Genomic DNA, 141,607 nt, shown 5'->3' on the forward strand with positions numbered 1-141,607 from the left:
TTAAATTGCTTTATTTAACTAAAACAACAACGTGAAGTATTCTGGATATTTTTCTTCAACAGCAAACATAATAGTTTAACAAAAAGCATATGTCCCTCATTCTCACATTTATCTCCGGACTTCTTTTCCTTGTCCAGATCTCTTCCGCCCCCAACAATCTTCTATTCATTGAACTCTTTGAAACTTTTCACTTTTAAAGAGAGGTAAGGGGTTGACCCTGTGTCCACATATTTGCAGAGGGACAATAGAGTTGAGGTCTGTTATTTCTCACCTCTCTATATTATTTATTTATTTAAAACCTTTTTGCTGTTAACAAGCACGTTACCTCTGGAGACACAAATCCACAGTTTGAGAACTGCAAAACTAAGCATTTCTGATGTACCTTAATTAAAACAATCTTTAGATATTTTTTCCTCAAAAATCCAATTTAAATTATTTGATTTTTTAAAAATAGTCATTGATTTTTATCCACCCTCAAAGTTGGGCATGGGGGCGGGGGGAAGGATTGGTCCCCAGCTGGAGTGAGGCAAGGGACAGGGGCAAGATGAGCACAGCGGGACATGGGAGGAGGATTAGTCCCTGTTGACTGGAGCAAGGCAGGGGCTGAGGGCAAAAGCACAGTGGGGCAGGAGCTAGGGTTGGTCCCTGCAGCAAGAGAGGGGCTGGGGGTAAACTGCAAGCACTGCAGGGCTGGGAAGGGGGTAAACAGGATCCCCCCCACTCCTGCCCACATAGGGTGGTTACATACCTTAGCCCTGGTTCTAGCCCATTCTCTTCATCTCGCTCTGCACTGAGCTGAGGGTGCGGGGTGCACTGAGCACAGGGCTGGGTGTGAAGGAGAAGGCTGGGGGTTGGGGTGCAGGGTCTGAACAGGAGGTAGAATGAGGGAGGGGGCTCAGGGTTGGGGCAGGAGGTTGGGGTGTGGAGCGCTTACCTGGGGCAGCTCCCCTTCCGTGTGAGGGTTGCAGGTTGGTATGTGGGGGGGGGGGGTGCAAGAGCTCCAGTTTGGTGCTGAAGTGGGGGCGGGGATGTGTGGGAGGTGCAGGTGTCAGGACTGGCTGTGTGTGAGGGGGGTGCAGGAGTCAGGGCTAGGTGTGTGAGGGGGGTGCAGGAGTCAGGGCAGAGGGCTGCGTGTGTGGGAGAGGGCTGCAGGGGTCAGGGCTGGGGAGGTGCGCTGGAGTCATGGGGGTGCTCCCAGGCCCCTGCCCTGAGCAGCTCACAGGAGGGGGCTGGAGAGGGTATACCCCGATTCCACCCCCTTCCTCAAGGCCCTGTCCCCGCCTCTTCTCCACGTCCCCCTCTCTCTGCCCGGCACACCGCGGACCGGGGGCAGGGGGCGAAGGTGGGGCGAGTCCGCAGCGAGCTGAGGGGCGAGGCGGGAGTTTGGCTGCCGGTGGCCTCGGAGCAGGGGAGAGCGGGGGCGGAGAAGAGTGGCTGGGCCGGGACCCCCCACCCCAGACTCAAATGCCTTTTGGCCAGAGCTGAGCACCCTTCTTTGCTCCTCCACCCCCAGCAAGGAACTGAGCAGCTGAGGTCCTGCAGCTCCTTTTTCTAGGAGGCTGCTGGGCTCTGACTGGCTGCTTCCATGAGGCTTCTCTAGGCAAGCCTAGAGGAGCCCCCTCTGCTGCTCCTTCCTGGGGCAAGGAGTAGGACTGCAGGGCCACCAGGAGGAGGCCACAAGGGGCCAGGTATACCCCATCACAAACAGGCCTCCAGATTTTAGTTGCCAAAATCCTGGGTTTGTTTGAGTGTCAAAGCCAAACTCCTGGGGTTTGATCTGATTGGCCCTAGAAACACTCTGGGGAGTGAGGGGAGACATTGGGGATCGGCGGAGGGAATGAGGGGAGAAGAGCAAGGATCACTATCATTCCACCCAGCAGAAATGGGGCTTGGGGTGAAGAGAACGGGGCTGTGTGAGAAGAGACAAAAGGCAGGAAAGCTACCGAGCATGTTATGAGAACCTGTCTAGACCAGAAAGTTGATTCACCTCACCCCACTGAGCCTTCTATAGAAATAGTCTTGTGTTTTAATGCTGGGCTGGGGGTCTGCTCTTCCCCAGGGTCCCCCTTCATGTAAGGGGCACTCTTTGCTGTTTGATTCCTGAGCCTTTCGGGTGGAATGAGGTCACATTTTCAATTCTCTGCATCCACTAGGGCTAGAAACTTAACTTTATTTTTCTTAAATGAAAGCCAAAGTTCTCACCTAGCCATTGGACGCCAGGAGCTGGGCTCTTGGAAACCCCAAATACCATGAGACCCATGATAAAATCACCTGGTGGCAATACGGAGGCTGAGACTTTCAGAGCAGTCATGGGGATTTAGATCCATAATTACCTGAATTGAAGAAGTGCCTAGATGAGCAGTTCTCCAATGGATTTTTGCTCTGTCTGCCCATGCAGTCATAGCAATTTCACAGTGGCCACAGCGTGAGCAGTTACAATATTGTACTGACAGCATTGCGGCAGAATGATGAGGGCAGAGGCAGCACAGACCAGATGTCACTCATTGCATGACATTGGTACCCTGCTAGCAAGAAAAGCTACCTGGAGAGGAAATACGCAGGAGGAGCAAGCCTCCAATGCAGTTAATGGGCTGTCCTGGCCAGCTGTAGTCCCTGGGAGGGGAGCTAGGGTTGCAGATACCTTGCAGAGCTCCACTTCTTCTTCAGGCAAGCCCAGTTGGCTCCGTATTGCCCATGAGCTCATCCTACAGGCCAATCCAATGGAGACAGCAAGAAAGGAGTAAAATGGGACCAAGGGCTACAGAATGGGGCAGCAGCAACAGGGACCAGAGCTACAGAATTCTGCAGTTTACAATATTTTATTTGGTTGCTTAAGTCTATAAAGAGAAAAATTGTAAATGACTGTCTAACAGTCCCCCCCTCCCCCAATAAAATCAATTAATGCATCTAACAGTGTTCAGGGAAGGTCCCATAATTCTGAGGAAATGCCAAATCCTGGGGCAGGTTGCTGGGCCTCTCCTCTGGCCCTGCCCTTCCAGCAGTAGACCTGCTGCATGTTTTCAAGTGTCACAGGAGCCTCTTACCCTGTGAGCAGCTTCTTTTGAGAGGGGTCCAAGGCATTAAACCAGCCAGGGATTTTCAGGCCACTAGGCCGTTATCATCCAGTCCCGTGATTCCCAAACACATTTTTGCTTTAGTTGAACTTATGGCCACAGCAAACTCAACGCGGCGGCTGCTGCTGTGACAGTTAAATTGTCCTGCGAGGGCTGGGGGGAGGGGGGGTCAATGAGCAGAGGTGCGTTGGGGCTCCTGCTCTGATCGGGGGCAGGCTCCAGTCTAGAGTTTCTGTTGAAGTATTTTTTAGAACCGCTTGTGAAGGGCTGCCCAGAGCTTCAGCTGGGTGCGCTTTGGTTGTCGACTGTAAGACCATTTCTTGAGAGTTGATCCTGGGAACCACACGGATACATTTCAGGTCTTACGCTCAGCATCCCCCTGCTAAGCTTTGTCCTTTCAATCTCACTTTCCTACTTGTAAATCCTTTTCTTGTCACTGCGGCCCCTAGGGTTGGCTGCAGGAGAAAGTGGCACTTGTGTCATTTCAATCAGTGTTTACACGTGCGTTCTCTTCCTCCCAACACACTACTTTGCACCAGAGCCAACCTCTCCTCCAGGCTGCTCCCCCTCCCCACCCAAACTCTCTGCTACCTCCCCTGGGACAGATGCTTCTGCCTCCCTACCTCTCCTATATGTCCCCTCCTGTCAGCTTCTCAGTGGGGATGGCACAAGTCTCACACGCACCCCCAGTCCCCGCTACTGACCAAAGGAACCCCTGGCCCTTGCTTCAACCTCCGCACCCCTTTACCCCCCTCCCTACGGACCCAGCTCCCTCCAGGTCCCTCCTCCCCCAATGGCTGCAGTGCCCTCCCCACCACACTGCCCCACCTGCCTTGCTCCAATCCCTACAGCCCCAGCCCCTTCCGGCTCCAATCACCTCAGCACAAACCTGCTCCCTGAGGTCCCCCCACAAGCCCCCCAGCAATGGCTGTGGAAGGTGGGGGGTCCCTCTTGGCAACCGCACACCCACAGCATCTCCCTAAGCAACAACCCCCTCAGACTCTCCAATGCCCCCCCCCAACCTCCCTTGCAATGGCCATGGTGCTGTCCGGGCTCCCCTCCCCCACCATAGCCTTCAGTGTCCTCATTCCCAGCCCCTCCTCAAGGACCCTGGTGCTGCTGTCCAGCCCCCTGCCAGTCACTATAGCCCTGGGGCACCTTACAGGAGCCACTGGATCCCAGACCTTGACCCCCCAGAACCTGGCCGTGGCACTCTGGGCCCCGCTAGCTATGGAGTCCTCCCGCAAAGCCCACCAGACAATTCTGTGACCCCCCACACCACAGCCTCCGCATCCCACTTAGTCAGGCTCCCTGATCCCCCCACCGCAAATAGCCTCAGCCCCCCAACTGCTACCACATACTCCCCTTCACTGCAGCCCCCCCTTAACCGCCAGTCTCCTCTCCCCCAGTTCCTCCCTCATCACACACCCCTGGGGTGTCCCTTCAGCCCCACCCCCCAGAATTATGCATGGAGCACACCCCTTCCCCCGCCCCCAAAGGCCAGGCCCGGCCTTCTGTCCACAGCCACCCCCCACTCCACTTTGGCTCCCCCGTGTCGGAACCGGACCGTCGCCCCAGGTCCAGGGGGGAGGGCAGCCGGGAGAGGGCTGCCGCAGCCACTTCCGGTGCCTCGGACCCCGTCCCCGGTCCCTTTGATTTCTTCATGACAACATGTTATTAATGTTTCTTGGGAGTGTTTTCTGAGTCTAAAGATGTGAGTTTGTTTGTCTTGCAGGAGGATTGTTTTAAAAGCTGATCCTCTTTCTACTGTGAGTCTTTTCATCAGTGTGAGGGATGAATGCTTTCCAGATGGAGAGTCTGTTGGGGAGATGGTTGGTTGGGTTTGGGGGGTTTTTTGGTGAGGGGGGCAGATTGGTAATATTTGAGGTCACACATATATCGATAACTGCATGAGTTACAGACTTCTCCCCCCCCAGCCCACTTTCCCTGGATCTTGCCTGAGCTCCCCCGCCCCCCATCCCAGGGCAGAAGCCTGAAGCCCGAGCCCCACCGCACCTGGGAAGGTTGGAACTCCCACCGCTTGCCTGCTCCTACAGGGCTGATGACTCCGGAAGTGGGTAGGGACCAACCCCTGCAGGCAGCCCCCGGCGAAGAGCCATTGCTTTGCTGCCCCCGACTCCCCCACAATTCCAGCACAGCAGGGCCGGCTCCAGGCACCAGCATTCCAAGCAGGTGCTGCGGCGGCCCTGGGAAAGGGGCATTCCAGGTGCCGTCAGGGCGGCCCTCGTCTTTCCGCGGCAGCGATAATTCGGCCGCACCTTTACTCTGCAGGCTGGTCACAATGGTGGTGGTCGGGTCACATAGGCAGTTGCCCTCAGTGACCACCAGAGGTCGCTGCAGCAATGAGAGGGGGGATACATGCCAGGCATTGCCACACCTGGCCACCAGGAGTCACTGCTCCAACTAGAAGGCACCTAAAGGGCACTCCCGGGCCTGGCCAGCAGGGGTCACTATCACAGTGCTGGGGGGGGGGGGAGATACACATAGGGCACTATCCCACCTGGCCAGCAGGGGTCAGTGCCCCAACAGGAGCGATATTCACCATGCACTGCCTCACCTGGGCACCAGGGGGCCCTGCACCCTGACACCGACCCACACATATCCCTGGTGAGCAGGCGTGTGCCTGTGTGTTACTCTGCACCTTAAGAAATGAGGCAAAGGTTAATTTTAATTAAATTTCTGATGGCGAAAGCTCTGAGTTACAAAGCTCACCTGGCTGAGCACCTGCCCATAGCCCAGGGTCCCCGATGACAGCAGAGACCCCAGAACACAGAGACCCAAAGGGGAAGCAGCTTTTAGGGGAAGCAATGACAGACTCTGGGGAGAGGTTCTGGGGAGGCAGAGAAAGACCAACTAACTGCAGAGGGGAAAATCATAATCTATCAGGGAGAAAGAACTGACTCCGCGAGGACATCACACCAACTCCAGCCAGGCTGGGAGACCAGCAATTCGGGGCTGGAGCAGCTCCAGCCAGAAGCTGGGCAGAGGCAGGTGACCTCAGTCTCTCTGCCGAGCAGGCTGCTTTGGGTGCAAGGAGGGACAAGGAGCCCCCCCGGCCAGGGTCTTGCTGCCCAAGCAGGGGGAGATCTGGGGCAGTCTTTGGAGGAGCTGGTTCAGCAGCCGTGAGCCCGCTGGCTTGTCCAGGCCTGAGCTCTCCAGGAGCACCCTGTACACAGGTGTACGCACGGGATGGAGGCACCAGTGTAACGCAACAGGCCCTGAGTCTGCTGAGTGCTGCCTGCAAGAGACGGGGCAGAGTCCAGGGCAGATGGGGGCAGGAGATGACAGGGCCAGCACCCATGAGCTGAACCCATCACACCTCTGGCCCGTGACGTCACCACCCGTCCCTGCAGCTCTCCACCTGTCCCGCTGACCATCCAACCCTAAAGCCCCCCATCCGCCCCCACTGTATGCCACATACAGCCCTTCATCCATCTGCCTCACACACTCATCTATCTCCTCATGCATCCTGCCGGCCCTCTGGGTGTCCGTGCAGTACACAGCACAAGGAGGTGTGGACAGGGCCCGATTAACCTTCTGTGAGCCCGGCACCAAACATATATGTGAGTCCCCATGGGGGAATGGGGTATGGCACAAGGGGGGGTTGATCAGCAGAGCCAGGGGCCGGCCAGGGGTAAGGCACAGGGAGGTGGGGGGAGGGAGACACAGCTCCGGTCTGCACAGCCCCACACAGGGGCACTCTTTGCAAACCCGCAGCCACCAGACACATACTGGCCCACCCAGCCCTGCGCTGCCAGCGTGCTCTGCCATACCACTCCCCTGCCCATTGCTCCCCACCCTCTTATGCCCAGCAACTCCCATGCCCAGTGCCCCCTCACCCAGAGATCTGGCTCACAGATCCCTGTGCCCAACACTCCCCACTGCCCAGTGCCCCCTCACAGCCCCCCCACAACTGCCCAGCACCCCATATTCCTGAGGAAATTCAGCACCAAAGAATTAAAAATTCTGTGCACTATTTGAAAATTCTGCAAATGTTATTTGTCAATAAATGAATGTGGAAGCTCCCGCCTGGCAGTGGGGAGCAGAGGCCACTGGCTGCGTGGAGGTGGGAGATCACCCTGCAGCCTTCCCCCTCCCCTCCTGGGATAGGGACTCGGCCGTGAGGCTGCACCCGACCCTGACACAGCGGAAGGGATAAACCTGCCCCAGAAACACTCTTGGCCACTGCCCCTGCACCAGGTGTGGGCAGACAGGCTCAGCCTGGCAGGATCCAAGTGTGGAGGGGCTCAGTGTGAGGGGATCCCGGTGGGGTAAGAGGGTTCTGTGTGGAGCAGTCGGGCTGAGGTGGCTCACTGCGGGATCTGGATGCACAGGGGCTTCTTGGGGGGCTCCAGGTGCAGGCGCAGTGGGACTCTGCAGAGGGCTCCAAGTGAAGGTGGTTGGGGCTCAGCAGGAGGTGTGTTGGTGTGGGGAGCTCAGCGCAGGACAGGTCCGGGTGCAGGGGAGGTAGGGCTCATTGGAGTGCGGGTCCAAGTGCAGCAGGCTGGGGCTCTGTGGGGTGGGTGTCCGGGGAGCTGGTGAATTGGCCAACACAGTAGAGAAGACAGAGAGAGAGAGAGAGAGAGAGAAACCTAGGAGGAAGGAAAGAAACTCAGAACAGGGAGTCACCCTCAGGGATCCAACCTTCTCCTGGGGAGCACACCCCACTCCTGGCCAGAGAGATGATCAGCCCCTGCAAATAGCAACATCATCTCCCTTGAAGCCACAGCTAGGCAGGAAACCCACACCAGCTAACGGGAAGTCCCTGCTTGGAGCCAGGGGGGCTGTGACCAGAGCCCTCCCCAAACCAGACACTTACCTCACTCACAGCGACAGCTGCTTCGCTCCCAGCTGGACAGGTCTTGCCTGGCATCAACAGGATTCACGCTCTCACTACTCTCGCTCACTTTCCATCTCACCTCGGGGCTGGACTCCGTCCTCATGACTTCTTTCCCCTTGGTATTAAACACAACACAAGAGGGAAAGAAAAAGCAATGGTGGCGAGGCTCCTCTTCTCGCTCCTCCCATACCCCAGGGCTCTGGCTTCAACCCTCCTCCCATTATGCCATCACAGATACAATTAGAAATCCCCCCTCTGCACCTGCACCCAAAGGAGTCACTCTGCACAGGAGACGATTGTCTCTTCCCCTGCCCTTAATACCACGCGCAGCTCACGGCCTCTGAAGAAAACTAACCTGGGAAGAGCTGAGGAAGAGAGTGCCGTCACCGCTGACTCACACGCAGTGCTGGGAAAGGCAGAAAGCTCAGGACTGTGCATCTCTGCTTACCGGGATGTCCAGCCTGCTCAGCTCCACTTCTTCCAGCTTCTCCTCTGCCTGGGGCTCCTGGGCGACTCATCTGCAAGCGCAGGAAATAACCGACGAGCGAGGCAGCCCTGCCCACAGCTCTACTGGTGTGCGAGAGCTCGGCCTCCCTCCGTCTCCCACATGCTCTGGAGCAGCCCCACGGGATGAAAAGAGACAGAGCCAATGGGCTGCATGGCCAGTCACCCCACCTCCCCCTCTGTCGCCTCCAGGACCCGCTATGATTCTCTTCCCTCCTGCTAGATGGTGCAGGCTCTCGAGACCAAGCCTGTGGGGATCAATGCGCACTTCTCCTGCCCATGGCCTGCGGTAGGAGGTATGACAAAGAGAGAGAGGGTGAGCTGGACAGGTCTTGCCTGGCATCAAGACACACACATACACACTTCTTTTCCCTTGGTGCCAAACACAACGCAAGAAGGAAAAACAAAAGTTATCGTCACACACTGCCGTGATGGTGGGGCTCTTCTTTTCGCATCTCCCACACCCCAGGGCTCTACCCTGAACCCCCTTCCCATGATGTTCTGGGAGCTACAATTGAAGCACCCCAGTGCACCTGCACCCAAAATCGTCACTCTGCACAGGAGACTCTTGTCCCTTCCACTGGTCTTAACCCCACAGAGCCCCGGGCCCAGCTAGGATACACCTTATTATTCTTGAGTACTGGGGCGCTCGTCCTCTCCTTCCTACCTCTCTTGGACTCCATCTGTGAGAGAGGACAGGGAAGTGTTACAGACACAGACACCCTTCCCCAGCTCTCTGCACCCTGGGCTCACACCTGGTTGTCTCCCCAACCCTTGGCATTGTCCAGCATGTCTCCCTCCACAGAAGTCACCTGGCCTCATCTTAGACGCCATCTTCATATCGCTCTTCTCCTTCCCACGCCCCATTGCAGACACCACATCGCATCCACACGGCTCCCAAAAGGTGTCATCTTCGGCCAAAAACCACACCCCACCCTGAGGGAGCAAAGAGTCTTTGTGAGCCCAGCACACACCAGACAGGAAAAGATTCACACCCACACCCAGCCCAGCCACATTGGGAGCTTGCCCCCCCCCCTTCCCGGCCACGGGGCTCATGGATGGAGAAGTTTGGTGGGCTGTGGGGGCCCCTGAACGACTAGCTCAGCGTGTGAATGAGTGACCAGGATATATGTGGGGGGCGGACTGTGGGGTTGAGGTGTCCAGGAGGACCCAAGGGAAGGGAATGGGGGGATTCGAGGTAGAGGAGGGAAGGGTTACCAAGGTGCACTGTGGGAATAAGAGATTTAGAGACCCCAGAGGGGACGGGTTGGGGGCGTGTTTGAGAGCTCCACGGTGGCTGAAAAGGGGAACCCGGCAGGTTGGGGGGTAGCAGAGACGGGCGATGAGGAACCTGGCACGCTGGGGGTGGATGCGGGGAGGGGGGCCGGGAAAGGGGGGCCAGCAGTGGGGAAAGGGGTGGGAGTCCGTGGGGCGGGGTGCTGAGGATGGGGGAGGAGCTGGGGGCAGCAGCACATTTCGGGGGACGCTGGGGGCCGAGGGATGAGGAAAAGGGTTGGGGTGAACTAGGGGGGTGTTGGGGAGTGGGGTCTGAGGGATCTCCTGGATGGAGGGCGGGGCTGGGGGGGCCCGCGGGGGGCTGGAGGGGTGTCGGGGGCCTATGGCTGAGGGGGGGGGACTGTGGGAGGCGTTGGGGGGGGCTGAGGGAGCGCATTGGTGGGGGAGGGGTCAAGGGGCGCAGACTCGGACCGGGGGCGGGGCCGGGCTGCTTGTGGCGCGGGCGACACGTGGCTGAGGACGGGAGAGGGACCCGCTCCGCCCACCTCACCCTCCGCCCCCCCTTGGGGGCCTCTGACCTTCTCCTAATGGCGTCCAGAGAGCAGCCCTCACTTCCTGTGGCCGCGACTTCCGGACATGTCCCATGTCCTGTGAGCCCCCTTGTCTCCATTCTTCCGGGGCTAGCCCGCACCAGGTGAACAGAGCCATTGACAACCCATTGTCCCAGTCAGTGGGAGCCATCGAGCTTCCAAACCATCATCAACGGCCCACACTGTCCATAATTACAAGAGGACTTCAGAGTCATACTTCATATTTCTAGCCTCAGACACAAGAATGACGCGTGTACAAGAATGATACAGATAGGATGACCACACTCAGGAGATGATGAGCCTTGTAATGAGACCTTACCAGAGACTTTTGTGCATAAAGCATAATCCAGTTACATCATATTCACACTTATAAGCATATTTCCATAAAACATATAGACTGCAGAGGTGTGGGGGGAGCCCAGGGCTGAGATAGCAGGTCATGTGGGTCGGGAGTGAGGGGCACCGGCAGAGCAGTGAATGGGGATCCCAAGGCTGGGACAGCGGGGGCTGCGGGTCGGGAGTGAGGGGCACCGGCAGAGCGGCGAGGGGGGAGCTCAGGGCTGGGACAGTGGGGGCTGCGGGTTGGGAGTGAGGGGCACCGGCAGAGGGGCGAAGGGGGAGCTCAGGGCTGGGACAGCGGGGGCTGCGGGTCGGGAGTGAGGGGCACCGGCAGAGCGGCGAGTGGGGAGCTCAGGGCTGGGACAGCGGGGGCTGCGGGTCGGGAGTGAGGGGCACCGGCAGAGGTGCGAGAGGGGGAGCTCAGGGCTGGGACCGCGGGGGCTGCGGGTCGGGAGTGAGGGGCACCGGCAGAGCGGCGAGGGGGGAGCTCAGGGCTGGGACAGCGGGGGCTGCGGGTCGGGAGTGAGGGGCACCGGCAGAGCGGCGAGGGGGGAGCTCAGGGCTGGGACAGCGGGGGCTGTGGGCCGTGTGGGGGGTTAGGCTAGTGACCCGGGGCCGTCTCATGGCGTCGGCTGGGTTCATGCTCAGGCGACTAGCCCCAGCCACCGGCCGAGCCGCCACGGCCACGCTGCTGCTCTTGGCGCACTAGCTACACACATCCTCACTGCATTTTCCACTTTATGCATCCGATGAAGTGAGCTGTAGCTCACGAAAGCTTCTGCTCAAATAAATGGGTTAGTCTCTAAGGTGCCACAAGGACTCCTTTTCTTTTTGTGGATAAAATTGGTCTCCTCTGTCTGTGGTGCTCGGCGGCCTGGGTCAGTGCCAGCACCTCCCAGTGACAGGTCGGGACGGGAAGGGGGGGTTAGAATTTCCCTCCAAAGCTATTTTAGGGTCTGATCCTACAAGCCTCCCACGTACCCAGTGCAGGATGGCTCCAGACTCCTCACCCAGTCCAGTGTTGGTGTGTAGCATAGATGTTGCCTTTGGTTTTGCCAGTGGGTGCCCCATCCCGGCTCCGCCCTCTCCCCCAAGGCCCCAGCCTCAACTCACCCCACCCCTTTCTGCCCCTCCCCCTGGTTCCCCTCCCCTGGGGGTCTCCCACTCACTCCTTCCTGCCCCCTTCCTGCCTCCCCCCAACTGCCAATTTTCAGCCTATTTATGCACTTTTCATATTCTACTGATTATTGTTATTGGGTTCTTAATGCCATCATTAAAATAGTAACGAACTAGGTAAGGACATGATCAGGAGTTACAGGGTTTTAAAATGATTACACTCAGCTCCAGGTGTCTTCACTAACAGCCCAGTGGAAAGACCTGAGGTTTGCTCCACTTTGTACCTGCCTGGGGCCTCTTTGGCAGCTGTGGGCCAGTGATGGCTGTGGGAAGGTGGCAGCTGCGAGGGACAAGCCATGGGGAGTCTTTCCCCTCCCCCTGCCCCTCTCTTCTTTCTTCTCCAAGTTTTTGCTCCCCTTCCTGATGTTTCCCCTTCTTGCTTCCCACCCATGTGCCTTTCCCCATGCCCCCGCCTGGTGGCTCGGTCTAGGGCCTGGCCCACCCACACACTCAAAGCGCAGAGGAGGCTCCGGGTAGGAAGGTCGCCCAGTGGTTCAGTCACAGCCCTGGGGGCTCGGGGGGCTGGGTTTGGGTCTCTGCTCTGCCACAGACTCCCTGCTTAGCCTTGGGAAAGTCACTTCACCTCCGTGTACCCAGATCCCGCCTGGGGCTAATACTGACCCTGCCTCCTCGGCACAGTCCAGTCACGGCTGTGTGAGGAGGGGGAAACGGAGACACCAAGGTGGGTAGATTGGGGCTGAATTTCTCCAGGGCCTGAGAGTGAGAGCCAGCCCCACACAGGGGGAACGCACAGGGGGGAACGGGAGAGGGGGCTCAGGCCAGCCCCACACAGGGGGAACGCACGGGGGGGAACGGGAGAGGGGGCTCAGGCCAGCCCCACACAGGGGGAACGCACGGGGGGGAACGGGAGAGGGGGCTCAGGCCAGCCCCACACAGGGGGAACGCACGGGGGGGAACGGGAGAGGGGGCTCAGGCCAGCTCTGCACAGGGGGGCGTCGGGGCTTCAGCGCCGCATCTCCTGCTGGGGTCGGGGCTCCCCCCCCCCCGAAACTGCCCTGCCCCCCCCCGCCCTGGGCTCCCTTGGTCCCCTGATGGCTGGTCGCCCTGGTGGGTGCTGAGCACCCCTCTTCTTCCCCCGGTGCTGCCGCCCCAGAGCACCCAGAGCCGGCGCCCCACAACCCCCCCCCGGAGCCGGCTCCCCTCGCCCCCCAAACCCCTGCCCCAGGGACGGCGAGGGGGAGCCACCGGGGGCGGGGCCTCGGAGCGCCCCCAGCCCCCCCACTGGGGTCAGACACCGGCTGCGGCCGGGGCAGGAAGGGGGGCGGGGCCGGCCACGGTCTGCCCGGGCTTCCGGCGTCAGACCTCCCTGCTCAGAGCGGAAGTCGCGGCCACAGGAAGTGAGGGCGGCTCTCAGGACGCCATGAGGAGAAGGTCAGAGGCCCCCACGGGGGGGCGGAGGGTCACGTGGGCGGAGCGGGTCCCTCCCCCGTCCTCAGCCACGTGTCGCCCGCGCCACAAGCAGCCCGGCCCCGACCCTGCCCTGCCCCAGTCCGAGTCTGCGCCCCCGACCCCTCCCCCCGCGCGCTCCCTCAGCCCCCCAACGCCTCCCACAGCCCCCCCTCAGCCATTGGCCCCGACACCCCTCCAGCCCCCCGCGGGCCCCCCAGCCCCGCCCTCCATCCGGGGATCCCTCAGACCCCGCTCCCCAAACTCCCCCCAGGTCACCCCAACCCTTTTCCTCATCCCTCGGCCCCCAGCGTCCCCCGAAATGTGCTGCCGCCCCCCGCTCCTCCCCCGTCCTCAGCACCCCGCCCCACGGACTCCCCCCCTTTCCCCACTGCTGGCCCCCCTTTCCCGGCCCCCCTCCCCCCGTCCACCCCCAGCGTGCCAGGTTCCTCATCGCCCGTCTCGGCTACCCCCCAACCTGCCGGGTTCCCCTTTCCAGCCACCGTGGGGCCCTCAAACACGCCCCCACCCGCCCCTCTGGGGTCTCTGAATCCCCTATTCCCACAGTGCACCTTGGTAACCCTTCCCTCCTCTACCTCGAATCCCCCATTCCCTTCCCTTGGGTCCCCCGGACACCTCAACCCCACAGTCCGCCCCCCACAGATATCCTGGTCACTCATTCACACGCTGAGCTAGTCCTTCAACCCCCACAGCCCCCCAAACTTCTCCATCCATGAGCCCCGTGGCCCCGTGGCCGGGAAGGGGGGGAAGCTCCCAATGTGGCTGGGCTGGGTGTGGGTGTGAATCTTTTCCTGTCTGGTGTGTGCTGGGCTCACAAAGACTCTTTGCTCCCTCAGGGTGGGGTGTGGTTTTTGGCCGAAGGTGACACCGTTTGGGAGCCCTGTGGATACGACGGGGTGTCTGGAATGGGCGTGTGTGATCCCACGGTGCCCCTTCCCCTCTGCCTGCAGAGCTGAGGACAGACGGGTCTGAGGAGCAGAGCAGGAGCTCTGGGAAGGAGAAGAGCGATATGAAGATGGCGTCTAAGATGAGGCCAGGTGACTTCTGTGGAGGGAGACATGCTGGACAATGCCAAGGGTTGGGGAGACAACCAGGTGTGAGCCCAGGGCGCAGAGAGCTGGGGGAGGGTGTCTCTGTCTGTAACACTTCCCTGTCCTCTCTCACAGATGGAGTCCAAGAGGGATAGGAAGGAGACGACGAGCGCCCCAGTACTCAAGAATAATAAGGTGCATCCTAGCTGGGCCCGGGGCTCTGCGGGGTTCAGACCAGTGGAAGGGACAAGAGTCTCCTGTGCAGAGTGACAATTTTGGGTGCACGTGCACTGGGGTGCTTCTAATTGTAGCTCCCAGAACATCATGGGAAGGGGGTTCAGGGTAGAGCCCTGGGGTGTGGGAGATGCGAAAAGAAGAGCCCCGCCATCACGGCAGTGTGTGACGATAACTTTTGTTTTTCCTTCTTGTGTTGTGTTTGGCACCAAGGGAAAAGAAGTGTGTAAGTGTGTGTGTGTATGTTGGAGGGTGAGGGGGCGGGGACAGAGTCTGTCCTGGTGGAGAGATGGAAAGCGAGCGAGAGCGCAAGCACTGTTAATGCCAGGCAAGACCTGTTCAGCTGGGAGTGGAGCAGCTGTCTCTGTCTGTGAGAGGAGTGCTTGGTTTGGGGACTGCTCATCTCTCTTGGTGGGAGTGGTGTGTCCAAGCCCACCAGGAGGTTGGATCCAGGAGGGTGACTCCAGGTGCTGAGTGACTTTAATTTCTCCTATTCCCCCTCTCTCTCTGTCTTGTCTTCTGTGTTGGACAACGCACCTTCTCTCTCTCTTTGTTGTGCCTCCTACTGCAGGCCATGGGCAGGAGAAGTGCGCATTGATCCCCCACAGGCTTGGTCTCGAGAGCCTGCACCATCTAGCAGGAGGGAAGAGAATCATAGCGGGTCCTGGAGACGACAATGGGGGAGGTGGGGTGACTGGCCACGCAGCCCGTTGGCTCTGTCTCTTTTCATCGCGTCGGGCTGCTCTAGAGCATATGGGAGACGGAGGAAGGCCGAGCTCTGGTGCACCAGTAGAGCTGTGGGCAGGGCTGCCTCGCTCATCGGTTATTTCCTGCGCTTGCAGATGAGTCGCCCAGGAGCCCCAGGCAGAGGAGAAGCTGGAAGAAGTGGAGCTGAGCAGGCTGGACATCCCGGTAAGCAGAGATGAACAGTCCTGAGCTTTCTGCCTTTCCCAGCACTGGGTGTGAGTCAGCGGTGAGGGCACTCTCTTCCTCAGCTCTTCCCAGGGTAGTTTTCTTCAGAGGCCGTGAGCTGCGCGTGGTATTAAGGGCAGGGGAAGAGACAATCGTCTCCTGTGCAGAGTGACTCCTTTGGGTGCAGGTGCAGAGGGGGGATTTCTAATTGTATCTGTGATGGCATAATGGGAGGAGGGTTGAAGCCAGAGCCCTGGGGTGTGGGAGGAGCGAGAAGTGGAGCCTCGCCACCACTGCTTTTTCTTTCCCTCTTGTGTTGTGTTTAATACCAAGGGGAAAGAAGTCATGAGGACGGAGTCCAGCCCCGAGGTGAGATGGAAAGTGAGCGAGAGCAGTGAGAGCGTGAATCCTGTTGATGCCAGGCAAGACCTGTCCAGCTGGGAGCGAAGCAGCTGTCGCTGTCAGTGAGGTAAGTGTCTGGTTTGGGGAGGGCTCTGGTCACAGCCCCCCTGGCTCCAAGCAGGGACTTCCCGTTAGCTGGGTGTGGGTTTCCTGACTAGCTGTGGCTTCAAGGGAGATGATGTTGCCATTTGCGGGGGCTGATCATCTCTCTGGCCAGGAGTGGGGTGTGCTCCCTAGCAGAAGGTTGGATCCCTGAGGGTGACTCCCTGTTCTGAGTTTCTTTCCTTCCTCCTAGGTTTCTCTCTCTCTCTCTCTCTCTCTCTCTTCTCTACTGTGTTGGCCAATTCACACTCAAACTCTCTCTCTCCTTTCAGGAACACCTATCATGTTCAGTTGCCTGCATCCTCTTCCTCTGCTCCCCCTCCCAGTCTCCTTTGGGTTCGGCTGGGTCTGTCTGCCTGTGGCCATGGTCTCTGCCCTATTGGGAAGGACGCGTACTGCCTGCCAGGCTACGGGGGTTGCTCCTCCCACTCCCTATCTTCTTAGAGAGTCTGGGGAGACTTCATTGGTGTAACTGGGTCACAGCGTGAGTGGCCAGTCATGCCTTTTGGGCTGTGGGGTCTGAGACGGAGAGGGGTGGCTCGCTCTCTTTGGGCGACTTTGGGCACAGGAAAAGTGGGGCTGGGATTAGAGATGCCAAGAACCCCCCTAATCACTCTCTAGTTCCATTACTACCTCACCCAAAAGCCTCGCTCAGGGTCCACGCCCAGTGCTGGGTTTCTGATTAACCTTTGGTGGGCCCGGTGCCAACATATTTGTGGGCGCCCCAGGGGGGCAATGGAGCATGGCACGGGGGGGGGTCTGTCCTCAGAGCGAGGGGTCAGTAAGGGGCAATATGGCATGGCAGGGGCAGCCCCGCTCCACCCAGCACGAGGGCACTATTTACGAACCAGCAGTTGCCAGATGCACAATGGCCCACCCAGCCCTGTGCTGCCAGTGTACCCCTTCCCCTCGGGGGTGGGCCCATGCTGTGCCACACAGCCCCCCTGCCCAACACTTGAACATCCCCCCTCCAATTCCCTATGGCCAAAGCCCCCCCAGACCCGCTGTGCCCAGCGCGCCCCCCCCCAGACCCTGCCAAATATGCACAGTGCCCAGCACAACACCACAACTGTCCAGCACCCCCAACAGAACCCCCACTCCCTAGTGCCCCAACACACACGTTCCCTGCCCCCTCACAGCCCAGCATCCCCCGGCTCCAGGCCCTCTAGTGACCCACTCCCCCAAGCCCTGCCTCCTGGCCCCACTCACTGGCCCTGCTGGGAGGTGACTGTGTCAGCCGGGCTGAACCGCCAGAGCTGGACCTGGGGCGGGGAATCGCTCTGGCCCCTCGGAAGTGGTGCAATCAGCCAGTCCAGGGCCTGCCCCTGCCGGGCTCCATCAGGACCCATTGCCTGGAGGGGCCCAGCCAAGCCCCTCCCCCCGCACTGCCCTCCCCCAACCAGCTGAGACTGGCCAGGCTTCTGCATCAGTCCCAGGCAGCTCAGCTCTGGGGAGACAGGTGGGGCCCGACAGGCCTGCAGCTGGAGGTGCACTGGGGTCCTGCCAGGGGACAGAAAGAAGCTGGCAGGGGGGCCACGGGGTGGAGAGGAGCCCTTGGCCGTCCATGGAGCAGGCTGAGAGGAGTAAATGGTGGGTGGGGGTGGGGAGCCAGTGGAGTCTCAGGGTGCAGTGCAAGTGGAGCAGGCCAGGACCCCTTCTGAGCATGGGCCCGGCTCCATGGAGCCACTGGTGGTCTTGTTAACCTGGCACTGCCCATGTTTCGAAGGGGCCGCGGCCCAGCCCCTTCCACTTGCCATGTGCCCTCAGGTCCCCCTGCCCGCTGGCTCGTCTCCCCTCCCCCCGTCCCCTGCTCGCTCCTCTCAGCTGGCCAGGCGCGGGGCTCCTCTCCTCCCCCTTACCCCCTCCCCCCCCGCCACTGCTGGCTCCTCTCCACCCCCTTCCCCCCACCACTGCTGGGGCCTCTCCGCCGCGGGTGGTGGAAGCTCTACGGCGAAGGCTCTTTTATCGGGCACTAGCTCTCTTAGCTCAGGGCATGGGGCTCCCACTGGTGTCTCTAGACTTCGTCCTCTGCCCCGTCTCCCCAAACTCCCCAAGTCTTGTGGAAACGAGCCTGCTCCTCTCGCAGGTGGCTGACAAAGGAGGCTCCGGCCCGGTGAGGCTCTGGCGTTGTGTAGAGCACGATGCAGCAGGGAGGTAACACTAGGGCCGTAGTTCTTCCTTCCCAGAAACAGGACGTACGTGTGGAAAATGGGGCAGCTCCCCCAGCCCCCCCAGGGCAGCGCAAGGTCAGTGTTTGTCAACAGGGAGCAGCAGGAACTCCTACCCCTGCATGGGCTGGGATGGATACCTGGCTGTCCTGGGCCCCTAGAGGTGTGAAAGCAAAGGGAAGGTTTGTTTGTGGATTTTCCCTTTCAGGGAACCGAAGGAGCTTTTTCTCAGAGAGCTGCATGGGAGGAAGTGAAGGCTCAACCCTGAGCTGGAGGCTGGCAGCGATATTCTGTTCAGGGCTGGTGGGGGGAAGCTCCCCGCAGTGAGGCTTAGAGGCTCTCTGCTAAAACCTGGCCTGAAAGGATATTTGTTCAGTGCTGGTTGATTGGCTGTAGGAGCTGTGTTTGGGGAGTTCCCACAGAACTGCCCGGGGGAATTCCCTCAGGAATATGGGGTGCTGGGCAGTTGTAGGGGGGCTGTGAGAGGGGTGCTGGGCAGTGGGGGGTTCTGGGCTTAGGCATCTGCAGGCCAGATCTCTGGGTGAGGGGGCACTGGGCATGGGAGTTCCTGGGTATAAGGGGGTGGGCGTAGTGGGAAGGGGAGGTGGTATGGCAGAGCACGCTGGCAGCGGACGGCTGGATGGGCCAGTATGTGTCTGGCAGCTGTGGGTTTACAAACAGTGCCCTCGTATAGGGCTGCGCAGACCGGAGCTGTGCCCGTCGTCCCCAACCCCCACCCCCCGCCAACCCCTCACTCTGGGGATCAACCCACCCTCATGCCATGCCCCATTCCCCCATGGGGGCCCACAAAAGGTTAATCCGGCCCTGTCCACACCACCTTGTGCTGGGCACTGCACGGACACCCAGAGGGCCGGCAGGATGCATGAGGAGATGAAGGGCTGTATGTGGCATACAGTGGGGCTGGAAGAGGGTTGAGGTTTTGCTAGACAGCGAGACAGATGGAGAGCTGCAGGGGCGGGTGGTGACTTCACGGGCCAGAGGTGTGATGGGTTCAGCTCATGGGTGCTGGCCCTGTCATCTCCTGCCCCCATCTGCCCTGGACTCTGCCCCGTCTCTTGCAGGCAGCACTCAGCAGAGTCAGGCCCTGTAGCATTACACTGGTGCCTCCATCCCGTGCGTACACCTGTGCACAGGGTGCTGCTGGAGAGCTCAGGCCTGGACAAGCCAGCGGGCTCACGGCTGCTGAACCAGCTCCTCCAAAGACTGCCTGTGACGATGTGACGCAGCAGGGAGGGGGGAGTGTTGACCTGGGAATGTGCCCTGGGGACGGGAGACCTGAGAGCCTGTCACCTGAGCCAGGAGGGGGAGGGGGAGGTAACACCTCTGCCCAGGAATGTGGAGGGAGGCTGCAGCAGGGAACCTGCTCAGTGGGTTTAGTTTCAGTTTGGGGCTGGGTGGAGGAACACAGGGAACCCCAGGGCTGGGGTCTAAGCTCCCTGCTCCCCCAGAAGGACTTCACTGAGGGGTCCTGGGTGTACCCACAAGCTCTGTTTTGGACTGTGTTCCTGTTGTCCAATAAACCTTCGGTTTTACTGGCTGGCTGAGAGTCTCAGTGAATCCCAGGAAGAGGGGTGCAGGGCCTGGACTCCCCCACACTCCGTGACAACTGGTGGCAGCGGTGGGATCTACTGCACCCCGTGAACGGCGCTTCCTGCAGTAAGTGACTGGGGAACAGTAAAACGAAGGGGGATTGACGGGGACCAGGCGTGCTGAAGATTCAGAGAGAGAGACGGTTTCAGGGGGCGGTTAACCCCTGGGAGTGTGTCACCAGAGAGAAGGACTTTTGCAGTAACAGGGTCCCCCGGGGGATTGCAGCGAGCGGTCCCAGGGGCGGAGGAGTCTGCAACTCGACCCTGGCAAAGAGGTGGTGACCTCAAGAAGGACTGGCACACTAGGGGCTTTTCCTGGAAACCGTGGACAGCTGCCCGGCCTGCGAGTGGCCAGCCGGGAGATGTACGCTAAACGCCTTAAGAGCGACCTGGTGGAGCTGTGCAGGCAGAGGGGGCTGCGCGTCGGGAGGTCCACCAAGGAACAGCTGATTGCCCAGCTGGAGGAGAGGGATCGCTTGGATGACCCGATCCCTGTCCCTGAGGGAAGCCGCCCGGCGGACGCAGCGTGGGCCCTGGGGCCTGACCAGGCTGGGAGGGGTCAGACTGCTGCCCAGGACACCCCGAGACCCTTCCTACCTATGCCTGGGGGAGGGGTTGTGGGAAGCCCAGCGAATACCGAGGGCCCCCTGACCCCAGCAGCCAGCAGGGGATCCTCCCAGCGGAGCTCCCCATCCCTGGAGCGGATGCGGCTGGAATGGGAGAGGGAGAGGAAAATGAGGGAGCTGGAGGATCATGAAAAACAACGTCAACATGAGGAGAAACAACGTCAACATGAGCAGGAGGAGAAGGAGAAACAACGTCAACATGAGCAGGAGGAGAAGGAGAGGGAGCGTCAGGAGAAGGAGAGGGAACGTCAGGAGAAGGAGAGGGAACGTCAGGAGAAGGAGAGGGAACGTCAACATGAGCAGCAGGAGAAGGAGAAACAAAGACAGCATGAACTGGAGCTGGCCAGGCTGAGGAGCAGTGGGGCCCCGGCTGCGGTGAGTGAGGGGGGACCCAAGACTGCAAGGAGCTTTGATAAGTGCTTCCTGGCCCAGCGGAAGGAGGGGGAGGACATAGATAGCTTCCTGACGGCCTTTGAGAATGCCTGCGAGCTGCACAGGGTTGACCCTGCAGACAGGCTCCAGTTCCTCACCCCCTTACTGGACCCCAAAGCCGTGGAGGTCTACAGCCGGATGACAGGGGCAGAGGCAGGGGACTATGAACTGTTCAAACAGGCTCTGCTCCGTGAGTTTGGGCTGACCCCCGAGATGTACCGGAGAAGGTTCCGGAGTCAGCGTAAAACGCCTGAGGTCACCTACCTACAACTGGTCAACAGGATGCAGGGATATGCCCGCAAGTGGACAGCGGGGGCCCAAACTAAAGAGGACCTGCTTGACCTGTTTGTACTGGAGCACCTGTATGAACAGTGCCCTTCCGACCTGAGGCTGTGGCTGGTGGACAAAAAGCTCGCGAACCCCCAGCATGCAGGGCAGCTGGCCGACGAGTTTGTGAACAGTCGGTCAGGGGGTAGCCGGGAGGAGTCCCAAAAGAACAGGCCCCCCCCGATGCAGAGAGAGAGTCACCATGGGGCCTCCCAGCGGGGAAATAGGGAGAACCCCCTCCAAAGGGGAACGCCTGGTGTCGGGCCCCTCCGACCCGTTCGAGGGGACCAACGTGACCTGAGCTGCTATCACTGTGGCCAGAGAGGCCACGTACGGGCCCAGTGCCCCGGGCTCAGGGACAAACTGAGCAGACCCAACCTACCCAGGGTTAACTGGGTAGGGACTCAGCTGGACGAGGGGCAGGCGACCCAGGAAAGGGGGGCTACCAGTTTGCCACCTGCTCAGGAGGGAAGAGTACCCCCAGCCAGCCCCGCCAGAGGGCTGGAGGCTCTGGACTCAGGGTGCTCGGTTTACAGGGTGGGTGCGGGGCTGTCCCTCCGGAGAGAGTGCCTTGTTCCCCTGGAGGTGGATGGGAGGAAGGTCAATGGATACTGGGATACGGGCGCGGAGGTGACGCTGGCCCGGCCCGAGGTGGTGGCCCCAGATCGGGTGGTGCCCAACACCTACCTGACCCTGACGGGGGTGGGCGGAACCCCATTTAAGGTGCCCGTGGCAAGGGTACACCTGAAATGGGGGACCAAGGAGGGCCCCAAGGATGTGGGGGTACACCACCATTTGCCCACTGAAGTTTTGATGGGGGGAGACCTAGAGGACTGGCCAAGCGACCCCCAGACCGCCCTGGTTGTGACCCGTAGCCAGAGCCGGCGAGGGGCACTGCGACCTGACCCTGGGGAGGGTACCACACTGGAGGCGCGAGACCCTACTCGGGTGGGGAGGGAGCGCCGAGGGGCACGGCTCAGAGAGGCTGCGGCCTCAGACCTGGCCACGGAGGGGGAACCGGGCCCCATCCCTTCCCCAGCCGCTGAGTTCCAGGCCGAGTTGAGGAAAGATCCCTCCTTGCAGAAGCTCAGGGACCTGGCCGACCTCAGTGAGGGACGGACCATGAGGAGAGGCTGCCAGGAGAGGTTCCTGTGGGAGAAGGGGTTCCTGTACCGAGAATGGGCTCCCCCAGGGGAAGGGGAGTCCTGTGGGATCAGGAGGCAGCTGGTGGTCCCCCAGAAGTACCGCCGCAAGCTCCTGTCCCTGGCCCATGACATCCCCCTCGCAGGGCACCAGGGAATCCGGCGCACCCGGCAGAGGTTGCTACAGAACTTTTACTGGCCCGGGGTCTTTACCACCGTCCGGCAGTATTGCCGATCCTGTGACCCCTGTCAGAGGGTGGGGAAGGCCCGGGACAAGGGGAAAGCGGCGTTGAGACCTTTGCCCATCATAGAGGAGCCTTTCCAGAAGGTGGCCATGGACATCGTGGGGCCTCTCAGCAAGACGACCCGGTCGGGGAAGAAATACATTCTGGTGGTGGTAGATTTCGCCACCCGCTACCCCGAGGCAGTGCCCTTAGCTTCCATTGAAGCAGACACCGTGGCAGATGCGCTCCTGACCATTTTCAGCCGAGTGGGGTTCCCCAGGGAAGTCTTGACAGACCAAGGCTCCAACTTCATGTCGGCCCTGCTCCGGTGCTTGTGGGAGAAATGTGGGGTCCGGCATGACTGGGCCTCAGCGTATCACCCCCAGTCCAATGGGCTGGTGGAGAGGTTTAACGGGACGCTAAAGATGATGCTGAAAACCTTTATGAACCAGCACCCGCAGGATTGGGACAAGTACTTACCTCACCTGCTGTTCGCGTACAGGGAGGTGCCCCAGGAGTCTACCGGATTTTCGCCTTTCGAACTGTTATATGGAAGGAGGGTGAGGGGCCCCCTGGACCTGATGAGAGACGAGTGGGAGGGGAAGGCCACTCCCGATGGAGAGTCAGTGGTGGAGTATGTCCTGACCTTCCGAGAGAGACTGGCTGAACTCATGGGCCTGGCCAGGGAGAATCTGGCCAGAGCCCAGAGGAAGCAGAAGGTCTGGTATGACCGCACGGCGCGGGCCCGTGCCTACGCCACCGGGGATCAGGTGATGGTTCTCATCCCCGTGAGAAAGAACAAACTACAGGCCGCCTGGGAGGGCCCGTTCAAGGTCGTCAAGCAGCTCAATGAGGTAAACTATGTGGTGGAGCTGTCGAACCGGGCCCACCACCGCCGGGTGTACCATGTGAATATGATGAAGCCATATTATGCCAGGGGGAATGTGGTGTTAGCTGTGTGTGGTCAGTGGGAGGAGCAGGGAGATGACCCTTTAGTAGATCTATTCCCTGGGACCAGAGCTGGTTCCCCCCTGGAAACAATCCCCCTCTCGGATCAGCTCACCCCTGCCCAGCAAGCTGAGGTCAGGGGGGTGCTGCATCCGTACCGACAGCTGTTTTCCAACCAGCCTGGACGCACTAATCTGACTGTCCACCGGGTGCAGACAGGGTCGCACCCGCCGATAAGATGCTCCCCCTTCCGAGTCACAGGGAAAACTGCTCAGGACCTGGAAAGAGAGGTCCGGGACATGCTGGCTTTGGGGGTGATCCAGCCATCGGCCAGCCCTTGGGCCTCGCCGGTGGTGCTGGTCCCCAAAAAGGATGGGTCAGTCCGGTTCTGTGTGGACTATCGGAAGCTCAATGCCATCACTGTATCGGATGCCTACCCCATGCCCAGGCCGGACGAGCTCCTAGACAAGCTGGGAGGAGCTCGGTACCTTACCACCATGGACCTTACAAAGGGCTACTGGCAAGTGCCGCTGGATGCAGATGCCCGGCTGAAATCGGCCTTTATCACCCCTCTGGGGCTCTATGAGTTTCTGACCCTGCCTTTCGGCCTCAAGGGAGCGCCGGCCACCTTCCAGCGCCTGGTGGACCAGCTCCTGAGGGGGATGGAGAGTTTTGCCGTGGCGTATATTGACGACATCTGTGTCTTTAGCCAGACCTGGGAGGACCACGTGTCCCAGGTTAGACAAGTGCTGGACCGACTCCAGGGGGCTGGGCTGACTGTCAAAGCGGAGAAGTGCAAGGTGGGGATGGCTGAAGTATCTTACCTGGGCCATCGGGTGGGGAGCGGCCGCCTAAAGCCGGAACCGGCCAAGGTGGAGGTGATCAGAGACTGGCCCGCTCCCCACACCAAAAAGCAGGTCCAAGCCTTTATTGGGATGGCAGGATACTACCGAAGATTTGTGCCCCACTTTAGCGCCATAGCCACCCCCATCACTGAGCTATGCAAGAAGGGGAAGCCAGACAAGGTGGTCTGGACCGAGCAGTGCCAGGAGGCTTTCCGGGCGCTGAAGGAGGCTCTGGTCAGTGGCCCAGTTCTAGCAAACCCAGACTTTGACAAGCCCTTTGTGGTGTTCACCGACGCCTCCGACACGGGACTGGGGGCGGTGCTAATGCAGGAGGATGAAAAGGGGGAGAGACACCCCATCGTGTACCTGAGCAAGAAGTTGCTACCCCGGGAGCAACACTACGCGGCCATCGAGAAGGAGTGCCTGGCCATGGTGTGGGCCCTCAAGAAACTAGAGCCCTATCTCTTCGGGCGACACTTCACCGTCTACACCGACCACTCTCCCCTGACCTGGCTGCACCAGATGAAAGGAGCCAACGCCAAGCTCCTGAGGTGGAGCCTGCTCCTGCAGGATTACGCCATGGACGTGGTCCACGTGAAGGGAAGTGCCAACCTGATAGCGGATGCGCTGTCCCGGAGAGGGGGCCCCGAACTTCCCCAGGTCACTGGTCACAGTGACCCCGCTCAGTTCAGTCTCGAAGGGGGGAGAGATGTGACGATGTGACGCAGCAGGGAGGGGGGAGTGTTGACCTGGGAATGTGCCCTGGGGACGGGAGACCTGAGAGCCTGTCACCTGAGCCAGGAGGGGGAGGGGGAGGTAACACCTCTGCCCAGGAATGTGGAGGGAGGCTGCAGCAGGGAACCTGCTCGGTGGGTTTAGTTTCAGTTTGGGGCTGGGTGGAGGAACACAGGGAACCCCAGGGCTGGGGTCTAAGCTCCCTGCTCCCCCAGAAGGACTTCACTGAGGGGTCCTGGGTGTACCCACAAGCTCTGTTTTGGACTGTGTTCCTGTTGTCCAATAAACCTTCGGTTTTACTGGCTGGCTGAGAGTCTCAGTGAATCCCAGGAAGAGGGGTGCAGGGCCTGGACTCCCCCACACTCCGTGACACTGCCCCAGATCTCCCCCTGCTTGGGCAGCAAGACCCTGGCAGGAGGGGCTCCTTGTCCCTCCTCACACCCAAAGCAGCCTGCTCGGCAGAGAGACTGAGGTCACCTGCCTCCACCCGGCCTCTTACTGGAGCTGCTCCAGCCCCGAATTGCTGGTCTCCCAGCCTGGCTGGAGTTGGTGTGATGTCCTCACAGAGTCAGTTCTTTTCCCTGATAGATTATGATTTTCCCCTCTGCAGTTAGTTGGTCTTTCTCTGCCTCCCCAGAACCCTTCTCCAGAGTCTGTCATTGCTTCCCCTAAGAGCTGCTTCCCCTTTTGGGTCTCTGTTCTGGGGTCTCTGCTGTCATCGGGGACACTGCTCTGGCTATGGGCAGGTGCTCAGCAAGGTGAGGGTTGTAACTCAGAGCTTTCGCCATCAGAAATTTAATTAAAATTAACCTTTGCCTCATTTCTTAAGGTGCAGAGTAACACACAGGCACACGCCTGCTCACCGGGGGTATGTGTGGGTTGGTGTCAGGGTGCTGGGCCCCCTGGTGCCCAGGTGAGGCAGTGCATGGTGAATATCGCTCCTGTTGGGGCACTGACCCCTGCTGGCCAGGTGGGATAGTGCCCTATGTGTATCTCCCCCCCCCAGCACTGTGATAGTGACCCCTGCCGACCAGGCACGGGAGTGCCCTGTAGGTGCCTTCTTGTTGGAGCAGTGACTCCTGGTGGCCAGGTGCGGCAATGCCTGGCATGTATCCCCCCTCTCATTGCTGCAGCGACCTCTGGTGGTCACTGAAGGCAACTGCCTATGTGACCCCACCACTACCATTGCGACGGTGAGCACTGGTGGGTAGGTGAGGCAGGGTACTGTATGTATATCAGCCATTAGGGCAGTGTCCTCTGCGTGTCCCACTCTCATCAGCCAGATGGGGCAGTCCTCTGTGTGTATTTACTCCCCCGAACTCCTGCATTTGTCCAGTGACCACTGGGAGCCAGAAGAGTCACTGCCCTAGGTGTGTTCTTCACCTCCCCCAAAGTGGCAGGGTGCCTGGGTGGCCGTGTTAGGCGGTACCCTGGGTATCTTCCCCCTTGTCGCAGTGAGCATCACTCCCCCACTTGGGATGTGCACTGGTGGCCAAGTGGGGCAGTTTCCTGTGTGTAGCCACCTACCCCCTCTGTGGCCAGGTATGGCAGGCACTAGTCCTTGGCATCCACATGGGGCAATACCCTCTGTATATCCCCCAATTGGGGCAGTGACCCCTGCTGGTCAGGTGGGGCAGCGCCCTGTGTGTGTCTGCCCCCTATTTGGGTAGTGACTGCTGGTGGCTGAGTGAGGCAGTGGCCTTTGATTTCCTCTTCTCTCCCTGCCCCCCCAAGGTAGTGCCCCCTGTTGGCCAGTTGGGGCACTACCTGATGTATGTATGTACTAATTGGAGCAGTGACCTCCCCGTGGTGGCCTCGTGTGGCAGTGCCCTATTGGTATCTCCCTCCCGCAACAGACACCCCATTGTGGTAGTGGCCACTTCAGGCAGTGGCCTGTTTATCATTCCTCCCCCCGCCCCCACCATCGCAGCAGTGACTCCTGGTGGCCAGGTGTGGCGGTGCCCTGCATGTGTCCCCCCAGCCATTGCTGCAGTGACCCCTGGGGCCCAGTTTGAGTAGTAGCCTGTGTGTACCTCCTATCCTGGGGCAGTAACCTGTGCTGGCCAGCTAAGACAGTGCACAGTCTGACGTCATAGAATATCAGGGTTGGAAGGGACCTCAGGAGGTCATCTAGTCCAACCCCCTGCTCCAAGCAGGACCAATCCCCAATTTTTGCCCCAGATCCCTAAATGGCCCCCTCAAGGATTGAACTCACAACACTGGGTTTAGCAGGCCAATGCTCAAACCATTGAGCTATGCCTCCCACCGAAAAGACACTCAGAAGGACGCTAAAGAGAAACTTTTATGATCTTGGGGAATAGTTCAACACCTGACCAGGGACTTGAACCCAGGACCCTCAGATTAAAAGTCTGATGCTCTACCAACTGAGCTAGCCAGGCTCACACATCTGATGACTACGTACGGCAGTGGCCTGGTATTACCTCACCTGCCTTGTGTCCCTGGTGTTCTGCAAGTGTCCAACTTCCCCTTCGCTATTGCTCTCCAAACCTCCTTCAGGCAACCCCTTCCCCAGGTCCCTTCACCTGCCAAACCTCCCCTGGACCCCCATCCGGGGTGAGGGGGGGCACCGCACCCCAAAACCCAATGGAGCCTGCGGGGTGGCCTGCTCCAAGGAGGGGAGGGGAAATCCTGGGGCCACAAACTGAGCAATGGGGTTGAGGCTGCCCCTGCAATGAGAAGCGGGGAGAGAAGAATGAAGCAATGCACGGTGGGATATGTAGCATCTGCCCCGGGCTCTATCTCCCCTGAGCCGCGGTGGGTCCCATGGCAGTGTCTCCAGCCTGCATTTCCTGATAGCCAGTGCCAGGCCCGGCCCGGACTTCCCATTTCCAGTGCGAGTCTGGAAGCAGAAGTTGCCATGAGGCAGGGCCGGGAAAGGTGGTGCTGTTGTCAGGAGAAAGCAGGAAGAGTAGGTGGGTCTGTGCTACCAAGGGGAGATGCAGCCCTTGCTGTGAAAGGGCCCCACCATTAGGGGAGATGTCGTCTCCCTGCCATGCCGTGCCCTGCGCCAGCCCCTGCGTGTCATGGGAGGTGCAGGCTCCAGCCTGCGGAGCTGCAGCAGGGAACCCCACATCCCAGAACCTGTCCGGCACCCCCATTCTCAATGCCCCTCGTCCCTGCCACCACCCCACCCCATCAGTGATAGAACAGGAGGCAGCTTAACTTCCGCTCACGGTTCCTGGTGGGTTTCAGAGGAGCAGCGTGTTAGTCTGTATCCGCAAAAAGAACAGGAGGACTTGTGGCACCTTAGAGACTAACCCATTTATTTGAGCATAAGCTTTCGTGAGCTACAGCTCACTGCATCGGATGCATGCAGTCCCGGTGGGACTCTAACAGAGCGCTTATCGGAGCATCTTAACTTCTGCTCGCTGTTCCCGGTGGGACTCTAATAGAGCGCCTACCGTGGCAACTTGCCTTCCGCTGGCTTTCTGGAAGCGCCCAGTCTAAACTCTCAACTGTATCAGGCTGGGCAGCAACTAGATGATGCAGGTTTTGTCACCTCTAGTCTACAGGTCTGTTCCTTAAACGTGGGTCAATCTCCTGTGGGGTTGGGGCACAGGAATGCCCCTGCACTGCCCCCGTGCTTCTAATCCCAGCACTCTTCACCCTGCGCCCTCCCCCCACCCCTAATTCTGCACCCCTAACCCTGCCCCCCCTCCTGTGCTTCTAATCCCTGCACTGTTCACCCTGCACCCTCCCCCAACCCCAACCTCTGCACCCCTAACCCTGCACCCCCCTCCTGCTCCCCTAACCCTGCGCCCCCCTCCGGCACCGCTAACCCCTGACTCCTCCTGCACCCCTAACCTCTGGACCCCTAACCCTGTGCTCCCCTCCTGTGCCCCTAACCCCTGCCTCCTCCACCCCAACCCCTGCCTCCTCCAGCACCCCTAATCTCTGCACCCCTAATCCTCTGCCCCCCTCAGGCACCGCTAACCCCTGCCTTCTCCTGCACCCCTAACCTCTGCACCCCGAACCCTGCACTCCCCTCCAGTGCCCCAACCCCTGCCTCCTCCTGCACCCCTAAACCTGCACCCCCCTCTGGTGCCCCTAACCCCTGTACCCCTAACCTCTGTGCTCATATCCCTGCGTCCCCCTCTGGTGCCCCTAACCCCTGCCTCCTCCTGCACCCCTAACCCCTGCATGCAGTGTGCTCCCTTTGCCTCTAACCCCTGCACCCCATCCTGTGCCCACTTGGGGAAGCTGACCTGGATGCACAGAGTAGCTGGCATTGCTGCTTTCTCCCCCAGCCACCTCTGAACACTGCTCCTCCACACACCACTAGGGGCTGTGAGGGGGGAGCAAGGAGTGACATCAGGGCTCCCTGCATCCAAGTCACCTTCCTCACCTGGGCTGCTGCTCTCTGCCCTCCACTTAGGCAGCCCAGGTGGGGAAGGTGACCTGGATGCAGGGAGCCCTGATGTCGTTCCTTGCTTCCCCCTCACAGCCCCCAAGGGGGGCATGGAAGACTGGTTTGGGGGAGCAGTATCTGCTCATAACCGCTCTCTCCCCCTTCTCTTCCCCTCCCTTCCCCCGTGTTCCTGTGCTGGGAGGGAGTAGGGAGAAATCTGGGCACCACCCCAAGCAGAACCCCCCTGCCAGCCGGGAGCAGTTTCTGACTTTACACAGACTCTCTGCTACCATACAGCACCACCCTTGACCATGGAGCCCCTGGGCGATTGCCTCGTGGCGTCCACCCCTAAGGCTGGCCCTGGCTATGGGCTTCAGAGGGAGTGACCAGATCAGGCACCTATGGAGAGATCCAGCCCCTGTTGTCCTCTCCCAGCTTCTGGCAATCAGAGGCCAGGGACATGCTTCCACACTGATGACGACTACTGCTCGATAACGAGCCAAAGCCTATTCATTTTCATCCTCTGAGTCAGATGCCACCAACAGAAGATTGATTTTCATGTCTAGTGGTTCGGGTTCTGTCGCGTCTGCATCGGAGTGTTGCTCTTTTAGAACTTAGAATCATAGAATATCAGGGTTGGAAGGGATCTCAGGAGGTCATCTAGTCCAACCCCCTGCTCCAAGCAGGACCAATCCCCAATTTTTGCCCCATATCCCTAAATGGCCCCCTCAAGGATTGAACTCACAACCTTGAGTTTAGCAGGCTAATGCTCAAACCACTGAGCTATCCCTCCCCAAATTTTACAACTTTGGACACTGAGTGATAGAGGACCAAGTTCTGCCTTGATTTACACCACATACAATTGGCACTATTGGGATTGTATGGATTGTAAATCAATGTAGAATTTGGCCCAAAGAAGCTAAATTGTGTATCCAGGTCCACACAGTAGATTAGAGTCCTTTACTAGACTATCTTGATGTACAGTTCCAAGCTAAGTCTGACTTTTTACACCGGGGCTCGCAAAAATGCCTTAGTAGCGACAAGTGTGGGCACTTAAGCCATCCATTTTTGCAAGCCATAAACTTTTTTCTTTTTTTAAAATAAAACTTCTGACAACATGTTTCACACTTCATCCCTCTCAGGGTTTAGAAGGCACCTCAGATTCTTAAACCTTGGCTGGAGTGCTGTAGCTATCTCTAGAAATCTCACGTTGTACCTTCTTTGCGTTTTGTCACATTTGTAGTAAAAGTGTTCTGAAACTGAACAACATGTGCTGGGTCATCACCCAAGACTGCCATAAAATGAAATATGTGGCAGAATGCGGATAAAACCATGGAGCAGGAGACATACAGTTCTACATCAAGGTCTTCAGTCACCAATTAAATTAATTATTTTTTTAACTAGCGTCATCAGCATGTCCTCTGGAATGGTGGTCGAAGTACAAAGGCATATGGATGTTAGCATAGCTGGCACATTAATACCTTGCAACACTGGCTACAAAAGTGCCAGGAGAAAGCCTGTTCTCACTTTCAGGTGACGCGTATAAGAAGCAGGCAGCAGTATCTCCAGTAAATGTAAACAAACTTGTTTGTCTTAATGATTGACTGAACAAGAAGTAGGACTGACTGGACTTGTAGGCTGGAAAGTTTTACATTGTTTTCGTTTTGAGTGCAGTTATGCAACCAAAAAAAATCTACATATGTAAGTTGCACGTTAATGATAAAGAGATCGCACTACAGTACTTTATATTTTTACAGTGTAAATATTTGTAATAAAAATAACGTATCGTGAGCACGGTAGACTTTGTATTCTCTGTTGTAATTGAAATCAATATATTTGAAAATGTAGAAAATCAAAAATATAATAAATTTAAATTGGTATCTACTATTTAACAGTGCGATTAAAACTGAGATTAATCGTGATTTTTTTAAAGTTAATTGTGTAAGTTAACTGCGATGAATTGACAGCCCTAGTTTTGAATGTTTCTGTCTCAAGCAGGACAGTCTAGACCATCCGTGTGCAGGGAATTGTGCTATGAAATTATTTCCTCTTGTGACATGTTCTCAGTTACCCTTCTTGCCCTACCAGGCTGCAGTGTAACATCCACATTTTGCTCCAGCTCGTTCCCTCCTCCCAGGGACCAGGGAAAAGAAATGGCTGAATTGGAGCCAGTTGAGGTCGGGCGTGTCAGGGCATTGCTGGGGGGTTCCCTCTGGGGGGAGAAAGGGCAGTAAATACGTAGGAGGTGGGAGTTCAGGAAGGTTGGTCTGGATGTGGGAGGGGGCAGCAAATCCCCAGGGTGGGGAAGGGGTTGGGGACAGGGTGTGACAAACCTGCAGGGATTTGTTTACTGTGAGGCCTCCGAGTTTCTCAAATGTGGCCACCTGGGGCTTTTATTGAGGCCACAGCCTCCTGGGCTGTAACTGAGTCAGGAGCAGCAAAGCCATGGCTCTTCCCCGGGGGCTGCCTGTGGGGGTTGGTCCCTACCCTCTTCCGGAGTCATCAACCCTGTAGGAGCAGGCAACCAGTGGGAGTTCCCCCCTTCCCAGGTGCGGTGGGGCTCGGGCTTCAGGCTCCCGCCCTGAGATGGTGAGGGCGGGGGGGCTCAGTCATGATACATGGAACGTGGGCTGGGTGGGAAGAAGTCTATGTAACTCAGGCAGTTATTGATACGTGTGTGACCTCAAATATTACCAATCTACCCCCCCTCACAAAACCCAACCAACCATCTCCCCAACAGACCCTCAGTCTGGAAAGCATTTGTCCCTCATACTGTTGAAAAGACTCACAGCAGAAAGAAAATCAGCTTTTAAAACAATTTTCTAGCAAAACAAAGAAACTCACATCTATAGACTCAGAAAACACTCCCAAGAAACTTTAACAATATGTTGTCGTCAAGAAATTAGAGTACTAAAGAGTCCAGATTTTTCAACTACTTTAAAACAAACCTTACCAAATCAGTATCTTCACAGTAAAACTCCTTCTGCTTTTCTAACCAGAAGATTCTCCCTAGAAGGAACTGCACCATTCCTGGAGATACTGCAATACCAGGACGATGCGTGAGATGGACAGAGCAAGCTCCTATTCCATCCCCCCGTTTCAAAAATCAACACAATACACCATTCTCAAATAGAGAACATATCAAAGATTAAACTGATAAGGACACTACACTTTGATCTTAGCGTCAAGAAGCAATACTGAGACTCTCGGACGCTATGCAGCCCTTCTGTGCCCACTGCTTTCTACCTCACCATGACAAGCTCCCAGACACAACCCAAACACCATTCACAAGACTTTGATAACTAGGTAACTCTAAGTGAGGATCACTTCCCCAAAATGACTCCAGTGGAAGAATTCAAAGCAAGAACCCTTAACACACAATTCTGTTCAAAGACAGAGAAGTCTTTCAGCCTCCTTCCTCTCGCTGGTTTCCCTGTATACTCCTAATTTGCATAAACCCACCCACTGAGCTGTGACTGGCAATCTCTCTCTGTTAACTATTACAGCAAAACAGGGCAAAGAAAGCCTATGCAAGCGCTATCCCACAGCCCCAGTGCTCTTTTCTGCTCCTTCCCACAGAACTATCTCAAACGTACAGTCTTCTGGCCTACAGAAGATACAGTTTCACTCCATACCAGTCCAGTTCCTTGCTGTTTCTTGTCTAACCACTGCACACCTATGGGATACCCTATCCTGAGGTGATTCCCAACTTTTGTGCTCAATACAGGAAAAAAGAGTTGAGAGGTAAGGGAAGTCTTCCTCAACTTGCACCCCACTCCCCAAGGGCCTTCCGGGGTCTTCTGTGGACTTCAGGTTCCATTTAATTTCCAAGGTTTCTGGTCTTATTCATTGGCCATCTCCTAATGCAGGGATCCTACCTGTCAGACCAAAGATCGATTTCCCAAAATAGCTAAGAAACAGAATTAAAGCTGAGCACTAGGCGTTACATTTACATGAGCATCCAGAATGTGACTGTGCCCTAGAAAGTTCAATGCTTCGGAAAGAAATCAGAAAATAAGGAGCCTGTCAGGTCCCCCTGCTAACACTCGAATCTCCTGTCTAGTCAATCTGCTGGGAAACAAGGAAAAGGAAATGAATAAAGAAGTCAGGAAATAACAAGAAAAGTAAATAAGGAAGTGTTATTTACTTCTTCTCATAACACAAGGACTAGGGGTCACCAAATGAAATTAACAGGCAGCAGGTTTAAAACAAACAAAAGGAAGTATTTCTTCACACAATGTACATTCAACTGGTGGAACTCCTTGCCAGAGGATGTTGTGAAGGCCAAGACTATGACAGGGTTCAAAAAAGAACGAGATAAGTTCATGGAGGATAGGTCCATCAATGGCTATTAGCCAGGATGGGCAGGGGTGGTGTCCGTAGCCTCTGTTTGCCAGGAGCTGGGAATGAACAACAGGGGATGGATCACTTGATGATTACCTCTTCTGTTCATTCCCTCTGGGGCACCTGGCATTGGCCACTGTCGGAAAACAGGATACTGGGCTAGAGGGACCTTTGGTCTGATCCAGTATGGCCATTCTTATGTTCATAAGCCTGTTAGGATGCAAATCTGCCCATGTCCTATGAAGGGAGACAGTACAAGGCAGAGAAGGAGAGCCTGTGTTCTCCAGCAGAATAGAGAAGAGACAGTGGGGAGAAGGTGGAAATTAACTCAGAGCCAGTGGACACATTCCTGGATCCAGACCTGTGCTGGGGAAGACACATTACTATCTGTCTTGGGGATCAACAGCTCCCCCCATACATTGGCAAGTTATCGCTGCCTGGAGCCACAGTCCATCAGCAACCTTTTTCTAGTAACCCAGCCTGTAGCAGCCTCTAGTGACCTGGGGTGGATCTGCAGAGCCCTGCCTCAGTTTCCCTTTCTGCTCAAGGCCCTTTAACAAGTCCTCACAAATCAGATAAATAAGCAAAGCTTTCCCCTTCTGGTGTCCATTTTAATAAATCCTGCAGCTTCTCCACCTTAGTCCCAAGCTGAGCACAGACTCTCAACCCTGAGCATCTGCCTTTCCTGCAGAATTCACACACACTTCTTTGCTTGAGTCAAGAGTCCCCAGCCCTCCTTCCCAGAGGCTGGCTTCAGTTCAGTCTCTCTCCTGGTATCTGGAGCCCCCAGGTCTCCTTCTCAGGGAGGGCTTCTCTTCTTTTCCTTCCTGCAAGAGCCAGTCTTGCTCCCTGCAGCACACCCCTGCAGCTACTTCCACACTCCAGCTACCGCTTCTCAGGAACCTGCCCTGCCTAAAACCCACTTAACTGAAGTTAGGATCCCACCTGAGCTCCCTTCCCGAGGGACAACCCCAGGAGCCCATCCCATCCTCCCTTATTTCCCCAGGTCTCTCCTGAGCTAGTCACATGGCCTCCTTGACTCTTACTCACCTGGGAAGGAAAGCCAGACTTGTCTCCTATGAAACTTAATTTTTCCAGCGGTGGGTCTGAGCCTACATGTGGGGAACAGCACTTCCATGTCGAACAATCTGCAAGGATGGGCCCAATCGTATTGAAGCAATGATATTGTGGAAGGTCAATGAACAGACAGTGAATGTAGCACTACAATGATCAGCTTCAGTCATCCCCCTAGATCAAAAGGTTGAAGCTCCTCTAAAGAGAAACACACTTGATACAAAAAGAAAAGGAGGCCGGGGGGGGGGGGGGGGGAGGAAAAAACAAGGGGAAATAGGTTACCTTGCATAATGACTTAACCACTCCCATTATGCAAGGTAACCTATTTCCCCTTGTTTTTTCCTCCCCCCCCACCCCCGTTCCTCAGATGTTCTTGTTAAACCCTGGATTTGTGCTGGAAATGGCCCACCTTGATTATCATACACATTGTAAGGAGAGTGATCCCTTTAGATAAGCTATTACCAGCAGGAGAGTGGGGTGGGGGGAGAGAAACCTTTTGAAGTGATAAACACCCATTTTTTTATGGTCTGTGTGTATAAACACATCCTCACTGCATTTTCCACTTTTATGCATCCGATGAAGTGAGCTATAGCTCACGAAAGCTTATGCTCAAATAAATGGGTTAGTCTCTAAGGTGCCACAAGTCCTCCTTTTCTTTTTGCGAATACAGACTAACACGGCTGCTACTCTGACACTTGATACAGTTACACAATTGTTAGACGAGCTTTTTAATCCAAAGATCTATTTGAAGCCCCACATTGGAAGCTAGGGAAAAATGGGATAATTACTGTTTGAAATGGATAAAGATCAGAGAGATTTGGTTATTGCTTGAAAACAAGTTCAATATAAAATGTATTTTATAAACAATTGGTTAATAATTTGGAGTTTTCCTGAAAGTTTTATTACTGGAGGCAGGCAGGGCCAGTGCAAGGATGTTTTGCGCCCTTGTGCCCGTCCCCCCCGCCCCCAAGCCCTGCGGCAGCTCCCCTCCGCCCTGAGGTGCCCCCCCGCAGCAGCTCCCTGCCCCAGCTCCCCTCTGCTCCGCCTCCTCCCCGAGCATGCCCCCGCTGCTGCTTCTCCTGCCTCCCAGGCCTGAGGCACCAATCAGCTGTTTAGCGGGCAAGCCTGGGAGGGAGAGAAGCCGGGCAGGGCGGTGCTCAGGGGAGGGGGTGGAGCAGAGCAGAGATGAGCTGGGGTGGGGAGCGGTTCCCCTGTGCACTGCCCCCTCCCCCCAGGTACTTGCTGCAGGTGGCCCTCCCGGCGCCCCCCGGCCCCAGCTCACCTCCGCTCCACCGCCTCCCCGGAGCGCACTTTTGGCCGCCTCCAACCACTTGGCGCCCTAGGCGGCTGCCTACTTTGCCTAGTGGTTGCACCGGCCCTGGAGGAAGGAAGCGTGAACCACCAAACCCAGCGCCTTCATGTTCATGGCAAGGGTCAGTGTCCATATTATTCTAAAGGAGGAGGATTTTGGTCACATATTTGTAGATTTACAATGACACAAGCTATTTCCGGCCCTCACAGAGCAGCTGCGAGCTTGGGCGAAGAAAAGCAAACCGGGCGAGGCGGCGAAGCGGCTTCCTGCTCGTCAAGCCCCCCCGCCCGCCCGCCCGTGAGGGGCTCTCGGCTGGTTCCCCCGCTGGCGCTGCGGGGTGACGACGCCCCGGCCCGGGACCCCGCGAAGGAGAAGCCTTGCGGAGGGGCTCGGCCAGCCCTGCCGAGGGTGCCAATGCGGGACCCCGACTCCCCGCACCCTCTGAAGGCAGCGTGTCCTGGGCCCGCAGCGTCACGCCAGACGCGCGACTCTGCTGCAGGGTCGGGGGTCGGGGACTCCGCGGTGCTCGGGGCAGACCCGGGGCCATGACACGCTGGGGCCGGGGGCGGGCGCGAACCCGGGGGCACTCGGGCACTGGGTGTCCCGGGCCGGCCCCGCCCCAGCCCCGGGACCGGGCAGGGAGGCAGCGCAGCCGGAGGCGCCGCGAGTCGCCCCCTGGTGGGGCCGGGCTGCAGCGGCAGGGCCTGGGTGCGGGGCCCGGATATGGCTGCCCTGGCTGGGGCTTGGGGGGCCCCGGGCTCCTCCCGCCTCGTTCCCCGGCCCGCAGCGCCCCTAGAGCCCCACCAGGAGCACTGACCGGACGTGCGGGCGGGCCCGGGCGCGCACAGACCGGCGGCAGGGAGCGGAAGTACGGTGCCCCGGTGCCCGCTCCTTTCGAGTCCGACGGGGAACTTCCGGTTCGGCAGCGACCTCTGCCGGGAATGGCGCTAACGGACCCCAGCGGGCGGAGCGCGCCCCGCCATTTCCCTGGCTGGGGAGCGCGTGGCGCAGGGGCTGGGCCGGGCCACAGGCAGGAGACGGGGCCCGGGCCAGCCGGGGAGTGCGTGGGCAGGAGGGGCAGGGCTGGGGGTCCCTGCTGCACTGCGCCGGCTGGAGCCCGCCCCCCGCAGCGCGCTGGGGCTGGGGCTGGGGCGGAGGGGAGGGGAGACAACATCTCCCCGGGGGGGCCCTTCCCAGCGTCATGGCAGCTTCTGCTTCCGGCCTCGCCCCGCCGGCCCCTCGCCTGAGAGATGGGAAGGCGGGGCGGGGCCTCGCAGCGACTGGCGGGAGATGGAGGCAGGGGAGAAACCACATCTCCCATGACCCTTGGGGCCTGCAGCAGGTGGGGGAGACCCTACATCTCCCATGATGCACTGGGGCCTGCAGCAGGTGGGGGAGACCCTACGTCTCCCATGATGCACTGGGGCCTGCAGCAGGTGGGGGAGACCCGACATCTCCCATGATCCCTTGGGGCCTGCAGCAGGTGGGGGAGACCCTACATCTCCCATGATGCACTGGGGCCTGCAGCAGGTGGGGGAGACCCTACCTCTCCCATGATGCACTGGGGCCTGCAGCAGGTGGGGGAGACCCTACATCTCCCATGATGCACTGGGGCCTGCAGCAGGTGGGGGAGACCCTACATCTCCCATGATGCACTGGCTCACTGCCCTCTCCCCACCCACCTCCGGGGCAGCCTCACCCAGTTACTGAGCTTGTGGCCCCGGGATTTCCCCTCCCCTGCCCTGCGCCCGCCCCCAGACTCCATAGGGTTTGCAGGTGGGGTGCCTTTGGGGGTTGGGGGCAACCCAGGATGTGAAGGTGGCCACTCATGTGTTCCCAGAATGCCCGGGGAGACAGGGCGGGGGAGGTAATGACTGTTATAGGAGCAACTACTTCTCCTGGGGAGAGAGACAAGCTTTTGAGCCAGGCAGGGCTCTTCTTCAGGGCTGGGAGAGGGTCTCAGAGCTGCCAAGCCAGAGGGGGTACTTGGGACCTTATCAGACTGGCTCAGTGAAGACGGGGTGTTGACAGATCAATACAGACGCTCTCCAGAGTATGGAGCAGCTTCCGCCCATGCAGCCAGGCAATGAGCATTTCCCACAGCCTGGAGCCAAGGGGGAGGCGGCAGCTGCTGTTCCAGCTCCTCGGGGACAGCTCTGTCACCCAACAGACACTTCTCACTCAGCCACAGCTAAGGGCGTCGGGTTCCTCCGGTGGGAGTGTGGAGCAGCCGTTCATTTTCCTGTTCGCACTCCTCTGCGGTGTGAAAATCGGGGAGGGGAGGCAGAAGCCCCACTTCCCTCCCTAAATGACGTCCAGTAGGGGAAGCCAGGACAACAGGGTGGGGTGGCAAGTGGTGGCCAGACTCTTGCCCCAGGGTCGAGTGTAGCTCAGGGTCCAGCTCAACTTCCTCCCTGCACCACTGGCCCCTCGTCCCCTTCCACCACTAGGTCAACCCAGGAAGTAAGGCGGGAACAGGGTGAGGAAGCAAGTCAAGCTGAGCAAGGCAGGCAAAAGCGAGTCTTGCCATCATGGGCCTCTCACAACGATGTCCTTTTTGTGTGCCACAGCTGACAAAAACATCCCGGACAGAGAAGCAGCAGGCCAAAAGAGAGCCATGGAGCTGCCGAAGTAGCTCAGTTGGGAGAGCGTTAGACTGAAGATCTAAAAGTCCCTGGTTCAGTCCCGGGCTTTGGCAGGCCCTTTCCTCCTCCTTTGTGCAGGGGTGGCTTGTTTTCTGGGAGGGCATCGGCACCTTTACCTGAGGCGGGTCCCTGATTTTGAGCTCCCCAGCAGGACAACGGAGCATGGGCTTCTGCCCCTAGTTGGCCCACCTGACCTTTAACAGTAAGAGAAGGGAGCTGTCTTTCACTGGCAACTTATTGGTGGACCCAATATGGCAGGAAGAGAATGAAGTAGGGCAGCTGTCAGGAAGGGTGCCAGAGTGGGTGTGGGGCAGTGACAGGCAGGGATTAGGGTCGAAAGCTCCTCTGCACAGGTCGGGTTGGGAAGGGGGGTTAGAATTTCCCTCCAAAGCTATTTTAGGGTCTGATCCTACAAGCCTCCCACGTACCCAGTGCAGGATGGCTCCAGACTCCTCACCCAGTCCAGTGTTGGTGTGTACAGCAGAGAACTGGAAGCAGCAAATCGGGGGGTCGTCTAAAGAGACTAGAGATACAACAATTTACTTCTGAAAGGAGAAGAAAAGACGACATTACCGAGCTGTGTAATGGGGCGACCTGACCCTCAGAGACTGCGAAGGGAAATCTCAGGGGCTCTGCTCACCTGGCCCCAGGGCTGTGTCCTCAAGACAGGCCTGTGGGAGAAGGGAAATCGCCAGAGAGAGGAGTGGGCCCAGTGTGGATTTTTCGGCTGTGGCAGGGAATTTAGGTCCTGAGACTGGAGCCATAAAGAGGGAGGGGGTGAAGGCTCCCCTCTGCTTTCAGGCTGAAGGAATCCTGGGTTGGTCAGTCTGTCCAGGGGGGGTCACATTGCTCACAGGCAAAGAGAGGAGGAGAACTGCCCCCAGAAGGACACATGCGGATCCTGGAGAAAAAGAAAGAGCAAAGAGACCAGCAGCAGGTGAAGGTGGCTGAGTGGGGGATTCCCTTGTGTGTGTGACGGAGCACTTGGGAAGCTGTGTCCATTCAAACACACTGAGCTTTAAGATGGAGGAAGGCTGGACTTCTGTGACTCGGTAAAGGATTTAGGTGTCATAATGGACATACAACTCAGCATGAAATCCCTGTGCGATGCTGTGGCCACCCTTGGACGCACAGACAGGAGAATAGTGACTAGAAATAGGGCACTAGAGATATCTCTGTATACCACCATGGTCAGACCAACACTGGAATCTTGCATACAGTCGTGTTGGCCGCATTTTAAGAGGAAGAATGAAAAATTGGACAGGGGGCAGAGAACCCTCCCCCCCCCCCCCAAAAAAAAAAAAAAGCTGAAAAGTTGCCTTTCATTGCGAGACAAGAGCTGAATCTGTTCAGTTTCTCACAAAGAAAACCAAGAGGTCACTTGATGACAATGCGTAAATCCCCTCACAAAGAGAAACCTGGTACGAGAGGGCTCTTTAACCAAGCAGCGAAAGGCAGAACAAGAACCAATGGCTGTGATGGATTCTCCACTCCACGTGGAGGTGGCAGGAGGGGGCAGGGGGTGCTGAAGCAAGTGCTCTCAGGTGATATAGAAAACGATTTCTCTCTGGTGCTTGGCCGGTGGGCCTTGCTCACATGCTCAGGGTCTCACTGATCTCCATTTTTGGGGGTTAGGAAGGAATTTCCCCAGGTCAGATTGGCAGGGATGTTGGAGTTTTTGCCGTCCTCTGTGGCATGGGGCACAAGTCACTTGCCCGGATCAGCTGGGTGTCATGTGTTTGGGGGTCACACTGGATTATTTTGTTGTCCTGACTGGCCTGAAAATCTAGACCTGGATGTTCTGGCTCCAGTGTTGCAGTGTCTGACCCGTGGTCACTCCAGCTCCCAGGTGCCTCTTCCTAGTCGAATCCCCAGCCAGTCTTCAGAGGACGGCAGCTGCCGCGCAAGGCAATCGGGGCTGGTGGGAGTGACTCTGGGGCAGTCACTAGCCACAGAAAACAGACTCTCTCCCAACACCCCGCCTGCTGGCCCTCAGGCCTCTGGCCGTACAAGAGATGGGCCAGGCCCCTGTGGGAGGAATGAGGGGGATGGAAACCCCCAGGATGGGGAGTTGTGTGTTTCAGCCATGTTGGGGTGTGGGTTTCACTCAGACCCATGCACTGTACCCACACGCAGAGCCAGTTCAGACTGTCGAACCCCAGACCCATGAGGGACGTGTTCAGCTCAGCATCAGTTGGGCTTTAACCTATGAGAAATAACCCTGGAGTTATTGTGGGGTCTCAGGGCCAGAGGACACCAGACCCCTGAGCTGTCAGTGGAGAGCCAGGTGACCCATCAGCACGAGGCCTTGTGCGTCAGCAGGAGGCCTTGTGCGTGGGGGGCAGACACACGGCTCAGGGAAAGGGGAAGGTCACACACACAGCTGGAGCCCTCACCCAGATCTGCACCCCTGCCCCAGCCCGCAGCCCCCTCCTGCACCCTGAACCCCTCATTTCTGGCTTCACCCCAGAGCCTGCACCCCCCCATTAGAGCCCTCACCCCCTCCCACATCCCACCCCCCTGCCCCAGCCCAGTGATAGTGAGTGAGGGTGAGGGAGAGCGAGCCACCAAGAGAGGGAGAATGGAGTGAACTGGGGGCGGGGCCTCTGAGAAGGGGCGGGGCAGGAGCTGAGGGGAAGGGGCGGGGCTAGGGGGGTTGGTTTTGTGCAGAAAGTTGGTAACCTGACATCAGGCCTGGCATAGGTGCTGCCTTTTGATTTTGCCAGTGGGTGCCCCATCCCAGCTCTGCCCTCTCCCCCAAGGCGCCAGCACCACCTCCACCCCACCCTGCTCTGCCCCCTCCCCTGAGGACATCCCACTCACTCCTTCCTGCCCCCTCCTACCTTAAGGGCACGGTGGGTGTGTGTTTGGGGGGGCTCAGCTCCCCCCAACTGGCAATTTTCAGCATATTCATGCACTTTTCATATTCTACCATTTGGGAGCCCTGTGGATGCCATGGGGTGTCTGGAATGGGGGGGGTGTCTGGAATGGGGGGGGTGTGATCCCACGGTGCTCCTTCCCCTCTGCCTGCAGAGCTGAGGACAGACGGGTCTGAGGAGCAGAGCAGGAGCTCTGGGAAGGAGAAGAGCAATATGAAGATGGCGTCTAAGACGAGGCCAGGTGACTCTGTGGAGGGAGACATGCTGGACAATGCCAAGGGTTGGGGAGACAACCAGGTGTGAGCCCAGGGCGCAAAGAGAGCAGGGGGAGGGTGTCTGTGTCTGTAACACTTCCCTGTGCTCTCTCACAGATGGAGTCCAAGAGGGATAGGAAGGAGAGGACGAGCGCCCCAGTACTCAAGAATAATAAGGTGCATCCTAGCTGGGCCCAGGGCTCTGCGGGGTTCAGACCAGTGGAAGGGACAAGAGTCTCCTGTGCAGAGTGACGATTTTGGGTGCAGTACACTGGGGTGTTTCTAATTGTAGCTCCCAGAACATCATGGGAAGGCGGTTCAGGGTAGAGCCCTGGGGTGTGGGAGATGCGAAAAGAAGAGCCCCGCCATCACGGTAGAGTGTGATGATAACTTTTGTTTTTCCTTCTTGCCTTGTGTTTGGCACCAAGGGAAAAGAAGTGTGTGCGTGTGCATGTCTTGATGCCAGGCAAGACCTGTCCAGCTCACCCTCTCTCTCTTTTTACTGCCTCCTACCACAGGCCATGGGCAGGAGAAGTGCGCATTGATCCCCACAGGCTTGGTCTCGAGAGCCTGCACCATCTGGCGGGAGGGAGGAGGGTTGAAGCCAGAGCCCTGGGGTATGGGAGGAGCGAGAAGAGGAGCCTCGCCACCATTGCTTTTTCTTTCCCTCTTGTGTTGTGTTTAATACCAAGGGGAAAGAAGTCGTGAGGACGGAGTCCAGCCCCGAGGTGAGATGGGAAGTGAGCGAGAGCAGTGAGAGCGTGAATCCTGTTGATGACAGGCAAGACCTGTCCAGCTGGGAGCGAAGCAGCTGTCGCTGTCAGTGAGGTAAGTGTCTGGTTTGGGGAGGGCTCTGGTCACAGCCCCCCTGGCTCCAAGCAGGGACTTCCCGTTAGCTGGTGTGGGTTTCCTGCCTAGCTGTGGCTTCAAGGGAGATGATGTTGCCATTTGCGGGGGCTGATCATCTCTCTTGCCAGGAGTGGGGTGTGCTCCCCAGGAGAAGGTTGGATCCCTGAGGGTGACTCCCTGTTCTGAGTTTCTTTCCTTCCTCCTAGGTTTCTCTCTCTCTCTCTCTCTCTCTCTCTCCGTCTTCTCTACTGTGTTGGCCAATTCACACTCAAACTCTCTCTCCTTTCATGAACACCTGTTATGTTCAGTTGCCTGCATCCTCTTCCTCTGCTCCCCCCTCCCAGTCTCCTCTGGGCTCGGCTGGGTCTGTCTGCCTGTGGGCATGGTCTCTGCCTACTGCGCTAAGTGGCTTGCCCCTCCCACCCCGTATCTTCCTAGAGAGTTTGGGGAGACTTCATTGGTGTAACTGGGTCACAGCGTGAGTGGCCAGTCATGTCTTTGGGGCTGTGGGGTCTGAGACGGAGGGGGTGGATTCGTGGTCATGGCTTAGGGCACAGGAGAAGTGGGGCTGGGATTAGAGATGCCTCGAACCCCCCTTATCATCGCTGGCTCCATTACTGCATCACCCAAAGGCCTCGCTCGGGGTCCACGCCCAGTACTGGGTTTCCAACGGTGCCACTGGCACCGTGGCACCGGGCCCACGCTCAGAAGGGGTCCCAGCCTGGCCCCCTCCACTTGCCATGTGCCCCGAGGCCCCACTACCCACTAGCTCCTCTCCCCTCTCGCCCATTGCTTGCTCCTTTTGGCCAGCCAGGCCCGGGGCTCCTCTCCTCCCTCTTCCCCCCTCCCCCCGCCACTGCTGGCTCCTCTCCGCCGCGGGTGGTGGAAGCTCTACGGCGAAGGCTCTTTTATCGGGCACTAGCTCTCTTAGCTCAGGGCATGGGGCTCCCACTGGTGTCTCTAGACTTCGTCCTCTGCCCCGTCTCCCCAAACTCCCCAAGTCTTGTGGAAACGAGCCTGCTCCTCTCGCAGGTGGCTGACAAAGGAGGCTCCGGCCCGGTGAGGCTCTGGCGTTGTGCAGAGCACGGTGCAGCAGGGAGTTATCACTCGGGCCGTAGTTCTTCCTTCCCAGAAACAGGACGTACGTGTGGAAAATGGGGCAGCTCCCCCAGCCCCCCCAGGGCAGCGCAAGGTCAGTGTTTGTCAACAGGGAGCAGCAGGAACTCCTACCCCTGCATGGGCTGGGATGGATACCTGGCTGTCCTGGGTCCCTAGAGGTGTGAGAGCAAAGGGAAGGTTTGTTTGTGGATTTTCCCCTTTGGGGAACCGAAGGAGCTTTTTCTCTGAGAGCTGCATGGGAGGAAGTGAAGGCTCAACCCTGGGCTGGAGGCTGGCAGCGATATTCTGCTCAGGGCTGGTGAGGGGAAGCTCCCTGCAGTGAGGCTTAGAGGCTCTCTGCTAAAATCTGGCCTGGAAGGTGTTAGTGTTGTGATATTTGTTCAGTGCTGATTGATGGGCTGTAGGAGCTCTGTTGGAAAGAGAGCCACCCCCAGCTCTCAGTTCTGCTGACTTTGCAGGTGGACGCTGCCTTTTGGGTCCTAGTGCCTGTCGGGCTCCCCGTCTGTGTGCTGGGAGGAGCCATCCTCTTCTCTGTACAGCAGTGAGTGCGTGTGCTGGGGCAGGGCGGGGTGGGGGGAGCGGGGGGAAATAAGCCATAGGGAAGGAAGGGGGTGGGATGAGGAGGGCTGGGGCAATAGGGAAGGAGCACGGGGTGGGGAAGAGAAGGGGCTAGAGGAAGCGGGGGCAGGGGGAAGCGGGGGCCCGGCATGCAGCATCCCCTTGGCAACAGCTGAGGCTCCCCATTAAGCAGGCCCATCAAACCCTAACCTTGACAAGCCCCCACCTCCCCTGCACCTGGACCACCCCGATAAGCTCCCCGGACACCCACCCCACAGAGCCCCAGCCTGCTGCACTTGGACCCGCACTCCAATGAGCCCTACCTCCCCTGCACCCGGACCCGTCCTGCGCTGAGCTCCCCACACCAACACACCTCCTGCTGAGCCCCAACCACCTTCACTTGGAGCCCTCTGCAGAGACCCACTGTGCCTGCACCTGGAGCCCCCCAACAAGCCCCTGTGCATCCAGATCCCGCAGTGAGCCACCTCAGCCCGACTGCTCCACACAGAACCCTCTTACCCCACCGGGATCCCCTCACACTGAGCCCCTCCACACTTCGATCCTGCCAGGCTGAGCCTGTCTGCCCACACCTGGCGCAGGGGCAGTGGCCAAGAGTGTTTCTGGGGCAGGTTTATCCCTTCCGCTGTGTCAGGGTCGGGTGCAGCCTCACGGCCGTGTCCCTATCCCGGGAGGGGAGGGGGAAGGCTGCAGGGTGATCTCCCACCTCCACGCAGCCAGTGGCCTCTGCTCCCCACTGCCAGGCGGGAGCTTCCACATTCATTTATTGACAAATAACATTTGCAGAATTTTCAAATAGTGCACAGAATTTTTAATTGTTTGGTGCTGAATTTCCTCAGGAATATGGGGTGTGGGCAGTTGTGGGGGGGCTGTGAGAGGGGCACTGGGCAGTGGGGAGTGTTGGGCACAGGGATCTGTGAGCCAGATCTCTGGGTGAGGGGGCACTGGGCATGGGAGTTGCTGGGCATAAGAGGGTGGGGAGCAATGGGCAGGGGGGTGGTATGACAGAGCACGCTGGCAGCGCAGGGCTGGGTGGGCTAGTATGTGTGTGGTGGCTGCGGGTTTGCAAAGAGAGCCCCTGTGTGGGGCTGTGCAGACCGGAGCTGTGTCTCCCTTCCCCCACCTCCCTGTGCCTTACCCCTGGCTGGCCCCTGGCTCTGGTGATCAACCCCCCCCTTGTGCTATACCCCATTCCTCCATAGGGACCCACATATATGTTTGGTGTCGGGCTCACAGAAGGTTAATCGGGCCCTGTCCACACCTCCTTGTGCTGGGCACTGCACGGACACCCAGAGGGCCGGCAGGATGCATGAGGAGGTAGATGAGTGTGTGAGGCAGATGGGTGAAGGGCTGTATGTTGCATACAGTGGGGCTGGATGGGGGGCTTTAGGGTTGGATGGAGAGCGGGACAGGTGGAGAGCTGCAGGGACGGGTGGTGACGTCACGGGCCAGAGGTGTGATGGGTTCAGCTCATGGGTGCTGGCCCTGTCATCTCCTGCCCCATCTGCCCTGGACTCTGCCCCGTCTCTTGCAGGCAGCACTCAGCAGACTCAGGCCCTGTAGCGTTACACTGGTGCCTCCATCCCGTGCGTACACCTGTGCACAGGGTGCTGCTGGAGAGCTCAGGCCTGGACAAGCCAGCGGGCTCACGGCTGCTGAACCAGCTCCTCCAAAGACTGCCCCAGATCTCCCCCTCCTTGGGCAGCAAGACCCTGGCTGGAGGGGCTCCTTGTCCCTCCTTCCACCCAAAGCAGCCTGCTCGGCAGAGAGACTGAGGTCACCTGCCTCCGCCCAGCCTCTAGCTGGAGCTGCTCCAGCCCCGAATTGCTGGTCTCCCAGCCTGGCTGGAGTTGGTGTGATGTCCTCGCGGAGTCAGTTCTTTCTCCCTGATAGATTATGATTTTCCCCTCTGCAGTTAGTTGGTCTTTCTCTGCTTCCCCAGAACCCCTCCCCAGAGTCTGTCATTGCTTCCCCTAAAAGCTGCTTCCCCTTTGGGTCTCTGTGTTCTGGGGTCTCTGCTGTCATCGGGGACACTGCTCTGGCTATGGGCAGGTGCTCAGCAAGGTGAGGGTTGTAACTCAGAGCTTTCGCCATCAGAAATTTAATTAAAATTAATCTTTTCCTCATTTCTTAAAGTGCAGAGTAACACTCAGGCACACCCCTGCTCACCGGGGGTATGTGTGGGTCCGTGTCAGGGTGCTGGGCCCCCTGGTGCCCAGGTGAGGCAGTGCATGGTGAATATCGCTCCTTTTGGGGCACTGACCCCTGCTGGCCAGGTAGGATAGTGCCCTATGTGTATCTCCCCCCCCAGCACTGTGATCGTGACCCCTGCTGGCCAGGCACCACTGGTAGCCAGATGAGTCAGTGCTCTAAGTGTGTTCTTCACCTCCCCCAAGGTGGCAGGGTGCCTGGGTGGCCGTGTTAGGTAGTACCCTGGGTATCTTCCAACCCCCTTGTGGCAGTGAGCCTTGTTCCTGGTGTGCATCACTCCCCGACTAGGGATGTGCACTGGTGGCCAAGTGGGGCAGTTCCCTGTGTGTAACCCCCCACCCCCTCTTTGGCCAGCTATGGCAGGCACTAATCCCTGGCATCCACGTGGGGCAATATCCTCTATATATCCCCCAATTGGGGCAGTGCCCTGTGTGTGTGTGTTTGTCTCCCCTGTCAAGGTTCCTTCCCCACTCTGAACTCTAGGGTACAGATGTGGGGACCGGCATGAAAACCTCCTACGCTTACTTTTACTAGCATAGGTAAAAACTTCCCCAAGGTACAAACTATTTTACCCTTGGACTTCCACTGCCACCACCAAACTTTATCTGGGTTCCTGAGAAAACGTTGTTTGGAAACGTCTTTCCCCCCAAAATCCTCCCAACCCTTGCACCCCACTTCCTGGGGAAGGTTTGGTAAAAATCCTCACCAATTTGCATAGGTGACCACAGACCCAAACCCTTGGATCTTAGAACAATGAAAAAGCATTCTGTTTCCTTACAAGAAGACTTTTAATAGAAGAAAAAAAAGAATCACCTCTGTAAAATCAGGATGGTAAATACCTTACAGGGTAATTAGATTCAAAACATAGAGAATCCCTCTAGGCAAAACCTTAGGTTACAAAAAGACACACAGACAGGAATATTCAGTCTATTCAGCACAACTTATTTTCTCAGACATTTAAAGAAATCATAATCTAATGCATATCTAGCTAGATTACTTACTAAGTTCTAAGACTCCATTCCTGTTCTGTCCCGGGCAAAAGCATCACACAGACAGACACAGACCCTTTGTTTTTCTCCCTCCTCCCAGCTTTTGAAAGTCTCTTGTGTCCTCATTGGTCATTTTGGTCAGGTGCCAGCGAGGTTACCTTTAGCTTCTTAACCCTTTACAGGTGAGAGGATTTTTCCTCTGGCCAGGAGGGATTTTAAAGGGGTTTTACCTTCCCTTTATTTTTATGACATCCCCTATTTGGGTAGTGACTGCTGCTGGCTAAGTGAGGCAGTGGCCTTTGATTTCCTCCTCTCCCCGCACTCCCACATCTGAGGTAGTGCCCCCTGTTGGCCAGTTGAGGCCTGTTTATCATTCCCCCACCACCACCATTGCAGCAGTGACTCCTGGTGGCCACGTGAGGCAGGGCCCTGCATGTGTCCCCCTGGCCAGTGCTGCAGTGCCCCTGGGGCCCAGTTTGAGAACAGGTTTTGTGTACCTCACGTGTAGCCTGCATGTACCTCACGTCTTGGGGCAGTGAAGTGTGGTAGCCAGCTAACACAGGGCACAGTCTGACGTCTGGTGGCCACGTAGGGCAGTGGCCTGTGTGTACCATCTCCACTGGCGCCGTGACCCCTGGTGTCTTGGTACTAAGATGCAGCCACATCTGGGTTACACAGTGGGGCTGTATATAGGCCAATGGGGATAGGCCCCCACTGTTCCAGGAAGTAGACAAGGTCTAAGATACCAGAGCAACTGCTGCTGCTATTTCAACAGGAAGAGAAGGAGGAGGCTGCAGGATGGTGAAGGAGAGAAAATCAACACTGCAGGAGCAGGAGAAGGTAAAGACCAGGAGAATCCAGAAGCCAAGTCACCAGAGAGGCACAGGGAACCTCTCTGCAACCTCCCCAAAACTCTCATTTGAAGAGGGGTGTGGACTGTGGAATATGTAGCTTTCTCCCAAAAAACATAAAGCAATAGCTTTGAGCTCTGATGCGCTATGTAAGGTCAGTTCTTTGATGGGGTTAGTGAGGGGTTCGATGCCATTTAACTAATCCACTTTCAAGTCACACCTTCTACTAATCAAAATTCATTTTGCTGAGTGTCCCCCTGTTGGCAAGCCCTGAATTCTCCGCGCTGACCCGTCCCTTCAAGGCCCTGGGTTTGTGGTACAGGAAGGGCTGGATCACTTTTTATAGTGGGGGAGCTGAAAGCCGGCTAGCTGGACTCCCGTGTGTTCACAAGCAGTGTGAAAAAACACAATTCCCGCTCACACTACTCAGGGGCAGCACAGCTCCGGGGTTCTCAAGGATCACACAATAATGCTCGCTTCAGAGGCGTGCGCACGGGGTGGGCCCAGGCACACCCGAATGAGGGTCGCCCCAAGCACAAAAAAAAAGGGGGGGGGCGGCCGGACTGCTGGAGATGGGGGACGGGGGAGTTTGGGGTGGGGGGCCTCGGCCCAGTCTCTCTTCTCCGCCCCCGCTCTCTCCTGCGGGGGAGAAGCTTGGTGGGGCTGTGCCCCGGGCTCGGTCCTGCTGCTCTGAGGCTGCCGGCAGCCAAGTTCCCGCCTTGCCCTGCAACTCGCTGCGGACTCACCCCACCTCCGCCACCTGCCCCCGGTCCGCGGTGTGCCGGGCAGAGAGAGGGGGACATGGAGAAGAGGCGGGGACATGGAGAAGAGGAGGGGACAGGGCCTTGAGGAAGCGGGTGGAATCGGGGTATACCCCCTCCAGCCCCCTCCTGTGAACCGCTCAGGGCAGGGGGCTGGGAGCACCCCCATGACTCCAGCGCACCTCTCCAGCCCTCTCCCACACACACAGCCCTCTCCCACACACACAGCCCTCTGCCCTGACTCCTGCACGCCCCAGCCCTGACTCCTGCACCCCCTCACACACCCTGCCCTGACTCCTGCACCCCCCTCACACACACCCAGTCCCCAGTTCTGACTCCTGCACCCCCCACATATCCCCACCCCCACCCTGAGCACCAAACTGGAGCTCTTGCACCCTCCCCCCCACATACCAACCTGCACCCCTGGCACCGAATGGGAGCTCCCCCAGGTAAGCGCTCCACACCCCCAACCTCCTGCCCCAACCCTGAGCCCCCTCCCTCATTCTAACTCCTGTTCAGACCCTGCACCCCAACCCCCAGCCTTCTCCTTCACACCCAGCCCTGTGCTCAGTGCACCCCCCACCCTCAGCTCAGTGCAGAGTGAGATGAAGAGAATGGGCTAGAACCAGGGAGAAGGTAGGTACCCACTCTATGTGGGCAGGAGTGGGGGGGACCTTTTTACCCCCTCCCCAGACCTGCTGTGCTTGCAGTTTACCCCCGGCCCCTTTCTTGCTTCAAGGACCAATCCTAGCTCCTGCCCCATTGTGCTTTTGCCCTCAGCCCCTGCCTTGCTCCAGTCAACAGGGACTAATCCTCCCCCCATGTCCCACTGTGCTCATCTTGCCCCTGTCCCCTGCCTCACTCCAGCTGGGGACCAATCCTTCCCCCCGCCCCCTATGCCCAACTTTGAGGGTGGATGAAAATCAATGACTTTTTAAAAAAAATCAAATAATCTGATTTTTTTAATTTAAATTGGATTTTTGAGGAAAAAATATCTAAAGATTGTTTTAATTAACGTACATCAGAGATGCTTAGTTTTGCAGTTCTCAGACTGTGGATTTATATCTCCCGAGGTAACGTGCTTGTTAACAGCAAAAATGTTTTAAATAAATAAATAATATAGAGAGGTGAGAAATAACAGACCTCAACTCTATTGTCCCTCTGCAAATATGTGGACACAGGGTCAACCCCTTACCTCTCTTTAAAAGTGAAAAGGTTTCAAAAAGTTCAATGAATAGAAGATTGTTGGGGGCAGAATAGATCTGGACAAGGAAAAGAAGTCTGGAGATAAACGTGAGAAGTGAGGGACATATGCTTTTTGTTAAACTATTATGTTTGCTGTTGAAGAAAAATATCCAGAATACTTCATGTTGTTGTTTTAGTTAAATAAAGCAATTTAAATATCTGTCTGGGGATGTTCTCTTCCTCATACAGCCTGGCAAGAAAATCCTCCAAATATTAATGATTAACCTGTTGAATTGGAGAGAGTTCACCTCCCAATAACTTCATAAATCTCTGCTTCAGTTACCTCTGGTAAATGAAATAACCAAACACTCATTCATTTTGTGACATAGCTGTAAAACTCATCTGAAAAGTTTTCCAAATAAATCACGGTTTAAAAATGTATAGTGTTTCCCTTCTAAAAGTGAAACCTACATCAAACTCTGAGTTGTGAAGAATGTGTATTAAGGTTTTAACAACCAACAAGAATGCACTTTTATGTAGAAAACCATGATTAAATGGAGACTTCCTGACGAGTGATTTACATCAAATCCACCCTGCCCGCTGTCCTCTTGCCCCAGCCTCTTCATTCCCCAGGGGGGCCCACAAATCTGTTTGGTGCCAGGCCCACAGAAAGTCAATCCTGCCCTGTTCCTAGAATGAACCCTCATTGAGTGGGGCGATCCCCAGGGAGCAGCTCCAACCTCCAGAGTGTCTGGCCAGCGACAGGACATGAGCACGGCAAGGGAGGGGGGTGGCAGTGACATCACACAGGCCTTTTGCAGGAGCTCAGCCGATTGGTCAAAGGTGGTGGGGAGGTGGTGACCTCACAGACAGATGCTGCCATCAGCCAGGCAGGACGGGGATGGGCCAGGGAAACCTCGGCGACCCCTGTGGCTTCACTTCAGCGAGTCTCCTTCTCGAGGTCTCTCCATGAGGACTGAGAGGGGATCGGGGTCACGTACGTGAGCACCAGGGGGAACCTCTGTAGAGTTTTCTCCTTTCCTTTCATAGATTTATTGATAGAAAACAGACATCCCTGTTGAGAAGGTAAGAGCCTCCTCAGGTCTGAAACCTCTTCAGTCGGATCCATCTGGTGACAGTTGAATTCTAGGCGTGGAAAACACAAGCTTAAGGGGGCAGAATTTTATTCCGCACCTAAATTCTCTCCTTAGAATCACTGGGGACATGAGGGTTAGTCCTTTTTATTTCACCTTTTCCTCCATTCCTCCCTCCTTTCTCTTCTTCTCTTGCATCTTTTGTCCTTTCTCCTCTTCCCCTCCCAACACCAGGAGGTGTGTGTGTGTTTGTGAATCCACTGATCTTCCTTCATGTGGGAACAGATGATACCGATAGATTCTCATTGGAACGTATCAAGGAAGACTATGCCAGGCTTGGGAAGAAGCTTTAGGAAATTGAGGCTCAGGTGATCTTCAGTGGGTTTCTGCCTGTTCCTAGAGGTGGGCAACAAAGGCGTGACAAGATTATGACTATCAACAGATGGCTCAGGCAGTGGTGCTGTAAGGAGGGCTTTGGGATGTATGGCCACTGGGAGGCCTTCATGGACAGAGGACTGTTCTCTCCGGATGGACTTCATCTGAGTAGGGAAGGAAATAGACTTCTCGGATGGAGGCTGGCACAACTGATTAAGAGAGCTTTAAACGAGGAATTTGGGGGAGATGGTTGGAAGATGTCCAGGTAATGTCCACACCAGATTTTAATATTGAGAGGGAAGAAAACAAAGTAATGAAGGATACAGCTGTGAGTAGGAGAATGGACATAAGGAGGAAGGGCAGTGTGGACACCAGTCTAATAGGTCATACTGGCGGTAGAATGTCAATGCCTAATCGGGTAAAGAATGTGATTGAGGGCAAACAGCAAAAATGAAGATGTTTGTACACTAATGCGAGGAGCCTAGGTAACAAAATGGAGGAACTAGAGCTACTGGTGCAGGAAGTGAAACCAGATATTGTAGGTTTCAGAGTAACAGCCGTGTTAGTCTGTATTCGTAAAAAGAAAAAAGAAAAGGAGTACTTGTGGCACCTTAGAGACTAACCAGTTTATTTGAGCATGAGCTTTCGTGAGCTACAGCTCACTTCATCGGATGCATAGCATATCGTGGAAACCGCAGAAGACATTATATACACACAGAGACCATGAAACAAAACTTCCTCCCACCCTACTGTCCTGCTGCTAACAGCTTATCTAAAGTGATCATCACTTTAGATCAACACAATCTGTGTGTGTGTGGGGGGGGGGGGGAAGAGTGAGAAAACCTTGATTTGTGCTGGAAATGGCCTTCCTTGATGATCACTTGATGATCACTTTAGATAAGCTATGCATCCGATGAAGTGAGCTGTAGCTCACGAAAGCTCATGCTCAAATAAACTGGTTAGTCTCTAAGGTGCCACAAGTCCTCCTTTTCTTTTTTCTTTTTACAGATATTGTAGTGATAACAGAAATACGGTGGAATAGTCGTCATGACTGGGCTACGGGTATTGAAGGGTATGTGCTGTTTAGGAAAGACCGAAATAAAGGCAAAGGTGATGGAGTAGCATTGTCTATCAATGATGAGGTCGATTGTAAAGAAATAAGACGCGATGGAATGGATAAGACAGAGTCTGGGCAAAAATCACTTTGGGGAAGAAAACTACTAAAGCCTCCCCTGGGATAGTGCTTGGGGTGTGCTAGAGACTGCCGGGATCTAATTTGGATATGGAGAGAGACCTCTTTAATGTTTCTAATGAAGTAAATACTCATGGCAACTGTGTGATAATGGGAAATCTTAACTTCCCAGATATAGACTGGAGGACGAGTGCTAATAATAATAATAGGGCTCAGATTTTCCTAGATGTGATAGCTGATGGATTCCTTCATCAAGTAGTTGCTGAACTAACAAGAGGGGATGCCATTTTAGATTTGGTTTTGGTGAGTAGTGAGGACCTCACAGAAGAAATGGTTGTCGGGGACAACCTTGGTTCGAGCGATCATGAGCTAATTCAGTTCAAACGGAATGGAAGGATAAACAAAAATAGATCTGTGACTAGGGTTTTTGATTTCAAAAGGGCTGACTTTCAAAAATTAAGGAAATTAGTTAGGGAAGTGGATTGGACTGAAGAATTTATGGATCGAAAGGCAGAGAAGGCCTGGGATTACTTTAAATCAAAGCTGCAGAAACTATCAGAAGCCTGCATCCCAAGAAAGGAGAAAAAATTCATAGGCAGGAGTTGCAGACCAAGCTGGATGAGCAAGCATCTCAGAGAGGTGATGAAGAAAAAGCAGAAAGCATACAGGGAGTGGAAGATGGGAGGGATCAGCAAGGAAAGCTACCTTATTGAGGTCAGAAGACGTAAGGATAAAGTGAGAAAGGCTAAAAGTCAAGGAGAGTTGGACCTTGCAAAGGGAATTAAAACCAATAGTAAAAGGTTTTATAGCCATATAAATAAGAAGAAAACAAAGAAAGAAGAAGGGGGACCACTAAACACTGATGATGGAGTGCAGGTCAAGGATAATCTAGGCATGGCCCAATATCTAAACAGATACTTTGCCTCAGTCTTTAATGAGGCTAATGAGGAGCTTAGGGATAACGGTAGTATGAGAAATGGGAATGAGGCTATGGAGATAGATATTACCGTATCCGAGGTAGAAGCCAAAAACTCAAACAGCTTCATGGGACTAAATCTGGGGCCCAACTAATCTTCCTCCAAGAATATTAAAAGAATTGGCACAAGAAATTGCAAGCCCATTAGCAAGAATTTTTAATGAATCGGTAAACTCAGGGGTTGTACCATATGACTAGAGAATTGCTAACATAGTTCCTATTTTTAAGAAAGGAAGAAAAGTGATCCGGGTAACTACAGGCCTGTTAGTTTGATATCTGTAGTATGCAAGGTCTTGGAAAAAATTTGAAGGAGAAAGTAGTTAAGGACATTGAGGACAATGGTAAACGGGACAAAGTACAACATGGTTTTACAAAAGGTAGATCGTGCCAAACCAACCTGATTGCCCTCTTTGAGACAGAAACAGATTTTTTAGACAAAGGAAACGCAATGGATCTAATTTACCTAGATTTCAATAAGACATTTGATACGGTGCCACATGGGGAATTATTAGTTAAATTGGAAAAGATGGGGATCAATATGAAAATTGGAAGGTGGATAAGGAAGTGGTTAAAGGGGAGACTACAGTGGGTCATAGTGAAAGGCAAACTGTCAGGCTGGAGGGAGGTTACCAGTGGAGTTCCTCAGGGATCGGTTTTGGGACCAATCCTTTTTAATCTTTTTATTACTGACCTTGGCACAAAAAGTGGGAGTGTACTAATAAAGTTTGTGGATGACACAAAGCTGGGACGTATTGCCAATTCAGAGAAGGACCAGGATATCATACAGGAAGATCTGGATGACCTTGCAACCTGGAGTAATAGCAATAGGATGAAATTTAATAGTGAGAAGCGTAAGGTCATGCATTTAGGGATTAATAAGAAGAATTTTAGTTATAAGCTGGGGACACATCAATTGGAAGTAAGAGAGGAGGAGAAGGACCTTGGAGTACTGGTTGACCGCAGGATGACTATGAGCCACCAATGTGATATGGCCGTGAAAAAAGCTAATGCGGTCTTGGAATGCATCAGGCAAGGTATTTCCAGTAGAGATAAGGGGGTGTTAGTACCATTATAAAAGGCATTCTTCACCTGGAATAGTGTGTGCAGTTCTGGTCTCCCATGTTTAAGAAGGATGAATTCAAACTGGAACAGGTACAGAGAAGGGCTACTAGGATGATCCGAGGAATGGAAAACCTGTCTTATGAAAGGAGACTCAAGGAGCTAGGCTTGTTTAGCCTAACCAAAAGAAGGCTGAGGGGAGATAGGATTGCTCTCTATAAATATATCAGAGGGATAAATACCATAGAGGGAGAGGAATTATTTAAGCTCAGTACCAATGTGGACACAAGAAGAAATGGATATAAACTGGCCAGCAGGAAGTTTAGACTTGAAATTAGACAAAGGTTTCGAACCATTATCAGAGGAGTGAAGTTCTGGAACAGCCTTCCAAGGGAAGCAGTGAGGGCAAAAAACCTATCTAGCTTCAAGATTAAGCTTGATAAATTTATGGAGGAGATAGTATGATGGGACAGCATGATTTTGGCAATTAATTGATCTTTGATTCTTTGTGGTAGATGGGGCCCAGTGGCCTTTGATGGGATGTTGCATGGGAGGGGATCTGAGTTACTACAGAGAATTCTTTTCTGGGTATCTGGCTGGTGAGTCTTGCCCACATGCTCAGAGTTCAGCTGATCGTCATATTTGGGGTCGGGATGGAATTTTCCCCCAGGGCAGATTGGCAGAAGCCCTGGGGGTTTTTCACCTTCCTCTGCAGCATGGGGCATGGGTCACTTGCTGGAGGATTCTCAGCACCTTGAAGTCTTTAAACCATGATTTGAGGACTTCAATACCTCAGAGAAAGGTGAGAGGTTTATTGCAGGAGTGAGTGTGTGAGATTCTGTGGCCTGCATTCTGCAGGCCAGACTAGATGATCATAATGATCCCTTGTGACCTTAAAGTCTATGAGTCGATGACTGTCATGGCTGGGTCAAGGACAGCCAGACCTACTGGTCAGAGCCAGAGTCCACACTCACAGGACAGGAGTCATGAGTCAGCTGGGTCAGGATACTGGAAGATCAGAAGCAAAAAACAAACTTGCAATCACAACCACAAATCAGATGCCAGGAAATCAAGCCAGGGGAGCGGCAGCAGAAAGAGGCAGCACATGGTCCAGAACAGGGAGCAGCCCTGGTGTTCAGACAGCTTCCTCTTCCTGCTGCTGTCTTAAGCAGGGCCAGGGGGCCAATTAGCTGCTCTCCGACTCCTCCAATAGGACCTCAGGAGTGGAGCCTCAAATTGGGGCTGAACGTCGTGGGTCCTAGGTAAGCAATTTTCAGCAGGCTTCCAGGTGGAGAGTTGGAGCGTGGCTGCTTCCGTGAACCCTGCAGACCCGTGGGTCATGACAGTGAGTGATCTCTGCCCGCTCAAACTTCCTGCAGGAAACAGTCTCCAGGATCCTGGACACATCCTCTGAGAATAACATGAGGATATCACGATGAGAAATAGGTCTCTGCACCAGGGCTGGGATCCAGGGACAGGGAAACCTCCCAACAAGGATATGTAGCAGGAGCCCCCTGTTTGTAGCAAGAGCCCCAAGTGGCAGGACGAGTGAACGGTTCTTACCTCCAGGAGATGTATGGGATCTTCCATCTGAGTCTCAATGGGACCCATGTTGCTTGGTTTCACAGGATGAGATAACCTGTCCGCACTGCTCCCTGAGTTGGGCTGGCTGCAGGATATATCTGTGAGGCTGGGACAGAGCCTGAAAGACAGATCTGACAATCAGGGTTCTGTCACCCCAGGGGGAGAACAGAGGGTCTGAACCCCAGAGAATAAGCAACTGAACCAACCAATTCCTGTTCTGGATCTAGAGGCGGCTTCAGTTTGCTAGCAGGAGACTGTACAGGAGACCTTGCAGCTGGGGGGCGAACCAGGCACTAACATGGGCATGGAAGTTTGAGGAACAGGGCAGAGGCCTGTGTGGGGCTAAGAGAGCAGGGGTTGGAGAAACAAGAGCAGAGGATCAAACACGTTCTTAAGGTAGGTCAGGATGATCCCCATTTCAAAGCTAGAGAAAGTGAGGCACCAGGTGGGAGAGTGACGTGGCCAGGATCACGTTACCACTCAGTGGCAGGGCTGCACTACAACCTGTTCCCTGCTCTCATCCCTGGACCCTGCTGTCCCTGCTGTATGACCACTCCAGCCATGCTCTCCCAGAGGCCATCCCCACCACTCTCCATTACCGGCTGTTTCCACAATGGAAGCAGGCTTGTAACAGAGTTCACTCACCGATAGGTTCCCCTTCCTGGCAAGGCCTGGTGCCACAGCTTTCTTGCTGGGCTAGCACCCTGGCCAAGAGTCGGTAGGGCACTCTGGCAGTTTTTTGCCTGGGAACTCAGCCCTTCAGCCAGGTGACCATCTTTTAGCCCACTCCTTCCTGGGTCGCGCTCATCCTAAACTAAAAGTCCAAAAATGTCTTTGTCATAAATATAAAGGGAAGGGTAAACCCCTTTAAAATCCCTCCTGGCCAGAGGAAAAATCCTCTCACCTGTAAAGGGTTAAGAAGCTAAAGGTAACCTCGCTGGCACCTGACCAAAATGACCAATGAGGAGACAAGAGACTTTCAAAAGTTGGGAGGAGGAAGAAAAACAAAGGGTCTGTGTCTGTCTGTGTGATGCTTTTGCCGGAGACAGAACAGGAATGGAGTCTTAGAACTTAGTAAGTAATCTAGCTAGGTATGTGTTAGATTATGATTTCTTTATATGGCTGAGAAAATAGCTGTGCTGAATAGAATGACTATTCCTGTCTGTGTGTCTTTTTTGTAACTTAAGGTTTTACCTAGAGGGATTCTGTATGTTTTGAATCTAATTACCCTGTAAAGTATTCACCATCCTGATATTACAGAGGTGATTCTTTTCTTTTTACGTCTATTAAAAGTCTTCTTGTAAGGAAACGGAATGCTTTTTCATTCTTCTAAGATCCAAGGGTTTGAGTCTGTGGTCACCTATGCAAATTGGTGAGGATTTTTTTCCAAACCTTCCCCAGGAAGTGGGGTGTAAGGGTTGGGAGGATTTTTGGGGGAAAGACGTGTCCAAACTCTGTTTTTTCAGGAACCCAGATAAAGTTTGGTGGTGGCAGTGGAAATCCAAGGGCAAAGGGTAAAATTAATTTGTACCTTGGGGAAGTTTTAACCTAAGCTGGTAAAAGTAAGCTTAGGAGGTTTTCATGCAGGTCCCCACATCTGTACCCTAGAGTTCAGAGAGGGGAAGGAACCTTGACATGGTGGCAGAGTGGTGGGATTAACCTGAAATCATTTTGAGATCAATTTGAGATTTTTTGAACGAGAAAAACAGATTTTAAAAAGGAAATATTTTTTTCCTTTGGGGCTGCTGGAAAGGAGGTCCAACTGAAAGCAGCTAGTTTTTTCTCTGCTTTGGGGCCAGAGCAGAGACAAAAGGGTATTATCTTTGTGAATTGCAGGTTTTCTTTGCCTGGAGGCAGAGTAGTTAACCTCCTGCAGGGAAATTCACAGTCTTCACAAACCTGAGGTTTTTTTCCCCTAAAAGTAAATAGTGGGGTGTTCTATACCAATTTGCCTGGAGACAAAAGTGGTAGGGTTTTTTTTTTTTAGGATTTTGATTTTTTTTACAAGGAGCACAGATATGAAAAGGAATTTTTTTTTTCCTTTGGGGCTGCTGGAAAGGAGGTTTCCAAGTAGTGGAGGTTTTTTGCTTTGATTTGGGGCCAGAGCAGAGACAAAGGGAATTGTCTTTTTCTGTAGGCTGACAATCACTATTAGAGAATAGGTATCCTATTCCAGCACAGCAAAATTTTACAGCCAAGTTTTGTTTGTTTATTTCTAAATCTCGGGTGTAAAGTTAGTTAAAAACAGAGAGGTTAGGATGACAGACTCCACGGCTCAACAAAAGCTGGAATTAGCCAGATTTCAGGCTGAGGAAAAACAAAAGGAACATGAAAGACAGATAGAACTCATGCACCTGGAGAAGGAAGTACAGGAGGCTGCCCACAGGAGGGAAATGGAGGCAAGGAAGCATGTGGAGGAGGAGAAGGAAAAAGAGAGGAAGCATGAACTGGAGATGGAGAAGGTAAAGGCTCAGAAGAATATACTAACAAACCCTAGCAATCCTTCTCCAGGTACCACTTCCCATCACAGAAAGTTCCCCACCTACAAGGCAGGTGATGATACGGAGGCCTTCTTAGAAAACTTCGAAAGGGCCTGCCTTGGGTACAGCATCTCTACCGACCAATACATGGTAGAGCTGAGGCCGCAGCTCAGTGGACCCTTAGCTCAGGTGGCGGCTGAAATGCCTAAAGAACACATGAAGAAGTATGAACTGTTTAAATCCAAGGCGAGAGTCAGAATGGGGATAACACCCGAGCATTCTCATCAGAGGTTCCGAGCCCTAAGGTGGAAACCAGATGTGTCATTTACCCGACATGCCTACCACCTTGTGAAACATTGGGATGCCTGGATATCAGGAGCAAGTGTTGAATCTCCAGTAAATTTTCCCTTCCTAATGCAAATGGAACAATTCTTAGAGGGTGTTCCTGAGGAAATAGAAAGATCCATCCTAGATGGGAAGCCCAAAACTGTAATTGAGGCAGGAGAGATTGGAGCCAGATGGGTGGAGGTGGCAGAGAAGAAGAAAACTGGTCGCAGTTGGAGCGGAGATCAGAAGGGACAACACCAGACCACACCCTATTACCGGGGGCTGCCCAAGGCCCCACCTACCTCCCAAAGAACCCTCCAGACACCCTATCGTCCAACCACCCCATTCTCCAGCAACCCGCCTCGCCCCAGTGACCTGTCAGCTCTTGTTAAACCCTGGATTTGTGCTGGAAATGGCCCACCTTGATTATCATACACATTGTAAGGAGAGTGGTCTCTTTAGATAAGCTATTACCAGCAGGAGAGTGGGGTGGGGGGAGGTATTTTTTCATGCTTTGTGTGTATAAAAAGATCTTCTACACTTTCCACAGTATGCATCCGATGAAGTGAGCTGTAGCTCACGAAAGCTTATGCTCAAATAAATTGGTTAGTCTCTAAGGTGCCACAAGTACTCCTTTTCCTTTTTGCGAATACAGACTAACACGGCTGTGACTCTGAAACCTGTCATTACGCAAGGCACTGCATTTAGCCGTATGGAGTGGAAATCTATCAACTGCATGAAAAAACTTGTACAGATACAGACAGACATCATCTGCCTTTCCAAATGCAAACAGATGGACATCGTACCAAAAGGACTGAAGGTAAAAAATTCATTACAATCCACATACCACACAGACTAAGCTGACAGCTTGTGCCACACGCTCTCAAAGAAACTGCGGAATCACCTGATCAACATCCTCTACAGCAAACAGGGAAAGATTAAGAATGAGCTCTCAAAAATGGATACTCTCATAAAAAACCAACCTTCCACACAAACTTCCTCATGGCTGGACTTTACTAAAACTAGACAAGCCATTTACAACACACACTTTGCTTCTCTACAAAAGAAAAAGGACACTAAATTTTCTAAATTACTACATGCCACAAGGGGCCACAGCAACGGTTCCCTCAACCCACCCAGCAATATTGTTAACCTATCCAACTATACTCTTAGCCCAGCAGAAGCAGCTGTCCTATCTCGGGGCCTCTCCTTCTGCCCCTCCACCCCCACGAACATGATACAGTTCTGTGGTGACCTAGAATCCTACTTTTGACGTCTCCGACTCAAGGAATATTTCCAACACACCTCTGAACAACATACTAATCCACAGAGACCTCCCTAGCAACACTACAAAAAGAAGGATTTTAGGTGGACTCCTCCTGAAGGTCGAGACAGCAGACTGGACTTCTACATAGAGTGCTTCCGCCGACGTGCACGGGCTGAAATTGTGGAAAAGCAGCATCACTTGCCCCATAACCTCAGCCGTGCGGAACACAATGCCATCCACAGCCTCAGAAACAACTCTGACATCATAATCAAAAAGGCTGACAAAGGAGGTGCTGTTGTCATCATGAATAGGTCGAAATATGAACAAGAGGCTGCTCGGCAGCTCTCCAACACCACTTTCTACAAGCCATTACCCTATGATCCCACTGAGAGTTACCAAAAGAAACTACAGCATTTGCTCAAGAAACTCCCTGAAAAAGCACAAGATCAAATCCGCACAGACACACCCCTGGAACCCCGACCTGGGATATTCTATCTACTACCCAAGATCCATAAACCTGGAAATCCTGGGCACCCCATCATCTCAGGCATTGGCACCCTGACAGCAGGATTGTCTGGCTATGTAGACTCCCTCCTCAGGCCCTACGCTACCAGCACTCCCAGCTACCTTCAAGACACCACTGACTTCCTGAGGAAACTACAATCCATCGGTGATCTTCCTGATAACACCATCCTGGCCACTATGGATGTAGAAGCCCTCTACACCAACATTCCACACAAAGATGGACTACAAGCCGTCAGGAACAGTATCCCTGATAATGTCACGGCTAACCTGGTGGCTGAACTTTGTGACTTTGTCCTTACCCATAACTATTTTACATTTGGGGACAATGTATACCTTCAGATCAGCGGCACAGCTATGGGTACCCGCATGGCTCCACAGTATGCCAACATTTTTATGGCTGACTCAGAACAACGCTTCCTCAGCTCTTGTCCCCTAACGCCACTACTCTATTTGCGCTATATTGATGACATCTTCATCATCTGGACCCATGGAAAAGAAGCCCTTGAGGAATTCCACCATGATTGCAACAATTTCCATCCCACCATCAACCTCAGCCTGGTCCAGTCCACACAAGAGATACACTTCCTGGACACTACAGTGCTAATAAACGATGGCCACATAAACACCACCCTATACCGGAAACCTACTGACCGCTATTCCTACCTACATGCCTCCAGCTTTCACCCTGACCACACCACACGATCCATCGTCTACAGCCAAGCTCTGCGATACAACCGCATTTGCTCCAACCCCTCAGACAGAGACAAACACCTACAAGATCTCTATCAAGCATTCTTACAACTACAATACCCACCTGCGGAAGTGAAGAAACAGATTGATAGAGCCAGAAGAGTTCCCAGAAGTCACCTACTACAGGACAGGCCTAACAAAGAAAATAACAGAACGCCACCAGCCGTCACCTTCAGCCCCCAACTAAAACCCCTCCAACGCATTATTAAGGATCTACAACCTATCCTGAAGGATGACCCAACACTCTCACAAATCTTGGGAGACAGGCCAGTCCTTGCCTACAGACAGCCCCCCAACCTGAAGCAAATACTCACCAGCAACCACATACCACACAACAGAACCACTAACCCAGGAACCTATCCTTGCAACAAAGCCCGTTGCCAACTGTGCCCACATATCTATTCAGGGGACACCATCACAGGGCCTAATAACATCAGCCACACTATCAGAGGCTCGTTCACCTGCACATCCACCAATGTAATATATGCCATCATGTGCCAGCAATGCCCCTCTGCCATGTACATTGGTCAAACTGGACAATCTCTACGTAAAAGAATAAATGGACACAAATCAGATGTCAAGAATTATAACATTCATAAACCAGTCGGAGAACACTTCAGTCTCTCTGGTCACGCGATTACAGACATGAAAGTTGCGATATTACAACAAAAAAACTTCAAATCCAGACTCCAGCGAAAGACTGCTGAATTGGAATTCATTTGCAAATTGGATACAATTAACTTAGGCTTGAATAGAGACTGGGAGTGGCTCAGTCATTATGCAAGGTAACCTATTTCCCCTTGTTTTTTCCTCCACCCCCCCCCCCCCGCCCCTCAGATGTTCTTGTTAAACCCTGGATTTGTGCTGGAAATTGCCCACCTTGATTATCATGCACATTGTAAGAAGAGTGATCACTTTAGATAAGCTACTACCAACAGGAGAGTGGGTTTGTGTGGGGAGGGGTGCGGGGGGGGAGGGGGGAGAATACCTGGATTTGTGCTGGAAATGGCCCAACTTGATTATCATACACGTTGTAAGGAGAGTGATCACTTTAGATAAGCTATTACCAGCAGGAGAGTGGGGTGGGGGGAGAAAAAACCTTTTGTAGTGGTAAATACCCATTTTTTCATGCTTTGTGTGCATAAAAAGATCTTCGATACTTTCCACAGTATGCATCCGATGAAGTGAGCTGTAGCTCACGAAAGCTTATGCTCAAATAAATTGGTTAGTCTCTAAGGTGCCACAAGTACTCCCTTTCAGGTAGTTGAAAGCAGCTATCAAATCCCCCCTCATTCTTCTCTTCCGCAGACTAAACAATCCCAGTTCCCTCAGCCTCTCCTCATAAGTCATATGCTCCAGTCCCCTAATCATTTTTGTTGCCCTCTGCTGGACTCTTTCCAATTTCTCCACATCCTTCTTGTAGTGCGGGGCCCAAAACTGGACACAGTACTTCAGATGAGGCCTCATCAATGTCGAATAGAGGGGAACGATCACGTCCCTCGATCTGCTGACAATGCCCCTACTTATACAGCCCAATATGCTGTTGGTCTTCTTGGCAACAAGGGCACACTGCTGACTCATATCCAGCTTCTCGTCCACTGTAACCCTTAGGTCCTTTTCTGCAGAACTGCTGCCTAACTGTTCGGTCCCTAGTCTGTAGCGGTGCATGGGATTCTTCCGTCCTAAGTGCAGGACTCTGCACTTGTCCTTGTTGAACCTCCTCAGATTTCTTTTGGCCCAATCCTCCAATTTGTCCAGGGCCCTCTGTATCCTATCCCTACCCTCCAGAGTATCGACCTCTCCTCCCAGTTTAGTGTCATCTGCGAACTTGCTGAGGGTGCAATCCACGCCATCCTCCAGATCAGTGGTCCCCAACCTTTCTGTGGGAACAGCACATTACTCTTCCCAGAAGACTGTGGCAAGGCGCAAGACACCCCGCGGCCAAAATGCCGCCGAGAAACGGTAATGCCTCTAGGTGTCGCCGCTTCTCGGCAGAATTTCGGCGGCATCCTTTCTGGCCACTGCCACTTCTCGGCAGCATTTCAGCGGGCGGTTCCTCGGTGGGGTGTCCTGCAGGCGCACAATAATGCCCTGGCGGGTGCCATGGCACCCACTGGCACCGCGTTGGGGACCACTGCTCCAGATCATTAATGAAGATATTAAACAAAACTGGCCCCAGGACCAACCCTTGGGGCACTCCGCTTGATACCGGCTGCCAACTAGACATGGAGCCATTGATCACGACCCGTTGAGCCCGACAATCTAGCCAGCTTTCTATCCACCTTATAGTCCATTAATCCAGCCCATACTTCTTTAACTTGCCGGCAAGAATACTGTGGGAGACCGTATCAAAAGCTTTGCTAAAGTCAAGGAAAAACACGTCCACTGCTTTCCCCATATCCACAGAGCCAGTTATCTCGTCATAGAAGGCAATCAGGTTGGTCAGGCATGACTTGCCCTTTGTGAATCCATGCTGACTGTTCCTGATCACTTTCCTCTCCTTTAAGTGCTTCAGAATTGATTCCTTGAGGACCTGCTCCATGATTTTTCCAGGGACTAAGGTGAGGCTGACTGGCCTGTAATTCTCCAGATCCTCCTCCTTCCCTTTTTTAAAGATGGGCACTACATTAGCCTTTTTCCAGTCGTCCGGGACCTCCCCCGATCGCCATGAGTTTTCAAAGATAATGGCCAATGGCTCTGCAATCACATCCACCAACTCCTTTAGCACTCTCGGATGCAGCGCATCCGGCCCCATGGACTTGTGCTCGTCCAGCTTTTCTAAATAGTCCTGAACCACTTTTCTCCACAGAGGGCTGGTCACCTCCTCCCCATGCTGTGCTGCCCAGTGCAGCAGTCTGGGAGTGGACCTTGTTCGTGAAGACAGAGGCAAAAAAAGCATTGAGTACATTAGCTTTTTCCACATCCTCTGTCACTAGGTTGCCTCCCTCATTCAGTAAGGGGCCCACACTTCCCTTGACTTTCTTCTTGCTGCTAACATACCTGTAGAAACCCTTCTTGTTACTCTTAACGTCTCTTGCTAGCTGCAACTCCCAGTGTTATTTGGCCTTCCTGATTCCACTCCTGCATGCCTGAGCAATCTTTTTAGACTCTTCCCTGGTCATTTGTCCAATCTTCCACTTCTTGTAAGCTTCTTTTTTGTGTTTAAGATCAGCAAGGATTTCACTGTTAAGCCAAGCTGGTCGCCTGCCATATTTACTATTCTTTTGACACATCGGGATGGTTTGTTCCTGCAACCTCAATGAGGATTCTTTAAAATACAGCCAGCTCTCCTGGACTCCTTTCCTCCTCATGTTATTCTCCCAGGGGATCCTGCCCATCAGTTCCCTGAAGGAGCCAAAGTCTGCTTTTCTGAAGTCCAGGGTCCGTATTCTGCTGCTCTCCTTTCTTCCTTGTGTCAGGATCCTGAACTCGACCATCTGATGGTCACTGCCTCCCAGGTTCCCATCCGCTTTTGCTTCCCCTACTAATTCTTCCCGGTTTGTGAGCAGCAGGTCAAGAAGAGCTCTGTCCCTAGTTGGTTCCTCCAGCACTTGCACCAGGTAATTGTCCCCTACAGTTTCCAAAAACTTCCTGGATTGTCTATGCACCGCTGTATTGCTCTCCCAGCAGATATCAGGGTGATTGAAGTCTCCCATAAAACCAGGGCCTGTGATCTAGTAACTTCCGTTACTTGCCGGAAGAAAGCCTCTTCCACCTCATCCCCCTGATCCGGTGGTCTATAGCAGACTCCCACCACGACATCACCCTTGTTGCTCACACTTCTAAACTTAATCCAGAGACACTCAGGTTTTTCTGCAGTTTCATACCGGAGCTCTGAGCAGTCATACTGCTCTCTTACTTACAGTGCAATTCCCCTTCCTTTTCTGCCCTGCCTGTCCTTCCTGAACAGTTTCTATCCATCCATGACAGTACTCCAGTCATGTGAGTTATCCCACCAAGTCTCTGTTATTCCAATCACAATATAATTCCTTGACTGTGCCAGGACTTCCAGTTCTCCCTACTTGTTTCCCAGGCTTCTTGCATTCGTGTATAGGCACTTAAGATAACTCGCTGATCGTCCCGCTTTCTCAGTATGAGACAGGAGTCCTCCCCTCTTGCGCTCTCCTGCTTGTGCTTCCTCCTGGTATCCCATTTCCTCACTTACCTCAAGGCTTTGGTCTCCTTCCCCCAGTGAACCTAGTTTAAAGCCCTCCTCACAAGGTTAGCCAGCCTACTTACGAAGATGCTCTTCCCTCTTTGTTACGTGGAGCCCCTCTCTGCCTAGCACTCCTCCTTCTTGGAACACCACCCCATGGTCAAAGAATCCAAAGCCTTCTCTCCGTACTCAGCACCCAATGGTCTGAGGTGATAAGGGACCTGCCGAGCTGAAGCAGGAGAGATGGTCCAAAACCAATAGAGAAGCAGGATCCGGTATGGGAACTGGTGTAATGCCCTTGGGTGCCCCGTCAAAAGCTCTGCTTGGAGCCCCCTGAGTATCTGTGAGGGCCAGGCAGCGAGGCCGAGGCAGATGGGGGTGGCTGTCTGCACCTATAACTTTTGTTCTGCTTTTTGAACAGGCGGGCCTGGAAAGCGGGCAGGCTGTTCGGGCTTGAAATGTTTCCTCGAAGGCACCGGGGCACTGAGATTCAAGGACTTGATGGTGGCTCTGGAGGCCTTCAGGCTGTGCAGTTTGGCATCTGTTTGCTCTGAGAAGAGCAAAGTCCCTTCAAATGGAAGGTCTTGAAGAGACTGCTGGACCTTTGCCTGTAGACCAGAGGAGTGAAGCCTGGAGCCCCTTTGCATGGGCACTGCTGACGCCATAACTAGAGCCGCCGCATTCGCTGTGTCAAGGGTGGCTTGTGGGGAAGCCCTGGCCACTGCCTTCCCTTCCCGTCCACCAGAGCAACGCTCTCCTGCCTGGACGCTTGAGGAAGCGAATCTTAAAATTTCAACATGAGGTCAAAGTCATATCTGCCCAGCAGTGCCTGTTGGCTGGAGCTGTGGAGCTATAGATGACTGGGAGAATACATTTTCCTACCAAAATGGTCTTGCTTTTTTGAGTCTTTTGACTTGGGGGTTTGTCCCTTACAACCCTGGCCTTTCCCTCTCATTGGCTGCCAAGGCCACCAAGGATCCGGAAGGGTGATGGGAATATACATACTCCTACCCTTTGGTGGAGACATAGTACTTCCTATCTGCCTTCTTTGATGTGCGGGGGGGGCAGTGAGGAAGGGGTCCACCACAGGGTTTTAACTGCACCCATGATGGCCTCATTGAGAGGCAGAGCTACCTTCAATAGGGCCACTGCAGCCCAGATGTTGACCAGGCTGTTGGAGGACTTTTTAATAACCCCCACTTCCAGCCCTAAGTTTGAGGCCACCTTCTCCCATATCTCCTGGTGAGACCTGAAGTGTCCTGGGGTGGCAAAACACCCATCCCTGCTTCTTCTGGGGGGGAGGAGGAGGCAGCCTGCACCAGCATGGGACCTTCCTCCTCTCCTTCTGCACCAACCGGATCCCGTAGCTCCAGGTTCTGAGCGTCTGTACCTGGCTCAATATCGTAGTCGGGATCAGCTGCTGTTTGGTGTGGCAGAGGAATCCTTCTCTCAGACACCACTGAGTAGGAGCGCCTAGACAGGGGGGCCAGGCAGAGGAGGAAAACCCCAGGGGTTTCAAAAAGGCGATCGTATCTGCATGGGCCATTGCCCACTGAGCCAGGCACTCGGAGGAACCCCCACCCCACGATCCACCATTGCACAGGACTGACTGGTGGGGTACTGGTACCAGTCCCTCGGCTGGGTGCAAGATTCAAACTCCAACTTGGATGATGAGTCATCTTGTGGGGACGAGGTGGGTGTGGTACCTGTTGGCTCCAAGAGATGGTGCTGAGGATCTAGGCATCGGGGCCGAGATGGGGAAGCCTGCTTCGACATAAGCAGACAGGAAGGGGCCTGGTACCAGATGGGAGTTTGGGGCAACATGCTCCCTTCTGCTTGCCTGCGCTGCTGGCACCAACTGTTGTAGCGAAGATACCAGCCAGTCCCTGGCCACCAAATGCCTCCGGGATGGACGGTACCGCAACCCTGCTGGTGCCTCACTGCCCCTCTGGTGCCGGCGGCTGGCCGGGTCCTGGACTCCACAGAGCCTGTGAACAGGGCAGAGTCAACGGTATCGCCTGCGGAGCAGGGGCAGAGGAGTGGCCAGATGCAGGTCGTACTCCCCTGCACTCCCCATGATTGTCCTTTCTTAGAGAAGGGGAACCTCTCAGACAGCTGCTGCTTATGCTTCTTTCCTGGCCCTGGGCATGGGGAACGGTGCCGAGAGTCCCATACAGACTCTCTCTGCAGCAGCTCTTCGTACCAGCACTGAGGTACACGGTGCCAAGTTTGACTGGCTTGGCTCTGAAGAAGGTTTGAGTGCGGCTTCCCTCAGGAGGGACTTCAGCCTGGCCTCCCTGTCCTGTTTCACATGTGGACTGAACTGGTGGCAGAGCTGACCACGATCCACAAGAGGAGTCTCATCCACGCACTTTAGACAGCTAGAGTGCCGGTCGCTCTAAGGCATGGGCTTGCCGCAGAAGGCACCAGGTTTGAAGCCCGGAGACTGAGCCTTGCCCAGTTCCAGGAGCAGAGGAAACTTCGCTACGAGAGTCCAACTAACTATTTACACCAATCAACTAAAGCCAAAAAGCGAGAAAACAAAGGAGGGGAAAAGGGATGGAGTAACAACGAGAGAACCACTGAGAAGCTTGAGAAGTGCGGGGTGGCTGGTCACAGACATGCAGAGATTCCAAGCCAGGCGCCCGAGAGCACTGGGGTGGGTCAGGCAGACTCACCCACCCCTCTTCTCCTCCATGCTGCACTCCACAGGGATGAGCAGGATGTGGGCACCGATGGGGTCTCAGAGGGACCAGATCCCGAATTCCCCCATTTGCGTGTTGGGGGCAGACGCAGCTAGAGAGGGGAACACTGTTGGTGGCCAAGATGCAGGACTCAGGACAGTCTCCGGCGAGCTGGCAGCCCCAGGACTGCGAGGAGGGGGTAAATGGGGGGAGGAGGGCAGGAGGGGGCAGTCGGGACAGTGGTTGGGGAGGGGGCAATGGGGACGGAACAGCAGCTCCCCAGCGCAGGCTTAGGGGCGGGCGAGCAGAGCCCCTCTCTCAGCACTGGGGAGGTCAGTGTCCCTGTGAGCAGGTCAGGCTGGACGGGCTCAGCAGCAGGGGACCAATGGGCGAGACTAGTCAGGAGAGGGTTAAACTAGCTACAGAGGGGGCACGCTGGGGGGCAGACACTTGGCAACCCTCCGCCCTGTCGCTTAGTCCTGGGGTAGGGCTACCAGGAACCCAGGTGTCCAGGACAGGATGGGAATTAGTTCTCATTGCTGGGATTCGAGGGGAGGTGGGGGAAAAGAGTACCACAAGGGACTGGGGACAAAGCACAATCAGGGGGCCTGGCCATGTGGCTACAGCCCCCCATATCAGGGACCGAGCAGGAAGAACAGCTCTTTACACATCTATCGATAGTGTGCAAGGGAACCAGGGGCTCCAACCAAGGGACACAGGCAGGGGTTTGTGCTGCCAGGAGTAAGGAAGCCCGGGAGTCTCTGCACGTTGCAGGGGCTGATTCTCTCACTAACTCTCCAGCCCAAGTCAATGTCAGACCCTCACTCTGTGGAGTGAAGAGGAATCTGACCTTAGATAAACTCACCTGGGAAATAAGACAAAGCGAACAATGAAGGAGGCTCACAGGTGAGCAGCTTCTCCCCAGGGCTGGGTGAATGCAGAGCTGCCTGTTCTTGTGACTTTACTGTGCGTCTCATAATAGCGGGTGGTTTTATTAAATCCCCAGTTCCTGGACTCATGGGATTAGAGGAGAGTCTCAGCTCTCTTTTTTTACAGCACTAACATCTACTCCTTCCAGCAGCAGGGAAAACTCCAGAAATGTGTCCCCTAAAGGCTCAAACCAGAGGGCAAATAAAAATAAGCTCCAATATTATCCCCAAAATACTGACGACATTTAAGCCAAACTCAGGATTTTGGAGGCCTGACTCGTGATGTCTCAACACTTGGGGCTGTCGATATTGGTGTTAGGATATAGATATTCAGGCCTGTCTGTAAAGGCCTGTACTTTAAGAATTTAGGGGTATTCTTATCACTTCGCTAGTTCTAGAGGTATAAAAGAAAGAATCAAAATCACTGTCTGCTGGTGTAAGGGCCTTCTCTTGCTGTGACAGTTTGAGGCTCTGTTCTTAGGCTAAGGCCTTTGGCTAAGCAGCAGAGGCAGCCATAAGCTGGGAAGCGACCGGTCACATCCTCACATTCCAAACTAGTCACATTGAAAGAAGGTGCTATTGGGCTGTTAGGAATACAATCCTGTCCTGATAATGCCTATCACCTCCAGAGAAAGGGAAGTGCCTAGAAAATGTAAAAGGAAACAGCATCCTGTCTGGCAAGAACTCACTTATCAATACTGGGATGTGAAATCCTCACTTCTGTATTGTTTTGTCATTATAGTTCCCACTTTGCTATTGTTTGTCTGTATAATCTCTGTCTGGTTCTGTGATTGTTCCTGTCTGCTGTATAATTAATTTTGCTGGGTGTAAACTAATTAAGGTGGTGGGATATAATTGGTTACATAATCATGTTACAATATGTTAGGATTGGTTAGTTAAATTTCAGGAAAATGATTGGTTAAGGTATAGCTAAGCAGAACTCAAGTTTTACTATATAATCTGTAGTCAATGAGGAACTGGGTGGGCGTGGGTGGGTGTTTGTGGGGGAGATGGGAACAGGGAATGGGGGTAAGGAAATTGGAACCATGTTTTGCTAAAGGGGGAAATGGGAACAGGGAATGGGAGTAAGGAAATTGGAATAATGTTTGGCTAAGGGCAGGAATGGGAACAGGGACACAGGTGTAAGGCTCTGTGATGTCAGAGCTGGGAAGGAGGATACTAAGGAAGGAAACTGGAATCATGCTTGCTGGAAGTTCACCCCAATAAACATCGAATTGTTTGCACCTTTGGACTTCGGGTATTGTTGCTCTCTGTTCATGCGAGAAGGACCAGGGAAGTGAGTGGGTGAAGGAATAAGCCCCCTAACAATTGGGATTCCCCATCACTCGGTGTCTGGGAAATGAGACAAGACGTCTCAGAGCCCTGCTCTAGCTCTAGGGTCTGACAGCATCACTGTCGTAGTCGGGAGGAACAAACCCTTCCATGCAGGTGTTGGGGACACTGGGGCACGGCCACTAGGTAACTCGAGGGGATGGAAGACCACGAGTGTCGATGAAGCCCCCTCGCACTAGGCCCAGGTGTCCTTGGCCCCCCCTCCCGCCTGGAGGCACTCACAGCAGCTCTGCGTACTAGGCCCAAGTGTCCTTGCCCCCCCCGCCCCCGGAGGCACACACAGCAGTTATGCTGAGAATCTGCAACAATATGCTGCAGAGTCAGACTGCCTGAAACTAAGCAAGGCCACACAGGGGAGATATGGAAGAACAATGCTGAATAAAGCAGCTTTATGTATAGGTTAACAAATGATACAGAGAATCAGGGAACTAGCTGGGAACTGGATTGGCTGGCTATATGGATACTTGGGGCAGCTTGCTATTGGATAAGTATGCTGGGAAAAAGGATGTATAAAAGCCTGTGTAACTTCCTGCTCTGTGTACAGGATTTGAGATTCAAATCTCCCTGTACCTATTTGAAGCTTCAAATAAACTTTTCTGCTTCTCCACCCCGTTGTGATTATTGGGTGTAGCACACCGGGTAACGAACCAACTCAAGCTGTTGTTCAGCCTCTCGGCACTGGGTGCCGGCAACAGCTTTTGGCGTCCCTGGGTGGGCCAGAGGCTGCAATTTAGCCATGCCCGGACCCCTCCTGGAGGTCGAGGATTGCGGCGAGAACCGACGCCCAGTGCGCACTGGTGAGTTCACCGGGGCCTCGGAGGAGACGCGATTTGATCGACCCCGGAGGGCACAACGGTGCAACGCACTCATATAGTGGAGAAGCAGTTGTGGACGGCGGTGAAGAACCGGTCCCTTACACATGGGGGAGGAGCAGCTGCAGGCCACGGTGAAGAACCGGTCCCTTGGATAAGGTAGGAACCTTTTGAAATCCGGATTGTATGCTCTGTTGGAACCTGGGGACACCCAGAGTTACCCTGTAGGTATGGGACAGGGACAGAGCTCAGGGGTTAGGGCACGGTGTACGCCCCTAGAGTGCATTCTAGCAAACTGGAAGGTATTTGGTGCGGATCCGATGACTAAGAGCCAATTAAAACAATTCTGTACAGTTGACTGGCCTCAATATCAACTAGAGGACCAGGAGTGGTGGCCACCAGGAGGGTCAATTAATTACAACACGATCCTCCAATTTGTTTTGTTTTGTCAGTGAATGGGTAAATGGAATGAACATATGTATGTGCATTTGTTTCTGACTTTATGTACTCGACCAGATATTTTACAGCACTGTAATCTGACTCCGACTGGTTCGGTAGCAGCTAATGTTAGTCCCCAGACCCCCACCCCCACTGTAATGGCAGAGCCGGTGTCCCCTTCGGCCCCTACACCCACACCTTGTAAGTCCCCCGAGCAGACCCCAGGTGGGATCCAAATGATGAAAGGGATATGACCCGCCTTACCTCCTATAAGGAGTTGCTTTTGCATGGACTCCGTCACTCGGCTGTCCGACATAATAATTGGGCAAAGCCATATGAAGTAATGCAGGATTTAAAAGAAAGCCCAGGGGCCTTTCTACAGCGTATTTAGGACACCATTCTACAGAACACTAATGCAGACCCCGATGATCAGGCAACTGAGTCAATTATTAAGGGAATTTTTACGAGCAGAGCAGCCCCTAATATTAAGAGAAAGTTACAAAAAAAGGAGGATTTAATGGGCATGACCATGGCACAAATCTTAGAGACTGTAAACCGAGCTTATAGTCTGAGAGAGACAGAGAAGGAGAAAAAGCAAGTGAGAGTGATGGTAACAGCGGTACAGGCCGGCACTAAGAGAAGTGGCCGGGGAGGAAGGGGCCGTGGACGCGACCGTCCGGGCCCGCAGGAGAGACGACTGGGTCGCAACCAGTGTGCCCTGTGTTGACAGGAGAGACTGGAAAAATGAGTGCCCAAAGAGGAAAGAAAAGGGGGGTTCCCCTATGATGGTGATGGCGGAGCAGGAATAAGGGTGTCAGGGGAGATGGACCACCCTACCCCCGGAACCCCGAGTAAAGATGCGGGTGGGAAGCTCAGAAATAGATTTTTTAGTGGACTCTGGAGCGGCCCGAACTGCCATAAATCAGCCTCTTCAGTTGCCAGTAGCAGATTCCCTTACTGTGGTGGGAGCCACAGGCAGGGACACCAAGTGCCCAGTGTATGCCCCAGCGGAATGCGCTTTGGGAAACAGGACTATATCCCACAAGCTGGTATACCTCCCTGAGTGTCCAATGCCTCTGCTGGGATGGGATCTACTTTGTCACCTCGGTGCCACCCTGCATTTTACTGAGGACGAAATAACCCTTACCTTACCCCCTGAGAATGCATGGATCATGACCCTTGCAGTTGAGCCCTCAGCCATGCAAGCCCCAGAATGGAGCCCGTGGGAAGACCAGGTGTACCCCCTCGTGTGGGCATCAGGGATTCCAGGAAAGGCCACCCACTCGACCCCCATTACTATTCAGCTCATACCAGGGAAAGGCCCAGTGCAAGTAAAACAGTATCCAATCAAGAGGGAAGCCAGAGAAGGTTTACAGGAAACTGTAGATCGATTCCTAATGTATGGTATTCTCCGGGAATGTCAGTCAGCCTGGAACACTCCCATTCTACCCATACAGAAGCCTGATGGGACGTATCGGCTGGTACAGGACCTAAGGGCAGTCAATGAACGGGTTAAGACTCTGCACACTCTTGTCCCTAACCCGTATACCTTATTGGCTTCTATAGGGGGACAGTATACCCATTTTTCAGTCCTTGATATGAAAGATGCTTTCTTTACCATCCCAGTTGCCACCCCGTCACAGGAGATCTTCTCCTTTGAGTGGGAGGACCGAAAAAGGGTTAAAAAGCAACTTTGCTGGACAGTGTTGGCCCAGGGATTTAAAAACTCCCCCACCCTCTTTGGCCAGGCTCTGGCCAGGGACCTAGAGGAGTGGGATAATGAGGAGGCCCTCCTTCTGCAGTATGTAAATGATTTGTTAATTGCCACTGTGGGCCAAACCCCCTGCCTTAAAGCCACCGTGAGCCTCCTGAATTTTATTGGACTCCGGGGATATCAGGTAGCACGGAGTAAGGCTCAAATCGCCCTCCCAGAGGTACGGTACCTCGGGTTTCCATACGGCAAGGGGAGCGTGAGCTTTCAAGCAAAAGAAAGGAAGCTATCTGTCAAGTCCCTACCCCAAGTACTCGTAAACGGCTCAGGGTTTCTGGGTATGGCAGGCTTTTGCAGGATATGGATCCCAGAGTTTGGACTGTGGGCTAAACCCCTGTACGACTGTGTAAAAGGAGCAGATCATGACCCCTTCTATTGGACCCCAGAGGCTGACAGGGCATTGAAAATCTTGAAAAGGAAGTTGATGGAAGCCCCGGCTCTGGGCCTGCCAGATCTCTCTAAGCCGTTTCAGTTGTATGTACATGCACGAAAGGGGGTGGCCCTAGGAGTGCTCACACAGCTGTTAGGAGCATGGAGACGTCCCGTGGCTTATTTTTCTATGCAACTGGATCAGGTTGCAAAGGGTTGGCCGGCACGTTTACGGGCAGTCGCAGCTACTGCCCTAGTGCTTGAGGAAGCCGAGAAGCTAACATTGGGAGGGGTTATGCAAATCTATACTCCCCATATGGTCCGAGCCTTATTGGATGCAAAGGGAGGGCTCTGGCTCACCCAGGCTCGGATTGCTCGGTACCAGGCTAAGCTGTTAGAGAACTCTGAAGTCACCTTACAGTCTTGCCCCTCCCTTAACCCAGCTACCCTCTTGCCAGAAACAGAGGACCAGGAACATGACTGTTTAGAGATCATAGATGCCCAGTACTCCAGCCGTCCGGATTTAAAGGATGTACCCCTCCCAAATGCAGATTATGAGTGGTACACTGATGGTAGCAGTACTGTAATAGATGGGCAAAGGAGGGCGGGTTATGCTGTTGTGACCCTCCATGACACTGTGGAAGCTGAAGGTTTGCCTGCTGGGACCTCTGCCCAGCTGGCCGAACTGATAGCCCTGACCCGTGCACTTGAACTGTCAAAAGGAAAGCGGGTCAACATTTTTACTGATTCAAAGTATGCTTTTGGGGTGCTACATGCTCATGCTGGCCTGTGGAAGCAAAGGGGAATGCTGACAGCCCAAGGCTCCCCAGTCAAGAACGGGCCCCAAATCCTCCAGCTCCTAGAAGCCGTACAACTTCCCTCAGAAGTGGCGGTGGTACACTGTAAAGCCCATCAAAGGGAAAATCAAGATGTGGCCAGAGGTAACACCCGGGCAGATAGAGAGGCTAAGCATGCTGCCACCCTGCCATCCCCTCAGACTGAGAACGCCCAATACATGCCCTTATCCCATCAGTAGGGGAGCTTCCAACCCCTCAGTACTCTGGGGAGGAGAGACAGCTAACTGACAAACTCGGTCTCCGGGAAAAGGAGGGATGGCTCCATTCCCCGGAAGGGAAGGTCCTCCTACCAAAGGGCCTGATCCGGCCGGTGCTGCAGAAACTACATGAAACCACTCATGCTGGCAGGGAAGCACTTATCCAACTAATGGGAAAATACTTTATCACTTCCGGACTCCGACCCCTGGCTGCCCAGGTACAAGCGGACTGCTTAGTCTGCCAAAAGAATAACCCCCGACCGGGACATCCTGTGCCACCAGCTGCCCTAGAACTCACTCTGGGCCCTGGACGAGTGTGGCAAATAGACTTTACTGAGTTTCCCCGGACCCAAGGGTTCAAATATCTCCTTGTCTTAGTGGATCGGTTCAGCAGATGGCCAGAAGCCTTCCCATGCCGTAATTGCACTGCCAGAACAGTGGCCCTCAAGTTTGTTAAGGAGATCATTCCTCTCTTTGGACTCCCCCGGTGGATGGAATCTGACAACGGGACACACTTCACGTCAAAAATCATCCAAAGCATCTCACATGCCTTACAGATCCCCTGGAAACTCCATACGCCCTGGAGACCGCAAGCCAGTGGGGTAGTGGAGCGTACCAATCAGACCCTTAAACGGCATCTCTCAAAAGTGTGTCAAGAAGCCTCACTGTGGTGGCCTGATGCTTTGCCCCTCGTCCTACTCCATATCCGCGTTCTCCCAAAGGGTAGATTAGGGCTCAGTCCCTTTGAAATTATGTTTGGAAGGGCATGGCCTATGAATGGCACCCCGGTTCTGTCAGGGGAATGGGAGTTGGGTAATGGTTTTTTGTCTCAGTATATGTGTTCCCTGTCTGCTGTTCTCTTGTCTCTTCACAGGTATACCAAGGATTCCCAGCCTCTCCCCTTGGACTCTCCCGTCCACTCCTTACAGCCCGGTGACTCTGTACTTGTTCGTACCTGGAAAGACGAGCCTCTCCAGGAAAAGTGGAAAGGACCCTATACCGTCCTGCTGGTCTCCCACACAGCGGCAAAGATCGAGGGACACAAGAACTGGATCCATCACTCTCGTCTGAAGGCAGCACCCGCCCCCTCGTCAGCAGAACAGTGGACCGTCCAACCTGCTGACTCCTCATCTAGTGACGATCTCGGGCTAAAGCTACTGTTTAAAAGACACAAATAGCAGACACCTTAATGCCAAAATGGGCCCACCCAGGTACTGGAGACCCTGGGTTGGGAAGACTCTGGTGATAATTAATTGGGTAGCATTGTTATTCTCTGTATTGGTATTTCCAAACTGTGCATATCGGGAGAATAACTCCTTTGTTTTGCTTGCGCACCATGTTGCTACTTTAACAAACCAGACTGATTGCTGGGTATGTGCTCCAACTCCACTGTCCCCCAAAACGGGAATGCCCCTTGACATGCTGCCCCTGACCCTAGCAGAATTAGCCGCCACCAAAGAGCAGGAAAGAACGGACTCGCCGTTCTGGAATAAGACCTCTTTACAGCAAGCCACCTATCAGGACCAGGAGTATTCAGTTGCAGTATTCACTGAGGGAGTGTTATGTTTTACCCAAAACCAATCTGATCACTATGGGCGTCCTGTGGGAAAAAGCTCCTGTGTTTTCACACAGTGGGCTGATGGTATTGGATAAAGACCAAGAGGGTAGGCCAGCAGTGTGGGTGTAATGGTTCCTCCCCTTTTAGGGGAACTCTTACAAATAATCTTACCACAAAAGAAAGGTTTGGAAATATAACTTGCCGTCCAGTTAATATCTCCAATGTAGCAAGCCAATGGTGGGTTTGTAGTGGTCCCTATGGCGAGTGTAATTTGGATGGCACAATTAGAAACGCCCCCACTTGTACCCAATCAGGAGGATGGGATGCCCCCTTAGGGGCATATGAACTGTTTGGAAAAGCAGCCAAAGCAGCCTTAAATATCCCAGGAATCCCCTTAAGAAACAATCCTTATTGGGCCCTACAGGGTCGCTATTTTGTATGTGGCCGAAAGGCTTACGAGGTGCTGCCAGCCAACTGGACAGGTAGCTGTTATATAGCTCATGGAGTTCCTCATCTTTCCATAACTGCCACACTGCCCAAAGGAAAGATTAGAAATGCCCGAGACACCTCTGTTGAGTCACGAGAAAAGACCCTGCGGCGACTGACTACGGCATTGGAGGGCAATATGAAGAATTCCCTCACAACCGAGAAGCTTGTAGGGTGCTCTGTACTGGGAATAGCGCCACTGTTTACCAGGCCAGCCATGGCATGCATAGGCCGCTATACTGTAAGGCTGCAAATGGTACTTGAGAAAGTGGTCTTAGAGTTAGAGGACTCGGTTAGTGATTTAGGATCAGCAATAGAAACATTAAATAAAGAGGTACAGCAGCTCAGGACATTTTCCCTCCAAAAACTGGCTTTGGACTAATCTCTTGGCATCCCAAGGAGGGGTTTGTGCCCTCGTCGGGCCCCGATGTTGTGTATATGTAAATGATAGCAGTTATGAGATCTATGAAAAGGTGGTACAGGCTGAGGCCCATGCCCGAGCTGGAGCACAGGTTGCCTATACTGCCCCAGAGAGCGATTGGTTGCAAACCTTGTTTTCAGGCTGGGGTTTGTCGTCTTGGCTTGGTGGTTTATTTAGCCTGTTATTGAAACTTCTCTTTCCTGTATTGCTTGTATTACTGGTATTATGCTGTGCAGTATCATGTGTCAGGGCCCTTTTGCAAAAGTTAATAAGTCATTCTCTTCAGGGCTATCACAAAGTGCTTATGCAAAGTCCTATTGTAAAGAAATAAGTAGCCCAAGTGAGAAAACTCAGAGCCAAGGCTGTTGAGTGTTCTCAAAGGAGGGAGTTGTTGGGGACACTGGGGCATGGCCACTAGGTAACTCGAGTGGATGGAAGACCACGACTGTCGATGAAGCCCCCTCGCACTAGGCCCAGGTGTCATTGCCCGCCCCCCCCCCCCCCCGCCTGGAGGCACTCGCAGCAGCTCTGCGTACTAGGCCCAAGTGTCCTTGGCCCCCCCGGCCTGGAGGCACTCGCAGCAGTTATGCTGAGGATCTGCAACAATATGTTGCAGAGTCAGACTGCCTGAAACTAAACAAGGCCGAACAGGGCAGATATGGAAGAACAATGCTGAAGAAAGCAGCTTTATGTATAGGTTAACAAATGATACAGAGAACAAGGGAACTAGCTGGGAACTGGATTGGCTGACTATATGGATACATAGGGCAGCTTGCTATTGGATAAGTGTGCTGGGAAAAAGGATGTATAAAAGCCTGTGTAACTTCCTGCTCTGGGTGCAGGATTTGAGATTTTATTCTCCCTGGACCTTTTTGCAGCTGCAAATAAACTTTTCTGCTTCTCCACCCCGTTGTGATTATTGGGTGTAGCACACCGGGTAGCGAACCAACCTCAGCTGTTGTTTAGCCTCTCGGCACTGGGTGCCGGCAACAATAACAATTATCAAAAAGTGTCATGTTTTCTCTAGTGACGTGCTAACATATTTTGCCACCAGGATAAAGATGGAATAATTCTAATGAATTACCACAGATTTACATTGGTGTAACTGAAATTATGCATTCAATATCCTGTTTCAGGTTAGTAAAAATAAAAGAATGCTGTGGGTTTTGCGGACGTGTACAAGATACAGATTTATAAAAACAACATGAAAACAGGTAGTTATGCTGGGGAAAGGGGAAGCCTTATTGAAGCTGGTGGGCATACCAGTTGTCCTTTATTCAGGATCAATGTAAAAACAGTCAACTCTTTTGTGGAATAGATGGCTGACTTAATAGAAGTCACCATCAAGTAAAGCTGGAATAGGAGTTGAGCCATATAGTGGAAGGGGCTTTCACTAGGGTCTGAATGCAAATGCAGGGGGATGGGGTTCGGGGCGGGGGGGAGGAAGAGAGGGAATGTGACACCGCAGAAGCACAAAGGAGCCCCAGAGAAGTATTTGTAGTGTGATCTCAGAAAAAGTTGAGAGAGAGAGAGCGCTTTAGGGTAGACTGCTGGATAGAAAGAGGCTTGGAATTGTGAGCCAAGAAACTATTCCTGCTGTCGTTAGGGAAATAGAACTTTGTGTACGTTCTTTGTAAATAAGCAGGATTGTGTCAAAAAAATACCTGACTCCATCATCCATTTCTTCCCCAATGGAAACAACTCACAAGACCCAAAATAGTCACTAATTGCTCAGGTCAAAAGGGATAACAATATTGTGAATTCTTTTGTTTTCCTGTTCTTAGATAAAGAATACACCTGCTTCAGTAAAGAACCATAAACACTGAAAATACTGTTTTGTTCTCTCAGAGCTAGCTCTCAGTAGATCTAGAAAATAAGAGTGTTTGTTGTTACACAATCCTTAGAATTCAATTATTTGCACAAATCATTTTAATTTTTCTCTGATTAGGATTTAAAAATAAGCAATTAGATATTCTGTATAGTGTTTAGGAAATTTGTAGGATTAAAATCAGCATGTGTTCTGGATACATGGCTTTCCCATATATGCAACCTCACATCTACACTTGTAAGAGGACCACATTTCCTGAAGCAGTTTCAAACCACTTCAAGCTAGGACAGTTTTAAGCTACTTTATGTTTCAAATGTGAATGGTGTCCAGCTGTGTCAATTAATATTTTTAAATTATGACCATGATCTAAGATCCATATTTTCAGAATTTTCTTACATCATTCATATGCTCGGATGAATAAGGCTGCTTTCCTGAACTGCGGTCCATATTTGGAACTGTCTTTATAGTTTAGACTCAACCACCCTTCTTAAACAGTTTGGAAGTTGTTCGATACTCCCTCGGGACCAGATTTACTCTTCTTTACACAGATTTGGGCCCTAGTCGGGGAGCGACGTACTCATGTAACCGAGGAGCAGAATTTGGCCCTAATATGGGTTCAGTCTCTCAGTTAGGCCTGTCTTTTTATCTTATCTATTGATATGGCATCCATCCCGAGAGTAGAAGAGCAGCTGTCCCATTTCAGACAAGATACATCAATACCTATATTGATTATTCACAATGTTTTTATCTTTGTTGTTACTGTTCCTTTTGAGAAATAAGAAAATAGAGTAAAAGTAAAATGTACTTTTTCTCCCAAATCTATGTGCCATTCCTGATCTTGATTGAACAGGGGAGAGCGTCTTTCCTCTGGATTAAGAATCCAGCTGAGACAACTACCCCAGCCCCACACATTCTACAAGGGAATCCAAAGTCAGAGCAGTGGCGTTCAGTGAAGGGTAGCTGCTCTCTTTGAACATCCTGATAGATGAAATAAAGGAAGGGGGTCATCATTAAAAGTACCTTAAATGGGAGCTCAATCCCCCGAGCTATGATTGCCGAATCAGGAAAAAACAAGAAAGTATGTCCTCTCAGGGATTGGCATATTCAAGTTTGCAAGAGAGACGATAAAGACTGGCCATGACGTAGAAAAATCAAAATTCAAGTTCGCCAGTAAGAAAAGAGCCTGAGTAATAGTCAGCTAAAGAATGGAAGGGACCAGTTTACCCAGGAAGTTACAAGAGCCTTTATTAAAATGGAGAGCTACTTTTGTCCTTCTGTCTGCTTGCTTCTGGCAAAGGTTGACTCAGGAATAGAGGGGGAATCTCTTGGGGTCCAGCAACTCTGCTGGCTTGGGAAGGTGTGCACTGCATCACCCACTCCTCCCTGTGTGAGACAATCTCTGTGCCTCTGTTTCGACAGTTCAAAACCCTTAAAAATATCTTTCTTTACAGCTCAATACAGAAATTGCCAGAACCTAGTCCTGTACTTTTTTCTTTAAAAACAAACAATGAAATGGGGATGTTTGCACGACGATATGAATCGATGTCTGTATTTTTATATCTTTAGACGCCCAACAAATATATAAAAATCTGCATTAAAATAACAATTAGTAAGTTTGCAAAACTGAGCAATGGAAAGTTCAGAAATGCCAGGATTCAGGGAGTCTGAGTACTGTGCACGTGCATTTTGACACAGTCTTTAATTGCACAATTGTACTATTTTTTTCCACAGGCCCCTCATTCAGTGACCATTGAAGTGTTGTTGGGCCTAAGGTGGGAGTGAAACCCTCGCCAACTGCTAGAGGGTGGTGTGAGGACGTTTTAGAGGGACCACAGGATCCTGTTGCGGGCAGGTCACTCTACTGCACCACTTCCCTTATTTGGTCAAATCCCCTTTCGGGGTGGTCCTACGGGGCTGACGCCCACTTCAATTGGTAGAGGACACAGGGAGGAGTTCTCAGAGGGGATATACAACCCTCTTCTGCATGGGTTACCTTGCCCCGCAACATCCCCTCATTGGTCAAATCCTTTCTCCGGGTGTGTGAAATGCTGGTTGCCCCTGCCAAACTTGCGTAAAAGAAGGGAAGAAAGGCATGTACCTTTTGGGTTATCTGTCAGGTGGCCATCTTGGACTTGGGAAAAGAATCTGGTGACCTTTAGCCATTTGCTAGATTAGTTTGGGTTGGGAAGCACACTCCCACGCATGGATTGAATCCACGTAGACAGGGTCTAACATCCAGGCAGAGACGACGCAAAGAGGGATAGGGAGGGTTTTTAGTTAGGTCTACTCACCCATTCCTGTGTCCATCATGGAGTCCCTCCCTGACGTCCAATGTCAAGAGAGCAGCAGCCGTCCATCGCTGTCCCTGCAAGAGAAGGGAGAGAGAACATCAACATGACCTCCTGGGTGTAATTGTTTGGGAGACTGGAGCACTTCCAGAGTTCAAGTTTTGTTAATCCACCCCTTCTCTAGCCTAGCCTAGTCCTTTTCCCTCTCGTAAATAAAGTCTTGTTTGTGTGCTTACCACTGCCTGGCGTTATTTTCTTGTGCTAAGGCAAGCTCTGACAGACGAGATTTACGAAGGGGACCATGTGGGAAGAATTTACTGTAAGATTCCCTGCATCTTCTGAATGGGGTTTGGGTTCTGCCCTTTTGAAAGGAAGGAAAAATCCTTCCAGGTGATCCTACGGGGCTGAAACCCACTGTGATTACTTAGTAATCTGTCCTCTTCACTACCATGTTTGTGACCTTCTGTGTCATAGGAAAGTAGCCCATGGCTCATTATGCATCTTTTGATTGAAAATGGACACGTGTGGTGTACAGACGAAGAAGGACAACTTTTCAAGTCCAATGTGCACAGAAATGGGATGGACGCTTCAAGGATTGAATACAATGCTTTGATCTTCCATCTGTTCATTAAACAAAGACAAAGGTGCAGATTTGGGAGGCTCGGCACTGACTTCCCCAGGATCATTCCTCTCCGTGTAATTCCCATGACAAATCTCCTCTCAAGGAAGAGCCTGAGGAAAGGTGATCAGGGGAACTACCCAGAGCACCAGATACCCCTGAGCTGAGAAAAACCAAGCCTCAGCCAGTTCACATTAATTCAGCTGTCCTCAGCACAGACACCCCTGAAGCACCCGAGGATTCCTTGAAAGGCTTTGAGAGGCTTGGCTCTGCAGAGCGAGAGATGAAGACTATTACTGCAGGGAAATCAATGACAGAGCACTGTCCACACCAGCACTTAGGTCGGTGTAACTTGTCTCACTCAGGGGGTGGCTTCTTCACACCCCTGAGCCACATACGTTCTACCGACACAAGGGGGTGTGTAGACGCAGCCTTAGCAGAGAAGCGATTTAGAAAACAGGTTTTGTTCTGGAGGAAATGCAGGAATCCCGGGTTTGTAATAACCCAAAGGAGAGTCCGACCCCACCAGTCACCTTCCCCACTTTGCACTTGGTCCGGGGATAGTTGTTTTCTCTCAGCCTGTGCCCACTATCATGCCACGTGAAGGGGAAGGAGCCATGCACCTGTCTAGGGTGCTTCTGACATCCGAGAGGGGAGAAAGGAAAAAAGAGGCTCAGTCCCACATGCTACTCACACAGGGGGTGGGAACTTTTGTGGTCATTTCAATAGACTCAAGGGGCTCCAAAAGAGTCAAAGCTGCTCACGTGACTCTGTCCCTGTCCAACGTTAAACAGGAGAAACAAGGCTGGCACTTTGGCCTGCTGGACAGAACAAGCCTTCAGGCCGAAAAGCCAACAACCTTTCTCTCCATTTCAGCAAAAAACAACATTCAACAAACCCCCACAAAAACAGGCACCTGAAAATGTCCTGCCCCCGACTTCACCTTTCCAAGGTCTTCTCCGCACTCTCTCCCGCCCCGAGTGAGAATCCCACACCTTGACCAACACACCACAGTCAGACCCGAATGCAGCTCTCCCTCTGGAGGCAGGATGGTGGAGAAAAACACAGGGGAAAAAACCCTCCCGGCTCAGCTGCGCACGGAGCCTTGGCAAGGACGTGGTGGAAAGGTGACGCCGGGATCTCTCGCACGGTAAAGGAGACTCGTGCCCGACTCCGACAAACCCTTTGGGAACTCGAAGGAAGCCGCATCCCACAGGCGTTTCCACAGACCAGCCACCAGCCACACACCCAGGCCGGAGGGGCTGGGACACGGGAAGGGGCAGCAGCAAACGCCCCCGGGGGGAGGGCTGGGGCGGGAGCTGCAGCCAGGCCCCTGGACCCGCAGGGAGACGCAGACCCTGACAGCAACCAGCCACGTTTGCTCACGTGTGTGTGTGAGACACGTTTGTGTGTGTGTGATGTCTTGTGTTTTGTGCTGTGTGTCATGCAGAGTCTTGTGTTCAGTGTGTGTGTGCTGTGTTGTGTTTCGTGGTGTGTGTGTGGTGTGGTGTGTGTGTGTAGTGTTGTGTGACGTGTCGTGTTGTGTGTGTGTTGAGTTGTGTGCCATTTTGTGTGTCATGCTGAGTGTGTGTTGTGTGGTTGTGGTATCATGAGACGTGTTGTGTGTGATGTGGTGTGTGTCGCACACACAGACACAATACATTGTACGCCACACGCACAACACGTCACGTGTAGCACGTCACACACGTCTCACGTCACACGCACAGCATGCTGCGTGTAGCACGCACACACACAGAACATTGCACGCCGCACGCACACACACAACACGTTGCCTGTCGCATGATGCACATCGCACACAGCACGGATGCACACAAAATGTTGTGCGTCGCACGCACAGCACCTCGCACCTCACACTCACAAACACGCCTCACACATACACAACACGACACACACCACATCACACAGACAGAAAACACTACACACATGTCACACATACAGAAACACAGACAACACAACACACAACACATCACATACACAGCACAACACACAAAACGGCACACAACACAACACAGGCACACAACCTGACAAACAACACATCACAGACACTCACACGGAGACACACACACTCAACATGACACACAACACATCACACACACTCAACACAACACTCTAGACGACACACAACACACACAGAATGCAACACACAACACATCACACACACAACACGTTACACAATGTCACACACACAAACACACAGAAGACGACACACAACATGACACACACACTACACACACGTCACACAAAACACATAACATGACACCACACACACAACACCATACACACACTGAACACGACACACAAAACAGCCCACAATACAACACACACACATCACACACAACACATCACGCACACAAACACCACACCAAAGACAGAAACACAGCATGTCACACACACACTACACAAAACATGTCTCACACACCCACACCCACACACCACGTCACATGTCACCACAAACACACAACCACACACCTTCCATACAACACTCTAGACCACATACAACACTCACACAACATGACACATAACCCGTCACACACACACAAAACCCATCACACACACACACACACACACAACACGACACACAGAACATGACACAAACACACAAAAACATTTCACACACACAACATGACACACAACCCATCTCACACACACACACATAACACAACATGACACACACAGAACAGGACACACACATAGAAACAAATCGCATGTCCCACACAACATGTTGCACATTGCACGGATACACACAACACATCACATGCACACATACACGCAAGTCGCATGACACACACACAGAAACATGTCACACACAAACACACATGTGACACACAACATGGCACACAACACATCACACACACAAACATATCTCACACACACACAAAATGACACAGAACGCGTCTCACACAGTCACACACAATATGACACACAACACAACATGTAACACACACGACACACAACACGTCACACACACAACACATCACACGCCGCACGTCGCACAAACACTTTGCACATCGCACGTCGCACGTTGCACGTCACACCTGCACACACAACACGTCATGCATCACACGTCACACACACAACACGTCGAATGTCGGACACACAACACGGTGCATGTCGCACGTACACTCAGGACGTCACACGTCGCATGTTGCATGCCACATGTCGAACACACAACATGTTGCGTGTCGCAGGTCACACACAAAAATGTCGCATGTCACACACACATGCTGCACGTCGCACATCGCACACACAACACGTCACACGTCACACAAACAAACACACAACGCATCACAAATACAACACATCACACACACGCACAACATTAAACACACACGTCACACACACACAACACGACACACAACACATCACACAGATAGACACAAACACATACAACATGACACACAACACGACACACCCAACACATCTCACACACACACACACACATACACCACATCACATACACCACGTCACATGACATCACAAACACAACATCACACACACACTCAAGACGGCAAACAAGAAGAGGCACATGTGAAGTGTGAGGTGCGATGTCTTATGTTTGCATGTGCGACGTGCAACGTGCGATGTATTGTGTGTGCGGCGTGCAATGTTTTGTGTGTGTGATGTGCGACGCAGGACGTGTTGTGTGTGTGACGTGCGATGTGCTCTGGGTGGGGTCTGTGTGTGTTTCTGCACAAGCTGATTGCGATGTCCCGGAGGCCAACAGCAAAGAGGGTCCGGCGTCAGTTTTCTTGCCCTGCCGTCAGTCTGCCACCTGGCTGGGGTGACAGCGGCTGGGGACCCCAGGAGCTGCTGAGAGACGCGGAGGATCCCTCGGAAGGGAGAAGACGACGTGAGAATCAGACTCTTCCAGCAACGAGCCACATTTGCCCAGTGCTGACGCTGTCAGGCCTCCGAATTTTGGGCCAGAAACCAACAGCCAAATCGAGCTGGAAAATTGAACCACTTGCAAATGGCCCTTCTAGCGTGTCACCAGGCCGCAGGCGACCGTCTGGGGGTGAGCTGTGGGCTCCCGACAGGTAGAATCCAGGGCCTGCCTCTTCGCTTCCCACGGCCAGGTATTTTCAGCCCCCAACAATTAGGGGAAGAACAGGGAGATGAAAAGCCAAAGAAAGTTTCAAGAGTTCTCCTTCCTGGCTGAGCTGGCTGCGCTGACCAGGTCACGGATGATCATTCTGGGGAGGGATGTGGGTCTGGTCCACTTTGAAGGCGGTTGATCTGGGGAAGGATGTGGGTCTCAGATATCTGGAGGATTGGCCCGGAGCCCAGTCTTGTGGGGGCACAGCTGGTGGTCCTCATCCTCCTCTGTCTGCCTCTCTTCTGCCAGAGAAGGCAAGCCAGGCGAGTACCAATAATGATGCTGTCAATAAAATGGAATCAAGTTGTGGATGTTTTTTCTTTTAAAAAATATTTTCACACTTTTCAATCGGCCCCTGGTAGTTCCTAAGAGAAATGTGAAGGAGGAGATATTGGAACAGTTCCCTCTTCGTGGGAGCAACAGCTGGCTGGGGTTTTGGCTGCTCAGGCTTTTGTTCCCTGGTTTTACCCACTGGGGTTTCTTTTGCATGGATTTCATGTACCTGTGTGTAAGTTTTTGCCCAAAGGCACCCAGCTGTACAGGTTTTATCTACAATCTTTACAAGTTGAAGTTGCAGATGGAGGGGGCTCCCAGCAATGGCAGCCTTAAGGGGGTGCACGGCTAGAAGCTGGGGGACTGGATCGGGACCCCCCAACACTTACTGCTGTCTCTGCCTTGCAGTTTTAGTCCCCCAAGATTAGCCTGATTATCACAACAAAATTTTGTTTCTCCTGCTGCTAACAGCCCACCTTCATCGATTGGTCTCGTTAAGAGTTGCTATGGCAACCCCCATTTTCTCGTCTTCTCTGTATCGATCTATCTATATCTTCCTGCTGTATTTTCCCCTGCATGCATCTGATGAAGTGGGCTTTAGCCCATGAAAGCTTATGCTCAGATAAATTGGTTAGTTTCTAAGGTGCTACAAGTCCTCCTAATTAGCTTTTCCTGACTGATTATGCTGGGGGCTCTGCCTGGCTCCAGCGCTCCGGTCCCTCAGCTACCAAGGCCACCTGGGAACCCTGATCGATTCCAGCTTCAAGGAGTGCTGAGATCCATCTGCCTCTTTCTGTGCCTCTGTCTCTCTCTAGGTATAGCCTCCTGACCCTGCCTCCTGTGATCAGTTATAGTTTGCTAGCCTCCCACCCCACCTCCATGGGTGTTTTTGGCTTCTCCATGCACTCTGCAGCAACGCTCCTTGTACCCAAGCTAAAGATCCCTGCAGCCCCAAAAATCCTTGGGGGTTTGCTCAGCAAGTGGGTTACGAGCAGAATGGTTGTGGGGTGAAGGTGGGGATAGGGAGGTGCTGAACCTGGGGGCAGAGGAGGGTGGCAGATTAAGGTGTTGCTCAGCCCAGCCCGCTGAGTCCAAGGACATATGAGGGGACCAGCATTAAATTGCTGTTCGATCCAGCCCACTGAGTCCCGGGACAAATCAGGGGTCAGCTTGCGAGTGCTGATGACCCAGTCCTCTCTGACATGCTATGTTCATGTGTGTGAGCCTGTGTGTCTGTTCATGTTCATCACATTTGGGGGCTGGAAGACCCCAGCCCTGGGGAACCGAGGTCCTGCAGGGTAGCTCCATTGGGAGGGAACTTGCAGAAGGAAGGAGTAGCGCTCCATAGGAAAACACAAGTGACAAAAGCAGCACATTGACAGAATTGCAGAATCTCCCCCCACCAGAAGAGTAATCCTAACAAATGGGCGTACCCCAAGGTAAAGGGCAATTCTGGTAACAGCTCATTTGGGGCTTGTTTGGAAGGGGGATTGACGTCATTCTTGCGACAAGGCACCTGCTATGGCCAAAAACAATTTAGCCCTGTGCGCCCTTCCAGACAAGTCTTATGTCCCAGATACTTTGGGTCTTCTGGGATAAGTCCCCGAATAATCAAGGATCTTGACCAAAAAGGTCGTCACGTCTAAAAAGGAAGAAAGATTGTCGTTGTGTAGACCATGAAACAAGCCCTGCAACTTTTGGACACGTATCCCGACAGTCCACAGGGTGCACGTCAAGGAACGTTCAAAGCGAGAAGGGCATTCTTTTTGGGAAGACTAACCCCCATTGCACTGACCAGGAGAAGGGGGAAGTGGGAGCCTGCAGCGCCATCTAGCGGCCAAAGGAGAAATCGCCGGCTTCTGGACCTGTGTACGCCCTTGGTTCGGTTCACATGGAAAGCTGTGTCACGCCAGGTTGGGAAAACGGGGTTCTGCTGCATGACATCATCCTCTGGAATGACTCAACCCGATAGGACACCTCCTACGATACACTGCTACAAGTGACGCTCTCAAACAGGTCCCCACAGCTCCCCAGCCTCCCCCCACCGGGAGGCAGGTGTGAGAGGATTGTTTTCCCCAACTGACAGAGGGAGAAACAAAGGCTGAGAAAGGTGAAGGGCCTTGTCTTCCATCACAGAACCTGTCGGGATAGAGTTGGGAACAGGACCCAGGTTTCCTGACTTTCAAACGAACCATCAGTCTGGAGTTTCACACACTGAATGATCAGAATAAAGGGACCTGCAATGAGCTACAAACCAAAAACCATTCACACTGATTCTTCAGCAAGTGTTTTAGAAGCACGAGAACACCAGCGAGAACCAGGTACGGCTCAGAGACAATCAATTCACCAAGCAGATGATTGGTTCTGGCTTACTTGCTGGGCCTTAAAAGAGAACAACAAAGTCCTGAGTCTCCTCCCTGCCACAAGACCCCCTGCTCAGCCAATCAGCGTGGAGACTCTGGCGGTGGGCTGAGGGTTCCCCAGATGGCCCAGGGATGGCTCAGGTCACCCGTGAGGATCACTCTCAGAGCACGCTTCCTGTCCCATCTCTTTGGGAGGCCTCCCACCATGAGGGCTACAGAGCAGCCCCCTCCTCGCCACTGGAGGGAGGGAAGCAGGAAAAGGGAAACCAAAAAAGTCAAACCCCAAAGACTCGAAGGGACAAAGGCCTAGCTGGGGGAAAATTGTCCCACCTTAACCTCCTGTTTTCCGTGCCGAGAATTTGGCCAGCACCGGGCGGATCAGGCTGCCTCGGTACCAAACCTCTCTGGGGCTCTTACCTTCTCCACGGGGACGTCTGTCTTCTCGCTCAATGAGCAGTGGGAAAGGAGAAAACTCCAGAGAGGCTCCACCTCGCGCTCACATACGAGACCCTGAATTCTCTCTCAGTCCTCAAGGAGACACCTCAAGAAGGAGACTCCCTGCAGCAAAGCCCCGGGGGTCTCTGAGATCCCCCTGCCCTGCAGCCTGTCCTCCCTGGCCGTTGTCGTGGACTCTCTGTGAGGTCACCGCCTCCCAACCTCCTTTCACCAATCAGCTGAGTGCTGCAAAAGGCCCTTGTGATGTCACTGCCAGCCCCACCCCTGCCCTGCAGGGCTCATGTCCTGCCCCTAGCTGGCTCCTGTGCGTGTTTGAGCTGCTCCCCCTGGGTCACCCCCACACACTCAGTGGTCGTGCAAGGGTTCACGCAGGCCACACGTGGAACCATCAGAGGATGCTCAATGTGCCGCACTCGGTTTTGCAGAGATTTGGAGACTTGAAGGCCAGAAGAGACTGTTAGATCATCTCATCTGGCCCCCCTACACATCACAGGCCTCCTGTATGGCGCAGTAGCGAGTTTTGGACCAAAGCAGACTCAAGAAAGGCATCTCATCAAGGGATGGAGGAAGCACCACTTCCCTTGGTAGCCTGGAGGAAACTGATGCTGTGGGGGGCAGAGAATTGACCGCAAGGCCACACTTGTGAGTCTGTATCATAACACACATGCACAACAGCACTGTGAAGGAAGTATGTACACGTCACCTTAACTCTGATGTTTCCTAACGTTTAAAGGCCTTGTCTGCAGGGTGTTCTTTGTGCTTCTAGATCGATTTTGGGGAGAGATGCAATCATTTAGTTCACAGTGGGAGCTGTGTTAGTCTGTATCAGCAAAAAACAAAACAAAACGAGGAGTACTTGTGGCACCTTAGAGACTAACAATGTATTTGGGAATAAGCTTTCATGGGCTAAAACCCACTTCATCGGATGCATCCACTGGAAAATACAGTCGGAAGATATATATACACAGAGACCATGAAAAAATGGAGGTTGCCATACCAACTCTAGCAGACGAATCAATTACGGTGGGCTAGTCTCAGCAGGAGGAAAAAAACCGTTTGTTGTGAAAATCAGGATGGCCCATTTCAAAGAGTTGACAGGAAGGTGTGAGTAACAGCAGTGGGGAACTTAGCATGGGGAAATAGTTTTTACTTTGTGTAATAACCCACCCACTCCCAGTCTTTATTCAAGCCCAATTTAACAGTGTCCAGTTTGCAAATTAATTCCAATTCTGCAGTTTCTGGTTGGAGTCTGTTTTTGAAGTAATTTTATTGGAGAATTGCGACTTTTAGGTCTGAAATTGAGTGACCAGGGAGGTTGAAGTGTTCTCCGACTGCTTTTTGAATGTTATAATTCTTGACGTCTGATTTGTGTCCATTTATTCTTTTGCATACAGATTGTCCGGTTTGGCCAATGTAGATGGCAGAGGGGCATTGCTGGCACATGATGGCAAACATCACATTGGTAGATGTGCAGGAGAGTGAGCCCATGATGGTGTGGCTGATGTGATGAGGTCCTATGATGGTGTCCCTAGAATCATAGAATCATAGATCCATAGAATATCAGGGTTGGAAGGGACCTCAGGAGGTCATCTAGTCCAACCCCCTGCTCAAAGCAGGACCGATCCCCAACTAAATCATCCCAGCCAGGGCTTTGTCAAGCCTGACCTTAAAAACTTCTAAGGAAGGAGATTCCACCACCTCCCTAGGGAACGCATTCCAGTGTTTCACCACCCTCCTAGTGAAAAAGTTTTTCCTAATATCCAACCTAAACCTCCCCCACTGCAATTTGAGACCATTACTCCTTGTTCTGTCATCCGCTACCACTGAGAACAGTCTAGATCCATCCTCTTTGGAACCCCCTTTCAGGTAGTTGAAAGCAGCTATCAAATCCCCCCTCAGTCTTCTCTTCCGCAGACTAAACAATCCCAGTTCCCTCAGCCTTTCCTCATAAGTCATATGTTCCAGTCCCCTAATCATTTTTGTTGCCCTCCGCTGGACTCTTTCCAATTTTTACACATCCTTCTTGTAGTGTGGGGCTCAAAACTGGACACAGTACTCCAGATGAGGCCTCACCAATGTCGAATAGAGGGGAACGATCACGTCCCTCGATCTGCTGGCAATGCCCTATATGTGCATCCCAAAATGCCATTGGCCTTCTTGGCAACAAGGGCATACTGTTGACTCATATCCAGCTTCTCGTCCACTGTAACCTCTAGGTCTTTTTCTGCAGAACTGCTGCCTAGTCATTCGGTCCCTAGTCTGTAGCGGTGCATGGGATTCTTCCGTCCTAAGTGCAGGACTCTGCACTTGTCCTTGTTGAACCTCATCAGATTTGTTTTCGCCCAATCTTCTAATTTGTCTAGGGCCCTCTGTACCCTATCCCTACCCTCCAGGGTATCTACCACTCCTCCCAGTTTAGTGTCATCTGCAAATTTGCTGAGGGTGCAATCCACGCCATCCTCCAGATCATTAATGAAGATATTGAACAAAACCAGCCCCAGGACCGACCCTTGGGGCACTCCACTAGATACCGGCTGCCAACTAGACATGGAGCCATAATAGAAAGTATGGAATAATGATAGAATAGAAAGTAACATCAAATACTCTCTTAGGAATATATTAAACTGTAAATCATCATTCACAATAAAGAAGTTTTTCGACAATATGCTGTGTGACCCTGGGAGGGAGTCACTTCCTCCTCTCCCTGGCTGCAGAGTCAAGGGTCACCCCAGTTGTCCCACTTTTGCCTCTCTCCAGCGTGTGATGCTCCTTTCCTTTGATGCTGGCTCCTCTTTCCAACAGAGAGAAAGAAGAGTAGCAAAGAGAGAAAATGCAGCTTCTGTTCTGGTGCTTCCTCTTGGTGGCAGCCTCACTGCGGAGAAACACAAGCCAGCCCATATTCTGATCAGCCACTCTGGAAAAATCACACCAGCACTGGGCTGTTTGGGGCATAGCTTTTAGCTGCCTCTTTGGTCGCAGGATCGCAGCAGTGCTGCAAAATAAGCATTCTTGGCCAGCTAAGCCAGATTCTTATTAGACAGAAAGAAAAAGGAGAGAGACTGGAAGGAGAAGAAATAATATAGAGCAGGAAAAGGACGCATTGGTGGGGGCAGACATCACATTGCAGGTGGTGTTCAGGAGTCAGCCAGAGCTGGTGGACGTAGCATTGCCTTCTGGGTCCCTCTCTCTGGCCTGGTCTGGTCAGAACATCTCTCAGGATTAGGACGAAGAAGGCCTCGGGTTCCAGGGGAGGGAGGAGTGGCAGCCATGATGGTGAAGCTCACTGCTTCCCCTTCTTTCAGACAGAATAGCAGTACCCTGCATCTGTTCAAATATATTCCCACCAAAATCTTCTTTTTAAGAACCCCAAAATGGAGTGAGGGGTGGAATAGCCCGTCCGCTCATTATTTTGTCCACCATTTAGGCCTAATTTCTGACAAATTTTGTTTCACTGATTTCTGATCCCACACTTCTCTTGTTTACCAGGCATGATCTTAACACAGTCTTTGAGTTCTATCAGGAGGCATTTTTGTTTGGACTAATTCAGTCTGTCTCCCCCCCTTTTCACCCTTTCCCCTCCACATTCATTGTTATCGCTTATTGTGACATTGTGTGAGCTTTCACTCCTGGCTCACAGTTGAGCTCATAATTAGGGTAAATTTGCAGGACCAATTACTACAACACCACCCAAAACAGAGAGACACAACGCTGGCTCAGGGTCTAACTGATCACCATATTTGGGGTCAGGAAGGACTTTTCCCCTGGGTCAGATTGGCAGAGACCCAGGGATTTTTTTGTTTTTTGGTGGGGTTTTTCCCCTTTCTTCTGCAGCATGGGGCATGGGTCACTTGCAGGTTTAAAATAGTGTAAATGGCAGAGTCTTTGTGACCTGAACTCTTTAAAATCATGATCTGAGGACTTCAGTGGCTCAGCCAGAGGTTCTGGGTCTGTTACAGGAGTGGGTGGGCGAGGTTCTGTGGCCTGCGATGTGCAGGAGGTCAGACTAGACGATCCTGATGGTCCCTTCTGGCCGTAAAGTCTGTGAGTTTAAGGCAGAGCAGCACAACTCTTCCCCTCCTTGTCTAGGCCGGCTCTTTGCACACCGGCTGCTGGAGATGTAAACAGCGAAGGGACAAAATTTGCAGATGTTACAAAATTACTCAAGAGAGTTAAGTCCAAAGCTCCCTGCAAAGAATTACAAAGGGATCTCACAAAACGGGCTGACTGGGCAACAAAATGTCAGATGAAATTCGGTGTTGATAAATGCAAATTAATGCACATTGGAAAGCATAATCCTAACTACACATACAAAATGATGGAGTTTGTATTAGCTGTTACCCCTCAGGGAAGAGATTGTGGAGTCATTGTGGATAGTTCTCTGAAAACATCCACTCAATGTGCAGCGGCAGCCAAAAAAGAGAACAGAATCATTGGGAAAGGGATCGGTAATAAGACAGAAAATATTATACTGCCACTATATAAATCTCTGGTACGCCCGCGCCTTGAATACTGTGTGCAGATCTGGTCACCCCATCTCAAAAAATATATTAGACTGGGAAAAGGACAACAAAAAATGACTAGGGGTGTCTAACAGCTTTCCTAGGAGGAGAGACGAATAAGGCTGGGATTGTTCAGTTTAGAGAAGAGATGAGGACGCGGGGAGGGGATAGAATTCTATAAAATCATCAGTGGTTTAGAGACAGCGATTAAGGAAGGGTTATTTACCCTTTCACACACCACAAGAACCAGGGGTTACCGGGTAAAATTATTAGGCAGCAGGTTTAACCCAAACAAAAGGAAGCACTTCTTCGAACAATACAGAGTCACCCTGCGGAACTTGTTGCCAGGGGATGTTGTGAAGGCCAAAAATAGACCTGGGTTCAAAAAAGAACTAGATACGTTCCTGGAGGACAGGTCCATCAATGGCCGGGATGGTCAGGGATTCAACCCCATGCTCTGGGTGTCCCTAAACCTCTGACTGCCAGAAGCTGGGACTTGACAGGGTTGGATCACTTGACAATTGGCCTGTTCCGTTCATTCCCTCTAAAGCCTCTGGCACTGACCACTGCTGGAAGACAGGACAATGGACTAGCTGGACCACTGATCTGGCCATTCCTGTGTTCTCAGGCCCCAGATCACACACTGACACTTCCCTACAGGGTCCCCTAGCCTTCAAGCAGGACCAGGAGCCCCCTTACACTTAAGACAATAGCTTGTCATCTGAACACAGTCTCCAGCACCCCACAGTCAGCACTGCGTGACATGAGCCTCTGCGTGACAACAACGGGTTCCAACTGGCTCAGGCCAGATCCTCTGAAAGGTGCAGTTCACCGCTGCTAGGGGCTGTAACATCTTGTATTCTCGCTGGATTGACTCACAGGGGGACTTTTAACTCACACCGCCAGTGGGCTACACATCTAGTTGCAAAGAATCAAAGCTAGTTCAACATGTTCTTGACTCTGGTTCACTGTCAGCAGGAAGGAAGGTCTCTGCACCGCTCCGTATTTTCTAATCTCTGCGGTTTGCCCTTTCGTGCGTTGAGCAGAGTTACATTATTATGGGTGATGTTACAAGAGAACTGGAGACCCCATTGTGCTGGACCGTGCAGAGACACATGGCACAAGGCCTGAAGGGCTAAATAGATAAGACAAAGAGTGGGAGGAAGGAAGTATCTTTCTTCTTTGAGTAGTGTCCTGTGGGTACTTCACTGAAGGTGTATTTGTGCCCCCTATGCCTCAGATCAGAGATTTTAGGTAGCAGCGTCTATTCAGCCCCCACAGATGCTGTCCCTGTCTCGGGCCCTGTATTAGGGCTATAGAGCGTTGCATGGGCAAACTGCCCTCAGCTCCTTCTCAACCACCTTGACCTGACACAGGGCCTCAGCAGCCCCTGAGTTGAGAATACCTCATCTATATTTTACTTTCTGTTTTGAGTGATTAGTGTTCGTTCACTGCATTTCAGTCAGTTAGTGTTCATACTCCCCTTCTGTTTCCTTTTTTCAAAAAAAAAAAAGAACAATAAAATAATCCCCCCTCTTTATTTTGTTATAAGACTAGCGAACTCCCTGTCCTTAGTTCTTTTTTGCCTCCTCCCTCTGGGGAAGTGAAACCTGGACAGGGTATGCCTGGCTCTTCCAGGTTTAAGTGTTGTTTCTCCTGCCGAGAACCAGTTCCAGTCAGTGATGTACATTCCCACTGCATTTGCTGTCTTGGAGAGTCACACGTGCCTTAAGAGTGTACTTTCTGCCTGAAATTAAAAGCTAGGAATAACCTTTAACTAAAACTATGACTACTAATGATGGAAAGTTGACTCGGATCAGCCTCTGACCCTGGCCCTGGGACACACACCCCCGTACAAGAGTCCCCAAAGTGGCCGATTCCATCTACTTCCTCGGCTCCACACACTATGGCAGCTTGGAAGAGGAAATTTTTGGATTCCTCTCAAAAAGCCACAAAAAAGCGGGCTACAAGTCATTGGGTAGAGAATCTACCACAAAGAAATGATCCCTAACAAGATCAACCACCCTGGTACTGACTGATCTACAACTGGGTACCCACGAGATGACTGGCTCCTCAGCTACTGGTGCCACCAGTGAGCCTAAAAACCCAAGGGGCACAGGCTATGGGAGTTTGGTACCACTGTGGGGAAAGGGGTGGTAGAGAGAGAACCAGCTCCTCTAGCTCATCTCCGATAGAGTGCTCTAGGGCCTCGATACCAAGTGCTTCGGCTCTTCAGAAGACCAGAACAACACTGCCGGCCATTTATCAGAGTGCAAAAGACTCCCACTACTGTCAGCTCCTTCTACATGAGCCATGTCTGCTCAGCTTACCTCAGCAGTGCCACCCGCTATTCTGGTATCACAGGAATTCCATTTGCCTAAAGACTTGCTGGTTTCAGAGATGCTGGAGTCGCCCCGGTTCAGCACCGACACATTCTTGGTACTGACCACATCTCAGTGCCCAGACATATATGCAGTACCAATGGAGTCTCCCACAGCATCCATGACAGCTCCACCTCTTCCCAGTGACGAGGAGGAGGATGACAGATTCTCCTCAGTCTCCTTGGAAGGCTCTCTGTCCCACTACCAGGGAGAGAATCACCCAGAAACCTCTGCAGAACCAGCTTACCACCACGAGAGACATGACCCACACAGTCGGTATGGACACGCTTGGGTGCACCCACCAATGCCCTTTGCACCACCCCAGTGGCCATACTGGCCTATAGACCCCAATTCTTGAGGGCCCCTGGTGTTGCTCATCAGGATAGGAGAAGGCAATCTCCTACTGCTTCTCTGTCTAGGTCTCCTGATCCACAGGAGGAGAACAGGCAGTGAGATGAGACAAAGGGGTTACTCCAGTGACTAACATCTCTTCATCCTCTCCTGATGAAGCTGTTATGCCTCCCCCACCAACTTTGGCAAATGACTTCAAACCATTTCAAGACTTCATCAAGAGAGAAGTGGATTCTCTACAAATTCCACTGGAAGAAGTCAAGGTGTTGCAACACAAGCTGTTCGACATCCTACACCCTTCATCATCAGCCTGTATTGCACTCACTATTAACAAGGTATCGCTGGACCCAGCAAAGACGATGTGGCACAGTACATCCCACATGCAAGAGAGCAGATAAAAATATTATGTTCCCTCTAAAGACTCAGATTTTTTATTTTCCCACCCATTCCCAAAATCCCTATAATCGATGCTGTAAATGAACGTGGCAGACAGCACCACGCTAAATCAACACCCTATGACAGAACTTAAAACAGCTTGAAAATCATATTCTTAGGTGACCCTGCAATTTAAGATTGCTAATTACCAAGCACTTATGGCAAAATACAACCATATCAATTATTCTACATTAAACACCTTCATTGACCATCTCCCATTAGTTTCAGGTGATCACTACTGAGGGTCAGCTTCTTGCAAGGACATTGTTGCAGGCCCCTCTCTAAACACCGCTGACACAGCTGCCTGCTTCATCTCAACAGCAGTGGGCATGCGGAGCTTCCTGGATTCACCTTTCTGGCTTTCCAAGGAAAGTCCAGTCTACTGTGGAGGACCTTCCATTTGAAGGATCCAAATTATCTGAAGGGAAAATGGATGAATCCCTCCACATACTAAAAGACTCTAGAGCCACTTTGCATTCACTGAGAATTTATGCACCTGCACAAAAAAAGAAGATATAATAAATCACAGATGACACAGAGATCCCAGCCTGATCAATTTTCTCCTCCCCAAAGGCATTATGAACCCCAACAGAAAACACAGTGAATACAAAAGTGAAGATCAACTCCCCCACAGTCATCAACATCACAGCCATCTACATCTATGCACAATTTTTGATGTGTTGTTTGAGGACCCGAGTTACCACCCCCATTTTAATTTGCTGCAAAAACACAAACATCACCACTACTTTGGCAACTGCCTTACTCTTTTTCATCAAAACTGGGACCAAGTGGGTTTTGGAGATCATCTCCACAGGATATTCGATCCATTTTACCTCCCTCACTCCTGCCTACCGCTCCCCCCCCGACCCTCCTCAGGAACCCTTCTCATGAGCAGCTTTTACATCAGGAAACAAGCTATCTTCTGAACCTAGGTGCTGTAGAACCAGTTCCTACTCAACACAGCGGGAAGGGCTTCAACTCCAAGTACTTCCAGATACTGAAAAAGAATGGTGATTGGAGACACATTCTGTATCTAAGATCACTCAACAGATTTGTAAAGATACAACACTTCAAGAAGGTTACTTTGGCAGCAATAATCCCATCTCTGGACCATGGGGACTGGTTCTCGACCCTTGACCTACAAGATGCTTACTTCCATATCGCGATCCACAGAAGGTTTCTAGTATTCACTCTGGGACAAGACCTCTTTCATTGTCAGCATCCAGAGTGTTCTCAAAGGTCCTTTCTATGGTTGTGGTGCTCCTTCACAAACAAAGAGTAATAATATTCCTGTATCTAGATGATTGCCTGCTCACGGCATGCTCCTTTCATGATGCTTTGACGCCCCCACAAAAGACTCTGGACCTATTCCTCCAACTGGCTCTAAAAGTAGACATCCAAAAGACCATATTAACTCCAGTATAACATCTGGAATTTATAGGGGCCTACCTAGATGGAGCAGAGGCCAAAGCCTTCCTCCCCTTATGCAGGTTCAACACCTGAGACAACTTAATCTCAACAGGACAGGCCAACCCTCAAACCTTGGTCAGAAATAGTCTTCAACTACTGGGACACATGGTGGCAGGCACCTTTGTAATAAATCACGTGAGACTCCACATGTACTGGCTTCAGTGGTGACTCAGCACATACCAAGCACACACAGTATAAACAAACTTCTATTGGTGCCCTCAACAGTCAAAAACTCCCTCAACTGGTGGAAAGACCCTCACAATGTCTGCTCAGGAGTTCCCTTCACTCAACCACCCCCAACGTTAATAATAACAACAGATGCATACCTACTGGGATGGGGAGCCCTCCTGGACACCAACATTAGTCAAGGCAAATGGTTCCCCTTCGAATCCACACTGCATATCTACTTACTGGAACTCAGAGCAGTCAGGAAAGCTTGTTCACATTTCCTCCTACTGACTGGGGCAAGCATATAAAGATTATGATAGACAACACTGCATGTATGTTTTACATAAATCACTAGGGAAGAGCAGGCTCAACTTCCCTTCTTACCAAGGTATTGACACTCTGGACCTGGTGCATTCATCACCCCATAGAACGGCTTCCGTATGAGGAGAGATTAATCAGGCTGGGACTTTGCAGCTTGGAAAAGAGGTGACTAAGGGGGGATATGATAGAGATCTTTGGGGTACCTGCCATTGGCCACTGTCGGAGGACAGGATACTGGGCTTGATGGACCTTTGGTCTGACCCAGTCTGGTCGTTCTTATGTTCTTATTTGTGGCAAGGTTTACTCATGCCCTGAGACATCATCTTGTTGTCGTCTTATGATGGAAGGGGGTGATGGCAGCGAGATGCACTTCCAGGGAGCGTAGCGATAACCCTGACATTTTCAGTTCTAGGATGCAATCTACCACAAGTGCTAGTGGAGAGGATGTAGGGGTAACATGTTTCCAGTCACACCAGAGCTGGAATCTCTTCCACTATTGAGTAGACATGGTCTTTACATACTCAGAGCAGGTCATTTCTAAGCGTTGGAAGCATTGAGTTGGAGAACCTGTCGATTGGGGTGATGGACCTTGCCAGTATCCTGAGAGGGGAGATGAGGAACAGCTGGTGAGTGATTGGCATGCAAATCACCAGTTGAGTATGGCATGGGAATCACGTTTGTCATGGCCACAAGGGGTCTACAAGTATAACCCTGGCCCTTTCTTTTCTTTCCTCAAGCAAGACCTTTGACATTTGAGGAATTGGAGGAAAGGCATAGAGGAGACCTGTGTTCCAATGTAGGAGAAAGGCATCTCCGAGAGAGTGATGACCCAGGACAGCTCCGGAGCAGAACTGGGAGCACTTCTTGTTTCTGGCTGTGGGGAATAAGTCTATCTTTGGGACTCCCCAACGTAGAAATATGCTGTGGAGAAAGGAAAGGTCTATTTCTCATTTGTGATCCTGGGAAAAGTTCCTGCTGAGAGTTTCCGCAGGAGTGTTCTGTGCACCCAAGAGGTGAGCTGCTGAGATGTTGGTGTGAACATAAGAGCATAAGAACAGCCATACTGGGTCAGACCAAAGGTCCATCTAGCCCAGTATCCTGTCTTCCGACAGTGGCCTATGGCAGGTGCCCCAAAGGGAATGAACAGACAGGTTATCCTCAAGTGATCCATGCCCTGTCACCCAATCCCAGCTTCTGGCAAACAGAGGCTTGGGACACCATTCCTGCCCATCCTGGCTAATAGCTATTGATGGACCTAGCCACCATGAATCTATCTAGCTCCCTTTTGAACCCCGTTATAGTCTTGGCCTTCACAACACCCTCTGGTAAGGAGTGCCAGAGGCTGACAGTGCGTTGCATGAAAAAATACTTTCTTGTGTTTGTTTTAAACCCGCTACCTATTAATTTCAGTTGGTGGCCCCTTGTTCTTGTATTATGAGAAGGAGTAAATAACACTTCCTTATTTACTTTCTCTATACCACTCATGATTTCATAGCCCTCTATCATATCCCCCCTTAGTCGCCTCTTTTCCAAGCTGAAAAGTCCCAGTCTTATTAATCTCTCCTCATATGGAAGCCGTTCTATACCCCTAATCATTTTTGTTGCCCTTTTCTGAACCTTTTCCAATTCCAATGTGTCTTTTTTGAGGTGGGGCGACCACATCTGCACACAGTATTCAAGGTGTGGGTGAACCATGGATTTATATAGAGGCGATATGATATTTTCTGTCATATTATCGATCCCTTTCTTGATGATTCCCAACATTCTGTTTGCTTTTTTGACTGCCGCTGCACACTGAGTGGATGATTTCAGAAAACTATCCACAATGACTCCAAGATCTCTTTCTTGAGTGGCAACAGCTAATTTAGACCCCATCATTGTACATGTATAGTTAGGATTATGTTTTCCAATGTGCATTACTTTTCATTTATCAACATTAAATTTAATCTGCCATTTTGTTGCCCAGTCATCCAGTTTTTGTGAGATCCTTTTGTAGCTCTTTGCAGTCTTCACAATCAGATGTTCTACACTGTCATGAGACCTCAACCACGTCCTTCGGTTTCTTACAAGACTTCCCTTCGAACCCATGGCCTCCTGCTCTCTTCTACACCTCTCTATGGAAACTACAATCCTAGTGGCCATTATGTCTGCACGGAGAGTGGGAGAGATAGGGGCTCTATTGGTATAGCCCCTGTTTACAGTTGTTTTAGAAGATAAGGTTACATTATGACTGTACCCCACATTCCTACTGAAAATATCTTCACACTTCCACATAAACCGGTTTATCCATCTCCCCACTTTCTTTCCAAAACCACACCAGGATAAAAGGGAGGTGACACTACACACTCTCAATGTCAGGAGAGTCCTTTTATTTGGTGAGGATTAAGCCCTTCAGGAAATCTCGCAGACTACTTCTCTCCATTGCAGACAGATCTAAGGGAGCCTCAATCGCTAAACAAAGACTCTCGAGATGGATATCAGACTGCATTACCCATTACTATCACACTTATGGCATTTCACCTTCCTGTACGGTTCAAACTCACTCCAGGAGATCTCCTTCCACTTATGCAGCCTCACTCAAGAATGTTCCGATCACAGACATGTGCAGAGCAGAAACATGGACATCTGCTCACACATTTGCTGAACATCATGCAGTCACCCACATCTCAGCAGAAGCACCTTAAAAGTGTGTGAGGGGCCCACAGGCACCTGAACTGTGGCTGCACCCCACATGCCATGTCCCGCCTGAGGCCCCGCCCCTTTCTCCCTGTGCTCACGCCACCCATTGCCCCCAAGCCCCTGACCTCACACTACCTCTTCTCCCCAAGCCCCTGACCTTGCACCAACCCTTCCTCCAAATCCCCAGCATCACTCCCTCTTCCCCCCAAAACCCAGCCTGCTGCTCACTCCTCTCCCCACCGTCACTTGCCTTTACAGCTGGCAAAAAGTCAGGGGAGAGCCTGACCCCTTGATCCCCCCAGTTCTGGCACCCCTGCATCCTCTGCTATATTTTATTCCAGTGTCTGATGCTCAGGACTAGACTCGACTCTGAACCCCACCCCTCCCTTATGGGTACTGCTGCAGAGTCGCCGAGACACCCACAGAGACACCGCTGCAAGGAGGAGAAAGGGGGACTCACCTGGTGCCGTAACTGTGGCTCTCTGAGATGTGTCCCTGTGGGTGCTCCACTACTTGCCCTCCTTCCCCTCTGCTTTGGAGCTCTTACCTACGAGCTCTGTGGTAGAGAAGGAGCTGGGGGCAGTTTGTCTGCACAGCGCTATATTGACCTAATGCGGAGCACGAGATGGGGAGAGCGTATGTGTGGGCCGAACAGAAACGGCTACCTAAAATCTCCGACGTGAGGCGCAGGGCTGTGAATACACAGAGCATGGAGTAACACACACCTCGAAGAACTGCAGTTACTGCACAAGGCGAGGAACCCTTTCTTATCCCATTTCACACTCAGGGAACTGAGGCCCAGAGAGCTCAGGGCCCCAGTTCAGCTAGATACAGGCTTAACTTTACGTGTGTGAATAATCACATTACTATAAGTCAGTCTCTCACTGTCAGGCATTTTTTCCAGCCCTCAAATAATTTTTGTGGCTCTTTTCTGCATCCTTTCCAGTTTTTCAATGTCTTTTTCCAAATGAGGTCAGCCAGTTGTTCAGACAGCCCCACAGCCAGCTGCACTGACTGCCAGCCACTGCTGGAGTGGCCCAGGGCAGCTGGCCCGGGGACCACCTGACCAGCAGCCGGTGGGGCTGGCCCCAGACAGCGCCTGAGCAGTGGTCCCTCGGGCGGCTGAAGCAGCTGCTGCTCAGTGGCCCCTGGCAGCTGGTGCCACTGGCCCTGCTCCCCCTCCAGCAGCAGCCCCGCTAAGATTTACTTAGGGGTACTTATGGTATAAATCATGAACTGGTCACTGGTGCTGAATTTTTTTGTTTATTGCCCATGACCTGTCCACAACTTTCTCTAAAAATACCCGTGACTAAACTGTAACCTTAGGCCTGGTACAGCGGTGACTGAGTGAGGGTCTGAGGTCTGTGATGTACAGGAGGTCAGACTCCAACCCTTCTGGCCCTGAACTCTGTGAATCTATGATGTTCTGTAAAATGGCAGCTCTTTGCTAGTATGAGAGGGGACCATTGCCCCCCGGAATCTCACCTCTTTCACTCTTCTTTCTTTAGAAAACCTGCGATCTGAACTGGAGAAAGAGAGAGGTAAGTTCCTGGGACAAGTTCCCTGAAATAACAGAAGGAATAACCCAGTTAATGCAACAAGATGAAACCTCGCCTCTTTCTTCCTTTTCTCTTCCAGAGATTCTGCGCACTGAGCTGGAGAATGAGAGAGGTAAATGTCTGGGTTCTCCGGAGGCTTGAACAAGTTTCTCTCACTGTACATAGTCAGACAGACTTTGGCTTTTGTCTCTGCACTATCTGTTAGGAGAGGCTCTGGGAATCAAACGGACGGGGAGCTCTGACTAATCATAGAGTGGGGTAACTGCTCCATAGATAAGGTTGCTGCTCAGTTTCCATCATAAGCCTGATTTCAGCCCCTTCCTTTAAAATCTGCACACAGGGGAATGTCCATATCCAAAACTGGTGGGTCTGCCTGGGCCCATGTACCTTTTTGCTACTGAATTTAAAGGAATGGAGGGGTGGGCGGGATTCTGATGCCCTGGAAACAGGGGCTCAGTGCAGTCCCAAAGTCTCCTAGCACTCTCTGACACTTTGAGGCACAAACTCAGTGAGAAGGAGCCAGCTAATGTTGCTGGGCCCATGAGCTGAGATCCAGTGTCCAGTGCCAAGGGTTAGCTCATTAAACCCTCACTTCCATGTTATCAGGGCCTAGCCCCTCACCAAGCTGCCTGGCACATGGGGAGTGTGGACACTACACCACAGGTGAGCCCAGATAGGGCAGGGCCATAGGAGCCCAGCGAGGGTCAGATGCCAAGAAGGGGGGTGTAATCGACAGTGCCCAAAGCCACTAAGAGCTCTATGAGGATGGAGCTCAGGCCAGGAGACCTGGGCGGAAAGAGGGCAGCAGAGAGCACAGTGGAGAAGGCAAAGTGGTCCTTTAAAGGCACATTCCCTAACCCAGGAGCTGTTGTAGAACTGACTGCATACCCATGTCTCTCTGTTTGCAGAGAAATCCCTGGCTGAACTTGGTAAGTGCCATGTGTCCCCTTTCCCCCACCCCAGATGACATTGTGTCCTATGCCGGCAGTCCGTGCTCCGGGGAGTGCTAACCTCTTGGTGTGTTTGATTTCAGGCTGGAGTAAAGTCAGCAAAAATGCAGGTAAGTGAAGCTGGTATTTTAATGTCAGACCCCCTGCACCACTCTGCTGCCCAGCAAACGCGCACATGCCAGAAGTCACAGGGAAAGAGCAGTATGGTCAATGAAAATGCCAGATTCGTCCCCAGTTTACTTGCATAAAACAAATGCTCACACTTAAGTACGGAGTCCCGAGCTCTCCAGTGTAACTGCAATAACTCAGAGTGCTCCTAAGGCCGGGAACTTACCTGCTGTCAATTCAGGGGGGTAGGTGCTCGCAGCAGTTGGTAATTATGGTTCAGAGATGGGGTTTTACTGGACACATATGGGGAATTCTTATGTGTTGTGTTGTTATTAATTAACTTCATGAACTAGAAGGGTTCTAGCAAACTGTGTAAATTACCTTAACTGGCTGCGGGTAATTGTCTTAATGCTTTTTGGACTCTGGTGAAATCTCTGTTTTTACGGAGTTGTCAATCAGTAGCCCTTTGGCCAATTCAGTTCAAATATGGTAGAAAAATTCTACCTCAGACCTGGACCAAATTTACCAAATTTGAGTCTGATACGACTTTGTGGGTATTAGAATAGAGGGCTCCCAACTCAGGTGTAGATTGGAAACTCAGTTGCTGTCTTCGCTGTGGAGACATGGTAGCGGCCCCACAGCACAGATTTTGTGGTAGGTGACTACTGAGTTCTTTTAATGGTTGAAATGATGTCCGTGTGTGTAACACCTGAGCTCGTTCCTCACTGGGGCCTCTGTAGAGGTTACAGACAGGCCCAATGGGAGCTAGAGGCATCTCCAGCTCTTCCAGGGGAACTATTTGCCCCTATTGCCTGGGAGGAGAGCTGCAGTGAAATGCAGAGAAGCAGATCCCTGGGAGTTAGAGGCGGGAAATCAGAGAGTGTCCTAGCCAAGACAGAGCTGGCGGGAGGATGGGAAACAGCCTTGATGGGCATAGGCACCAACTTCTGCTGGTGCCAGTGGGTGCTCGACCCCTCCTCTACCCCCAGCCCTGCCCTGACTCCACCCCTGCCCCGCCCCATTGCAACCCCTTCCCCAAAGTCCCTGCCCCAACTCCACCCCCTCCCTGCCCCTATTGGACTCCTTCCTCAAATCCCCTCCCCGGCTCCGCCTCCTCCCCTGAGTGTGCCACATTCCTGCTCCTCCCCCCTCCCTCCCAGAGCTTGTTACGCCGCGAAACAGCTGTTTTGTGGCTGCAGGCACTGGGAGCTAGGGGAAGCAGGGACACAGCGTGCTCAGGGGAGGAGGCAGAGGTGAGGTGAGGTGAGGTGAGGTGGGGGGGCGGAGCTTGGCTGCCGGTGGGTGCAGAGCACCCACTAATTTTTCCCCGTGCGTGCTCCAGCCCTGTAGCACCCACGGAGTCAGCACCTATGCAGATGGGCTGGGCTCTGCTCCTGATGCTCTGCCCCATCTCTGCAGCGATGGTGACTCTGGATCCGGACACGGCTCATCCCAGCCTCAAGGTCTCTAAGAATCGGCGATCTGTGAAATGGAGGGGCCTGCAGCAGGACGTGCCTGACAACCCTGAGAGATTTGACAGTGAAACCTGCGTGCTGGGCTCGGAAGGGTTTGCCTCGGGGAAACACTACTGGGAGGTAGCGGTTGGAGGTGGTAGGACCTGGGCTGTGGGGGTGGCCAAAGAATCTGTCAGGAGGAAGGGCTGGATCTGCTTTTCTCCTGAGGAGAGGATCTGGGCCGTGGATCAGTGTGGGAGCCATTACCGGGCTCGCACCTCCCCAGAGACCCTCCTGCCCCTGACTGGGAGCCCTGGGAAGATCGGAGTGTATCTGGACTATGAGCGGGGCCTGGTGTCATTTTATCATCCTGGTATGGAGGCCCCAATCTACACTTTCACCACCTCTTTCACTGGGCAGCTCCACCCTTTCTTTTGGGTCTACTCCCCAATCACGCTGTTTCCCTGAGATATGGCATTGTGGGGATAGCACCTCTCACTGGACAAAGACGTTTTTTGTTCTGTTGTTTTCCGAAATGGACTAATTTTTCATTTTTAAATATTTTCCATTTTTTTTTCTTCTCAAAACTTGGAATTTTCCAGAATGAATATTTTCAGTTTTGAAAATCCTACCATTTGACTAAGCTGAGGGCTCAAAATTGGCAAAGCAGAAGAAATCCTGATATTATGGTGATGAGTATGGTGGAAGATGCTACATAGAATAGAACAGAACCCAATAAACAATACATCATAGGACCCCTCCACCCAAATAAAAGGTTTAAGTTGAAAATTTTGTAATAATGCAAAAAAAAAAAAACCCTCAAGAAAATCCAAATGTTTTCACAAAAAAATCTCTTTTTGTAAACCGGCCAAATTTCCTCAAGATATTTTTTGAATGAAAACTTTTGTTCAGCTCTAATTAACACCTGTAATTGCACATAATCAATGAATGTTTCCTGATTCTTAGTACTGTAATTTATCAGCTGACCATCATTGATGAGTGGAAGGGGTAAGAACACGTGTCAAACCCTGTCCCGAAACATCACATTGTCCAAACTGGATAAAAGGCTCCAAGAAAGCAGATTCCTAACCAGTAACCATGTTCTGTGACGTTATTGGTGAAAGAAATGGAGTCAGAGGAATGGAGGGAGCTCCGGTTCTCTGGATGAGTGTTGATCATGGGGTTCACAGCATCCAGGAAGGCTTAACCTAAACCCAAAATGACAGGTATGTCCTACACCAGCTACATGTAGAGTTTTAGGCCAGAAGGGACCATGAGATCATCCAGTCAGACCTCCTCTAGATCACAGGCCACCAACACACCCAGCACGCTCACATCAAGCCCAACATCGAAGATTAAACCAAACTATTGCAGCCCACAGGAGACTAGACTCTTACATGCCAAAGCCATGGAGCCCCACCCAGCCTGAGCGGAACAAAGCATGGGGGCAAAAACTAGATCAGTCTCATAATACTTCCCCAGCCTCATAATACTGCCCTTGAGGGGGCGCTAGCCTTCGCCACCCCCACCCACCTCGGTTCCAGTGTCTCTGGTGTCTAAACAGGATTTCCTTAAATCAAATCAGCCGCCTTCTCCCATCTCCTGCTGCAGGATGAAAGGAAAGCAGTGCTTTCTTATGTTAGCTGCAGGATCTGATCATCTCCTCTATTAACTGGATGATTTAAGGATCTGATGACCCAAACCAACATCATTGTTAACCCACCGACTTATGGAGTCAGTCTCAGTTGTGCCCTGGATTTGATCATTGTTTTCACAGGTTCACAGATTCCAAGGCCAGAAGGGACTGTTGTGATCAGCTTGTCTGGACTCCTGTGTAACACAGGCCAGGGACCTGCCCCACAATAATTCCTGCTCGAACTAGAGCAGATATTTTTTTTTTTAAATCATCCACTCTTGATTTAAAAATGGTCAGTGATGGAAAATCCACCACGACCCTGGGTAAATGGTGCCAATAGTTAATTACCCTCACTATTAAACATGTTTGAGAGGGATAGCCATGTTAGTCTGTTTCAGCAAAAACAATGAGGAATCCTGTGGTGCCTTAAAGACTAACAAATTTATTTGGGCATAAGCTTTCATGGGCTGGAACCCACCTCATCAGATGCATGAAGTGGAAACTTCAAGTGGACAGATATATATACACATGGAAACACAGGTACAAGGCCTGTCATGTACCCCTGGGAGATGGCAGGTTCCAGGGCTGCTACCAGCAGGTCAGGCTCCAGTACTAGAGCCGGCCTGGCTACAGAGCCTCTGGCTCAGAGAGACGCCACAGATGCGCCGGCCACAAGATCCTTTCATGTTCTGCCCGGCATGGCGGAGGTTAGCTTATATAAGGTCTGTTACACACAGCACCACCTAGTGGCTGAACTGTATAGTACACTTTACCATGCCATTACAAGCCCGGACACCACAAGGGTTCACTCAGAGAGCCCAGAGAGGCGCCAGAGGTGCAGGTAACCCTGTAACCAGGACAGGTTCCCTCCCAGATCTGCCCCTTTACCATGGCCATGTGCTCTAATACCACCTGGCCACAAGCAGCCCCTACCCCCAGGACTGTGCAGCCTCTCCTGGGCACCAGTCCAGTGCAGCCACTCCAACCCATCTCCAAGTACAGCTGGACAAACTCTGGAGGATGTGTGTGTGTGTGTGAGTGTGTGTAATTCCCACCCTTGTATTCCTCCCCACGGTGAATGCTGTGGAAAGGGTCTCGGTAAAGGTTGGACAGCTTTGGTCAAGCCCTTGCATGTTATTATCAGTCCATTACTGGTACTATTTGTTTACAGCACAGCAGTGCCTAGAGGCCCCAGTCAGGATCGGGGCCCTGCGGTGCTAGGAGCTCTACAGACAAAGAGCACAGACAGGTCCCTGCCCCCGGCGCGCTCAGTCTGACCAGAGAGCTGTATCCCGCAGCGGGAATGTTCTGTACTATTTACATGACCCCTATATGTTGCACTGATACCAGTGGGAGGCAGAGGACTGTTCGCGCTCAGGGCAGGCTAAGAGACATGGGTGTGAATGTTACCTAGCTGAGACTAAATGGGTCATTGGGAAAAGACTGGCTGAGGCAAGCCCCAGTGTGAAGAGAACGGCAAAGCCCATCACCAAGACATTGTTGCCTAGCAACCAATGACCCAGAGGAGATGGATTTCCCCACTTCACAACAGGGAAGCTGAGCAACATCCCCCAGCTGGAGAACAAAGATGGGAAAGGTGTGAGGTGGGGGATCAAAGCTCGTTGCTGGAAGGAGTCGGGCTTTCCCCTGGAGTCTGACCAAGAAGGTCAGACTGAGAGACAGACAGAAGTTGAGCAATGGGGTTCACTACGACTTGGCTGGGCTCTGGGCTAGCCAGAATGGACTTGAACTGTGCTTTAACCTTCAGTTCTCACATACGAGACCCTGAATTCTCTCTCAGTCCTCAAGGAGACACCTCAAGAAGGAGACTCCCTGCAGCAAAGCCCCGGGGGTCTCTGAGATCCCCCTGCCCTGCAGCCTGTCCTCCCTGGCCGTTGTCGTGGACTCTCTGTGAGGTCACCGCCTCCCAACCTCCTTTCACCAATCAGCTGAGTGCTGCAAAAGGCCCTTGTGATGTCACTGCCACCCCCACCCCTGCCCTGCAGGGCTCATGTCCTGCACCGAGCCGGCTCCTGTGCATGTTTGAGCTGCTCCCCCTGGGTCACCCCCACACACTCAGTGGTCGGGCAAGGGTTCACGCAGGCCACACGTGGAACCATCAGAGGATGCTCAATGTGCCGCACTCGGTTTTGCAGAGATTTGGAGACTTGAAGGCCAGGAGAGACTGTTAGATCATCTCATCTGGCCCCCCTACACATCACAAGCCTCCTGTATGGCGCAGCCCTTCTCCCTGACGGCCCAGGGGCCTCCTGCCCCCATTCAGACCCCATTCAACCCCCTGTTCCCCGCCCTCTCACCGCCCCGACCCCATCCGACCCCCAGCCCCTGACCCCCCCCGAATTCGCCTGCCCTCTACCCCACCCCTCCCCCGCTCCCTGCCCCCTGACCGTGCTGCCTGGAGCCCCGGGGGCTGGGGGCGGCTGCCCCAGGTCCGGCTGCCGGGCCGTACCGCACAGAGCCCCGGGGCCGACCGGGCTCGTCGCCCCGCTGCCCGGAGCATGGGCCGGCGGCGCCGGGAGCGGAGGCTGCTGGGGGGAACAGCCGGGGCAGGGCTATGAGCCCCCGGCCCCCCTTCTGCCCCCCCGCTCCCCACATGTCGCTGCCCCCCAAACCCAGGGAGAATAGGAAAGGAAAGGACTTGCAGCCAGAGGGAAGAGGGGATAGACTGGAGAATAGCACCGTCATCAGGGAAAGGCAGGGCTACGTGATCGGGGACTCTTTACTGAGAAGACTAGACAGGCCTGTAACCAGAGCTGATCCAGAGAATAGAAGGGCGTGCTGTCTTCCAGGTGCTAAGATACGGGATGTAGATGTGAGGTTGAAAAGGATCCTAAAGGGAGCGGGAAAGAATCCCCTATTTATCCTTCATGTGGGAACAAATGATACGGCTAGATTCTCGCTGGAAAGGATTAAGAGACACTGTGCTAGGCTGGGGAAGACGCTTAAGGAAATCGAGGCTCAGGTGATCTGTAGTGGGATTTTGCCTGTTCCTGGAGAAGGGCAACAAAGGCGTGACAAGATTATGACTGTCAACAGATGGCTCAGGCAGTGGTGCTAGAAGGAGGGCTTTGGGATGTCTGGCCACTGGGAGGCATTCCTGGACAGAGGACAGTTCTCTCGGGATGGACTTCATCTGAGTAGGGAAGGAAATAGACTTCTAGGATGGAGGCTGGCACACCTGATTCAAAGAGCTTTCAACTAGGAATCTGGGGGAGATGGTTGGTTGGGGGATGTCCAGGTAATGTCCACGCCGGATTTTAGCTTTGAGAGGGAAGAAAAGAAAGTAAGAAAGGATACAGCCGTGGGTAGGAGAATGGCTATAAGGAGGAAGGGCAGTGTGGACACCAGTCTAATATTTTCAATTTCAACAGAAGGGCTGTTTGCTATCCCTTATAATCACTGAAAATCTACCTTTTCTAGTGAAACTATTTTTTGTTTATTATTATTATTAAACTCAGTTTGTGCAACTGGTGCTCCGTGAGGGAAATGCTTTGTGTATTACTCCAAGGGGCCGCCCGGTGTCACTCTTGCTCCATGAGGGAAATGATTTGAGCATGACCTGAATTGGCCACCCACTGTCACTGTTGGTCCAGGAGGGAAATGATTTGTGCATTACCCTGAGTGGCCACCGAGTGTCACTGTTGCTCCATGAGGGAAATGCTTTGTGCAATACCTGGATTAGCCACCCGGTGTCACTGTTGCTCCACGAGGGAAATTGTTGGTGCATTACCCTGAGTGGTGTGAAGGAAAAGTTAGCATATGTGACTCTATTTTGGTTTGGGGCCCACCATTGTCTAAAAGCAAGCACATCATGCACCAGGAGGAGTGTTTCTTAGATACTGCATTCCTGTGAAAATCCTCCGCCCCCCGCCCTTGTCTCCAGCCTGTTTTATCTCCCGGTTTCTGTTCTTTGTCTGCTCCTAACTCCCTGCCTCCTGGCCTTGATGTGGGCCTCCCATCCTGATCAGAAAAGTTACTGGTGCATTGCTTTAGGACCATGCAATGTAGCTGAAGTCATGGTTTAGCGCGGGGAATGTACCTAGCAGGGATAGGTGGTAGGTAAGGGAAGGGTTTGTCTATTGGCTAAGGTTTCCGATGCACGAGGGCAACGTGCTTTGCTGAAAGGTCTATAATCTTTGTATAACCTGCATGCGGGGTCCCCTCCTGATGAGCAGGGGGGCACCACGCTCGAGCGTAATAAACTTAGTCTTTTTGGGAACCCTGCCGTTGTGGACTTCGTTCGTGTGCCTCAGCCTAGACTCGACCTGTGCGGGACCAATCGGGTATCATTCGCAGCAGTTCCTGTGCGTGACCTGTCAGGTATAATTCGTAATAGTGGCCACCCACTCTCACTGTTGCTCTGTGAGGGAAATGGTTTGTGCAGTACCCTGAGGGGCCACCCGGGGTCACTGTTGCTCCGTGAGGAAATGCTTTGTGCATGACCTGAATTGGCCACATACATCACTGTTGCTCCCGGGAGGGGGGCGGAATTGTTTGTGTGTTACTCCTGAGTGGCCACGTTGTGTCACTCTTCCTCCATGAGGGGAATGCTTTGTGCATTACCCTGTGTGGCCACCCAAGACAACACACACATCACACACAAAACATCACACACACAAAACACGACAGACGACACTGACACACACACACACACAACACGACACCGACACACAGAGAGAACACGTCACACATACAGAAACACGTCTCTCACACACACACAACACAGGACGCCGACACACAAACAACATGACACACAAATAAAATGACACACAAAACAGCACACAACACGACACAGAAAAATCACACAGAACACACGACACCGACACACACACACACACACGAGACGAGGAACAAAACGGCAGACAACATGACACACAAATCACACATGACACCGACACACACACACACACAAGACGAGGCACAAAACGGCAGAAAACATGACACAGAAATCACAGGCGACACCGACACACACACACACGCACACGAGATGACGCACAAAACGGCAGACAATATGACACATAAATCACACGTGACACCGACACCCACTCACACACGAGACGAGGCACAAAACGGCAGACAACGTGACACAGAAATCACACGCGACAACGACACACACACACACAACATGCACACAAAACGGCACACAACACGGCACACACCGTCACATGCACACAACACGGCATACAACATGGCACACACACACTCAACATGGACCACAACACGCACACATAAACACGTCTCACACACACAAAACGACACACAAGTCACACACACAACACGTCACACAACACATGCAACACGACACACACAACACGTCACACAGCAGAAGGTTTCATCTCGGAGGAGGATGTCCCGGGGTCCGCGGGCGATGCTCTGGAACTGCTCCCCAGGAAGCCAGGCAGGACTCTGGGGAAGTCTCCTCTCGGGGAGCAGCCTGTCTGCAGGACACACAGCTCCCCCGGCTCCACCTTCCTGGCTCTGACCTCGGAGCCTTCAGCCTCCTCTGCCCCTCCCTGCGCTTCCCACAGCCAGTCCGCCCAGGCGGGGTCCTGGGGGAGCCAGAGGGTCCAGCCCCCCAACTCCGCAGTCAGACAGGACTCTCAGCCAGCCAGGAAAACAGAGCTTTATTAGACAACAGGGACATGGTCTAACACAGAGCTTGTAGGTGCAGAGAACAGGACCCCTCAGCCGGGTCCATTTTGGGGTTTGTCGGGGTCCTGCACCCTGCTCACCACCTTGCCAAGCAGTACAATGGCAGCTGAGCGCACACTGCCCTTCTCCTGGCAATGACACACAGGGGGTGGGGACCCCCGGTTACAGCCAGGCAGCATCAGAGCATAACGCCACTGAGTGGTAATGCGCACGCTGCTCCGGTTCCCCCGTGTGAACTACCTGGGCTGGCGGGAGCAGGGAGGCCGCCAGGCCAGCGCCATAGACATCTTGTGCAGGGCCTGAGACCCTGTGCGGGACAGTGCAGCCCAGGGTGTCCCAGAGGCCGTTTCTGTCTGGAGAGCCCAGAATCCTGGAACCCGAGAAGATGAGGGGAGAGGGCAGGAAGGCTGCTGGAGACTGGTGTGGGGAAGGGGAGAAGCAGCTGCTGGAGCCTGGCAGGAAGGTGGAGCCGGGGGAGCTGTGTGTCCTGCAGACAGGCTGCTCCCCGAGAGGAGACTTCCCCAGAGTCCTGCCTGGCTTCCTGGGGAGCAGTTCCAGAGCATCGCCCGGGGACTCCGGGACATCCTCCTCCGAGATGAAACCTTCTGCTGTGTGACGTGTTGTGTGTGTGACTTGTGTGTCGTTTTGTGTGTGTGAGACGTGTTTATGTGTGCATGTTGTGGTCCATGTTGAGTGTGTGTGTGCCATGTTGTATGCCGTGTTGTGTGCATGTGACGGTGTGTGCCGTGTTGTATGCCGTGTTGTGTGCATGTGACGGTGTGTGCCGTGTTGTGTGCCGTTTGTGTGCATGTTGTGTGTGTCGGTGTCATGTGTTGTGTGAGATTTTTGTGTCTCGTGTCATGTGCCGTTTTGTGTGTCGTGTGTCGGTGTCGTGTGTCGTGTTGTATGTGCGTGTGTCGTGTTGTGTGTGGGTGTGTGATATTTTGTTTGTGATGTTTTGTGCATCGTGTTGTGTGTCTGTGTCACGTGTGCCATTTTGTGTGTCATGTGAGGTGTTGTGTGTCGTATTGTGTGTGGGTGTCGGTGTCATGTGTGATTTCTGTGTCATGTTGTCTGCCGTTTTGTGCGTCATCTCGTGTGTGTGTGTGTGTGTGTGTGTGTCGGAGTCGTGTGTGATTTCTTTGTCACGTTGTCTGCCGTTTTGTGCCTCGTCTCGTGTGTGTGTGTGTCGATGTCATGTGTGATTTCTGTGTCACGTTGTCTGCTGTTTTGTGCCTCGTCTCGTGTGTGTGTGTGTGTATGTGTCTGTGTGTCGGTGTCATGTGTTGTGTGTGATTTTCGTGTGTCATGTTGTGTGCTGTTTTGTGTGTCATTTTATTTGTGTGTCATGTTGTTTGTGTGTGTCAGTGTCCTGTGTTGTGTGTGTGAGAGAGACGTGTTTCTGTATGTGTGACGTGTTCTCTGTGTGTGTGTGTCGGTGTCGTCTGTCGTGTTTTGTCTGTGTGATGTTTTGTGTGTGTTGTCTTGGGTGGCCACTCAGAGTAATGCACAAACCATTCCCCTCATGGAGGAAGAGTGACAGGACGTGGCCACTCAGGAGTAACACACAAACAATTTCCTCCCCCCAGAGCAACAGTGATGTGTGTGGCCAATTCAGGTCATGCACAAACCATTTCCATCATGGACCAACAGTGACCCCGGGTGGCCAATCCAGATAATGCACAAACCATTTCCCTCACAGAGCAACAGTGAGAGTGGGTGGCCACTGTCACGAATTATACCTGACAGGTCACGCACACAAGCTGCTGCGAATTATACCCGATAGGTCACGCACAGTTCGAGTCTAGGCTGAGGCACACGAACGAAGTCCACAACGGCAGGGTTCCCAAAAATACTAAGTTTATTAGTCTCGAGTGTGGTGCCCCCCTGCTCATCAGGAGGGGACCCCGCATGCAGGTTATACAGAGATTATAGACCTTTCAGCAAAGCACGTTGCCCTCGTGCATTGGAAACCTTAGCCAATAGACAAACCCTTCCCTTATCTACCACCTATCCCTGCTAGGTGCATTCCCCGTGCTAAACCATGACTTCAACTACATTGCATGGTCCTAAAGCAATGCACCAGTAACTTTTCTCATCAGGATGGGAGGCCCACATCAAGGCCAGGAGGCAGGGAGTTAGGAACAGACAAAGAACAGAAATCGGGAGATAAAACAGGCTGGAGACAAGGGCGGCGGGGGGGGCGGAGGATTTTCACAGGAATGCAGTATCTAAGAAACACTCCTCCTGGTGCATGATGTGCTTGCTTTTAGACAATGGTGGGCCCCAAACCAAAATAGAGTCACATATGCTAACTTTTCCTTCACACCACTCAGGGTAATGCCCCAACAATTTCCCTCGTGGAGCAACAGTGACACCGGGTGGCCACTCAGGGTAATGCACAAATAATTTCCCTAACGGAGCACCAGTGACACCGGGTGGCCAGTCAGTGTAATGCGCAAACCATTTCCCTCCTGGACCAACAGTGACAGTGGGTGGCCAATTCAGGTCATGCTCAAATCATTTCCCTCATGGAGGAAGAGTGACACCGGGCTGCCCCTTGGAGTAACACACAAAGCATTTCCTCACGGAGCACCAGTTGCACAAACTGAGTTTAATAATAATAATAATAATAAACAAAAAATAGTTTCACTAGAAAAGGTAGATTTTCAGTGATTATAAGGGATAGCAAACAGAAGAAGGCAGATTACTTAGCAAATACAAATACACACGCATACTAAGCCTAAGATCTTAAAGAGCCTGGATTCAAGAAGTAATTTCCCATCCTAAATGTCTTTCGGCAACTTGAAGAGTTTCTGTAGCTTAGACTTCCCGTTGTTTCTCTTTACAGACTAGACTCCTGTCTTAGTCTGGACTTCCCCCTTCTCATTTCCTTTGTCTCTTCAGGTACTTTCAGCAGCCTTTCTACTGCCCTGCATGATTTTCGTCCGCTCCGACTTTTCCATGGCTCCCGAGACCTCACCTGTGGGAATGCACACCTACCCGTGTCCTACAAAGGGAGACGGCACCAGGAGAGCAGAGGAGAGAGAGACTGATAAAGTTGGCCAACACACAAGAGAAGAGAGAAAAATATGGGAGGAAGGCAAGCAACTCACCAGCTGGAGTCATCCTCCTAGATGCCACCTTCTCCTGCGAAGGAGACACCGTTCCTGGCCAGAGAAATGAGCAGCCCCTGAAAATGGGGACCTTGTCTCTCTCCTAACCACAGCTGGTCAGGAACCTTTTCTTACAAACCCAGCCGCAGCTAATGGGGAGTCCCTACCTGGAGCCAGGCGGGCCGTGAGCAAAGCCTTAACCAAACCAGACACTTATCTCACTGACATTCGCGACTGCTCCACTGCCAACCGGACAACTCCTGGCTGCACCAACAGTGCTCACAGGCTCACCGCTCTCGCTCGCTTTCCATCCGATGAGGGGAGTCAACTGTTTGTAGTAAACCCAGACCAAGGAGGAAAAACAAAGAAGTTACCATCTCAGTGGGCCACATCGCGTAGGCTATCATTATACAATGCTCCCTTGGTGCTGGAAATCTTGCCTTCATCCGCGCATCGGCCCCACGCGATGAACCGAGACAGAGTTAACACCGACAGTCACCGCTCCACGCTCACACCCACTGCCCGGCATGATTTTCCTCCGCTCCGACTTCTCCATGGCTCCCGAGACCTCACCTGTGGGAATGCACACCTACCCGTGTCCTGTGAAGGGACACGGCACGAGGAGCGAAGAGGAGAGAAGAGAGAGAGAGAGTTGGCGAACACACGAGAGAAGACAGAGAAACATGAGAGCAGGGCAAGCCACTCACCACCTGGAGTCATCCTCTTGGATCCAACCTTCTGCTGCGGAGGAGACACCGTTCCTGACCAGAGAAACGAGCAGCCTCTGAAAATGGGACCTTTTCTCCCTCGTAACCACAGCTGATCAGGAACCTTTTCTTACAAACCGAACCCTAATTTACGGGGCTTCCCTACCCGGACTCAGGTGGGGCGTGAGCAGAGTCCTCACCAAACCAGACACTTACCTCACCGAGACTGGCGATTGCTCGGCTCCCAGATGGAGGCCTCTTGCCTGGCATCACCAACGGTCACAGGCTCGCTGCTCTCACTCTCTTTCCGTCGCATGAGGGCAGTAGACTCTGAGGCTTGACTTCTTTTTCCTTGGTACTAAACCCAGCACAAGGGGAAAAAACAAGTAAGTTACTATCTCAGTCGGCAACGTCTCGTAGGCTCCTCTGTTTGCCTCTCCCACACGGCGGGGATCCGCCCTCCACTCTCCTCCCATTACACCTTGAGCATCACAACCAAAAATCCCCTTTTCTAACGGCACCCCACAGAGTCACTCTGCTCCGGAGACTCTGGCCCCTCCCCAGCCTTAACCCTCCCGAGCCCCGTCCCCGGCGAGGACGCCCACGGCTGGTGAGGAGGACGACAGCGAGTGCGGACGAGGAACTGGAAGCACTGACCTCGCAGCCAGGTCTGCAGAGGGCAGAGAGCGGAGGCCTGGTTCCGCCTCCTTGGAAAGAGGCCCAAGCGGCTCAGGCCCCTCCTGCCGTGTTCCCCTCCGGCGAGAGCTCCGGCACCATCCCTCGCCAGAGCCGCTGCGAGAGCCGAGCCGGAGCCCTCGCTCCCCAGCGCTCGACGGGGCCTGGGAATCTCGCCCTCGGCCCTGCCGCCCTCTTCCCTCCCGCCCACACCGGCCCCACGTGCCGCCCGGAGACCGAGTTCACCCCGCCCGTCCCCGCTCCGCTCTCGCACCCGCTGGGGGTCGTCTCCAGGGTTGTGATTTCGGTGTCGTGTCCTCTGCCGTCTTGTGTGTGTGTCGCGTGTCGGTGTCGTTGTCGTGTGTGATTTCGGTGTCGTGTCCTCTGCCGTCTTGTGTGTCGTGTGACATGTCGTATGTCGTGTCGTGGGTGTGTGAGACGTCGTGTGTGTGTATGTGAGACGTTGTGTGTCTCGGTGTCGGTGTCGTGGGTGTGTGAGATGTCGTGTGTGTCGGTGTGTGTGTCGTCTCTGTGTGTGTGAGACGTCGTGTGTGTCAGTGTTGTGTGTGTGAGACGTCGTGTGTTTCGGTGTGTGTGTCGTGTCTGTGTGTGTGAGACGCTGTGTGCCGGCGGGTGTATGTGTCGGCAGGTATGGGCGGGTGTGTGTGGGGGTGTGTGGGCATGGGCGTGTGTTGTGTGTTGTGTGTGGTCGTGTGTTGTGTGTAGTGTGTGTGTGTGGCCGTCATGTCGTGTGTGGTGTGTGTGTGTGGGCAGGTGTGGTGTGTGTGGGTGTGTGTTGTGTGTGTGGACGTGTGTTGTACGTGTGTTGTGAGGGCGTGTGTTGTGTGGGCGTGTGGTGAGTGGGCGTGTGTGAGAGAGGTCGTGTGTGTGTGTGTGAGACGTCATGTGTCGTGTGTGTCGGTGTTGTGTGTGAGACGTCGTGTGTGTGTCAGTGTCATCTGTGTCGTGTGTGTCAGTGTCGTGTGTCAGCGTGTGTGTGGTCTGTGTGTGTCAGCGTGTGTGTGTGAGATGTCGTGTGTGAGAGATGTGTGTCGGCGTGTGTGTGTGTCGGTATGTGTGTGTGTCGGCATGTGAGAGACGTCGTGTGTGTGTGTTGGCATGTGAGAGACGTTGTGTGTCGGCATGTGTGTGTGTGTCAGCGTGTGTGCGACATCATGTGTCGTGTGTCTGTGTGTGGGCGTGTGTTGTGTGTGTGTGTGTCGGCGTGTGTGAGAGACGTGTTTCTGTGTGTGAGACGTTGTGTGTCGTGTGTGTGTGAGACGTGGTTGTGTGTGTGTTGTCCTGAGTGTTTTGTTGAGTGTGAGACGTGTTGTGGGTCGTGTTGAGTTTGTGAGTGTGACGTGTTGTGGGTCGTGTTATGTTGAGTGTGACGTGTTGTGGGTCGTGTTGTGTTGAGTGGGTGTGTGTGTGTGACATGTTGTGGGTCGTGTGTGTGATGTTTTGTGTGTGATGCTTTCCATGTCGTGGTGTGTGTGGGTCTGTGTCGTGTGTTAATTTTGTGTGTCGTGTTGTGTGCCGTTTGTGTCATCGTGTGTGTGTGACGTGTATGCGTCCGCGCGTTGGACGTATTGTGCGTGTCCGTGTGGGAAGTGCGAAGTGGGATGGCTCAACTTGCCACCCCCTTCCCCAACACTTTAGCCCCCTGCCGTAAACATGACCCTACCCCCTCCCTAGGGTGCGACTGACACTAAACGACCTAAAAGACCCCCGACTTACCACTATTGGCTGGCACCCCATTGCCACCCGCACTTCTGTGCTGCTGCTGGCCAAACCCTCCCCCCAAATCGAAACCCCACCCCCTACCCGGAACCCAACTGGAACCCTGACCCCATAACCTGCCCCCCAACTCGAAACCCCTGAACCAAAACTGCAGCCCAACCCTCACCACAACCCCAACCTCCAGCTCTGAACCCAGCCCCTCGAAGCCTGACACCGCTTTAAGCCAGAGCCCAGTTCCCCATTCCCACCCTGGGCAACAACAGTGCAAACCACACCCTCCTGCCCCCCACCCAGGGATCCTGCTTCTTACCACCCCCTTCTTTGGAAATGAACCTTTTCTCCATTTGCATCCCACACACCTTCATTCTCGTTTGAGGGGTTATTTAGTGACAGGGGTCTACACAAGGCAACTCTTTGCTATTCCCGCGTAACAGGACACAGAGACGTGAAAACAGTGCAAACAACATTCCACGAGTTTTCAGGAGGTTTAAACACCCAATACAGTTGCACATTGAACAGTCGCTTTGATCTCTACTAACACACACATCCGTTGGCCTGAACACACTCTGACACAAGCTGCTCTTTCAGCGTCACACCTTGTACAAACATTACTGCAACAGCGTGTAGGGCAGCGTGACCCCCGGGGGTCTGTGAGCTGGTTTCAGGGCGTCCGCCGGACCCCGCAGCTTCGCCTCCCCGCCTCTTCCACCCACCGCCTGTGCTTCCCCGGAGGGATCTCCAGACTGTCAGTGCTGCCCGGAGCTTCCCTTCCCTGCCAGGCCTGAGCAACCAGCGCTTGTAACCAGGCCACTCACAGCCTCCCCGCGGGGAGCGTATGGACACAAACCGGCTGGAGAGCAGTTAGGGCAGGAAGCCCTGGAGACTCGGGGAGCATCTTCAGCGGATGAGGGTGACACACCCCACAGGAGCTGAATCTCCCACTCGGGTCTAAGTCGTGCCGTGTGGATGGGGCAGCACGGTCGGGAGGCTCTGTTTGCTGCGGTGGATCCACTGGGGGTTGATGTCGTGGGGGTCGAGTGAAGACCCACTAAATTGACAGCAGAGCGCTCTCCGGTCGCCGTTGGGACTGCGCCGGGAAGGGCAGGAGGAAGAGAAGTCGACCGAAGAGCGTCTCCCGTCGACCCAGCCCAGTGTAGACACAGCAGTAAGTCGACCGAAGCGACGTCAAATCCAGCTCTGTTATTCACGCAGCGGGAGCAGCGTAACTTAGGACGATTTACTGCGGTAGGATAGACACAGTGTGAGGCCTGAGTTTCCCCTGCAGTCTGGATGCTCAAACACCGGCTTGGCAACACAAGTCAGCAAGTCCAGGCCACATAGAGACAGGCTCAGTGTGCAGTGTGGACAGACCCTCAGACAACCCCAGTATTGTCAAATGAGGAAATCCTTCCTGTGTTTTGACTTGCTGGTAGAAGAGCCGAGTGACACTGGAGCTCACCGAGCTTCACTGACAAACGCAGCGCTCCAGCACCTGAGCTCTCGGGCTGCCTGTTGAAAGAAAAGCTGAAGGAGCGACCAAGGTCAAGGAGAGGTGCTCGTCTTTGGCCAAGGGCAGGGAGTCCCACCCTCAAAGCGAGAACATTTCTCTCTTTGTCCGTCTGTGTTGGGGCAGGAGCGATAACACGTCCTCCTGCATTTGCTATTTCAGAGAGTAGTTTCTGACTGACTTCTCAAAGACAGGGTGCGAAACAGGCCTCAAACCTGACTGAGAGGAAACAAGAACGATGCAGCTCGACTGAGCCAGCTGAGAATTGAGATGTGCCCCTTTGCTCGAGTGAGGGAATGACCTGTGAGGGGACTGGAAACCTGACCGGCCAATTTTTAACTCAATCAGCATCTTTCCTCTGAGTGCCGTCACTGTAGCTTCAATACTCCAGCACCGGACGCCCTGCGAGGTCTGGGCCCGACAAGCTTTCCTGGTGATTGGATTCTGGAGAGCAGGGGTGCAGGGAAGCAACAGGTGCATGTGGCTCCTTGGTGAGGTTTTCCTTGCAAGACGTTTGTGTGAGTCTGTGTGTGTAGGAAGCACTGAGTGTGGCAATGAGTGAGGCTTCCAATCCTCTGGCTCTGCCGGGAGAAGGGGAATTCAGGCCACCACTGAGCTGAGGGAGGGAGGTGATTTTCTGACAGGGAGGGACGCCTCCTCCCAAAGGTGCTTGGCAGGCAGCCCTCCTTCCCAGGTCCGTCCCGACAACACCCAGTTCAAAAGGGACCCTGCCCAGCCCTCCTCAGCGCAGTGACAATGAGCGAGTGAGGGAGCGTGGGGGAGAGGGAGCGACAGAGGGGAGGGAGATGGCGTGAGCGGGCCGGGACCTCGGCGAAGGGGGGCACAAGGGTGTTCAGTTTTGTTGGGTGCGGAAGTTGGCAACCCTAGATCCAGGGACAACAACTCCAACCTCCACAGAGTCTGGGCAGCGGCAGGACATCAGCTTGGAGGGGAGGGGTGGGGGGGGCAGTGACATCACCATGGCCTTTTTCAGGAACTCAGCCCATTGGGCAAAGGTGGTGGGGAGGGGGTGACCTCGCAGAGAGACCCCGACACCAGCGGGGCAGGGCCGAGGTGCAGGGCCAGGGCAGTCTCTGAGACCCCCCCGGCTTTGCTGCCGCACGTCTCCTCTTCCACGTCTCCCCTCGAGGCCGGGGAGAGAATTAGGATTCACGTCTGTGAGCGTGAGGAGGAGCCTCTGTGGAGTTTTCTCCTTTCCTACCCCTGGTTGTGCCAGAAAACGAACTTCCCTTGGACAAGGTCAGAGGCTCCGAGAGGTTTGGAACCTGTTGGGTCTGATGCACCTGCTGCAGGCAGAATTCTCGGCACAGAAAACACTGGCTTAAGGGGGCAGGATTTGATTTCCTACCTCGGACTGTGACCCTTGGAATCACTGGGGACCTGGGGGTTTATCCTTTTCCTCTTTCCTCCCTCTTTCTCCTCATCTCTTGCTTCCTTTCCCCCTTTTCCCTGCTTCCCTCCCTCTACCAAGGAGGGGTGTGTGTGGAGTGTGGGCGAGGAAGGGGGGGTTGCTCACATTGCGGGAGGTCCTCCCAAAGGGGTGGGTCTGGATCTGAGAGTGATCCCCTCTGATGGTGATCAGGGCCCTCCTTTGAGACATCTGGTGAGACCTCTCAGCCTCCCGCCCCTCAGCGTCTCAATGCTGACTGGCCGAGCAGGGGGCTATCCACAGCGAGGAGACTCAGGTCCTTTTGGTCTCTTTCAAATCAGGGAAATAAGACACAACCAATCCAAAGTATGGGATTCCTCTTGCTGCTTCTCTCCATTAATTGTCTCTTAGCAGTTGATGATTTCCTCCAATGTTCCAGGTCATCTAAAATACTTGCTGAATAATTCCTATGAACAACTGTTGGTCTGTAGGTCACCTGAGAGCCCTTTATTCTCATCGGTCAATGTATGAAATTCAAGATGTGACAGACAGGTGGAAAGTCAGGAGCAGTGTTTCCTCTAATTTGTTATGTCCGTGTGCTGTAAGGCGATTTTGGTACATGGTCATATTCTGTTTTGAATGTTGCTGAAATTAAGAATGGAGTTTAGAAATTCAAGATGGCGCACATGATAGGAAGGGTTTGAACTCCATCTTGGTACCCTTTCTTCCTGGCATTTTCCCACCAAAACTCTGTGTCCCTGAGGGAACCGGAGGGGCAGAGAACTGGCTGGGCCCGGTGGGGGCAGGGCCCGTCAGCGTGCGCCTCAGGAATGTGCGCCAGCGCGAGCGTACGAGGGAGGGTCGGGGGTGACGCAGGCGCTGTCCACCATGGAGGCAGCCATGGCCAGGCTCTTTGCGCGGCATCGGATCAAGACTCCGGCTCCTAACATCTGTCAAGGACTCGGATACTTACCTGACTCCTGTCATCCACCAAAGGCCCCAGTGGAGGCTTTGCTGTCGGCCCAGATCTGTTGATCTCCTGCTTCGGCAGTAGAGAGCCAGATCCTCCGATGCTCCAGAGATCCTGAGACGGACCGTCCGTTGTCGGTGTCCTCCTTCTGCAGCTTGGAGAGAGAGAGTCATTATTTTTCGGGCATTTATTAGTTTAACCAAAGGACAGTTTAAGGGTCCTTTATGCCCCTTGCTGGAATCTATGGGTAGGTATTTGTAGTGTTCCCCACAGTGAATCTTCCCCCAGTTGTATCTATCCCTTAATAAATCTTCTTTCTCTTTAAGGTTATATTCTTTCTATCCTTTATTTCAGTGCAACATGGGTGGGAGGCACAGAGATTTCTAATGCTCCCAGTTGATAGATGCTGGTAGGAGTCGGCCCTGTTGAAAATGTCACCTCCTTATTATTCCTGACAGAGATTTGGGGGTAACCGTGCGGAATGAATGTTGTTCTGTGCACCAATATGGAGATGAGGGGTGACCCCTCCCCTGTACGTTGCTGCACATTCCAAACTTCCTTCTGCACATGGACGCTGTGTGGTAGGCTGAAGGGTTCGGCGTGTGGGAGGGGGCTCAGGTGGGGCAGAGGGTTGGGGTGTGGGATGTTGGGTGGGGCCAGGGATGAGGGTTAGGGCAGAGGGTTGGGGTGCAAGAGTGTGAGGGGTCCGGCTGGGGGTGTGGGCTCTGGGGTGGGGTTGAGGATGAGGGGTTTGGGGTGCAGGTTCCTCCGTCTAATCTCCAAGATGCTCTGGAAATAAGACTCCGTGTCCTGTGGTGAGCTTCCAAGAGCAGAGGGTGTGAGATCTCCAGCAACTGAGAGGGCAAGGGATTTACCGTCAGATTGTTTCAAATGCTGCATTCGTCAGGTGACATTGAACAGCAACGCTCAGCTAACATCGTGGAGAAAGGAATTCTCTGCTAAGGATTCAAGGTGCCCCTTTGGCCAACTCCACCCCTTCCCTGAAGGGAGTGTGCTCAGAACAACCCCTCCTCAGCTGAACACACACAAACCCACAGCTGGGCGCCCAGCACAAAGCATGGGAGGGGCTTGCTTGGATTGTTTTACTTTTTACTTTACAAGAGGTTTTTTCAAAAGCATTTCCTGTTCCCCATGGGAAGGAAGCGGATGGTTGTGGGGAAGGGAACCTCAGCGTGGTGGAGCTGGGAATTTGGGGAGAGGCAGAGGGAGGGGAGTGGGTGAGGGGGTGAAGGGGCAATTGCGGGGGAGGGAGGCTAAAGGGGGTATGTGGGGCAGCTAGGTGAGGGCTTTGGGGGTAAGGCTGAAGGAGGGCAGTTGGCTGTAGGGGGGAAAGACTGAAAGGGCAGCTGGGGAGGAGCCTAGGAGGGGGGGAAGGTTGAGGGGGGTGATGAGGGGAAGGGGACTGGGGCACTTGGGGGAGGCTGAAGGGGGGCTGAAGAGGTGATGGGGGGAAGGGAACATTTGGAGGGAGGCTGAAGGGGTGATGAGGTATAGGGGGCCGGGGCAGAGAGACAGCTGGGGGGGCTGCTCATCCCCACGGGAGGGGAGGAGGAAGAGGAGTCCCCTGCTATCAGAAGCTGCTTCTTTATTAGAATGTGACCATATTCTGCCCGCCACCCTTTCTGAGAGCAGGAAGGAACGGCCTCGTGTGCCATTGGTCAAGAGGCATCAGCCAGATTCTGATGTCTGAAGCTGATTTCAGGCAGGAATAGACCAGAACAGTCCTGGTCACCTTTTGTGTTAGGATAAGGTTTCATTATGGTATTTGCTCTAAGGTCTTGTTTCTTATCTGCATTACAAATTAAGTTGTGTTTCTTGTCTGCGTTGGAAACTAAGTTGCCTAAGGTTCTTTTGTAATCCCTTTAGTAACCATATCATCCTTTCTAAAATGTTATCCTGTCTGAAAGTCTCCGTCAAATTGTTTGGTGTGAGTGAAAAATGTGTGCATAGTTCAAAATAAAGGTGGAAAGCCATCACAAATGTCCAGATGGTCAAGAAGACATGAGAGACTTGGAAACATCAGGAGACAATCGGAAAACATCCCTTTTATCCGACGCTAAACATGTTAGCAGCACTGATGACCTCAGAGGCGAGGCAGGCACCCTGAATGCAAGACAAAGAAGAGCTAAGGATGGGAAGCCAACAAAACCACCAAATGATAACAGCGGAAACCCGGAGACTAACCCCATTTAAGGACTAACGATTACAGAATGACATTGCAAAATCCATAAACGTAAGTGGGAATTTACAAGTCTAAAGCTGGGGTGTTTTGCCATAAGACTCTGGGTTCAGTCCTGCAAAGCCTCGGAGCATGGGATCGCAACCGACAGAGCCCAGCTCCTCGCTTGTGTTCAATCTAACTGGCCATTAGATTGACACGAGCTACAGCAAACTGGTAACTGTAAAACCATCTGCAGGACGTGTCTGTGTGTGTGTGTGTGTGTGTGTGTGTGTGGGTGTATGATGAAATGCGTATGTTCACAGTTGTATTTTCAATAAATGCGGCATATTGCCTTTTCCCCTGAAAAGATCCCGTGTGCTTCTTATCAGCATAAGATGCTCCCCCAAGGTGTAGAGCGTCACAAACACATCTCATGACTCTGCCTCCAACAACTGGAACCAGGACATGAATGTGGAAGAAACAAGAAGAATTGTTTTAATGGTTTATTTACAGTAAGTGGAAAGCAGGAAAGTAAAAGGAGCTGAGAAGGACCTTTCATAACCACAGCGTAGGGCAAGGAGATCCAGAGATTTTGAGAACAGTTTTCTTAATGGCACTAAAGTCAGAGAAATGGCCAGGAAGTAACCCAGGGAATTAAGGAATTACCATCTCACGTGAATAAATCTCTCTGTCCCGCCTACTGTCCCGTTCCTTCTCCTTTTCCTTTGTTGTTGGTCCAGGAGTAGATTTTCTTTCCCTGCTTGAGAGCATGATTGGCTGTCGATTGCCCCATCCTCTTCTGGGAGCATGTGCAGAGAACTAAAAAAGCTTTCAAAGACTGGGCTCTTTCTCTTTTGATTTTCCTTCCACTCTCTGTTGGCCTGTGTCCTTGCTGCCTTTTTGCTGCTGCTTCCAGGTAGTTGGTTTGAGGTCCATGGGGTCTGCGGTGTCCCGGTTTGGGTGGGCTATTGGAGAAGGGGGAGGACGAGTCTATGGCAACAGCTTGCGATTTGCCTTGCCTGCCTGGCTTGCGCTTTTGGCTTCACTTTTGGTTTTTGATTTTTTCCTTCCACTATCATCAGTTCATCTCTTCACCACATAACTGTCCGGAGCCTGGCTCGGAGCCGGAGGCAGGAGGAGAGAGACAAGAGTGAGATTTCAGCATCTCCAGGTAGGGATCACGGCTCCAGGAGGCCCCAACAAACAGTGTGGGGTTTTTAATTCATAGCTGTTGGTGGGTCTTGGGGAAACCCTGGTGCACCAGCGGGGGAGGGTGTCTGACGGGGTGGGTGGGGTGGCAGGGGGCGGGGAGGGGGCCCAGCTGGGAGGTGGAGGGGTCTGTGTGGTGCGAGCTGTGGGAGGGTAGGGGATGGATTGGTGCTGTGGGAGGAGGAGAGGGGGGTTGTGGACAGGGGGCTTTGGGTTGAATGGATGGGGACGGGGTCTGGGAGGGATGTGGGGGAGGGAGAGGCTATAGGGGAGTTGGATCGGGGACTTGGGTCAATGGCATGGCTGTGGCAGTTGGGTTGGGAGGGGCAGCACCATGGCCGCCCCCAGGGGGACACAGCATGGCTGTGGGGGGCTGTAGGGAGGGGAGGGGTCTGTGGGGTGGAATGGCTCAGCTGCATTGTGCGGCTGCACCCTGGGTTGGGGCGAGGAGGACAGTCGGTGGGGGATTGTGGAGTGGCACGGCCACACTGGGGTCTGGGGACTTGTGGGGAGGCGGCCCCACGGGGCTGTGGGGAGGGGTAGTGTGGTGGCACCAGGCCATGGCTGCCGCCCCCCAGCTACTGGTGCTCCAGGCAACGTGGTAAGGGGGCAGGGAGTGGGCGAGGGGTGCGATAGAGGGCACGGGAGTTCGGGGGGTGGTCAGAAGCTGGGGGGTGGATAGGAGTCGGGGCCATCAGACAACGGGGAACAGGGGGTTGAATAGGGGCAGGAGCTCCCGGGGCGGTCAGAGACAAGGGGTGATTGGATGGGGCAGGGGTCCCGGGGGCAAGTCAGGAAGGAGAGGAGGGGTTGGATGGGGCGATGGGGGGCAGTTAGGGCAGGGGTAAGTTGAGGCGGAGAGTCTCGGGCCGGTCAGGGAGAAAAGGAGGTTGCATGGGGCATGGGTCGCGGGGGGGCGGGCAGTCAGGAAGGAGAAGAGGGCATGGATGCGGCAGCGGGGGACAATTAGGGGTGGAGGAATCCGGGGGTGGTCAGGGGACAGAGAGCACGGGGGGTTGGATGGGGCAAGGGTCCTGGGGGGCCCCTCAGGGAACAGAAGGGTTGGATGGGGCCGGAGGCCTGGGGCAGCCGTCCGGGCTCGAGAAGTGGGGGTCGGATGGGGGCGGGGGCCGGGCCATGCCTTGCTGTTTGAGGAGGCCCACCCTCCCCTAACTGTCCCTCCCTACAATTTCTGAAACCCGATCCAGCATCAGGCCAAAATTTGCCTGCCCCTGGCTTAGGGCCTAATTTATGCAAAGACCCATTGGGAGTGTGTGAACATTGCCCCATTTCTGAAACTGGAAACAACCCCCTGGACAGGGCTGGGAAAACAGAGCAGAGCACTGGAGCCTGAACCCCCTCGTCAGAGACTGCGATGAAATCATCTCAGGCATTGGCATCCAGACGGCAGGATTATCTGGCTATGTCGACTCTCTCCTCAGGCCCTACACGACCAGCACCCCTAGCCAGAGATGCCTGAGATGACGGGGCGTCCAGGATTTCCAGGTTTATGGATCTTGGGTAGCAGATAGAAGATCCCTGGTCGGGGTTCCAGGGGCGTGTCTGTGCAGATTTGTTCTTGTGCTTTTTCAGGGAGTTTCTTGAGCAGATGGTGCAGTTTCTCTTGGTCACCCTGAGTGGGATCAGAGGGGAATGGGCTGGAGAATGTGGAGTTGGAGAGCTGCCGAGCAGCCTCTTGTTCACATTCCAACCTATTCAGGATGACGACAGCACCTCCTTTGTCAGCCTTTTTGATTCGGATGTCAGAGTTGTTCCTGAGGCTGTGGACGGTGTTGTGTTCTGCACGGCTGAGGTTATGGACCAAGTGATGCTGCTTTTCGACCACTTCAGCCTGTGCTTGTCGGCTGAAGCACTCGAGTTGAAGTCCAGTCTGCTGTTTCGACCTTCAGGCAGAATCCTTCTTTTTGTCGTATTGGTAGGAAGGTCTCTGTGGATTAGTGTTGTTCAGAGGTGTGTTGGAAATATTCCTTCCATCGGAGACGTGGAAAGTAGGATTCCAGGTCACCGCAGAACTGTATCATGTTGGTGGGGGTGGCGGGGCAGAAGGAGAGGCCACACATGACACCCACTTCCTGGATACTACAGTGCTAATAAGCGATGGTCACATAAACACCACCCTATCCTGGACCGCTATACTTACCTACATGCCTCCAGCTTTCATCCAGACCACATCACACGATCCGTTGTCTTCAGCCAAGCTCTAAAATACCACCGCATTTGCTCCAATCCCTCAGACAGAGAAAAAAACACCTCCAGGATCTCTATCAAGCATTCTTAAAACTTCAATCCCCACCTGCTGAAAGGAAGAATACTCAGAAGTCACCTACTCCAGGACAGGCCCAACAAAGAAAGGAACAGAACGCCACCAGCCAACACCTTCAGCCCCCAACTAAAAGATCTCCAGGGCAGGATCAAGGATCTACAATCTATTCTGAAGGATGATCCCGCACTCTCACAGATCTTGGGAGACAGGCCGGTCCTCGCTTACAGACAGCCCCCCAACCTGAAGCAAATATTCACCAGAAACCACACAACAAAAACACTAACCCAGGAACCTATCCTTGCAACAAACCCATTGCCAACTCTGTCCACATATCTAGTCTAGGGACACCATCCTAGGACCTAATCATGTCAGCCACACCATCAAATGTGCCCAAATACCTTTGTTAGTCTCTAAGGTGCCAGAACTACTCCTCGTTTTGTTTTTGGTTTCGTTTTTTGCTAATACAGACTAACACGGCTCCCACTCTGAACTAAATGATTGCATCTCTCCCCAAAATCGATCTAGAAGCACAAAGAACACCCTGGAGACCAGGCCTTTAAACGTTAGGAAACATCAGAGTTAAGGTGACATGTACATACTTCGCGCAGTGCTGTTATGCATGTGTGTTATGATACAGACTCACAAGTGTGGCCTTGGGGTCAATTCCCTGCCCCCCACAGCATCAATTTCCTCCAGACTCCCAAGGGAAGTGTTTCAGAGCAACAGCCGTGTTAGTCTGTATTCGCAAAAAGGAAAGGAGTACTTGTGGCACCTTAGAGACTAACTAATTTATTTGAGCATAAGCTTTCCTGAGCTATAGCTCACTTCATCGGATGCATACTGTGGAAAGTGTAGAAGATCTTTTTATACACACAAACCATGAAAAAATACCTCCCCCCACCCCACTCTCCTGCTGGTAATAGATTATCTAAAGTGACCACTCTCCTTACAATGTGTATGATAATCAAGGTAGGCCATTTCCAGCACAAATCCAGGGTTTAACAAGAACGTCTGAGGAGGGGGCGGGGGGTAGGAAAAAACAAGGGGAAATAGGTTACCTTGCATAATGACTTAGCCACTCCCAGTCTCTATTCAAGCCTAAGTTAATTGTATCCAATTTGCAAATTAATTCCAATTCAACAGTCTCTCGCTGGAGTCTGGAATTGAAGTTTTTTTGTTGTAATATCGCAACTTTCATGTCTGTAATCGCGTGACCAGAGAGATTGAAGTGTTCTCCAACTGGTTTATGAATGTTATAATTCTTGCCATCTGATTTGTGTCCATTTATTCTTTTACGTAGAGACTGTCCAGTTTGACCAATGTACATGGCAGAGGGGCATTGCTGGTACATGATGGCATATATCACAGTGGTGGATGTGCAGGTGAACGAGCCTCTGATAGTGTGGCTGATGTTATTAGGCCCTGTGATGGTGCCCCCTGAATAGATGGTGTCGCCCCCTCACATACGTTACCCAGGGGGAGCAGCTCAAACACGCACAGGAGCCGGCTCGGGGCAGGACATGAGCCCTGCAGGGCAGGGGTGGGGGTGGCAGTGACATCACAAGGGCCTTTTGCAGCACTCAGCTGATTGGTGAAAGGAGGTTGGGAGGCGGTGACCTCACAGAGACTCCACGACAAGGGCCAGGGAGGACAGGCTGCAGGGCAGGAGGATCTCAGAGACCCCCGGGGCTTTGCTGCAGGGAGTCTCCTTCTTGAGGTGTCTCCTTGAGGACTGAGAGAGAATTCAGGGTCTCGTATGTGAGCGCGAGGTGGAGCCTCTCTGGAGTTTTCTCCTTTCCCACTGCTCATTGAGCGAGAAGACAGACGTCCCCGTGGAGAAGGTAAGAGCCCCAGAGAGGTTTGGTACTGCGGCAGCCTGATCCGCCCGGTGCTGGCCAATTTCTCGGCACGGAAAACAGGAGGTTAAGGTGGGACAATTTTCCCCCAGCTAGGCCTTTGTCCCTTCGAGTCTTTGGGGTTTGACTTTTTTGGTTTCCCTTTTCCTGCTTCCCTCCCTCCACTGGCGAGGAGGGGGCTGCTCTGTCGCCCTCATGGTGGGAGGCCTCCCAAAGAGATGGGACAGGAAGCGTGCTCTGAGAGTGATCCTCATCAGTGACCTGAGCCATACGTGGGCCATCTGGGGAACCCTCAGCCCACCGCCAGAGTCTCCACGCTGATTGGCTGAGCAGGGGGTCTCGTGGCAGGGAGGAGATTCAGGACTTTGTTATTCTCGTTTAAGGCCCAGCAAATAAGCCAGAACCAATCATCTGCTTGGTGAATTGTTCTCCTTCTCGCTGCTGATTGTCTCTGAGCCGTTCCTGGTTCTCGCTGGTGTTCTCGTGCTTCTAAAACACTTGCTGAAGAATCAGTGTGAATGGTTGTTGGTCTGTAGCTCATTCCAGGTCCCTTTATTCTGATCATTCAGTGTGTGAAACTCCAGACTGATGGTACGTTTGAAAGCCAGGACACCCGGGTCCTGTTCCCAACTCTATCCCGACAGGTTGTGTGATGGAAGACAAGGCCCTTCACCTTTCTCTGCCTTTGTTTCTCCCTCTGTCAGTTGGGGAGAACAATCCTCTCACACCTGCCTCCCGGTGGGGGGAGGCTGGGGAGCTGTGGGGACCTGTTTGAGAGCGTCACTCGTAGCAGTGTATCGTAGGAGGTGTCCTATCGGGTTGAGTCATTCCAGAGGATGATGTCGTGCAGCAGAACCCCGTTTTCCCAACCTGGCGTGACACAGCTTTGCATGTGAAGCGAATCAATGGTGCACACAGGTCCAGAAGCCGGCGATTTCTCCTTTGGCCGCTAGATAGCGCTGCAGGCTCCAACTTCCCCCTTCTCCTGGTCTGCGCAATGGGGGTTAGTCTCCCCAAAAAGAACACCTGCTTGAACCCTTGCACTACCACTGAGTGTGTGGGGGTGTGTGCGGGGGTGACACTCCCCAAAAAGAACGCCTTCCAGCCCCCAAATCTGATGAACGTGAACAGACACACAGGCACACACACATGAACATAGCATGTCCGAGAGGACTGGGTCATCAGCACTTGCAAGCTGACCCCAGATGTGTCCCGGGACTCAGTGGGCTGGATCGAACAGCAATTTAAAGCTGGTCCCCTCATATGTCCTTGGACTCAGCGGGCTGGGCTGAGCAACACCTTAATCTGCCAGCCTCCTCTGCCCCCAGGTTCAGCACCTCCCTATCCCCACCTTCACCCCACAACCATTCCGCTAGTCACCCACTTGATGAGCAAATCCCCGAGGACTTTTGGGGCTGCAGGGATCTTTAGCTTGGGTACAAGGAGCGTTGCTGCAGAGTGCATGGAGAAGCCAAAAACACCCATGGAGGTGGGGTGGGGGGCTAGCAAACTATAACTGATCACAGGAGGCAGGGTCAGGAGGCTATTCCTAGAGAGAGACAGAGGCACAGAAAGAGACAGATGGATCTCAGCACTCCTTGAAGCTGGAATCGATCAGGGTTCCCAGGGGGCCTTGGTAGCTGAGGGACCGGAGCGCTGGAGCCAGGCAGAGCCCCCAGCACAATCAGTCAGGAAAGCGAATGAGGAGGACTTGTGGCACCTTAGAGACGAACCAATTTATCTGAGCATGAGCTTTCATGGGCTAAAGCCCACTTCATCAGATGCATGCAGGGGAAAATACAGCAGGAAGATATAGATATAGATAGATCGATACAGAGAAGACGAGAAAATGGGGGTTGCCATAGCAACTCTTAAGGAGACCAATCGATGAAGGTGGGCTGTTAGCAGCAGGAGAAACAAAACTTTTGTTGTGATAATCAGGCTAATCAGGGGGGACTAAAACTGCAGGGCAGAGAGACCAGTAAGTGTTGGGGGGTCCCGATCCAGTCCCCAGCTTCTAGCCGCCCACCCCCTTAAGGCTGCCATTGCTGGGAGCCCCCTCCATCTGCAACTTCAACTTCAACCCGCAGGGAGACGCAGTCCCTGACAGCAACCAGCCACGTTTGCCCACGTGTTTGTGTGAGACACGTTTGTGTGTGTGTGTGATGTCTTGTGTGTGTGCTGTGTGTCGTCCAGAGTCTTGTGTTCAGTGTGTGTGTGCTGTGTTGTGTTTCGTGTTGTGTGTGTGTGTTGTGTGTGTAGTGTTGTGTGTCATGTTGTGTGTCATCTAGAGTGTTGTGTGACGTGGTATGTCGTGTTGTGTGTGTGTATGTGTGTTGAGTGTTGTGTTGTGTGTGTGTGATGTGTTGTGTGTCCTGTTGTGTGTGTGTTGAGTTGTGAGCCATTTTGTGTGTCATGTTGAGTGTGTGTTGTGTGGTTGTGGTGTCATGAGACGTGTTGTGTGTGACGTGGTGTGTGTCGCACGCATAGACACAACACCTCGCATGTCACACGCAAAACACGTCGCGTGTAGCACGCACACACAACACATCGCATCGAACGTCATACACACAGCACATCGCACTTCACACACACAACATGTTGCGCGGCGCACGCACGCCCAGCACGTCGCACGTCACACTCACAAAGACGTCTCAGATACGCACAACACGACACACACCACGTCACACAGACAGAAAACACTACACACAACATGTTACACACACAAACACACACAAGACAACACACAACACACAAAACGGCACACAACGCAACATAGGCACACAACCTGACAAGCAACACATCACAGACACCCACACAGACACACACACACAACGACACAGAACACATCACACATACTCTAGACGACACCCAACACACGCAACACGTCATACACACACAAACACACACAAGACGACACACACACTGCACACACCATGTCACACAGACATTGCAAGCACGTGTACCCTCGAAGGTTGGTAACACCGCCCTCGCCCACGTCCAGAGTCCGATCCCCTCGTTTGAGTCGGGGTCTCTGCTCTTCCCGACTGGGCAGGTTTGTTGCTGACAGGCCGTTGCGGGTGCCAGACGCACTCCTGAGGACAATTAGCTCTTCTCCCTTAGCTCCAGGGATAACGGGCGGCCCCCACTGGTTTGGCAGCTGCTTCTCCAGCCTTCCTCGCAGGTCAGCTCGACCTCGGCCTCAGGCTTCAACTGCTTTACTCGCGTCTGCGGAGTTAGTAACTCCTGCGAAGCCATAAGAGCAAACGGATTAAACAAACATTTCTATAAACTAGCATGTCAGCCCTTTCCTATCACAACGACACACACAGGAACACGTCGCACGTCCCACACAACACGTCGCAGGTTGCAGGTTGCACGGATACACACAACACGTCGCACGCACGCATGCACGCATGTTGCACGTTGCACGTCGCACAACACACACGCACAAAAGGTCACACAAACACACACAACGCGACACACAACACGTCACACACACAAAAACATCTCATGCACACACACACAACAAGACACACAACCCGTTGCACACACACATAACACGACACACACAACACAACACGACACAATATGTCACACACACACAACCACACACAACATGACACACAACACGTCACACAGACAGACACAAACACACACAACATGACACGGACCATGACACACACACAGAACACTACACAAAGTACGTCACACACACACACACACCACGTCATATGACACTACAAACACACCACACACACAAATCACACAACTCTAGATGATACGAAACAAGACACACAACACGTCACACACACACAACACGTCACACACAAAAACGTCTCACACACAACATGACACACAACCCATCTCACACACACACATAACACAACACGACACACACAACGTGACACACACAGAAACAAATCGCATGTCCCGCACAACACGTCGCAGGTTGCACGGATACACACAACACATTGCACCCACACATGCATGAAAGTCGCGTGAAAAACACACACAGAAACACGTCACACACACAAACACACACAATGCGACACACAACACGACACACAAGACATCACACACTCAAACACGTCTCTCACACACACACAACACGACACAGAACCCGTCTCACACAGACACACACAACACGAAACACAACACGTAACACACACAACATGACACACAACACGTCACACATACAACACATCGCATGTTGTACGTCGCATGGACACACACAACACATTGCACGTCGCACAAACACTTTGCACATCGCATGTCGCACGTCACACCTGCGCACACAACACGTCGCGCGTCGCACGTAACACACACAACACGTCGAATGTCGGACACACAACACGTCGCACATACACTCAGCACGTCGCACGTCATGCGTTGCTCGCCGCACGTTGAACACACAACACGTCACACACAAAAACGTTGCACATCGCACACACAATATGGTGCACGTTGCACGTCGTGCATCACACATACAACATGTCGCATGTCTCACAAGCACACACAACGCGTCAAACACACACAAACAGGTCTCTCACACACACAGACACACACAACACAAAACAACACATAACACACACATGACACACAAGACGTCACACATACAACACATCACATGTTGCACGTCACACGTCTCTCACACACACACAACATGAAACACAACACATCACACACAACATATCACACAGACACAAACACACACAATGACACATGTCACACACACACACACCACGTCACACACCTTCATCGATTGGTCTCCTTAAGAGTTGCTATGGCAACCCCCATTTTCTCGTCTTCTCTGTATCGATATATCTATATCTATATCTTCCTGCTGTATTTTCCCCTGCATGCATCTGATGAAGTGGGCTTTAGCCCATGAAGGTTTATGCTCAGATAAATTGGTTAGTCTCTAAGGTGCCACAAGTCCTCCTCATTCGCTTTTCCTGACTGATTGTGCTGGGGCTCTGCCTGGCTCCAGCGCTCCGGTCCCTCAGCTACCAAGGCCACCTGGGAACCCTGATCGATTCCAGCTTCAAGGAGTGCTGAGATCCATCTGTCTCTTTCTGTGCCTCTGTCTCTCTCTAGGAATAGCCTCCTGACCCTGCCTCCTCTGATCAGTTATAGTTTGTTAGCCCCCCACCCCACCTCCATGGGTGTTTTTGGCTTCTCCATGCACTCTGCAGCAACGCTCCTTGTACCCAAGCTAAAGATCCCTGCAGCCCCAAAAATCCTCGGGGGTTTGCTCAGCAAGTGGATTACGAGCAGAATGGTTGTGGGGTGAAGGTGGGGATAGGGAGGTGCTGAACCTGGGGGCAGAGGAGGGTGGCAGATTAAGGTGTTGCTCCGCCCAGCCCGCTGAGTCCAAGGACGTATGAGGGGACCAGCTTTAAGTTGCTGTTCGATCCAGCCCACTGAGTCCCGGGACACATCAGGGGTCAGCTTGCGAGTGCTGATGACCCAGTCCTCTCTGACATGCCATGTTCATGTGTGTGTGCCTGTGTGTCTGTTCATGTTCATCACATTTGGGGGCTGGAAGACCCCAGCCCTGGGGAACCGAGGTCCTGCAGGGTAGCTCCATTGGGAGGGAACTTGCAGAAGGAAGGAGTAGCGCTCCATAGGAAAACACAAGTGACAAAAGCAGCACATTGAGAGAATTGCACCAGAAGAGTAACCCTAACAAATGGGCAAACTCCAAGGTAAAGGGCAATTCTGGTAACAGCTCATTTGGGGCTTGTTTGGAAGGGGGATAGACGTCATGCTTGCGACAAGGAACCTGCTATGGCAAAAAACAATTTAGCCCTGTGCGCCCTTCCAGACAAGTCTTATGTCCCAAATACTTTGGTTCTTACGGAATAAGTCCCTGAATAATCATGGATCTTGACCAAAAAGGTCGTCACGTCTGAAAAGGAAGAAAGATTGTTGTTGTGTAGACCATGAAACAAGCCCTGCAACTTTTGGACACGTATCCCGACAGTCCACAGGGTGCACATCAAGGAACGTTCAAAGCGAGAAGGGCGTTCTGTTTGGGGAGACTAACCCCCATTGCGCTGACCAGGAGAAGGGGGAAGTGGGAGCCTGCAGCGCCATCTAGCGACCAAAGGAGAAATCGCCGGCTTCTGGACCTGTGTGCGCCCTTGGTTCGGTTCACATGCAAAGCTGTGTCACGCCAGGTTGGGAAAACGGGGTTCTGCTGCACGACATCATCCTCTGGAATGACTCAACCCGATAGGACACCTCCTACGATACACTGCTACGAGTGACGCTCTCAAACAGATTCCCACAGCTCCCCAGCCTCCCCGCACCGGGAGGCAGGTGTGAGAGGATTGTTCTCCCCAACTGACAGAGGGAGAAACGAAGGCTGAGAAAGGCGAAGGGCCTTGTCTTACATCACACAACCTGTCGGGATAGAGTTGGGAACAGGACCCGGGTGTCCTGACTTTCAAATTAATCATCATTCTATGATGAGATAACTGGCTCTGTGGATGAGGGGAAAGCAGTGGACGTGTTGTTCCTTGACTTTAGCAAAGCTTTTGACACGGTCTCCCACAGTATTCTTGCCAGCAAGTTAAAGAAGTATGGGCTGGATGAATGGACTATATGGTGGATAGAAAGTTGGCTAGATTGTCGGGCTCAATGGGTAGTGATCAATGGCTCCATGTCTAGTTGGCAGGTGGTATCTAGTGGAGTGCCCCAAGGGTCGGTCCTGGGGCCACTTTTGTTCAATATCTTCATTAATGATCTGGAGGATGGTGTGGATTGCACCCTCAGCAAGTTTGTAGATGACACTAAACTGGGAGGAGAGGTAGATACACTGGAGGGTAGGGACAGGAAACAGAGGTCCCTAGACAAATTAGAGGATTGGGTCAAAAGAAATCTGATGAGGTTCAACAAGGACAAGTGCAGAGTCCTGCACTTAGGACGGAAGAATCCCATGCACCACTACAGATGAGGGACCGAATGGCTAGGCAGCAGTTCTGCAGAAAAGGACCTGGGGTTACAGTGGATGAGAAGCTGGATATGAGTCAACGGCGTGCCCTTGTTGCCAAGAAGGCCAATGGCATTTTGGGATGTATAAGTAGGGGCATTGCCAGCAGATTGAGGGACGTGATCGTTCCCCTCTATTTGACATTGGTGAGGCCTCATCTGGAGTATTGTGTCCAGTTTTGGGCCCCACACTACAAGAAGGATGTGGAAAAATTGGAAAGAGTCCAGCGGAGGGCAACAAAAATGATTAGCGGACTGGAGCACATGACTTATGAGGAGAGGCTGAGGGAACTGGGGATGTTTAGTCTGCGGAAGAGAAGAATGAGGGGGCATTTGATAGATGTTTTCAACTACCTGAAAGGGGGTTCCAAAGAGGATGGATCTAGACTGTTCTCAGTGGTAGCTGATGACATTACAAGGAGTAATGGTCTCAAGTTGCAGTGGGGGAGGTTTAGGTTGGATATTAGGAAAAACTTTTTCACTGGGAGGGTGGTGAAACACTGGAATGCGTTACCTAGGGAGGTGGTGGAATCTCCTTCCTTAGAAGTTTTTAAGGTCAGGCTTGACAAAACCCTGGCTGGGATGATTTAGTTGGGGATCGGTCCTGCTTTGAGCAGGGGCCTGGACTAGATGACCTCCTGAGGTCTCTTCCAACCCTGATATTCTATGATTCTATGATCAGTCTGGAGTTTCACACATTGAATGATCAGAATAAAGAGACCTGCAATGAGCTACAGACCAACAACCATTCACACTGATTCTTCAGCAAGAGTTTTAGAAGCACAAGAACACCAGCAAGAACCAGGGATGGCTCAGAGACAATCAGCAGCGAGAAGGAGAACAATTCACCAAGCAGATGATTGGTTCTGGCTTATTTGCTGGGCCTTAAACGAGAACAACAAAGTCCTGAATCTCCTCCCTGCCATGAGACCCCCTGCTCAGCCAGTCAGCATTGAGACTCTGGCGGTGGGCTGAGGGTTCCCCGGATGGCCCAGGGATGGCTCAGGTCACCGGTGAGGATCACTCTCAGAGCACGCTTCCTGTCCCATCTCTTTGGGAGGCCTCCCACCATGAGGGCTACAGAGCAGGCCACTCCTCGCCACTGGAGGGAGGGAAGAAGGAAAAGGGAAACCAAAAAAGACAAACCCCAAGAACTCGAAGGGACAAAGGCCTAGCTGGGGTAAAATTGTCCCACCTTAACCTCCTGTTTTCCGTGCCGAGAATTTGGCCAGCACCAGGTGGATCAGGCTGCCTAGGTACCAAACCTCTCTGAGGCTCTTACCTTCTCCACAGGGACGTCTGTCTTCTCGCTCAATGAGCAGTGGGAAAGGAGAAAACTCCAGAGAGGCTCCTCGCGCTCACAAACGAGACCCTGAATTCTCTCTCAGTCCTCAAGGAGACACCTCAAGAAGGAGACTCCCTGCAGCAAAGCCCCGGGGGTCTCTGAGATCCCCCTGCCCTGCAGCCTGTCCTCCCTGGCCGTTGTCGTGGACTCTCTGTGAGGTCACCGCCTCCCAGCCTCCTTTCGCCAATCAGCTGAGTGCTGCAAAAGGCCCTTGTGATGTCACTGCCACCCCCACCCCTGCCCTGCAGGGCTCATGTCCTGCCCCGAGCCGGCTCCAGTGCGTGTTTGAGCTGCTCCCCCTGGGTCACCCCCACACACTCAGTAGTCGTGCAAGGGTTCACGCAGGCCACACGTGGAACCATCAGAGGATGCTCAATGTGCCGCACTCAGTTTTGCAGAGATTTGGAGACTTGAAGGCCAGAAGAGACTGTTAGATCATCTCATCTGGCCCCCCGACACATCACAGGCCTCCTGTATGGCGCAGTAGCGAGTTTTGGACCAAAGCAGACTCGAGAAAGGCATCTCATCAAGGGATGGAGGAAGCACCACTTCCCTTGGTAGCCTGGAGGAAATTGATGCTGTGGGGGGCAGGGAATTGACCCCAAGGCCACACTTGTGAGTCTGTATCATAACACACATGCACAACAGCACTGCGTGAAGTATGTACACGTCACCTTAACTCTGATGTTTCCTAACGTTTAAAGGCCTGGTCTCCAGGGTGTTCTTTGTGCTTCTAGATCTATTGTGGGGAGAGATGCAATCATTTAGTTCAGAGTGGGAGCCGTGTTAGTCTGTATCAGCAAAAAACAAAAACAAAACGAGGAGTAGTTCTGGCACCTTAGAGACTAACATATGTATTTGGGCACATTTGATGGTGTGGCTGATGTGATTAGGTCCTAGGATGGTGTCCCTAGACTAGATATGTGGACAGAGATGGCAATCGGTTTGTTGCAAGGATAGGTTCCTGGGTTAGTGTTTTTGTTGTGTGGTTGCTGGTGAGTATTTGCTTCAGGTTGGGGGGCTGTCTGTAAGCGAGGACCGGCCTGTCTCCCAAGATCTGTGAGATTGAGGGATCCTCCTTCAGAATAGATTGTAGATCCTTGATCCTGCCCTGGAGATCTTTTAGTTGGGGGCTGAAGGAGATGGCTGGTGGCGTTCTGTTCCTTTTTTTGTTGGGCCTGTCCTGGAGTAGGTGACTTCTGGGTATTCTTCCTTTCAGCAGGTGGGGATTCTAGTTTGAAGAATGCTTGATAGAGATCCTGGAGGTGGTTTTTTCTCTGTCCGAGGGATTGGAGCAAATGCGGTTGTATCTTAGAGTTTGGCTGTAGACAACGGATCGTGTGATGTGGTCTGGATGAAAGCTGGAGGCATGTAGGTAAGCATAGCGGTCAGGATAGGGTGGTGTTTATGTGACCATCGCTTATTAGCACTGTAGTGTCCAGGAAGTGGGTGTCGTGTGTGGCCTCTCCTTCTGCCCGTCCACCCCCACGAACATGATGCAGTTCTGCGGTGACCTGGAATCCTACTTTCCACGTCTCTGATGGAAGGAATATTTCCAACACTCATCTGAACAACACACTAATCCACAGAGACCTTCCGACCAACTCGACAAAAAGAAGGATTCTGCCTGAAGGTCGAAACAGCAGACTGGACTTCAACTCGAGTGCTTCAGCCGACAAGCACGGGCTGAAGTGGTCGAAAAGCAGCATCACTTGGCCCATAACCTCAGCCGTGCAGAACACAACACCGTCCACAGCCTCAGGAACAACTCTGACATCCGAATCAAAAAGGCTGACAAAAGAGGTGCCGTCGTCATCATGAATAGGTTGGAATATGAACAAGAGGCTGCTAGGCAGCTCTCCAGCTCCACATCCTCCAGCACATTCCCCTCTGATCCCACTCAGGGTGACCAAGAGAAACTGCAGCATCTGCTCAAGAAACTCCCAGAAAAAGCACAAGAACAAATCTGCACAGA

General features: G+C 53.0%; 1 protein-coding gene, 2 long non-coding RNA genes and 3 other non-coding genes across 12 annotated transcripts; 2 read left to right on the forward strand and 4 right to left on the reverse strand.

The window, feature by feature from the left end:
- Positions 1–1,062: 1,062 nt before the first annotated feature.
- LOC141980418 (uncharacterized) lies at positions 1,063–39,203 on the reverse strand. Of its 7 annotated transcripts, XR_012637549.1 has the most exons (7): positions 11,586–11,707; positions 10,254–10,447; positions 9,252–9,375; positions 9,063–9,122; positions 8,291–8,453; positions 7,915–8,050; positions 1,063–3,529 (listed from the first exon to the last, which is right to left on the reverse strand). It is a non-coding gene; the product is annotated as an uncharacterized LOC141980418 (long non-coding RNA). The 7 variants fall into 7 exon arrangements; XR_012637545.1 differs by lacking the exons at positions 9,063–9,122; positions 11,586–11,707 and adding an exon at positions 39,119–39,203 and having other exon boundaries at positions 8,291–8,723; positions 9,195–9,375; XR_012637544.1 differs by lacking the exon at positions 9,063–9,122 and having other exon boundaries at positions 8,291–8,723.
- Positions 27,273–27,345, reverse strand: TRNAK-UUU (transfer RNA lysine (anticodon UUU)). Its single transcript has one exon. It is a non-coding gene; the product is annotated as a tRNA-Lys (tRNA).
- On the reverse strand, positions 32,330–32,511 carry LOC141980428 (U2 spliceosomal RNA). Its single transcript, XR_012637558.1, has one exon. It is a non-coding gene; the product is annotated as a U2 spliceosomal RNA (small nuclear RNA).
- TRNAF-GAA (transfer RNA phenylalanine (anticodon GAA)) lies at positions 38,671–38,743 on the forward strand. Its single transcript has one exon. It is a non-coding gene; the product is annotated as a tRNA-Phe (tRNA).
- Positions 39,204–50,237: 11,034 nt separating the features above from the next.
- On the reverse strand, positions 50,238–70,048 carry LOC141980419 (uncharacterized). The gene is made up of 3 exons (XR_012637550.1): positions 69,699–70,048; positions 56,624–56,762; positions 50,238–51,854 (listed from the first exon to the last, which is right to left on the reverse strand). It is a non-coding gene; the product is annotated as an uncharacterized LOC141980419 (long non-coding RNA).
- Positions 70,049–86,485: 16,437 nt separating this feature from the next.
- Positions 86,486–107,866, forward strand: LOC141980411 (butyrophilin subfamily 1 member A1-like). Its single transcript, XM_074941643.1, has 6 exons — positions 86,486–86,630; positions 103,781–103,813; positions 103,911–103,943; positions 104,740–104,760; positions 104,865–104,891; positions 106,309–107,866. Exons 1-6 carry the CDS (start codon positions 86,486–86,488, stop codon positions 106,809–106,811), a joined length of 762 nt encoding a protein of 253 aa, XP_074797744.1. The 3' UTR covers positions 106,812–107,866.
- Positions 107,867–141,607: the final 33,741 nt, after the last annotated feature.

The sequence above is a fragment of the Natator depressus genome, unplaced genomic scaffold, assembly GCF_965152275.1.
Source record: "Natator depressus isolate rNatDep1 unplaced genomic scaffold, rNatDep2.hap1 scaffold_35, whole genome shotgun sequence".
NCBI classification, from domain to species: domain Eukaryota; kingdom Metazoa; phylum Chordata; order Testudines; family Cheloniidae; genus Natator; species Natator depressus.

Excerpts from the sequence above, each read along its gene's own strand:
- LOC141980411 (XM_074941643.1), top strand. The coding sequence starts at position 86,486 with ATGTCCCGGAGGCCAACAGCAAAGAGGGTCCGGCGTCAGTTTTCTTGC. Across the intron at positions 103,814-103,910 it reads TGAACTGGAGAAAGAGAGAG|AGATTCTGCGCACTGAGCTG; the intron begins GTAAGTTCCTGG and ends TTTCTCTTCCAG. Across the intron at positions 103,944-104,739 it reads TGAGCTGGAGAATGAGAGAG|AGAAATCCCTGGCTGAACTT; the intron begins GTAAATGTCTGG and ends CTCTGTTTGCAG.